General features: G+C 42.0%; 2 protein-coding genes across 2 annotated transcripts; one reads left to right on the top strand and one right to left on the bottom strand.

Moving 5' to 3' along the window:
* Positions 1-25,530: 25,530 nt before the first annotated feature.
* NDRG1 (N-myc downstream regulated 1) lies at positions 25,531-74,820 on the top strand. The gene is made up of 16 exons (XM_081325843.1): positions 25,531-25,659; positions 48,891-48,969; positions 50,461-50,502; positions 58,032-58,137; positions 59,741-59,861; positions 61,264-61,326; positions 62,486-62,546; positions 63,360-63,446; positions 64,047-64,103; positions 65,031-65,134; positions 66,041-66,097; positions 67,315-67,366; positions 69,205-69,252; positions 71,416-71,451; positions 72,170-72,221; positions 73,061-74,820. Exons 2-16 carry the CDS (start codon positions 48,907-48,909, stop codon positions 73,318-73,320), a joined length of 1,209 nt encoding a protein of 402 aa, XP_081181969.1. The 5' UTR covers positions 25,531-25,659; positions 48,891-48,906; the 3' UTR covers positions 73,321-74,820.
* Positions 74,821-76,758: 1,938 nt separating this feature from the next.
* CCN4 (cellular communication network factor 4) lies at positions 76,759-111,958 on the bottom strand. The gene is made up of 5 exons (XM_081322585.1): positions 111,793-111,958; positions 85,932-86,223; positions 79,598-79,855; positions 78,440-78,633; positions 76,759-77,101 (listed from the first exon to the last, which is right to left on the bottom strand). Exons 1-5 carry the CDS (start codon positions 111,838-111,840, stop codon positions 76,802-76,804), a joined length of 1,092 nt encoding a protein of 363 aa, XP_081178711.1. The 5' UTR covers positions 111,841-111,958; the 3' UTR covers positions 76,759-76,801.
* Between the last annotated feature and the right edge of the window lie 32,014 nt (positions 111,959-143,972).

Genomic DNA, 143,972 nt, shown 5'->3' with positions numbered 1-143,972 from the left:
TATGATCAAAAGAGCCTACACATTATGGTGTATATCACAGCAATTGTAAAGTGGGTCAGTCACACGAATGACTCAATTTTATACCCTTTTGTTGCAGTCATTAAGCAAATATTCTAGTTGTAAAGCAAACACCATGGTCATTAAGCAAACCAATGGTTTTGCTGAAAATCAAAAGTGGGCCCCCCCCCATTTTTTTTAGCAAAACCATGTGACTCCTCTGCCTGAAGCTTGGTCATGTGAACACAGAAGGTGCCCGACTGTCAGAACTTTGAACCCAGGTCACAGGTCCCCTTTTTCCTTTCAGTTGTAACTTTGAACAGTCGTACTTTAAGGACAATTCTGTTTCTTTGGAAGCAGCCCATTACAAGACATGGTGGAGCAGCCCATTACAAGCCTTGGTGGAGCAGTGGGCTAATGCCTCCTTAAGTAACACCAGCTGCCTGCAATTAGTGCAGGTTCGAGTCCCACCAGGCTCAAGGTTGACTCAGCCTTCCATCCTTCCGAGGTAGGTAAAATGAGGACCCAGATTGTTGGGGGCAATTAAGCTGACTTTGTAATAATGCCGCTTGGGGTGTGTGTGAAAGCCCTAATAAGCAGGCATATACATAGAATGAAGGCTACTGCTAAGCTTGTAAGCCGCCCTGAGTCTTCAGAGAAGGGCGGGATATAAATGGAATTAAAATAAAAAAAAAATCTGTAATAAGTTGATTCCTATTTATTTTCAGTTATTTCTCTTGACCTGGAGAACTCATCTCTCCTTTAGCATTTCTTTTTTCCGGGAGTCCTTGACTTATGACCACAACTGAATCCCAGATTTCTGTTGTTGAGACGTTGCTTAAGTGAGCTTTGGCCCATTTCACAACCTTTGCTGTCACACTTGCTAAGTGAATCACTGCAGCTGATAAGTTAATAATCCAGTTGTTAAGTGAAGCTGGCTTGCCCCATTGAACTTGCTTGTCAGAAGGTTGCAAAGGGGGAATCATATGACCCCTTGCAACCGTCATAAATATGAGTCACCTGCCAAGCACCTGAATTTTGATCACGCGATCAGGGAGGCAAAGGTCACAACGGAAAAACAGTCCCGTTTTTCAGTGCCGTTGTAACTTGGAACGGTCACTAAACAAATTGTTGTAAGTCGAGGCCTACCTGTAGTAGGAAGAACTTTCCAAATGTTCCACCACCATCTTTTTCTTGGGAAAAAAAATCTTGTTTTCTCCCTAGCTGATGGCTTGGCTCCCTCAGAGAGGAAGAATCCCTGTAAAAACTCTTTTGTCTAAAAGTGCTGTAGGTAGAAAAACAGCAGTTGTTTACAGCATTTTTTCCTTGTTCTTCCCCAGGCTCTGTTTTTGGATCAAATGATCCTCTACTTGTAGGTCGGAGATTTTCACTGTGGTAGAAATGAGTCAGTTGGATTTCCCTTCTTTGCAGATTGCAGATGTCTGCCCCACTATAAATGGGCTCCAGATTTGCCGAAGAGTTCTTGGACGCCGTTCAAGGGCTCCTGAGAAGACCATTCTACTCGTTGATTTTTAGGGCCATTGATTTGTACAAGAGAGGGCAAGCTCTCATTGATTCGTGCATTGCTCAATATCTGTTTAAAAAAGAAGGGAGGGGAAGCAAATAAAAATCTCAGAAAGTGTAATCAAGGATCTGGCCTGGTGACATGATAGCAATCTTCCAATATGCTTCCCACCAGGCTGACCATGCCTGGGGCTGTCAACAGCTTAAGTCATTAGGCTTATCCCGCGTGAGCGGTTATCGCCCGGAGCTGTCCAACTCCCCTGCTGATCTGCACCATCAGCCTCCTGCTGTGCTGTCCTCTGTGTATGCTGGGAGGCATACACTGCACAATATCTCAGGGGTTGCCACAAAGAAGGGGGAGTCAAGCTATTCTCCAAAGCTCCTGAAGGCAGAAGAAGAAGAAGCAACAGATGGAAACTAACCAAAGAGAGAAGCAATCTAGGACTAAGGAGAAACTTCCTTAGAACAATTAACCAGTGGAACAACCTGCCTCCAGAAGCTGTGAAAGCTGTAAAAGGAATCTGCGTGAGAATCAGTTTTGTGGGTGACTCTGAAGCGGGATATTTTTTTTGTTTGTTTGTTTGGTTGCTTGGTGTCGTGAGAAACAGAACTGTGGAATGATGTTTTCCAAGGCTACACTAAATTGGTGAGAAAGTGGTTAAATATCATTTGTTTATTTCATTGCTAAAGCTACTTAGTGACCCAGCTTACGAAGAGGAGAATGAACATGCTTAGCAATAAAAACAAGAGAAATAGTAAACAACAACGCTAAAGGAATGCAAAAACTTAACATTCTTGTGGATTCAGAAGAACTGAGTTGGAAGGGACCTCGGAGGTCCTCTAGTCCAACCCCCCTGCTCAAGTGGGAGACCCTGTACCATTCCAGACAAATAGCTGGCCAATTTCTGCTTGGAAGCCTCCAGTGATGGAGCACCCACAACTTCTGGAGGCAAGCCGTTCCACTGACTGATTGTTCTCATTGTCTGAAAATTTCTCCTTAGTCGTAGGTTGGTCCTCTCCTTGATTAGTTTTCCATCCATTGTTTCTTGTCCTGCCTTCAGGTGCTTTGGAAAATACATTTCTTCTTTGTGGCAACCCTTCCAATATTGGAAGACTACTATCATGTCACCCCTAGCCCAGTGGTGGGATGCAAATATGTGAAAAATCGGTTCTCTGTGATGATGCCGCTTCGGGGCCTGGGGAACAAAAAATTAGCTACTGGTTCTGCCGAAGCGGTGCAAACTGGCTGAATGCCACCATAGTCCTAGACCTGTGGTGATGAACCTATGGCACGCGTGCCACAGGTGGCACGCAGAGCCCTCTCTGTGGGCACATGGGCCATTGCCCCAGTCCTAGGCCTTCAGCTGGATTTTATAAAACCTTTTCGCTTTAAGCCTCTGCTGCCGTGTGCAAAAAAAAAAAAGGTTCAATCATCAATCAATTTCAACTTCTCTTGGGGAAAAAAAAAGATCTCACAGAGTTGGAATTGATTGATTGAACTTTTTAGTCCCACCCAGTCTGCCGTTACCACCACAGCCACGCCCACCTGATGGGCCACGCCCACCCGGCACCGGACGATACATAAGTGGGTTTTGGGTTGCAGTTTGGGCACTCGGTCTCTGAAAGGTTTGCCATCACTGCCCTAGACTAAAAAAAGCCCACGTCTTTATGTTTTAGCCTCCAGCCACCTAATATTAATTAATTAATTAATTAGTTAGTTAGTTAGTTAGTTAGTTAGTTAGCTCTTTTCTGCACTCTTTCCAGAGACTATCTTTGTATAATATGGAGACCAAAACCGGATGCAGTATTCTAAGTGTGGTCTTACGAAGGCTTTATAAAGCAGTACTAATACTTCAAAAACATCCCAAACAAGGGTCTGTGGGAAGAGCCTTTCCCCCCCCCACCTTTTTGGGGCGACCCCACGGACAAATCGCATTGATTTTCCTGTCTGACCAGATTTATTCTTTACAGTGAGTTAAAATGTGGCTTATTTAATTTATTCCCTGATGTAAATATTTGCAATCAGCTTCTTGGTTTTCAAGAGTCCATTGCTCCCTAAGAAGCCTGTGAACTATGTAAGCAACTGGAAAGATCTACTCACAATAAATGGTTTAAAAATAGATAAGCATGGTTTCAGAAGAGTTTGTATAGGATACGTGGTGCTCGTGGCTTCGGAGCTTGAGGGAGAAAGACAGGAAAAAAGGTATCCAAAAATTTAAGTAACAGAGCTGATAGCAAAGTTCGGTGGATGATTCACAAACTAAACTAAGCCATTCTTGTTCCTTTTGTTGGCTTAACGTGTCCTACAAATCTAAGTGTGTGCTTTATATTATAGTTTATTATTTAATGCAAGAGTCTCCAAACTTGGCAACTTTTAAGACTTGTGGACTTCAACTCCCAGAATTCCTCAGCCAGATATCCCCACTAGGGAATTCTGGAAATTGAATTCCATAAGTCTTAAAGTTGGCAAGTTTGGAGACCCCTGGTTTAAGGTATTGCGTAAACCCAAATCTGGTCAATGGTTCAACAAATCGTAATTTTAAAAAATCACGATTTGGTATGATAGATGAAGCCAGATTCTCTCACCCTAATTTATTAAATACAATGTTTCTAAAGATAGTATGGAAAAGGGGAGGGGATCTATTTATTTTGTTATCTATTGTTTCAATTTATAGGGCGACCCATCTTGGCTTCATGACTCTGGTCAGCTAACAATGTTTAAAAAATTACAAAAACATTTAAAAAAACAGGGGGAAACACCACAAAAACACATACATAAAACAACTGTTCAGGTAAAAGCAGATGTACAGATCGGAAGTTAACATAACCAATGCAGGGTCTTTTTGAGCCCGGATCAAAACTTGAGCCAAGTTTTTTTAAAAGAAAAATCAACAGGGTGAGGCCTTGGAATGGAATTCTACTGGATTCGAGAACAGCAGTAAAAGAATGAACTAAAAGCTATGTTTCCTTCCTTCCTTCCCTCTCTCCCTCCCTCCCTCATTTGTCCCTCATTTTCCTTCCTTCCTTCCTTCCTTCCTTCCTTCCTTCCTTCCTTCCTTCCTTCCTTCCTTCCTCCATCCCTCCCTCCCTCCCTCCCTTGTCCCTCATTTTCCTTCCTTCCTTCCTTCCTTCCTTCCTTCCTTCCTTCCTTCCTTCCTTCCTTCCTTCCGTAGGAAGTCAGCCCCCTCCCCCAGAGAAGAAAATATTTGGGGAATATTAAAAAGGCAGAATATTGTATTTCCCCAAAAGATCTTAAAGGCAGAAAAGCAGGCCCAGTTTTTCTTAATAGCCCCAAACAGAAACTAGGCAGAGGCCAGCTCTGTAGAAATGCAGATTTAATAATCCTATTCAGAAAGACTGAGGCCCCATTCATGAGCAAATACTACCTGCAGAAGCCCATTCAAGACAGGATCTTTTGAAATCCCCTGGAGCAAGATTTGATAGCTAACAACAGCAGAGTAATAGGGTTAGAACCAGCAACCCCTCACCCAAAAATCCAACACAGGACATAGCCATCAGCCACAGCCCCAGAGAAGCAGGACATGATCTTTAGGACATAATAGGATTAACCTACCACCATCAGAGTACCAAAAGGACACGCTCAAAAGCTCAGGTCAAAGTTCGTGCCACAGGAACAGGAAGAACTCCAAACACAAAACCCCAAGAAGCTATAAAAACCCACCACTCCCAGCTCCATTTTGTCAGCCACCCCAAAAACACATGCCGCTGTCACTGAAGTTTCTGTCAGCTAAATAAACTTCTTTCTAAAGCAGTATCCATTTTGTTTATTCCCAGCTTGGACTAGTCCCTGATGAAGATTTTTCTTTCAACACTTTACTTACTTACTCATTTACTTGCTTACTTACTTATTTATCCCTTCCTTCCTTTCCTGAGTTAGAAGACTTGAGTAACAGAATTTGGTCCCACAGACTTTGCAAATTTATTTTCATATTCTGAGCAACAATTTCCAAAGCAAATTTCAGATAAGACAAGTTAAACATCATACCAAGAACCTCTGAAATACCATGGCCCTCTATGCAAGTGTCAGCTTTCAAACTCTCTCTGTCTCTGTCTCTGTCTGTCTCTCTCTGTGTGTGTGTGTGTGTGTGTGTGTGTTTGTGTGTGTTTGTGTGTTTGTGTACTGTTTGCTTTCTCTACTGCTCTGAGAAAATCAGATGCTGAAATAATAGATTTTTCAGGGCTAGACTGAATGCCTCACTGGCTTTTCAACTTGTATGCAATGCTTTTAAATGACTGTTTCCTCATTTCCCCATGCCTGTTGTAAACTGAGATCAATTAGCTAGTGGCAGTAGCCCAGAAAATTAGAGCTCCCAATAGCTGCTCTGGCAAATGGAGAGATTGCCTTCAGATGTTGTTGGTGCTTCATCACTGGAGGCTTTCAAGAAGAGACTAGACTGCCATCTGTCAAAAATTATGTAGGGACTCCTGCTTGGGAAGGGAGTTGGACTAGATAACCTACAAGGTCCCTTCCAACCTATTCTATTCTATTCTATTCTATTCTATTCTATTCTATTCTATTCTATTCTATTCTATTCTATTCTATTCTACTCTACTCTACTCTACTCTACTCTACTCTACTCTACTCTACTCTACTCTACTCTACTCTACTCTACTCTATTCTATTCTATTCTATTCTATTCTATTCTATTCTATTCTATTCTATTCTATTCTATTCTATTCTATTCTATTCTATATTTCTCCCTCCAGCTTTATATCCACAGTAACAACAAGCTGAAGAGAAGTTTGATCTAAGAGATGGTCTGGCCCCAACAAGCCACTTCGTGAATTGCAAGATTTCTTTAAGTGCTTTTTAAATGAATCACTGAAGCCTTTCAAAAAGAGACTGGACAACCATTTATCTGAAATGACAATAGGGTGTCCTGCTTGAGCCAGGGGTTGCACTAGAAGACCTCCAAGAGCCCTTCTAATTCTATTATTCTTTGCTTTATGTTCTAATGAATAAACCTCTGTTGCTTTCACTGCAGTGTGTGAAGCTAAGTGTAGGCATCTCTAGCCTTCTAGATATTGCTTAATATCTCACGACAACTCTTACTCCTAGGAAACATGACCAATGCGGAGGGATGCATAGGATTAAGCAAGGTCAAAGGTGCAGGTTGCAATGTCATAAAATAAGGCGTGAATGTGGGGGTTTACAACCCTCATTCCTCAAGCATGCTAACAACATTAGAGAGTATTTGCAGCTCAGCCTTGAACTGTGGGATCCTTGGTGCTCTGAGCTTGCTTGTTTTCTTGCAGACATTTCTTTACCTAACAAGGTAACATCATCAGTGCTGGAAGGGAGTGAGGGTTGCTGTTTATTTATACGCAAGTGGCTTGCCCTGTTGACGCTGAAGAGAGTTTATATACTTGTATGTGAGCAAACCCACTCCTTTCTATGGCTGAAGCCACCTAACAATGGACAAAAGATGGAAAGTAATCAAGCAGAGGAGCAACCTAGAACTAAGAAGAAATTTCCTAACCATGAAAACCATAAAGAAGTAGAACGGCTTGCCTCCAGAAGATGTGGGTGCTCCATCATTTGAGGCTTTTAAGGCGAGATTGGACATCTGCAATGAAGAAAATGTATATAAAATGTTCTATAGATGGCATTTACCACCTGCAAGACTAGCAAAAAATGTTTAAAAATGTGTCTAGCAATTGTTGGAAATGCAGACAAAATCCAGGCACGTATAATCATCTTTGGTGAACATGCCCTAAAACTAAGAACTATTGGTCAAAAATACATAGATGGCTAGAAAAGATGATAGGAGCACATGTAGACTGTAAACTGGAATTATTTCTTTTAGGTATAATCTCAGAAAATTATGACAAAAAATGTCTATACTTAATATTACATATATCAACAGCAGCAAGAATTACATTTGCTCAATACTGGAAAAATGAAGAAATACCATCTGAAGAAGACATAATTAGGAAACGTTTGGACTGTGCAGAAATGGATAGGCTCACATTCAAACTGAAGGGGAAGCAAGATTCAGAGTACTTTCAAACATGGGATAATTTTTATAAACAGAAAAAAATGGAACAAAGGATAGGAATGGAAATTGTACTACTATTAATGTCAAACATATAAACCCAGACAACGTGTTGCTTACTAAATACTAAAGTTGGTTACTGTAAAAAATTACATATATATATATATATATATATATATATATATATATATATATATATATATATATATATATATATATATATATATATATATATATGGACCTCGTTGAAATGTCGGCAAGACACCCTCAATCTTACATGGGAAAAGACCCGAATACACCAAGACATATATAAAAGGTAAAGGTAAAGGTTCCCCCGCACATGTGTGCTAGTCGTTTCCGACTCTAGGGGCTGGTGCTCATCTCTGTTTCAAAGCCGAAGAGCCAGCGCTTGTCCGAGGACGTCTCCGTGGTCATGTGGCCGGCATGACTAGATGCCAGAGGCGCACGGAACGCTGTTACCTTCCCACCGTAGTGGTTCCTATTTTCCTACTTGCATTTTTACGTGCTTTCGAACTGCTAGGTTGGCAGAAGCTGGGACAAGTAACAGGCGCTCACTCTGTTACACGGCACTCGGGATTCAACCCGCCAAACTGCCGACCATCTGATCGACAAGCTCAGCGTCTTAAAGACTGGACAATCACTTGTCTGGAATGGTATAGGGTCTCCTGCTTGAGCAAAACGTTGGACCAGAAGACCTCCAGGGTCCCTTCTAACTCTTGTTCTGTGCTAGTTGGGTAATGAAAACAACCAAGATCAGAGAATGCCACGGACCCCATAAAACATGGTAAGCCATCATTAAACAGCCAGAGGTTGGTTTAATACCCTAGTGAACTCACCCTCTGGAGCCTTTTTTTCTGAGTGCGGACTTGAAACTTGCCATTACAAGACATGTCAGTTTCCACCACACTTGAATATTACCTGTAAATGATACTCCCAAATTGAGTCCATGCCTGCAATCATAACAACAAGTTTTATATATGTCTGGATATTTTTTTTCAAGTGCATGTTTCATTCCTTACTGGCATCCTTCAGAGGTATTTCCCAGCCCAAGAAGAAATAAATAAAATACAGTCTGCATTACGGGCTAAGATGCACCTCCTCAATGTGTCAGCTTTGAGTTATTTCTTCAGCCGGCCCCTTTACGCCTTTCTGCTAGGAATCACGAGTGAGTCACCCGGGCTGGCAAGTCTTAACTTTTCTGTCTATAACACAGACACTCCTTTAAAGCTGAGGCAATTCGGTGCAATTGCTGTGAAAATCCCATGTAATGAGATGGTGACTCAAAATCCCATGACTGCTTTGGAAATTGCAAAAGGTATGAACTAGTGTGACCTGAGCATGGTGTATAAAAGTCAAAAGCTTTTCTGTGCATACAGGGGTTGCACTGGACAAAAAGTTGAGCTTCGTTCTGACAGGTGGTCCTCAACTTAACGACGACAATTCAGCCCCAAAACTTCCGTTGCTAGGTGAGAGACTTGTTAAGTCGGTTTTGCCCCATTTTGTGATCATTCTTGCCACAGTTGACAAACAAATGACTGCAGTTATTAAACGAGATGGATGTTAAGTAAGTTTTGCCCCGGTTTTATGACCTGTCTTGCCACGGGTTGTTAAGTGAATCAGTTGTTGAGTTAGTAACATGGTTGTTAAGTGAATCTGGCTTCCAAATTGACTTTCCTTATCAGACGGGGTGCTGCCAAACATCCGAATTTTGATCACGTGAGCATGGGGATGCTGCAACGGTCTTAACTGCAAAAAAATGGTCACAAGTTACTTTTTCAGTGCCGTTGTAGCTTTGAATGGTCACTAAACGAATGGCTGTAACTCAAGGACTACCCCTTCTTTCCTTTGCATGAGTTCCATTCCTAGAAGAGGGAGCCAAGCTATTCTCCAAAGCACCTGAAAGCAGGACAAGAAGCAATGGATGGAAACTAGTCAAGGAGAGAAGCAACCTAGAACTAAGGAGAAACTTCCTGACAGTTAGAACAATTAACCAGTGGAACAACCTGCCTCCAGAAGTGGTGAATGCTCCAACGCTGGAAGTTTTTAAGAAGAGACTGGCCAGCCATTTGCCTGAAATGGTATAGGGTTTCCTGCCTGAGCAGGGGGTTGGACTAGATGACCTCCAAGGTCCCTTCCAACTTATTATTATTATTATTATTATTATTATTATTATTATTATTATTATTATTATTATTATTATTATTATTATTATCCAAAGTATTTGAGTTTCAGCTTCAGGATCTGGCCTTCTAAAGAGCAGTCAGGGTTGATCTCCTCTAGGACTGACCGGTTTGATCTCCTTGCAGTCCAAGGGACTCACAGGAGTCTTCTCCAGCACCATAGTTCAAAGGCCTCAATTCTTTTGGTGCTCAGCCTTTCTTATGGTCCAACTTTCACAGCCATACATTGCAACTGGGAAGACCATAGCCTTGACTATACGCACTTTTGTTGGCAGGGTGATGTCTCTGCTTTTTAGTGTGCTGTCTAGATTTGCCATGGCTTTCCTCCCCAGGAGCAAGCGTTTTTTAATTTCTTGGCTGCAGTCCCCGTCTGCGGTGATCTTGGAGCCCAGGAAAATAAAATCTGTCACTACCTCCATTTCTTCCCCATCAATTTGCCAGGAATTGAGAGGGCCGGATGCCATGATCTTGGTTTTCTTAATGTTTAGTTTCAACCCAAGTTTTGCACTCTCCTTCTTCACCTGCAACAAGAGGCTCTTTAGTTCCTCTTCACTTTCTGCCATTTGAGTGGTATCATCTGCATATCTTTTGATGATGTTACCTACTGTAGTTTGGGTAATGAAACATCTGCAAGAAAACACCCAAACTCAGAGAGCACCAAGAACCCCACAGTCCACAGTCCTCCTCCTTCTCCTCCTCCACCACCACCACTCCACCACCATCACTCTAATAGTGATGATGTTATCTAGTTTGGTAATGAAACATCTGCAAGAAAACCACCAAGCTCAGAGGGCACCAAGGACCCTTCACTTCAACCTTGAGCTACAAATATTCTTCTTTATTGAAGCCTCACTATCTCCCTGCCGTGCAAGCAGCTACTCTGCTTGGCAAGTAATCAACTTGACTGAGGTTTTGCTATTAAAGGACCGCTCTGACCATTTCAAATCCTTCATTAGAAATAGTTTCCAGATATCCTTCTCTACACCTCCTGTGTGAAAAACGTGTATTTATGATGAACTTTTGATTTATTTATTTATTTATTTACTCAACCCCAACTGGAGCGTTAAACTGTGTGGTTTGGCTTGCTGCCAGATGAGGTTGTGGGTTACATTGGTTTGTAAGTGGGAGTAGCTTCTCCATAATCGCTAAGATTGCCTTGGGTTTTGTTGACTGATCCAAGCTATTCAAAAAAGAAATCTATGTTAAGTCTGTAAGGCACAAAACAGCATGTAAAAGTAGCTTCAGCACTAAATGGGGAGTGCTTTGTTATGCTTTCTGTGATACAAACCACACCAAAAAAACAACAACCTACATATTTTTGTTATCCATAATTCACACTAACCTTGGTTTTGTGATGTTTCTCCATCTAGATTAGAAATGTTCAGCAATAGTCATGGTGGCTGGAGAATAATGGGAACAGAAGAACAGCAAAAAGTTGGGAAGACTGACTTAGGACCGTATTTGATTCAGATCAGTAAACCCTTGTGTTTTACAATTAATCCATTTTTTAAAAAAAAATAAAAATAAAAAATCAAGGGACTAAAACAGAACTGGCAGGGTCAATCCATTACAATACAGGTAGTCCTCAATTTAGGACCACAACTGAGCCCAATTTTTCTGTTGCTGAGAGAGACAGCTGTTAAAAGAACTTCACCCCATTTTGCAACCTTACCTGCCGCAGTTGTTAAGTGAATAATAATAATAAACCTTTATTGTCAAAGTACAACATGTGTACATTGAGATTAGCTGAGCCTCCCCCCGTGCTCTCTCCCCCCAACACACAGTTTCAACAAACCCTCCATCCCACCACACTATGTGAATCAACTACACCACACACCGGCCTCCCAAGTCAATTCTGCATAAGATTATGTCCCATTTAGAAGCCTAACAGCCCACGGATAAAAGCTATTTTTCAGCCTGTTGGTACGGCTGGCTATATTCCTATATCTCCTACCGGATGGTAGGAGAGTAAAGAGATACCGTCCAGGGTGTGAGTCATCCCTGAGAATCTTCCTCACTCTTCCAAGGCAAGGAGCCCTGGCGAGGTCATCCAGTGGTGTCAAGGGACAGCCCACAATGTCTTGTGCTGTGCTCACTACCCTCTGTAATACTTTCCTATCCGCGGCTGTCAGACCAGCATACCAGACCACAATACCATACGAGAGGACGCTCTCTATGGTAGACCGGTAAAAGAGGGTCATTAGCTGTTGTTCTACCCTGTTCTTCCGCAAGACCCTAAGAAAGTGAAGCCTCTGTTGGGCCTTTCTAGCCACCTGAGTTGTGTTAACTTTCCAGGTCAGATCTTCACAGAGGTAGACTCCCAGAAATTTAAAGGAGGAAACTCTCTCTACACAGTCCTCCCCGATGCAGCTGTTAAGTTAGATGCCTGGTTGTTAAGTGAATCTGGTTTCCCCATGGATTTTGCTTGTCAGAAGGTCGCAAAAGGGGATTACATGATGCTGGAACCGTCGTACGCATGAGTCATGGGGATGCTGCAATGGTCGTAGGTGGGAAAACGGTTATAAGTCACCATTATGTGACATTTTTTCAGTGCTATTTAACTTTGAACAGTCACTAAATGAACCGTTGTAAGTTGCCAGTTGCCAAGCATCCAAATTTGGATCACATGGCCCTGGGACACTGCAACCGTCATAAATAGGATCCTGAGCAAAGTGACTGATGACCGTTTTTCACACTTACAACCGTTGCAACATCCTCATGGTCACGTAATGCAAATCTGGATGCTTGGCAACCGGTTCCTATTTATGACGGTTGCAATGTCCCTTTTGTGACCTTGGGACAAGCAAAGTCAATGGGGAGGCCGGATTCACCTCACAGCCATCTGACTAACAGCTGCAGTGATTCCCTTAAGAAGAGTGTCAAGAAAGGTTGTAATTCGGGGGCTGATGTGGCCTCCAGTGGTCTTAAGTCAAGAACTAGCTGTACTTAAATATGTAAGTGATTATTTACTCATTAAATTTGCTTGCCGCTGGTCTCGCCACGAGATCAGCCAAAGTAAAACTCTAAAGTCTAAATCACACATTGAGCCAGGTCATATAAAAAGCTTTCAGTCAGGTTGACTTGGACTACAGGAAGTCCTCGGCTTTCAACCATTTGTTTAGTGACCGAAGTTACAACAGCATTGAAAAAAAGTGACTTACGACCATTTTTCACAATTATGACCGTTGCAGCATCCCCAGGGTCATGGGATTTATATTCGGAGGCTTGACAACTGACTCCTGTTTACAACGGTTATAATCGCCCGGGCTCACGTCATTCCTTTTTGCAACCTCCTGGCAAGCAAAATCAATGGGGAAGCCAATCCCTTCCAACTTTGTTAACTGTCTGTTATTCTGTTAAGGCAGGGGTCCCCAACCCCCGGTCCCAGACCACGGCATGCCAGCAACTGGGATGTACAAACAAGGAAAGCCTCATCCACGGGATGCAGGTAGTATACAAAACCACACCCTCTCCGGTCCACGGAAAAACCTGTCTCCACAGAACCGGTCCCTGGTGCCCAAAAGGTTGGGAACCACTGTGTTAAGGTACACCTGTAGTTGAAATCCCCCATTACTAAGGTGGCCTATTTCCTGAACATTTTAGCTTTCTGGTTTCTGAAGATTTCCTCAATTAGTTAACTCATTGAGCCATTCAATGGCTCCATCTCGTTTTAGGTTCAAACAGCCTCGCTCATCCAAGCCAAGGAGCAGCTCCCGAAGAGATGGAGTTGGTAGCTCTGAAGAATCATCACCGTCACCCAAATTTAAATAAATAAAGAAATAAATAAATAAAAACTGAATGCAAGCAGGGACCGCTTCCTTCCTGTTGATGAATTCTTCCTTAAATTTGTTTAGAAAACCTGCTAGGAGCTTTCTACACAGCATAGGTGGGTTTTGGGAACAGCTGGAGGAACGTGAGTAGATGCAGGTGAGCCTTTGACTCATAGTTTGCAAGCAGTCACTGCCAGCCCAAAGATAGTATTTCACTTAAGTCTTCCCGCTGAAAGTTGTGCATTGCAAACCTGCTAAGACTGTTTGCCAGAAAGACAATTGATCCAGGGAATGCATGCCAGCTGCCCTAAGGGACCAAGTTAACATCTGGTTCAGAGAGCTAGCATCTAAACAGACAGCACGCACTCACGCAGATGCACGTACACACAGAGAGAGAGAGAGACACCACACACATATATTTTGGCTACCTTATGAGAAAAGAGGACTCCTTGGAAAAGGTTGTGATGCTGGGAAAGACAGAAGGCAAAAGGAGAAGGAGACGGCAGAGGATGAGATATAGAATAGGATAGGATAGGATAGGATAGGATAGGATAGGATAGGATAGGATAGGATAGGATAGGATAGGATAGGATAGGATAGGATAGGATAGAATAGTGCTGGAAGGGACCTTGGAGGTCTTCTAGTCCAGCCCCCTGCTCAAGCAGGAGAACCTATACCGTCTCAGACAGGTGAATGTTCAGTCTCTTCTTTAAAATCTCCAGTAATGGACCGCCCCTGATTTCTGGAGGTAAGCTGTTCCACTGGTTGATTGTCCTCACTGCCAAGAAGTTTCTCCTTAATTCCAGGTTGTTTCTCTCCTTGATCAGTTTCCAACCATTGTTTCTCATCCTTCCCTCTAGTGCTTTGGTGAACAACCTGACCCCTTCTGCCTTGTAGCAGCCGCTCAGATACTGGAAGACTGCTATCATGTCTCCCCTATTTCTTCTTTTCTTTAGACTAGCCATACCCAAGTCCCGTAGCCGTTCTTTGTATGTTTTTGTCTCCAGGCCTTTGATCATCTTAGTTGCTCTTCTTCTCTGAATTTTTCCAAACTCGCAACATCTTTTTTGTGATACGGTGACCAAAATTGGCTGCAGTATTCCAGGTGTGGTCTTACTAGGGTTTTATAAAGTGGTATTAATACTTTGCGTCATCTTGATTCTATGACTCTGTTTATACAACCCAGGACTGTTTAGCTTTTTTGGGCTGCTGCTGCACACTGCTGGCTCATAGTCAAGTGATCGTCCGCTAGGACTCCAAGGTCCCTCTCACAGTCCCTGGTTTTAAGCCAGATCTCGCCCAGTCTGTATTTGTGCCTTTGGAGTTTCCTGCCTAAGTGTAATGGTTAGATAGCGTCATGGATGCAATGAACATGAATCTGGGCAAATTCCGGGAGACAGTGGAGGAGAGTGGAGCCTGGCATTATCTGAAACAGATAACTATGAAATAATAGGAAATATTTGTAGCTCGGGCTTTAGATTTCGGCTGTGGTTTCTTCTCCAAGCTCATTTTAATATAATTCCTGAATGCTTCGGTACCAAACTAGGTAACATCATCAGCAAGATTTTCTTGTCCTGGTCTCCTTGGCTCATAAGCCTCTGGTGTGCCAATGGGGTCAGTGGTTTGGAGCTATATTTGAATTCCGAGCAGCTGATTGGTTCTCTTGTTGATTGGCACTTCGAATGCTCTGGTTTCTTACATATTGATATGTTGGATCTAAATCAACATGTTTGATAACTGCTCCCCAGAAACACTGTGTTGCCCAACTTACAGCAGTGGAAACCGATAACCAAATACCATGACATTCTGAAGCAGTGAGTGAGTAGAGGTTAACTGATCTAATATAAAACAGACATCTGTCATAGTCCTTGCCTTACAATGGGTCATGCTGCAACCATGCAAACTTACCACAGGTACTTATTGGGTGTTCAAGTTCCGAAATTTCAATGACTGCCGCCCTCAGATCACATGATCTCTGGTCGGGCGAGCGGAAACTGGCTTGCTTTTAGAGCCATTTGCAGCATCCCATAATCCAGGGGGTCTTCAAATTTGGCAACTTTAAGACTGGTGGACTTTGACTCCCAGAATTCCACAGCCGGCCTTGAAGTCCACCAGTCGTAAAGTTGCCAAGTTTGAAGACCCTTGCCATAATCCCATAACCACATTTTGTGACAGCTTTGCCAAAAACTTCTGTTTTTCAGCAGTGGGTTCACTTGATGCTCGCATTGTTCGTTTTACGACCATAGTGGTTATTTTATAAGTGTCGCACATAATGATGATTTGCTTTAGTACAGGGGTGTCAAACTACCGGCAATGGCAAAACTGTCCTGATACATTGCGCAACATCATGTGACATCGCGAGTTTGACATGCCTGCTTTAGTATCTATGTTGTTGATTACTGTTAGACTAATAACTAAATAATTTGTTATTCCATTGCTAAGTCATGTCCAATTCTTCACGACACCATGGACCACAGCAGGCCAAACTCCACTGCCCTCCTGTCTCCCAGAATTTGCCCAAATTCATGATTGTTGCATCCATGACGTTATCTGACCAACTCATTCTCTGTCGTCTCTTTCTCCTTTTGCCTTCTGTCTTTCCCAGCATCATGGTCTTTTCCAAGGAGTCCTCTCTTCTCATTAGGTAGCCAAATTATTTGAATTTCAGCTTCATTCTCTGTCCTTCCAAAGGACAGTCAGGGTTGATTTCCTTTAGGACAGATTGATTGGATCTCCTTGCAGTACAAAGGACTCTCAAGAGTCAATTATACTTTTCCCTTTATTATAAAATAATAACAATAATAATAACAATAATAATAATAATAATATAATAATAATAATAATAATAATAATAATAATAATAATAATAATAATAATAATAATAATAATAATAATAATAATAATAATAATAATAATAATAATAATAATAATAGAGTTGGAAGGGACCTTAGAGGTCATCTAGTCCAACCCCCCTGCTCAGGCAGGAAACCATATTCCATTTCAGACAAATGGTTGTCCATTCTCTTCTTAAAAACTTGCAGTGTTGGAGCATTCACAACTTCTGGAGGCAGATATTTCCACTGATTAATTGTTCTAGCTGTCAGGAAATTTCTCCTTAGTTCTAGGTTGCTTCTCTCTTTGGTTAGTTTCCATCCGTTGCTTCTTGTCCTGCCTTCAGGTGCTTTGGAGAATAGCTTGACTCCCTCTTTTTTGTGGCAAACCCTGAGATATTGGAACTCTGCTATCATGTCCCCCCTCGTCCTTCTCTTCATTACACTACTAGACATACCCAATTCCAGCAACTGTTCTTTATGCATTTTATCCTCCAGTCCCCTAATCATCTTTGTTGCTCTTCTTTGTACTCTTTCTAGAGTCTCAACATCTTTTTTTACATCGTGGTGACCAAAACTGGATGCAGTATTCCAAGTGCGGCCTTACCAAGGCCTTATAAAGTGGTACCAACACTTCACATGCTCTTGATTCTATCCCTCTGTTAATGCAGCCTGTTAATGCAGCCTCTGTTAATGAAGGATGCAGTACCTCTTTTATTCAATAGTTTGCTTCTATTTGACCTCAGGGCTATAATAAAGAAGTCTGAATTTAAACTTTAAATTTGCCACTTTTGCCAAACTTTGGGGGCAGTCAGTGGAAGGAGAAAATATGTTTACTCTTTACAAATCATAGAGTAGGGCTATACGTATTCAGCACTAATACATTTGCTACTCAAAAGGTCCCACATTCAATTCCTACCCAGATGGGTGAGAAAGTCTTTCAAAACTCAAAGGGGACCTTTGATCAGTGACTGTGCTAACCTTATTAACGTATAAGTTTATTAATCTGTAACCTATAAGCTTATTAACCCATATGTATGGTGCCCAGCCAGAAAATGTACTCCCAGTGTCTTTACAAATCAGTGCAGTTTGTCCATCCTGGCCTGGTTGCTATCTCAGCCCTGCGAGATCTGCTCAAGGCCCATTTGAGTCATAGAATCACAGAATGGGCATTGGAGAACTTCTAATCCAGGGGTCTTCAAATTTGGCCCTTTTATGACTTGTGGACTTCAACTCCCAGAATTTCCTAGCCAGCATGCCTAGCTGAGGTATTCTAGGAGTTGAAGTCCACAAGTCATAAAAGGGCCAAGTTTGAAGACCCCTGTTCTAGTCTCTCCAAACATGGCAACTTTAAGACTTGTAGACTTCAACTCCCAGAATTCCTCAAACAACATGTGGAATTCTGGGAGTTGAAGTCCACGTGTCTTAAAGCTGCCAAGGTTGAGGAACACTGTTTCAGAGAGTAGCCTGGTCCTCTGTTATTTATTTTCTTAGGACCTAAGGAATGTTCCTGCCTTTCTTGTCTTCTCTAATGGCTTCTGAATATTCCCTATAGCAGGGGTCTTCAAACTTGGCCCTTTTAGGACTTGTGGACTTCAACCCCCAGAATTCCTCAGCTAGCATGCCTGGCTGAGGAATTCTGGGAGTTGAAGTCCACAAGTCCTAAAAGGGCCAAGTTTGAAGACCCCTGCCCTATAAGGTTATGCTGCTCTTCAGGCGCTCACAAGGATGAGGTGTAGAGAGACCCCATTTCTGCCATTGGTCTCAGAGACATTCACAGGCCATCCATGATGATGCCAAATGTGCATTGTGATGTCACAATGAAGGTTCTTCCCTTTTGTATTTGCATTATGACAGATTCTATGCAAAAGGTAGGGTCTGTGTCATCATGCCCATTTTATCCCTTGCCAGCTTTAGGTGCACTGTGGATACCCAGAATGTCTCTGCCATTGGTAAGTGGAGTCTTACAGTCCCATTAAATCTTAATAATTTGGTTATATCAGATGCAAGGAAACACCCAACTCCCAATAGAGAGATAGATCCTTGACTTATCACCATTTTTTTAGCAACCATTAGAGTTGCAACGGCACTGAAAAAATTGACTTACAACAGGTCCTCGTACTTATGACCATCACAGCATCCCATACAGTCACATCATCAAAATTTGGTTGCTTGGCAACTAGCAGGCATTTACAACAGCAGCAGCCTCCTTGGAGTCAGGTGGTCACCATTTGTGACTTTCCCACAGACATCTGACAAGCAGAAGAGAGAGTCACTGAATGACCACTGAATGATTCACTTAATAATTACAGGGATTTGATTAACAACCATGGCAAACAGGTCATAAAATCGGGCATGACTTATGTTACTACTGGCTTGCTTAGCAACAGATATTCTGGCTCCAGTTGCCCTCATCAGTCAAGAACTCCCTGTAATACATTGCTGTTACATAATAATAATAATAATAATAATAATAATAATAATAATAATAATAATAATAATAATAATAATAATAATAATAATAATAATGATGATAATGATGATGATGATGATGATGATGACAACGACGATGATATTGGAAGTGACCTTGGAGGTCATCTAGTCCAGTCTCTTCTTTAAAAAACTCCAGTGATGAAGCACCCACAACTTCTGGAGTTAAGTTGTTCCACTGATTAATTGTTCTAACTGTCAGGAAGTTTCTCCTTAGTTCTAGGTTGCTTCTGTCCTTGACTAGTTTCCATCCTTTGCTTCTTGTCCTGCCTTCAGGCACATTGGAGAATAGCTTGACTGCCTCTTCTTTGTAGGGACTGATTCTTAAGTATGGGTAGTAGGACATAGAAAGTTTTTTTATTTTTATTTTTATTTTAATCTCATTTATATCCCACCCTTCTCCGAAGACTCAGGGCGGCTTACAATCTAAGCACAAATTAAATGTGCTTAGCAGTTCTAGAAACTGCTGCTGCAAGCTGACCATTTTATCACAGCCTGATATGTATGTACATTTTCCCAAAAAGTCAGGTTTCTTAGCAAACATTTCCCTTAGTTTATAACAGGGGTCTTCAAACTTGGCCCTTTTATGACTTGTGGACTTCAACTCCCAGGAATCCTCAGCCAGGCTGAAGTCCACAAGTCATAAAAGGGCCAAGTTTGAAGACCCCTGGTTTATAGTTATAAGGTTTTTTTAAGGCAATTACAATCAAGAATAAGCGGAAAGCTTCAAAATTACTTGCTCAGAGGCAGATCATATGGTCAAGGTTTTGAACAACATGACTGCTTTTAAAAAGTATTATTTCAGCTGGGAAAGTGTTTTTATATAACAATCTCTACAGATTATAGATAGCAACATATTCTGCCAGACATATGAAAGGTCTTTTGTAGAACACATTTGCTTAAAATTGTCCATCTTGTGTATTATTATTGTTTTGAAAATTGTCTTTATTTGTTGCTGTTGCTAATTTTTGTGGCGGAGAACTTAGAAAAGTTGGCACAATAATTTAGCTTGGGAACTATAGTGGTCGGTGAGCCTATTTTTTTTAATCCATTGTGGAGGGCAGGTAATTTGGGGTGCCTAGCAACAACTGTCCAAGGAATTGAGATCCTTAGGGAAATGAGGTGATAAAACCATAATTGATAAAATAAAAAATCTTCATGCAACATAGCACACCTGAAACACATCACCAAACGAGGGCATGGCTGTTAATGATTAAGGAAATATTGCACTGCAACAGAAGGTCTCAAGATATGAGAGTTGGACCAGCATTTCTCAAATTTAGCAACTCCCAGAATTCCTAGCCAGTTATATGGGGGAAAATGTTTCTTCTAATCAAAGCAGAGTAACAAAGTTTTCCACCCAATCAAGGACAGTCTAACTTAGTGCTGGAAGCTAGTGCAGCTGCCAGTCAAATTGACAGTGGTGTGGTTAGATTTCCTGCCCTTTCCCAACAACTGGCTCACCAAGCATTATTATTCTGTTATCATCTCCCAACGCAGCCTCTATAACCCTTCCTATCACTTGAACCTGGAGAAAAAGCTAATTCAGCCGCCTCTGATAGATCAGCAGTTAAGAGTTTGCAAACAGCCTCCTAATTAGCTACCAGATAGGAATTCAGTTAGGATGCGATGGCTCAGTGGGTTAGGACACTGAGCTTGTCGATCAGAAGGTCAGCAGTTTGGCGGGTCGAATCCAGAGTGCCGCGTAGCAGAGTGAGTGCCTGTTACTCATCCCAGCTTCTGCCAACCTAGCAGTTCGAAAGCACGTAAAAATGCAAGTAGGAAAATAGGGACCACTACGGTGAGAAGGTAACAGCGTTCTGTGCGCCTTTGGCGTCTAGTCATGCCGGCCACATGACCACGGAGACGTCCTCGGACAAGCGCTGGCTCTTCGGCTTTGAAACGGAGATGAGCACCGGCCCCTAGAGTCGGAAACAACTAGCACACATGTGCAGGGGAACCTTTACCTTTACCTTTAGGAATTCAAAAGTCTCTATAGGTTGGATAGTGATCCTTTAAAACAGTGCTTCTCAACCTCAGCAACTTTTAAGATATATGGACTTCAACTCCCAGAATTCCTTAGCCATGGTGTTCTCTTCCTCCCTCCCCCTCCCTCTTCTCTCTCTCCTCCTAATGAAGGATGGTCTTCTAATGACCCTATTGGATAAGAGAGTTGAAAGAGACCTTGGAGGTCTTCTAGTCTATCATTTGCCTAAGCAGGAAATCCTTCTGGACAAGTGGCTGTCCAATCTCTTCTAAAAAAAAACTCCAGTGATGGTGCACCCAAAACCTTGCTGATTCTTTGGTGTTCTTCTACATACAATCTCAGCCTCTGGAGATATTTTGAAATCCCATTAAATAAATAAATAAATAAATAAATAAATAAATAAATAAATAAACCTTTATTGTCAAAGTACAACATGTGTACATTGAGATTAGCTGAGCCTCCCCCTGTGCTCTCTCCCCCCAACACACAGTGATAACAAACCCTCCCTTCTACCACACTATGTGAACCAACTACACCACACACCGGCCTCCCAAGTCAATTCTGCATAAGATTATGTCCCATTTAAAAGCCTAACAGCCCACAGATAAAAGCTATTTTTCAGCCTGTTGCTATGGCTGGCTATATTCCTATATCTCCTACCGGATGGTAGGAGAGTAAAGAGATACCGTCCAGGGTGTGAGTCATCCCTGAGAATCTTCCTCACTCTTCCAAGGCAACGAGCCCTGGCGATGTCATCCAGTGGTGTCAGGGAACAGCCCACAATGTCTTGTGCTGTGCTCACTACCCTCTGTAATACTTTCCTATCCACGGCTGTCAGACCAGCATACCAAACCACAATACCATACGAGAGGACTCTCTATGGTAGACCGGTAAAAGAGGGTCATTAGCTGTTGTTCTACCCTGTTCTTCCGCAAGATCCTAAGAAAGTGAAGCCTCTGTTGGGCCTTTCTAGCCACCTGGGTTGTGTTAACTTTCCAGGTCAGATCTTCACAGAGGTAGACTCCCAGAAATTTAAAGGAGGAAACTCTCTCTACACAGTCCTCCCCGATGTAAAGTGGGGCAGGTTCCTCCTTTTTTCTCCGGAAGTCTAACACCATCTCTTTCGTCTTGCCGATGTTTAGGTGCAAGTTGTTGTTACTACACCATATGGATAGTTTTTGTACCTCCGCCCTATATGCTGTCTAATCCCCACCTGTAATAAGACCCACCACAGTTGTATCATCTGCGAACTTGATTATCGCAGTGTATGGGTCAGATAATACACAATCATAAGTGTATAAAGAGTACAGGTAGGGGCTAAGCACACAGCCCTGTGGCGTGCTGGTGCAAAGCTTCAGGGGGGTGGACAAAGCAGACCCGACCCTCACTGTTTGTACCCGATCCCTAAGAAAGTCTTGAATCCAATCGCAGATAGCGGGGGAGAATTTCAAGTCAGTCAGCTTCTCGATGAGAATGCTCGGCAAAATGGTGTTGAAAGCCGAGCTGTAGTCAACAAAAAGCATCCTGACGTAACTTCCAGGTTTCTTGAGATGACTTGCTACAGAGTGTAAAGCAGTAGCTATGGCATCGTCTGTCGACCTATTTCCCCTGTAGGCAAATTGATGTTTATCAAAGTTCAGTGGGAGGCATGTCCTAAGATGTTGGAGAACCAATCTTTCGAAGCATTTCATGACTACAGACGTTAATGCAATAGGTCTGTAGTCATTCAGGCACTCAACTGCAGTTTTCTTGGGAACTGGGACAATGGTAGCTGCCTTCAAGCACGATGGTACACATGCCGTTTGCAAGGAGATGTTAAAAATCCTTGTCAGGACCCCTGCTAATTGATCGGCACAATTCCTGACCACTATGCCCTGTTCACCGCCCTGAGTCGTCCGGGAGAAGGGCGGTATATAAATTTAATAAATAATAATAATAATAATAATAATAATAATAATAATAATAATAATAATAATAATAATAATAATAATAATAATAATAATCCCCAGCACCCCATCTGGGCCTGCGGCTTTGCTGGGATTCACAGCATTCAATACAGCTCTCACTTGGTGTTCACACAGTGTGAGTGGCTGAGAGTCAGAAGGCCGGCCAGCAGAGGCTACGGGGTCTGGTCTTTTAACCTCATAGCGGGCAAAGAAGATATTCAGCTCCTCAGCCAACAAGGCATCGGTGTTTGCCATGCTCCTCGTGCTGCCCTTATAGTTGGTTAAGTGCTGCAGTCCCTGCCATGCTTGCCTCGGATCGTTGTTCGCTAAATGGTTCTCCACCTTTTGTTTGTATTGTTGTTTTGCCATCCTAATGCCTCTTCTGAGATTTGCCCTGGCCTCTCTGTATCTGTCCCTGTCCCCCGCCTTAAAGGCAGAATCCCGGGCTCTCAGGAGTGTTCGTATCTCTGCAGTCATCCAGGGTTTACAGTTCCCATTAATTTTGATTGCCAGCAGCACGGGATGAGAACTATTGGTTAAATCATCTGCAGGAGCCTAGCTAGATGGGAATGCTGCTAACCACTGCTCTGGTAACTTCTTGAGAGAAGTTTTCATGTAGTAGACTTTTGTTTTGAGTTTTATTTGTCCCTTGACTTCAGTTTCAGTTTCTCTCTACTGTTGTTGTTTTTAGATTAAAAAAAGAAAGCAGCTGGTGTTTGTTGTGGTTGCTTGCAAGCCTGTCTAAACAGTCTTGTAAGAAAAGCAACCAAGTAAAATTAGAATATCTTCTATTGTATTAACATTCTGAGCTTTTCCACCGCTCATGGCTAAAACTGTGTTCTGTTTGCACAGCTTCAGCAAAGGCTTCCGTGATTCTTAAAGATTATGCATCTACAGCCCACCTTGGGCTATGCAGTATCGGACGCTAAATTCTGGCAAAAGTTGTGTACATTTTTCTCCCACTTCACTGCCTTTGAAATTAGAGATGCCAGCATTTAATTGGCAATATTCAGGAACTTTAACCTGGCCATTTTGACAAATGATGTGTTTTGCTAAAAAATCAAGTAAATATTATGGAGGCCTATTTCCTCTATTCTTGCCAATGTTTAACCAGCAATAACAGGATTTTAATCAGGGATGTGGAGCCTTACAGTATCTCCTCTGCTTTTGCAAGTTTTTTTTAAGTGTTGTAGCAATATTTTTATAACACTGACATCTCGCTGTAAAGAAAAGGGTGTCCCATCCTTCAAACATGAGTTACATGCTGAAATCCACACATTTCAAAAGCAGTTCTCACTTTGTCACTACTTTCTTCTGGAATGCTTTTTTTGACTTCTTGGGCTAGCCTGCTGTGCTAGGATCTCCCGAAGGGTCTTCCATCCCAAGACACACATATCATGCACACACACACACACACACACACACACAAACAGACAGACATAGACAGAGAAAGAGAGAGAGAGAGAGAGAGAGAGAGAGACAGACAGACAGACAGACAGACAGACAGACACAAAGATATCTACTGGTATTTATCTCTCTATCATCTGAGAGACAGATATGTTTGTGTGTATGTAAATATAAAAGAGGGACGCGGTGGCTCAGTGGGTTAGGATGCTAAGCTTGTTGATCAGAAGGTCGGCAGTTTGGCGGGTCGAATCCCAAGTGCCGTGTAACAGAGTGAGTGCCTGTTACTTGTCCCAGCTTCTGCCAACCTAGCAGTTCGAAAGCACGTAAAAATGCAAGTAGAAAAATAGGGACCACTATGGTGGAAAGGTAACAGTGTTCCGTACACCTTTGGCGTCTAGTCATGCCGGCCACATGACCACGGAGATGTCCTCGGACAAGCGCTGGCTTCGGCTTTGAAACGGAGATGAGCACCGGCCCCTAGAGTCGGAAACGACTAGCATGCATGCATGCATGTGCGGGGGAACCTTTACCTTTATATGTATGTATACACACATATACACAAATATATCTATCACATTCTGACATACATGTGTGCATAAGAGTATGTGTGTTTACACATACATACCCAAGATGATAGATTGATGACAGTATGTCTGATAGACGTGTGTGGAGTATGTGTACGTGCACACACACACACACACACACACACACAAAACCAGATGAGATTGATGTCTAGACATGTGGACTATGTGTACACACACACACACACACACACACACACACACACACACGCGATAGATTGATGTTAGAATGTGTTTCTGATAAGATATTTGCGTATATACACACAAACATGTATATGTACGTCTATCAGAGATGATAGCTTAATTCTAAATTGAACCCCTCTCTCGCGCGCGCCGTTGTTTAGCTTTGGGGCTTGAAAGGAACCCTCCCGTGTTAACTTCCAGCCAGTCGATAATTATGGGCGTTCGCCTTCCTGTATCCGGAGGGCGCTCGGTTGAGGAATGCCGCCAGTCCGGAAAAGCTGGCGCTGCCTGCCTTTGCGCGGTCTCTTGCTCCCCTCGAAAATCCCTCTTAACGCCCACCGACCGCGCCCGCCGCCCGGCCTGCGCCTTCCCTCGCCCGCTTTCCCGCGCGCGGGGCGGGCGGTGGGAGGAGCCCGAGGAGGGCGGGGAGCGGCGCGCGGGTGGTCGAGCCTCTCTGGCGGGGCGGAGATACGGGGGGCGTGGCCGAAGGAACGCCCCCTGGGCGGGGCGGGGCGTGGTCCGGCGAACCCGCCTATAAATACTCCTCCCGCGGCGCTGGACGGAGGAGAAGTGTGTGGGGTGGCGTGGGTGGCGGTGGTTTGCGAGCATCCGTTGGTCGAGACCTTTGCGCACTCGCGGAGACGGCGAGGGGTCGCCGCCTTTTCTCGCCCTCAATTCCCGGCTCGGTGGGGTCTCGCAGCGTCTGAAAGGGGCTCCCCGCCCAGGTGAGAAAGAGAGAGAAAGAGAAGTCGCGCTTTTAACGCCCCTCTTGGCCGGGGCGTTGAAGGAGCGCCTGTTCCCATCATCCGCGACCGGTTGGGGGAGTTCGCTCCACGGGGAGGGAGGAAAGGTCTGGGGGGGAGGGGAAAAGAAAAACAAACGGGCGGTTGGGTTGGCTGGGGAGGATGGGACAGGGAGTCAAGCGCTGGGTACAACGCGCGCTTTGGTGAACCGACCTCGCGGGGTTGTTGTGAAGGAGGACCGCGCGTGGTTGGAGAAGAGGGGAGGGGGAGGTCCAAGGCCAAACAAACCCGGTCCTGTCCCCAACCCACTCTCGGTTTACTCCATTCCTTTCAGAAAAGGACTGTCGGTTTGCCCCCCCAACTCTTCCCGTCTGCTTCCCCCAGACTTGAATTTCTGAAACCCCCCCCCCCCAAAAAAAAATTGATTTTATTTTGCAGTTGGGCATCCTGTCTCATTTTATTATTATTTTCCTCTGCTTCCCCCCCCCGCTTCCCCCCCCCGTTCTTCTGCCAATGGACTTTTATTATTATTATTATTAAAGAGTTTTACAAAAACAAAATTTTACAATATATCCCCAAATCCCTCCCACCCCAAACCCACCCACTTCCCCCCCCCACTTCCCGGAGCTAAATACAGGATTATAGTTACAATAATCATATTCTAAACAAAAATTATGCATAATATACAATTAACCAAATTCATAATGTGCTTTAACTCCCCTTTAACCTAACTACAAACAACGTACCAATAACAATATCCCACTAAAATGTACTCATAAGCTAAATGGAACTTTTTAGTCCCATATTTGTTCTGAATATAATTTATCCATCTCCGCCAAACTGAAATATATCTTTCCTGTGAATGATCTTTCAAATAAGCAGAAATCTTAGACATTTCTGCAAGATTCAAAACTTTAAACACCCATTCTTCTATAGTGGGCAAACTATCCTTCTTCCAATATTGTCCCACCAGTAACCGTGCTGCTGTTATCATGTTCAACATCAAGTTAGTTTCTTTAACATCACAATCTACCACAATACCCAATAAAAACAATTGCGGGGAAAACTTTATCTTTCTCTTAAAAATCTTTTGAACGTTCCACCAAATTTTAATCCAAAAAGCTTTTATATTTCTACAAGTCCACCACATGTGAAAATAGGTAGCTTCTAAACTACCACACCTCCAACATTTAGACTGTAAATTAGGATACATGTTGGACAACTTCTTGGGATCCAGATGCCTTCTATAAAACATTTTATAAAAAATTTCTCTTAAATTTTGAGCCTGAGTAAATTTAACATTTCTGACCCAAATTATCTCCCAGGTGTCCAACGAGATTGGTTCCTGAATATTTTGTGCCCACTTTATCATGCAGTCTTTAACCAGTTCTGTTTCCGAATCCAGTTCAATTAAAGCAGTGAACCGACCTCGTGGGGTTGTTGTGAGGGGGGAGGACCGCGTGCGGTTGGAGAAGAGGGGAGGGGGAGGTCCGAGGCCAAACAAACCTGGTCCTGTCCCCTCCCCACTCTCAGTTTACTCCATTCCTTTCAGAAAAGGACTCTCGGTTTGCCCCCCCAAACTCTTCCCGTCTGCTTCCCCCAGACTTGAATTTCTGAACCCCCCCCAAAAAAATTGATTTTATTTTGCAGTTGGGCATCCTGTCTCATTTTATTATTTTTTTCCTCTGCTTCCCCCCCCCTGCTCCCCCCATTCTTCTGCCAATGGACTTTTGAGTGCCCCAACTGCATGCCTGCCTGCCTTGATAGCAGTTAAATTTAGCCTCGTAGGAAATCTGGCAAATATGGGAAGAAATTGACAATTGAAGCTTTTCTTTTAAAAAAGAGAAAAAAAGGGGGGGGAGCCTTCTCTTGTCTGCTAGGGTTTGATGAATGAGGGGGACCCCTCGGTGTGGGGGGGTCCTGCTTGTTTTGTGAGGTCAGCAGAGTTTTTATGACAAGTGTGTGTTCTCTGTAATTAAAACCTGAATTCAGCTCTCAGATTGTTTTGTGGTTTGATAAAATGTCCCCCCCCCAAGCGATGGAGGAAGAGAACCCCCCTCCTTTAATATCCTGTCCCTTGGCTTAGATGGGGAGGCAAGATTGTCTTTTAAAAGCCTGTTGCTTTTTTTCCCCTTGCTCTTTTGCTTTTTCCAGAGTGCCAGAGTATATTTAAGCCAATTCACCTGCTTTTGAGGCGATGTGACTGCCATATTGTGGGTTGTCTGACTTTGGGCATTTAAGTTCAGTGTTTCTCGGCCTTTGGGTCAACTTAAGATGTGATTAAGACTCCTTAATTCTGGGAGTTGAATCTATACGTCTTAAAAGTTATCCAAAGTTGAGAAACGCTGATTTTAAGTGACTTGTTTTAACTTTGAAAAGTGCCTCTGGGCTGGCTTAGGTTGATATGTTCACTCTGTTCGATGACAGTATGTGAGATGAGTTGATTTTGCCAACGAAGTGAATATTTGAAGCTTAAGGGGTGAAATGAGGGGTCCTTGATGCTCTCTGGCCTTGGTTGTTTTCTTGCAGACATTTCATTACCCAACTAGGTAACATCGTCAGTGCTAGAAGGGAGTGGGGTTTGCTCTCTTTACATATACATGTAAATTTATAAAGAGCAAATCCCACTTCCTTCCAGCACTGATGACGTTACTTAGCTGGGAAATGAAATGTCTGCAAGAAAATAACCAAGCACAGAGAGCAACAAGGACCCCAGAAGATGATTTTCTTAAAAATCAAAGTAAAAAATCCCCTGAACTGGGCACTAGAGATAACATAAGTTTTCTTGTAGTATTTAGCCATCTCTATCTGTTTAATAGGGTACAACACAGGGAGGAAAAACTGAAAATATTCCCACGGCACAGTAAACCTGAATTAACAAAATGTAGTGGTATGTTTCCATGGCATTCTGTGTTCCAGTTGTATACTGTCTTAAAACAACGGGCCTGTTCACACAAGGCATTAAGGTAATAGCTGAGCCAGTACTGCCCAGCACTGTTCAAGTTAGCATGTTGTACAGAAAGAACACTAAAAAGTCGATAGGATTCCATTGCTTTCCAAATACCAGCGACCATTTGCATGCAAATGTCAGGTTTCCCTTGAGTTGTACCATATTTTCCGGCGTATAAGATGACTTTTTAAACCCATGAAAATCATCTCAAAAGTTGGGGGGTCGTCTTATACTCCCAGTCGTCTTATACGCCGGAAAATACGGTATTCAGTTTCAATCTCTGTAGTTTTCTTGGAAACAAATAGGAAATTATTTGCTGTTATTTCTTTCCAGTGTTTTGTTTTGTTTTTTTTTCCATTTTCCCATATAACCTGTATCTCTAAGCATTTCCTGGTGGTGCCCCATCCAGCTTACAGCTGTGTGGATCCTATTAGCTTTTCCAAGATCGGGTAACACTGCGTGCACTTTCTGCCAATAATTAAATCTAGCATTTGGGGACCGTGCTATGCAGAGATTCTTCTCCAGCACGGCAGAATTTGAGAGGAATAAAGCGTTAACCTGTTAGGCTTTGCAGAGGCTTTACACGGACTGAAATTCATTTGTATCCGCTGAATGAAGTTTGAAGATAATCAACAGCAGATTCAAGTGTGACTCTCAGAGCCTGGAACATGATTTTAAATACCCTGGAACTTTTTTTAAAAAAAAATCAAATTAGAAAGCCTTTCTTTCCAACTGTTTTTTTTTTCATCGGAGGAGCCTATTTTAATTGCAGCTGGCCTCTTGCTGGAGGGTGTAGTTCAGGGGTAGGCAACCTTGGCTCTTTTATGACTCGGACTTCAACTTCCAGAATTCCTGAGCCAGCCATGCTGGCTCAGGAATTCTGGGAGTTGAAGTCCACGAGTCATAAGAGCCAAGGTTGCCTACCCCTGGTGTAGTTCAATCTTTCAAACTGGTGTGTTCACAATTTGTTTGCTTGAGTTGCCAGAAGTTAGTTGCTGCTCAGATAATACCGGCAAAGGGTCATCAGATGAGACTACAGGTAGTCCTCGACTTAGGACCACAATTGAGCCCAAGATTTATGTTGCTGATTGAGATGTGTTAAGTGAGGTTTGCCCCATTTTACGACTTTTCTTGCCACGTTTGCTAAGTGACTCACTGGAGTTGTTAAATTAGTAACCCGGTTAAGGGAATCTGGTTTCCCCATTGGCTTTGCTTGTCAAAAGGTCGGAAATGGTGATCATATGATCCAGGGTCACTGCAACCATCATCAATATTGTCAAGCATCTGAATGTAAATCACATGACCCTGGGGATGTTGCAATGGTCACAAGTGTGCAAAACGGTCATAAGTCACTTTTTTCAGTGCTGGTGTAACTGAGTGGTCCCTAAGTGAACTGTCGTAAGTCGAGGACTACCTGTAGAGGTAGTCTTCGACTTAACAACAGTTCATTTAGCGACCGTTCAAAGTTACAATGAGTTGTGACCCATTTTTTTCACACTTGCTACCTTTGTAGCATCGCCACACTCGTGCGATCAAAATTCAGACACTCGGCAACTGCTTCATACTTACGACCGTTGCTGTGTCCCAAGGTCACGTGATTCCCCCTTTGCAACCTTCTGGCAAGCAAAGTCAATGGGGAAGCAGGATTCACTTCACAGCCGGGTAGCTGACTTATCAACGGCCTTTAACGACTGTGGCAAGACAGGTCGTAAAATAGGGCAAAACTCACCAAGTGTCTCATTTCACAACAGAAAGGTTGGGCTCAATTGTGGTCGTAAGTCGAGGACTACCTGTATAGGGTGACCGTGACTGGGAGGGGAGTTAAGCTGTACATCAGCGGGGCTCCTCAAGGCAGGTGAGGACTTTCAAGGGCATAAATTTGAGCTGCCTGAAGACCCTCCCAAGATGTGGATTTCAACTCAGGGTGGCTCGGGAATTCTGGGAGTTGAAGTTGAGTTACTTCTGGAAGGTGCATTTGCATTACCAGGTGCAGCACTAAGTTCTGCCCTTCTAGGTGGCACTGAATTCTCTCGGGGTTAGCATGCTCTTAATATGCAAAGAAGAGTTTGCTTGTACACGGGTGAATCCCTCAAGGGAGAGTTCCTTGCATCTGGAAGTCCACAGATCCGGGGGGGCCCTCAACCTTGTAAGAAGAGGGCCCTGCAAAGTTTCTCCCCTGATTTTCTGAGCTGGGAAGGGGTGGCCACAAGAGAGCCAACCTTTCACCGTTCCCACTTGGGACAGCAAAAAGCTCAGTATTCCCTTTGCCCTCCTTGGGTAAACAGCTGAAACAGCTGGAATCCTCTGGCAAGTTGGGCTGGCCTTGGAAGAGGGCTCGATCTCTGTGGGAGGTTCCTTCCTGCGATTGCAACAAGTTGTGGCAAGCAACTGTTCCTTGGCCCCTTCGTTGCTTTTTTGTGATGAGCTGCCTTAGGAATTGTGCCCAGATCGCCTCTTGTTAAAACACAAGAAACAAGGGTGCGTTAATTCCATTTCTGGAATTTGTTGAATTATCAGCGCGTTACCCTGTTCTATAAAAAGCAGGGTTGGGAACAAAAGTATTCTTATGCCTACCAAATGACAGCTAGAAGAAAGCTTTCTATGTGCTTAACGTTGAGCCTTTCACATCCTGTTACTCTCAGTCCTTCAAATCCCATGGTTCCTAGCTACTTGAGGGTTGCATGTTCTTACTTTTTGCTAGTCAAAAGTCTAGTCTACCCATATCTGGAACTGCTCTGGGTAACTTCCTAAAATTAAAACAGTAATATACCAAAACCAACACACCACGTAGCACAAAACACAACTGGTGTGTGAAGGGAGACCACAAAAAAAAGCCCCTAACTACATAATCTGGCCACTATAAAAGGGGACCGGCCCAGGATTGGGTTGTTGTTGTTAGTTGCGAAGTCGTGTCCGACCCATCACGACCATATGGACAACGTTCCTCCAGGCCTTCCTGTCCTCTACCATCTTCTGGAGTCCGTTTAAGCTCACGCCTCCTGCTTCAGTGACTCCATCCATCCACCTCATTCCCTGTCGTCCCCTTCTTCTCTTGCCCTCAATCTTTCCCAGCATTAGGCTCTTCTCCAGTGAGTCCTTCCTTCTCATTAGGTGGCCAAAGTATTTGAGTTTCAACTTCAGGATCTGGCCTTCTAAAGAGCAGTCAGGGTTGATCTCCTCTAGGACTGATCTCCTCTAGGTTTGCAGGGTTGGGTAAAGAACCAGATTTTCAAAGATCACCAGAAGGTAAGACAAGATGGGGCCATCTTGATTTTCAAGCGGGCTGTTGCAAGGTGATGACAGAGAAGGCCGCCTCCTGGGTCTCATAAGCTGGCATTGGTTAATTGGTGGAGCCCAGAATAATTCCCGCCAAAGCACCTGAAGGCAGGACAAGAAGCAACAGATGAAAACTAATCAAGGAGAGAAGCAACCTAGAAGTAAGGAGAAACTTCCTGACAGCTAGAACAATTAACCAGTGGAACAACCTGCCTCCAAAAGCGGTGAATGCTGCAACACTGGGAGAACTTTTGATGGGACCTCCTCATCCTCTCCACGAAATGGCCTTCCAAGATGTTTTATAGATTCAGTTCCCATAATTCTTGGCTATAAAGGGGATTCTCAGCATTGTAGCGAAGGATTCTGGGAATTAGGAGAGCCCAAACTGAGAAGGTGCTTTTCCTGAAACAACGACGTTTGCCTTGATGATTTCAAGAAGTCACGTCTTTATTTTATTCTTTACTTGGGCAACGGATGCGGTAGCTTTGGTTATCTTGGGCATGGAAGTGCATGCATTAAACTGAGGGACTGAGCATTAAAATCAGCACAGCTGAAATCAAGAAAAAGGCCATTTGGAAAAGGAGTGAAGAAAGCGAAGAGGCTTGGCGATCGCTCCACACAGTTTTATCTTTTGAACTCCTGCCAGAATAAGAAATAGCCAGTTGATTTTGGCCATTTGGGCAGAGAGGAACGATTGTCCCACAAAGAATAAACTTAACGCATTCATTCAAGTCAATGTTTGCCTGGGTGCTTTGGAAATTCAACAGAGAAAAGGTCCTCTGTGCACGCGAAGGAACAAGGGATGGCAGATCGTCTACACAACACGGCTATTGTTTTCCCTGAAAGATGACAAAAGGGGCGTTCTTCTGTCCCCCGGCCAGCTCCGATCAGAGAAAGCTAAGTTCTGGATTACACAAGGGTGAAAAATTCAGTTGTTGTTGTTGCGAAGTCGTGTCTGACCCATTGCGACCCCATGGACAACGTTCCTCCAGGCGTTCCTGTCCTCTACCATCTTCTCGAGTCAGCTTAAGCTCACGCCTACTGCTTCAGTGACTCCATCCAGCCACCTCATTCTCTTTCGTCCCCTTCTTCTCTTGCCCTCAATCTTTCCCAGCATTAGGCTCTTCTCCAGTGAGTCCTTCCTTCTCATTTAGGTGGCCAAAGGATTTGAGTTTTAGCTTCAGGATCTGGCCTTCTAAAGAGCAGTCAGGGTTGATCTCCTCTAGGATTGACCGGTTTGATCGCCTTGCAGTCCAGGGGACTCGCAGGAGTCTTCTCCAGCACCAGAGTTCAAAGGCCTCAATTCTTTGGCACTCAACCTTTCTTGTGGTCCAACTTTCACAGCCATGCATTGCAACTGGGAAGACCACAGCCTTGACTATACGCACTTTTGTTGGCAGGGTGATGTCTTTGCTTTTTAGTGTGCCATGTTTCAATTGGAAGATATCTCTCAGCCTCTGCCTTTCTCTTTAGCTCCAGATATCACCAGCTTAATTGTCTTAACTGGGGAATTTTTGCTGACATCCATGTCATTTTGTACGTGTGTCCACTGTGATGGATGGGAAGAAACTTGATTCCTGGCAGAAGAAATACTGTCCCGGGAAATGGACGGCACTGTTTTCTCCTGCCTTCTTAAGCAGAGTAATGTGGCCTGCTCGATCCTCTGCCTACAGTAGTTATGCAAAGGTGGCAGGTCCCTTTAGAATCCAAATTGCAAATCCTGGGTCAAGGAAGAGAATACTTGCAAGCTCAGGGTTGATCTGTGGGCTCCCTGGTGCTCTCGGGGCTTGGAGAGGATTCTTGCAGATGTTTCATTACTCAACTAAGAAAACATCAGTGCTAGCCTAACCTAACCTAGCACTGATGACGTTACCTAGTTTGGTAATGGAACGACTACAATAAACAACTAAGCCCAGAGAGGACCACGGATCCGGCCGTACTTTGTGTTGGGGTTGGTAGCCTGTCACGGTGCATGCTCAGTCCTTGTGGGTCAGGAATCATGTTGTGATCCACTTTAGTAAGGAAGTAATAGCATACGTTAAATGCCACCAGGAAGTTCAACAGTGCCGAATCGGTAATTGAAAACAGGACATATAGAGTGACTCATTAAGATGACTTTTACAAATACAGTTGAAGCATAAACCGATCAGAAAAGATGTTATATGGCATGTTGATGTTACTTTTATCTCTACAAGCACAAGGAAAAATGTGTATATCCAACCTGGTATGTATTGAAAGTATTAGGAACTGTACTTGTTTATTGTTGACAAAAGAAGAATGTTAACTGTAAGAAGAGAAGATCAGGGAAATATATCATTAATACAGTATATTGAGTATGGAACTATAGAAATTATTACTGATTGTTCTTTAAATATATGAACCAGACAACACACTGTTTACTAAGCGCTAAAGACTTATTGTAAAAAAAATCAATAAAATATATTTTAAAAAATAAAAATAGGTCCTATAAGGATAAATCCAGGGGTGTGTGTGTGTGTGTGTGTCGGTTTATCTGTGTGTGTGTGTCTGTCTGTCTGTGTGCTCATGTTGCCACTTGCCTGTTCTTGACTGTCCCCTGATGGGTTACATTGCCAATTGTAAAGCAACTTTGTGCAACACTTTGCTCAAGTTATCCTGAATCCGACCCTTTTGATCGTTTTCAGGAATGTTTAGCATATGCAGTTTATGATGTCTCAGCATTTCCGCCTCCAGCCTTCCTGGTGCCTTCTTACCATTCCTTGCTGATGAATTGTTCCCAACTGTCTGGAGAGCACCCAGGAGACTTTTATGTTGTGTTCTTGTGTAATTTTTAATTGTGGTTGAAGAGCAACTAATGGTTGTTGTTTTTTAATTACCATTAACATCGTCCTGCAGATCTTACCTAACTCTTGCAAACTTCAACTTTGGCCAGCATCTAAAGCATTTAATCAGGTGGCCGCCTAGACTGGAAGAGGGAAAAGTACTGACAAGGTTAAAGGTTTGATTAATTTGGGGTTTGTTGAGCTGGAAAGTTGTGATAAAGTTTCGACGCCATGGCCGCAGTTGGGTAATAAAAGAACACACAAGGTTTATAGAATCAGACGTACAGATGTGGTATCCTATCAGAAAATTCATACTTTGGACATACGGGGAATGTCTTTGCGGAACTTCATATTCCATAAATGAGCCTACCCTTTTTCGGTAGCTTGAATTTTTTTCATGCAATTTTTTTTTCTCTTGTGGCTACTTTACTGTGTTACGTATCACAAGTACGTTTTAAACAAAGTAAAAGAAATTTTCCTGCTGACTTTGGTGGCTTTGCTTACCAGAATGGTTCTGCCTCAACTATTTTATTATGCCGCATGCAGCACAGTTACTTGTGTTGTGTTCCAGTTGTGTTGGGACTGAATTCCCAAGCGGTCTCCCTGATGGCTGGGAATTCTGGGAGTTTGATCCTAGTCTAAAATTTTTCAGTTGCAAAAGTCTTGATTCCTGATTATATCCACTATGTTGTTGTTAGCTGTGAAGTCTTGTCCGACCCATCGCGACCCCATGGACAACATTCCTCCAGGCCTTCGTGTCCTCTACCATCTTCTGGAGTTCATTTAGGCTCACGCCTACTGCTTCAGTGACTCCATCCAGCCAGCTCATTCTCTGCCGTCCCCTTCTTCTCTTGCTCTCAACCTTTCCCAGCATTAGGCTCTTCTCCAGCGAGTCCTTCCTTCTCATTAGGTGGCCAAAGTATTTGAGTTTCAACTTCAGGATCTGGCCTTCTAAAGAGCAGTCAGGGTTGATCTCCTCTAGGACTGACCGGTTTGATCGCCTTGCAGTCCAAGGGACTCGCAGGAGTCTTCTCCAGCACCATAGTTCAAAGGCTTCAATTCTTTGGCACTCAGCCTTTCTTATGATCCAACTTTCACAGCCATACATTGCAACTGGGAAGACCATAGCCTTGACTATACGCACTTTTGTTGACAGGGTGATGTCTCTGCTTTTTAGTGTGCTGTCTAGATTTGCCATGGCTTTCCTCCCCAGGAGCAATCATCTTTTAATTTCTTGGCTACAGTCCCCATCTGCAGTGATCTTGGAGCCCAGGAAAATAAAATCTGTCACTACCTCCATTTCCTCCCCATCTATTTGCCAGGAATTGAGAGGGCCGGATGCCATGATCTTGGTTTTCTTAATATATCCACTATAAAGATGGGAAACAAGTGGTGCTTTAACTTCCATGTTGGGAATGTGAATGTGAAAGAATTAAAATCATCCCAGTGCTAAGAGCGACAGAGGGAAATTCTGCTCTGGGAGTTTTGGGGCCAGTGTTTATTGAATTAAAATGTGTTAATCTGATTTGCTGATCATTGAGTGGAAATAACATTCACTGTAGGACTTGGGACCCTTATCTTCATTTGAGAAGCATGGAATGCAGGATAAAACTATTTGCAATCTGCAGATTAGATTTGTTGTTAATTATATGGGCACATGGTGGCTTTTGCAGACGTTAGATCTCTGCTGGGCTGGATGAGATCAGATTTCTGACCCCAGTAGTTGAGCAATATCGCCAACAGAAAGTACTGTACTGTACTTCTATCGCGGAGATCAAGGACTTGATGTCAAAACCATGACTTGATGCCTTGCCCTGTTTTGAGTATCTGCATAGAAAAACCTTGCTTCATAATTCAATACATCCCTTCTTAATGTAGGAAGTCAGCCTCCCCCCCCCAGAGAAGGAAATATTAAAAGGTCAGAATGTTATATTTACTCAAAGGATCTTAAAGAGGCAGAAAAGCATGCCCAGTTTTTTTTAATAGCCCCAAGTCTCCCTCCCCCAAGCAGAAACCAACTCTGTAGAAATGCAGATGTAATAATTCATTCAGGAAGGTTGGAGGCCTCCAGCTAGAAGCTAAAGAAGACAAAGACACCTAAAATCTAGATAAAAGGTAAAGGTAAAGGTTCCCCCACACATGCGTGCTAGTCGTTTCCAACTCTAGGGGCCGGTGTTCATCTCCGTTTCAAAGCCAAAGAGCCAGTGCTTGTCCCAGGACGTCTCTGTGGTCATGTGACAGGCATGACTAGACGCCAAAGGCGCACGGAACGCTGTTACCTTCCCACCGTAGTGGTCCCTATTTTTCTACTTGCATTTTTACGTGCTTTCAAACTGCTAGGTTGGCAGAAGCTGGGACGAGTAACAGGCGCTTACTCTGTTACGCGGCACTCGGGATTCAACCCGCCAAACTGCCGACCTTCTGATCAACAAGCTCAGCGTCCTAACCCACTGAGCCACCGCGTCCCTTTTAGATACCCCCACCCAAACTCTAAGACAGGACATAATAGGATTAACCCATCACCACCAGAATGCCAGAAAGGCCCACTAAGACTCAGGTCAAAGTCCTTGACACAGGAAATACAAAGCCTCAAAAAGGAACAGGAAACAAGCTCAAGAACCCCAGAAGGTATAAAAATCCACTCCCTACTACATGTGCTCACACTCTTTTTTGTCCAGAGCCATCTTTCTGTCTGGCTCTCTTTATTCTTATCCTCTTCAATAAACTACAACCTTTTTTCTAAAGCAGTCGCCATGTTGTTGATTCCCGGCTTGGACTGGACCCTGAGGAAGATTTTTCCTTCAACATTAAGATACCGTTTTGTATCTGATTTTCAGATGGTACATCTTGAGTTTTTAGCAGAAGCAGTGGGAAAGATAGATTTCACAAGTCTTAACGTCTACTCATCTACCACACTAGTTAAATATAGTGTAGACTAGTATTTCTCAACCTTGGCAACATGTTAGCTGGGGAATCCTGGAGGTTGAAGTCCACGCATCTCAAAATTGCTGAGGTTGAGAAACACTGCAGTAGACCCCGGTTTGAGAACTGGAATTTACCTACTCTAAATTTGATTGCACTCTCTCAAGGTGAAGAGATAACATAGTTTGGAAATGCTCCTAAAGTCACTGATTTCAATGTCTTGGCTTATTTAGCGGGCCTTAGGAATGGTGACCGCCTTGATTTGGCTTTATTTGACTCTATGCAGAAAGTCTACACATGAAAGATTTCCATGTGATGGGCAAAGTCCTTAATCTTAACAGGGCTTTTGAACTTTACTCAGAGAAGGAAAATTTGCTGATCAATTTCACCCACAGCCAGAATTGTTTGGTGCAGTGGGTGCGTTCAGGCTCATTAATCTTTGCAGCCTGCATCTAGGTCATGTTTATAAAGGTTAGAAAGTGATATTTGCTCATGTTGGCCCAAGGAGAGCATGCACTGAGATACTCCTGCTAAGAGAATGTTGTTTTTTTCCCCAGCAGAGAAATGCAAAGTCTTTTTTAAAGTGGTTGGGTTTTAGAGGAAACTCAGAGATTGCTCAAATGAACTCTGCTGGATTAGTTCAGAAAGAAAATAGCTTGTAAAAATATCAGGGATCTGACCAAGTGCAATAGGTAAGGCCACTTGTTTGCTCAGGGAGAAAAAGGCTGGTTGCTACAGAATTTGCTGTGCATTGAGGTCCGGAAGCAGAAAGCAGCTGTAGCTAAATTTGCCCAAAAGCTTCAGACTTATTTCTAATCTGGTGTGTTCTACTCTGCTTGAAATTTATTCCATTTTGTAACGAGTGTTAGGTCTGTCTTCTTCTGAAATTAAAACTGGTCAAGGCAATTGGCAGAAAAATAAAAAATGAAATGAATAAACACGGCATCAATAGTCCAGAATGTTCAAGGCGTAACGTTGCTGCTTTGTTTGATGGCTCCTGCAGTCTTAAACTTTCTGTTTACTAAATGTTGCTTGCTTTTCAGTTCCTTGATAAGGCTTTCAATAATTAAATGACTTCCTCAAAATCAGATGCTCTCTCTCTCTCTCTCTCTCTCTCTCTCTCACACACACACACACACACACACACCCCGAAAAACCATAGAGCCATCAAACATCTGCCATTATCTTTGGAGGCGAGTGTTTATCCCCTCCCTTCCCTCAAAGAGGGTAAACTAAGAAATCATTTGATGCATTTGAAAAGATTATTAAGAGATTAAAAACTTGCCGAAAATAGATTCCAGCAAAGATGAATGGACAAGTGGAACAGACTTGTGTCAGATGCAGAAATCATCACTGAAAAACAATGGACTTTTTGTTTTATTTCCCTAGAAGCATCAGCGGTACACACAGAGCTTGAAAATTAGCTGTTTTGTGCAATTCCAAAAATTTGGCATGTACAAACTATTATTGGGTGTGTGGGTATAGATAGAACTGATTTGTGTGTGTGTGTGTGTGTGTGTGTTCCTCTGTCTTCTATCACCCTAATAAAAGGATAAAATCCTAGAGAAATACTATTTAACTGCTGGGAAAATAAATAGATTTGCAGTGTAGTGTGTTATCTGGAGGCAGATTTTTTTTTAAAAAAATAATCAGATTTTGGGCAGCTGTTTTATTTAGCATGTTGCAAATGGTTTTTTTTTCTTCCAGTCCAGCGCTGCCTTCTGTTCCTAAAATTTATATTGCGAGCAGCAATCCTCAGTGAAACTGTAATTGCAGATTTCTTGCTTTCTTTGGTAGCGTTCCTTCCCTCAAACAGTTATATGGTGGGTAGCCTAAAAGAGACATTTGGAAGTTAGGACATTGGGTTATGTTATTTTTTCGTTTTGTGGGACCTTCTGAGTTGGTACAAGTAAACAAGTTTATTGTCAGACCTTCCACTACTTAAAGTTCTAAATAGGTAAGATCCTTGGCTCCATTTATTTTATTTTATTTATTTTATTTTAATTCCATTTATATCCCGCCCTTCTCCGAAGACTCAGGGCGGCTTACAAGCTTAGCAGTAGCCTTCATTCTATGTATATGCCTGCTTATTAGGGCTTTCACACACACCCCAAGCGGGTGAGTGTGAAAGATACTGAGAAAGGTATAGTTTTATTAGAAGTCAAGTGTGTTACATAGTCAGAACTGAGAATTGCATGCCCAAATCCCTAAATTCAACTTTTCCCTCCCTTAATTGCCTCCCATTGCTGACCTCCCCCTCCTCCCACGACCAATCAGGTCCAAACAAGATGTTTTCAGAATGATCACTTGGTGCATAGGTTGGTATGGAGCTGCCTTCTTCTCCCAGCCAGGTGACCTTGAAGCAGCGTCTCTGGGTGATACAGAAGTTACTTTTGCTTTCCCCTCCCCTCCAGCATCTCCCCCTCCTCTCCATCCTCCCCAGAGTCTTTGGCAGACTGTCACCATGAAGCACAAGCAAGTCTGAGGTGACGGTTGACATTTTATTTTACTTTAGAATACAAGTGATTTTCTGTTGCTTTAATCAAAGTCAGGTCACAAAAAGGTCACATAGAGAACATTAATAAGCAACATGGTTAGCAGCATCTTCCATAGCATTATGGCTCTAATAACTAAACTTTGACTGTTCTTCTAAACCAACTGAATCAACCAAATCTTATGGACCAACTTGTAAAACTAATCGAGGAGAGAAGCAACCTAGAACTAAGGAGAAATTTCCAGCAGTGGGAACAATTAATCAGTGGAACGGCTTGCCTCCAAAAGTTGTGGGTGCTCCATCGCTGGAGGTTTTCAAGAAAAGATTGAACAGCCATTTATCTGAAATGGTATAGGGTTTCCTGCCTGAGCAGTGGGTTGGACTAGAAGACCTCCAAGGTCCCTTCCAACTCTGTTATTGTGGGGAGCACTGCCAGAGCATACTTGCTTCCAGATACTCTCCCACCACCTCACGTTGTGGGGATTCTTAACGCAGATTTATTCAAGTTCAATAGAATCTGGGTAGCATGCTATAAAAGCAGATTAAAACATTTAAGCCAAGCGGACAGGCCAGACTGAACTCACAGAAAACAAAAATCAAACAAAGATACATCAACTCCAGGCCTGGGACCAAAGCCAGTTTTTCAGAACTTTCCAGATTCTTAGGAGCAAAGATGCAGTCCTGTAGGTATGCTGTCCCCAAGACTATATAGGTTATTACTACAACTTGAATTGCACCTAGTCACAAACTGGTATCCAATATACCACAGTGTGGTACAATCCAAGTAACTCTTCCTCCTCCCATCCCCCCCCCCTAATCCTGTCAGGTAACTTAAGATGGTGAGCTTCCATGGTGGAAGATAGACTTGAACCTGGATGTCCCCCATATGGCTTGAACCACATTGCTTTGGGGTATTGTGTGCCATCTCCCTCACTGATGTACTGGGAAGAGGGATTGAAACAGCTGACTGACACTGTGAACAATTTGCATTCTTTGGTGGATGAAATGTAAAGGGATGGAGAACCAAGATGAGGTTAACCTTGAGGACTTCTGCTGGCCTCTTCCAACTCTTGTGATTCTTTGAAAACTCCGTATTCAAATATTTTAAACATTGCATTGATGGTCATTATTGGGGAAGCTAGATGACCTGTTCCCTAAATAATATTGGAAAGAGATATATTTGGACACTAGGTCAAATGAAAGACAAAATGTTTAGATTTTGAGGGTAAAATGGCGTAGCTTGCAAGAAAGACCCACCTTGCATCGTGCCATGATAGTTCAGCAATCTGTGGTTTAATATAAGGCAGCACACTGAACTTAATTGTGGACTCAGCCTTCTAATTATTTGTAGAATTTGGGATTCCAGGTTGCAGTTACAGTAAAGATAGAGAACTAGAACAAATAGAAAGGAAGGGACATTTATCTCGGATAATAGACATAAGAATATTATGTTCTGAAATATTAGGGCATAAAATCTATTCCCCAAACTTGAGCAAACAGTTAGCCATAACATGGAATTGGCTTGGTGGTGGTGGTGGTGGTGGTGGGTTGCCATGTAGCTCCTAATATTTTCTGTATCTTGTTCATCTTGGCTTTTTGGAGCCAACACAGGGAACTTGACAAATTGATCTCTTGATTCTTAACATTCAAAGTTAAGTCTTTGGTTGCCTTTGGTTATACAGTGCTGACATTTATAAAGCTGAGTGCCCGTTGTGCAGACAATAAACAGGTCTAAAAATGGTGTCTTGGCTTCGCTCTAACGAAAGAGTTGACACTGTTTAAACTTTCCCGAGCCAGCATTTCCCAAGCCTCTGCTCTTCTGAGTATGTTGGACTGCAACTCCCAGCATGCCCTGGAGCACAAGGAAAGCAAAGTCTGCTTAATTAGTTTAGCTATGAGGAGAGTTGAAGGCCAGTATAGCTGGACAGTAGACAAGAGCTGGACTGCATTTGTCTGAAATGGTATAGGGTTTCCTGCCTGAGCAGGGGGTTGGACTAGATGACCTCCAAGGTCCCTTCCAACATTATTGTTGTTGTTGTGTTGGTAATCCTCAACTTATGATGACAATTGAGCCCCAAATTTCTGTTGTTAAGTGGGTTTTGCCCCCAGTTACAACCTTTCTGGCCACAGTTGTTAAGCGAATCACAGCAGCCGATAAGTTAGTCACCTGCCAGAAAAAGACCTGTGTGCCGGTGTAGTTCAAGTGATTCATTTCCCGTGGTTAGAAATGGCACGATCACCTCCTGATCCTTGGATGGATCCTTATATAATCCTGAATTGCTTAAGAAGTGGATCATTTTGAGCCTGCCCAGCTGGGCAATTCTCTTGGCCCTGTGTGAGGTATCATCTCCACGTTTGCTCAGGAAGCCTTGATTGCTTATTTAATTCCATTCCCCAAATGTATGGGGTAGTTCACCCATGATGCGGCAGCCATGTGTAAAGGCACCCAAAAAAATATGGGACGTGGTGTGAGGGGAGCAGCATGCTGGGGTCCATCCGCCTGGGCTGTCTGGCCAGATTCGCGCATGATAGCAAGTCATCTTTTTGCTTAATCAAGGTTTGTTAATCAAGCCACCCACTTAAGTTGGATTCCTGCACTGTTGAGCATTGCTGTCAATAGTCAACATACCCCTGGGGCTGCGTGCACACAGAACCAGAAACGAGAAGCCACGATTCTCTTCATGCAAACCATGAATCCTATTTTGATGTGCAAAGCACATGTTTATGTGATGGCTATGGCCTGTTCAGCTCGACACTGAACATTGTTTGGTGTGGAAGGCTTCTGAAGGGAACAGGTTTGTCACATTCTACTATTCTGCATGCACACATTCACTCTGTGAGCTGGGATTCTGGAGGAAGGAAGTGGTAGGCATATAGGCTGCAACCTTTTAACATACGCCTTAATATTTGGTAAACATCATGTTGTCTGGGTTAATGTTTAAAAAACAATAACAGTTAAGTCTATAGTCCATATAATAGCTTTACTGGATTTCCTCTTCTTCCAATAATATTCTCTTTTGCCAACCTTAAATTAATACAGTTCTTATTCAAATAAATGACAATTGAATATAAACATTTTTCTCACGTTTCTGCGAATAATAACCACATCGATATAAAGCTTTTTTTCATTAATCATCTTGATTGCCTCGTCATAAATCCTGTTTACATTCTTATTCAAATTTGTTTTCCCCACAGTATTCAAAACATTCTTTCTGGTTAAGATTTTCTCAAAATTAGTTACACTTAAGTATTTAAGTCTTTTTTTCCTCATACAAGCTATCACGTTTTTACATTTCTCATATCTTAAAGAAAAACAAGGGGGGGGGGGAGACAAAACGGAGAAAACATTTCTTTTATGTAAACCATCCCAACATTTTTATATATTCTTGTGTCCAAAAACCAAACACAAAAGGGAAAAAAAGAAAGAAGGCATGCAACATTACTTGAGGGGTTCAGACCTCTTAAAACTAATCTTCATTTATATTCAAAATCTTTCTATTTCTTTAACTGCAACCTTCTGTATCCTGAAGATGCTGAGGCTTGGATGTTCAGCCTTCAAATCTGCAGGTGAGGTTGGTGGAGCAGTGGGCTAATGCCTCCTTAAGTAACACCAGCTGCCTGCAATTAGTGCAGGTTCGAGTCCTACCAGGCTCAAGGTTGACTCAGCCTTCCATCCTTCCGAGGTAGGTAAAATGAGGACCCAGATTGTTGGGGTCAATAAGCTGACTTTGTAATAATGCCGCTTGGGGGGGGGGGCGAAAACCCTAATAAGCAGGCATATACATAGAATGAAGGCTATTGCTAAGCACATTTGATTTGTGCTTAAATTGTAAGCCGCCCTGAGTCTTCAGAGAAGGGCGGGTTATAAAAATGGGATTAAATAAAATTAAACATGGAGGCCAGCGGGAATGGCCACGAAGGCAGGGAGAGCCATTACTAAAGCAGTGGTCAGATAAGAGGGGCTTGAGCCCCATCCAAGAAAGTAACTTGAGAAAACATCTCAGACAAGCCGCTGCCCAATTCACACAAAAATGAAAAGAGGGAGGAAGGAAGCACATTCAAAATAATAAAGAGTTGGAAGGGACCTTGCAGGTCATCTGCTCCAACCCCCTGCTCAGGCAGGAAACCCTATACCCGTGGTGGCGAACCTATGGCACGCAGGCCAAAGGTGGCACGCAGAGCCCTCTCTGTGGGCACACGCGCTGTCACCCCAGTCCTAGGCCTTCAGCTGGGTTTTATCAAACCTTTTCGTTTTAGGCCTCCGCTGCCATGTGCAAAAAAAAATAAGTTTAATCAATCAATTTCAACTTCTCATAAGGAAAAAAAAGATCTTGCAAAGTTGGAATTGATTGATTGAATTTTTTAGTCCCACCCAGTCTGCCGTTACTACCACCGCCACATCCACCCAATGGGCCACGCCCACCCAATGGACCACATCCACCCGACACCTGATGATACGTAAGTGGGTTTGGGGTTGCAGTTTGGGCACTTGGTCTCTAAAAGGTTCGCCATCACTGCCCTATACCATTTCAGACAATGAATGTCCAGTCTCTTCTTAAAAACGTCCAGTGTTGGAGCATCCACAGCTTCTGGAGGCAGGTTGTTCCACTGGTCAATTGTTTTAACTGTCAGGAAGTTTCTCCTTAGTTCTAGGTTGCTTCTTTCTTTGGCTAGTTTCCATCCATTGCTTGCAAGATTCAGCTGCTATATCTGTTTCAATAAAAGGACTCCTGACGTGGGATTCTTAGTTTGGCTTGCCTTTTTCACGCTACCTCGAGAATCATCCCCGATAAAAGGGACTAAAACAGAGCTAGCGATGCGCCCGTCTCCCTGAGATGCGGAAGGTAGCAAATAGCTTTTCCCCAGACCAAAGTGCTCCAGATGTCTTTGTGTGCAAATGATGGGCGTGCAGCTTTTAGTCAGAAGGCGAGCCCAGTGTTAAATTATCTGGCAGGCACCGCACCAGAACAGATTGTGCATGAAATTTTTTTCTTTAAAGAACTATTTCTTATTTTACGAGGTATTTTTGTATGGGGTAGGAGTGTTATCTTGTTTACGTGCACTCCATATTAGCCACAAGCTGGATTTACAAGGCATGCATGTGATTTATATTGCCGGAAACAGCCGTAAGGGACCTCTGTCCTTGGATTCTCTGAAGGTGCCTGAGCTCCAAATAGTTTCTCGGTGTGCTCTGAACTCCCTCTGGAGGCAAGAAGAAAGCGGTCCATGTGGTCGATTGTTCTTTTTTTTTTCTGGTTTGGTATTCTGTCCTTCTTTATGATAGAATAGAGAAGAGCTGGAAGGGACCTTGGAGGTCTTCTAGTCCAGCCCCCTGCGCAAGCGGGAGAACCTATGCCATTTCAGACAAGTGAGTAGTCTAGTCCAGGGGTAGGCAACCTTGGCTCTTTTATGACCCGTGGACTTCAACTCCCAGAATTCCTGAACCAGCCAATTTCTGCTGGCTCAGGAATTCTGGGAGTTGAAGTCCACGAGTCATAAAAGAGCCAAGGTTGCCTACCCCTGGTCTAGTCTCTTCTTAAAAACCTCCAGTGATGGAGCGCCCATGATTTCTGGAGGCAAGCTGTTCCAACGGTTAATTGTCCTCACTGTTAGGAAGTTTCTCCTTAATGCCAGGTTGCTTCTCTCGCTGATCAGTTTCCAACCGTTGTTTCTCGTCCTTCCTTCTGGTGCTTTGGAGAATAACTTGGCCCCCTCTGCCTTGCGGCATTCCCTCGGATACTGGAACACTGCTATCATGTCTCCCCTATTTCTTCTTTTCTTTAGACTAGCCCAGGGGTAGGCAACCTTGCCTCTTTTATGACTCGTGGACTTCAACTCCCAGAATTCCTGAGCCTCCACGAATCATAAAAGAGCCAAGGTTGCCTACCCCTGGACTAGCCCAACCCAAGTCCTGCAGCCGTTCTTCGTAAGCCACCCTGAGTCTTCGGAGAAGGGCGGGATATAAATGGGATTAAAATAAATAAATAAATAAATAAGTAAGTAAATAGTCTCCAGGCCTTTGATCGTCTTAGTTGCCGTTCTCTGAACTTTTTCAAGAGTCTCAACATCTTTTTTGTAGTATGGTGACCAAAACTGGCTGCAGTATTCCAGGTCTGGTCTTAACTAGGGTTTTACAAAGCAGTACCAATACTTTGCGGGATCCTGATGAAATGACCAAAGTTTCATTTTTCCCCCCCCTTAGGAAGGAAGGCTAGCTAGCTTGGCCTCAGTTTAACACAGCTTAAAACAGTTGTTGTTTTTTTTCAAAGGAGAAATCCTTATCGATACTTTGAAGCATACTTAATTGACCGGATCCTGTTTTGGATGCCTGAATCAGACCGACCTCCGGATGGAAAGGCCATGTTGTCTTGTTTGAAGGACAGCTAATGAGAGACCTTATCAGTGAACCCACGCTGGCTGTGGCGGAACTTCATTATGTGTTTTGCGGTCAGGAAACTTGTTCTGTCAGGACCCCCTGCTATAAAAACAGTAGGAGTTCAGTCCTCCCCTGGTTTTGTTCGTTAATTTTATGTGATTTACTTGAAATGAGGAGATTGACGTGTTCAGCTCACAATGTTAGACCATGGAGTTCTTCTAATACTCAATCCTCATCCGGTTTCTCTTAATTTGGGGAAGGGAAATCAAAACTTACTTTATGTTTTGAGTAATGTCCCTTGATAACAGTAATCTCAATCCTCTGTCCTCCTCTTTCTTGGAATGTCTACCAAACTCTAGATAGCCTGGAGTTCACGAACACAACCTTGGGTGACCACCAAGTTCCTTCCTCTCTGGCTTTGTTTTATTTTAGATTATTTAAATTCAAAATAAATGCAAAGGAAGTCTTTCCTGCTGTGATACAGCCTCCCAAATTGTATTAGTTTACAAGGACATCTCAAAGACTTAACATCAGCAGCACTGGCGTTTTTTAGAAACCAAAATGTTGGGTTTCCTCTCCTGAGATCCTTGTTCAGAAATGTGTCCAAGGTTTCTGGCGGAGAGGAAGTGAACAGCACAATAAAATGGGGTGAAACATGCAGGAGGGTGGACATGTCATCTAGGCATTTTCCTTTTACATGTGTTTTGTAGAACTGGACAGGTCAGTTCTAACTGTTGTACTGTGAAAACGCCATCATATAATCTGAAAATGTCAAATATTCCCATGGATTCCTCAAAGTTACCTACTCCTAGACCAGGAGTAGGCAACCTTGGCTCTTTTATGACTGGTGGACTTCAACTCCCAGAATTCCTGAGCCAGCCAGGCTGAGGCGAAAGGGAGAGGTTTCCAAGCTGAGCCATGCTTGCTCAGGAATTCTGGGAGTTGAAGTCCACGAGTCATAAAAGAGCCAAGGTTGCCTACCCCTGGCCTAGTCCTAGGCCGCTTTATGACTCGTGGACTTCAACTCCCAGAATTCCTGAGCCAGCCATGCTGAGGGGAAAGGGAGAGTTTCCAAGCTGAGCCGTGCTGGCCCAGGAATTCTGGGAGTTGAAGTCCACCAGTCATAAAAGAGCCAAGGTTGCTTACCCCTGCACTAGTCTACCTTCTAAATACCTTCTACAGAAGCTCTGGTTTCCCATCATTAAGAAGGTCCTGTTATATTAATTGCAACTAACCGCTGAGTTGCAATATCGGTGCCATTTAATCATCCGTACCTTGAAAGTAAATGAGAATTTCTTTATCGGTTGGGTTCTTGGCTCCGTTCCGTCTACTTTTTGGTCATCACCTACCAATTATCACAGAGGGAAAGAGTCAGAATAATGAGAGTCAACCCTGTCCTAAGATACATTGCTTAATTTTATCTACTGTATAATTCTGCTGCCTGATCCTAACCACACAGATACGTTCTGTGATTACGTAACTCTTATAATTTGATTTGATTCAGAAGTTAACCAAACTCAACCGTTTGGAAGGTCTTTTCTGCATGCACAGAAATCCCTTGTTTGAGAGGGTGAGGGAAATTCAAACTTACGTGCCTTTTCGAATACAATTACAGATGATCTATATGTATTCTCATTATCTATGTTGTAATAGTCACTGTTGTTATTTTAAATGCTTTTTTGCTGATAGTCACCGTGCTTTATCTTGTCAGTGACCCTGTCAGTGCATTGGCTCTGCCCTGTAACTCTTTTTTTTCAGCTGATTGTTGAAACAGGAAAAAAAATGCACATTGTCCCAAATGCACATCACAGCAGGAATCACAACTGAACCTCCTTCCTCTAGTCATTTTGCCTCGCCTGCTTTACTCCATCTAACTAAGTGAATGGATTTTCAGTGTTGACAAGCCACCCAGTTGTGGGTCATTGTTCCACATCAAAAGCTGTGCTGATTTTGCAAAAGCGAGACAGAAGCAATGGTCAGGTCTGACAGCTTTGCGTTTTTGGTCAAGAGAATTCTGGAAGGCAGGTCTTCTGCTGCCTGAAACATCTCATAGCATCATCGGTCCATGTTCTGTGGGACCTGTCGGGCACCTCTGCAGAGGTCTATTCAGCTTTAGGCTTTTGGCGTTGAAAAAAAAAATCTCAAATTTCACAAAAACGCAGATATGTGGTATTCTCTGAGCTTGGTGGTTTTCTAGCAGATGTTTCGTTACCAAACAAGGTAACATCGGCACTGGTGAAGTTACCTAGTTGGGCGATGAAATGTCTGCAAGAAAACAAGCTCAGAGAGCATCAAGGATCCCACAGTTCAACCTGGAGCTTCAAATGTTCTTTCTTTTGGTAGATATGTATGTACAACATTCTGGTCCTAAGGAACATTTCTGCATTTTCTTAGGTACCAACTGCTGACAATGTCGTCAGATGGTCCGGAATCTCGTGTTGCAGAGCAGAAACCTTTAGTAGACAAAGAAGAGGTAAGTTGTGTTCTCTGAGTCTGGTTGCTTTCTTGCAGACATTTTATTACCCAACTAGGTAACATCATAAGTGCTAGAAGGGAGCGGGGTTTGTTGTCTGCTTAAGAGATAAATTTGCATAATTGGCACCAGAAAGACTTGCCAAATCTTCCAGATTCTCAAATCGCAGATCCTGTTCTGAAGTGCAGTAGGGACATCATTTATGGTATAATCCTCCCCAGTACTTACTTTACTTGTCAGTGATTTTCATCTCTCTCTACTGCCATGTAAAGTTTTTTTTTTAAAGTGGCCCATATCATTTGTTCTGTCCAATTGTTGCCTTAGCATACCTGCTTCTTGTAGAACGCTTGTATTTCACAAACGTAATTCATTATTCTAGTCTTCCTTAAATTTTCATCCTCTCTTCTGGAGCTCAGAAGAAAGCTATTTGGCAGTTGTGAGATAGGATGGACAGAGAGAAAGTGGCTGATTCAAAAAATACCTGGGGACGTTTGGCTCTTTTACCTGTTACAAGATACTGGCTCCCCAGAATGTTGCTATGAAATGAAAAGTATAGATTAACGGTGAGCAAATTGAACTCTCTGCAGAGCTTCCTGTAATAAAATAGCTGAAAACCCATGGAGCAACTTCCATTTTGAAGTGACGTAAAGGGACATGCAATACTAAAATGACCTTAGCTAAACCTCTGTTTTGGAGGGGGTGAAAATAAATAAATAAATAAATAAATAAATAAATAAATAAATAAATAAATAATAATAATAATAATAATAATAATAATAATAATAGTAGTAGTAGTAGTAGTAGTAATAGTAATAATGTTGCAGTAGTAGTAGTAGTAGTAGTAATACCACAGCTATGGACCATACGAACTTTGCGTCACTGCTCTACCCCCTGCATTATGGACAAATAAGATTTAAGAATTGCTTCCCGTCATTTGGCAAGATCGACTTCTCCAGGGAGATGCCTTTTACGGTGTTTAAATACACAGGGAGTGGTCATTTGTGTAAACGGAAGTTTAGTGACTGAGTAAAATCAATTTTACTGGGGGGGGGAGGCATCACATGGGCCACCAATAAGCTGGGACACCCTCATTTCATCCTCCTGCAAGTCCCAATCAGCAGGGTGAATGTCTCTGAAGAACTGCAAATGATATGAATCAGATTTTTGCTTATGGAAGGAACGATGGGTGGGGGTTTTTTTTTAATAGCTTCTGTAGAGTCTGGCCTTATTTGCCAGTACAGTCTGATCTTATTTCTGGATTGGATCCAGGCTTTGTTGTATTTTAGGGTTAATGGGCTTCTCAATGATCATTGTTAACTTTTGCCCCATCGGTTTGGAGGGATCCTCTCTCCATATGAGGAGAGATCCTATCTCACTAAACTTTTATATAAATGGGACAAAGCTAATAAGAGATCTCCACAGCCTTTGTTTCAGAAATGAAACCTTTGGGGTTTTCTGTCTTGTAACCCTCTTGTAACCTTTCTTTTCTAGGCCATCACTCGTCTCCTGCCTGATATTGATGATGACGTTCAGGTAAGTGTGGTAGAACAAACGTTACAACTGTTAAATATCGCCGTAGGCATCTAATGAAATATCGGTGGCCCATGGAGACAGCCGACAGCTATAATATAAGCTGTAACATGAGTGTTTCACAGAAGCACTTATAGAAAAGGGCTCTTGGAAAGCACATTTCTGATTAAAGTTGGCAGATGAACAAATGGCTGAGTTTGATGTGTGTACTGTTTGCTTGCGTTTACCCTGGCTTTTGTGTTGTTTTTCCGAAGCCTTCAGATCCTCAGGAATAGTTGTTTCCTGAAAGATTTCTAAATCACTATGTAAGACTGGCTAAACAACTCTAATGCCCTCCACTTCACCAGTACCACAAGGATGGAGACACTGTTTGCCAGGGTGCTTGCAAAATCTCCTTTTGAGCCAGGCAGAGGGCGTGGTCTAGTGGCCAAGGATGCTAAAGCTATTCTCCGTGAAGCACTGCTTCTACTAACCAGGTACTGGGAAGGGAGGCAGCTGCCCAGAAAAAATAGTTCAGAGGTAATCCCACTGCCATCAGGGCTAACAAACCCTGATTCCCTATGACCATTAACTCTTCAACTTGTTGGGATGACCCATCCAGATAGCAACAGCAATAGCACTTAGACTTATATAGTGCCTTACAGCCCTCTGTGGGCGGATAACAATGTCGGCATTACTTGAATATTGCCCCCAACAATCTGGGTCCTCATTTAACCGACCTCGGAAGGATGGAAGGCTGAGTCAACCTTGAGCCTTGTCAGGATCGAACTCCAGGCTGTGGGCAGAGTTAGCCTGCATTCTAAGCACTGTGGCACCAGGGCTCCTAGGTTTTCCCAGGTTCAGATGATATGCATGTGGTCCTCTTAGCAGGGGTAGGCAACTTTGGCTCTTTTATGACTCGTGGACTTCAACTCCCAGAATTCCTGAGCCAGCATGGCTCAGCTTGGAAACCTCTCCCTTTTCGCTCAGCGTGGCTGGCTCAGGAATTCTGGGAGTTGAAGTCCACAAGTCATAAAAGAGCCAAGGTTGCCTACCCCTGCCTTAGGGAAGGCACTCATCAACACATTGTGGTGCTGTGACCCAATCCATCTCTTTCTCCAGAATTGTAGCAATTAGGTTAACAAATCTTGCCCCCTCTAGCTTTGCAGCTCTAATAAATGAAAACCAGTATTACACAGAGTGTCGCTCCATTCAGAAAAGATCTCCTGTGTATCAAGGTCAGTCAGCAATATTATATCCCAGGGGCTGCCACAAAGAAGAGGGAGTCAAGCTATTCTCCAAAGCACCTGAAGGCAGGACAAGAAGGGATGGATGGATGGAAACTAACCAAAGAGAGAAGCAAGCTAGAACTAAAGAGAAATTTCCTGACAGAACAATTAAGCAGTGGAACAACCTGCCTCCAGAAGCTGTGAATGCTCCAACACTAGAAGTTTTTAAGAAGAGACTGGACAACCATTTGTCTGAAATGTCATTGCAGGGTGTCAACCTGAGGACACCTTTGCCTTCCACAGCATCTAATTCGCTTTTATTTTGATCCAGTCTAAATCAAAACTAAACTCAAAATCTCATGCCTTGACCCTGCCCACCACTTAGAACGTGTCCCCTGGCCTTCTGCTTGAAGTCTCAGCAGGTCCCACGGATATGGCTCACCTCTCTCTCTGAAAAAGAGCTACCTGCTACATACCTGCTTTGGCTCCCAATCTAAATTTTAATTTGGGTTTGTGTTTTGTTTTTTTACAACCCTGTAGTCCTTTAATTTACAGGGACGTGGTGGCTCAGTGGGTTAGGACGCTAAGCTTGTCGATCAGATGGTCGGCAGTTTGGCGGGTCGAATCCCGAGTGCCGCGTAACGGAGTGAGCGCCTGTTACTCGTCCCAGCTTCTGCCAACCTAGCAGTTCGAAAGCACGTAAAAATGCAAGTAGAATAATAGGGACCACTAAGGTGGGAAGGTACCAGCGTTCCGTGTGCCTTTGGCGTCTAGTCATGCCTGCCACATGACCACAGAGACGTCCTCGGACAAGTGCTGGCTCTTCGGCTTTGAAGTGGAGATGAGCACCAGCCCCTAGAGTTGGAAACGACTAGCACATATGTGCGGGGGAACCTTTACCTTTACCTTTTTTAGTCATTTAATTTGGGGTAGAGTCAGGGTGACTGGCTGGAGCTCAGCGTTTACTGGCTGGATGCCCTTCCTGATGCCTACGCAGAGTTCACAGCAGATATTTTTTTCCTTTACTCCGTAAAAGAGAAACATCTGTCACTTCCTAGGACTGAACTCTCAACCTTCAGAGTGGGAGGTGGTGAGAGTCTTCACCACTAGGCAACCATGCCGATCTGAATTTTAATAAGAACCACAAAATGCAACTGGACAGCAGCTGCCTGGACAGGAGCACTGCTTTTGCAGAGCTGACATAGAAACACCTCTCAAGGCGGAGGTTGTCAGCACAGCTGTTGACTACTGCATTCCAGAAAGTGGGTGACCTCTTTTCTTGGACTGGTTTCTCCCATAGCAACGTGCAGCAGTGTTGCCTAGTCTGCAGACCACTCCCAGCTTTCTGCAAGGTGCCAGATGGCAGGTTTATCTTCAGCCTCCTATCGGATTAGCGTACCTGGGATATTTTTATTACCAAGGCGAGGGTTGTAGCACAGGGTGGTCAGCAAAGAGCCTCTTAACGATCAACTGATGAGGATGAGACGCCATCTGTTTTCTTGGGGGAAGCCTACTGCAAGCCCAGCTGATTTCACCCAGGGATTGACCATTTGGCCAGCCTGGAGACAGCTGACCGGTGGAGTAGTGTGCCGAAGGGCTTAGAACAAGGACTGAAGGACACGTAGACCATATATTAAATTTGATTCTAATCCTTGTCTAGTAGTGGTTACAATGGCATGGATAATCTCCTGAAGCCCAACCTTCTATGCAGCTTAAAAGTTTATTGGTCTGGTAGATAATAACCTGTTTGGGGAAGGCAGATTTTTCAATGGGCTGTTGCTATTAAAATCTGGAAGGAAAGGTTAAGTGTCCTTTATCAGGGACCACAGAGAAAGACCTTCTTAGTCACCATCCCTTTTATGGGAGTTAAGGTAAGCGTTTCCTCTCCTGAGTTTCTTCAAGACAGCTAAACCGTTTGCAGCATGCCTTCTGCGTCTTTGAATCCTCCTGCAGGATAGAGTTTTTCAGGGAAGAAATCCTGAGAAGTGCCTGAGATCTTTTGATAGATATTTCAATTTCAATTTCAGTTTAGACTAGAGCTGGAAGGGACTGTGGAGGTCTTCTAGTCCGACCCCCTGCTCAAGCAAGAAAGCAGGTATTCTTCCATTGGTGTCCTTTTCCTGAGGAAGCAAAGGGGAGCGTGAAGTTGTTTTAAAGTTTTACCATTGCATTTGTACAGGAGGTACTTTGTTATTCTGCTCAAGCTTAGTTACGTGTCTTTAGCGTCAATTTGATTTACATACTTATTTATGTAACACATTTATATGGCCTCCCATCTCACAAGAAGCGATTCGGGCAGCGTAGCATAATCAGTAAAACAACCAAGTATAAAACAACCATTATGAAAATATTTTAAAAATCCTAATAAAATTAAAAACACTGCAAAAATTAAGATATGCAAAGCGCACTGCTGTACTTGTAAGACAGGGCTTGTCTGGACAATAATTATCGTCCTTTGCAACACGCACGTGCACACAATGTTTGCTGGATGGCAGAACCCAGATTCCTGCTGTTAAGCCTACTTTAAATCTGATTTAAAGATGATGTCGCGCAATAGTTTCCTTGCTGGGAATTCAAGGCTTAAGCAGGGCAGTGGCTTAGCTATAAAATCAGTTGCTCCCCAGATCCCAAGGAAAAGTCGATATTTATTTTTCTCGTTGGATTTGTTGTGATTAACTTCAAACTGTACTTTCTAAAAGTGGTGCTCGATGTGGAAGATACTGCCTATTTGTTGCATAATGCTGTAAGTATTTGGGGAAGGAAAGGGGATACAGAAAGCCAGAAACAAAACAAGCAAAAAATTATTGTTTGTCACTCTTGCTGGGATTTCAAAGTTGGGGGTAAATTTTGGAAGCATTATTTTTCTTGGATTAGAAATAAGAAAATACCTGTATTTATGACTGACTGGAAACTCCTTGCAGACTTTTTTGCATGAAACAGAGAAAAATGCATGTATGGTGTGTGGTTCTGATGATTAGGGGGGGGGGGAAATGGATATTAAGAAAAAATGAGCTTTGTAATCACGGAGTGAGTGATAGCTTTGCAATCATACCGTACTTGTATTCACTGCAAAGGAAATTGCAACCTTCATTTTATTTCCTTTTATCCTTTCTTTCTGCACTTTTGTTTTCCCCCCCTTCCTTTCTCTTTCTTTGTTGCTTCTGAATTAGTTCATATATGTTTTTATGTTCACTTTAAAACTTTAAAACACACACGCACACACACTCAAGAACCGTGACCTGTTAGCTCATTGCCTTAGAGATATAGCCTTACCAGATTCTTCAACATTTTCAATGATGGCATAGCTTCTAATCTTCTGGAAAAGTTTTTTAAAAAAATTCAGAGAGATTATCTGCCTTGAAAGTAGCCCGTGATGAACTGTACAGCACAGTGAAACATCAGAAATTGCCCAACAGAAAGGTTTTATGACATTTTGAATACCATAAGTGTTTTGTGATAACCTTTATATCAAAATGTTTTATAAAATTTGCCAAATTTCAATTCCCTGGGAGTCATGGGTCTAGATTTTAGATGCATTCTATAAGTTAGCCAACTTGAGGTACCTTGCTTAAAAAATTGTCATCTTACAATATACCATTTTGCACAGTTAAAGGCTTTGACAAAAAGGCTTGTCTTCTTGGGCTATGTGATATAGGAGGGAAATTTGTATTTGATGGGTTTTTTTAATTATTATTAAATTTACCGTATTTTCTGGCATATAAGACGACTTTTTAACCCATGAAAATCTTCTCAAAAGTCAGGGGTCGTCTTATACGCGGGTGCTGAAACTTTAGGGACAGGGCTGGCTGGAAAACCTGGAGCGGATCTCCCATTTGGTCTGCGCAGGGAAAGCGGGACCAATTGGAGAAGAAGCTGCAGTCTGTGATTTTTTACAGGCTGGGGTCTTGGCGTCTTTCCTTCTAAAGTTGAAGAGCAGCTTCAGTCTATCCCAACTTGAAAGGCAGGTGGGGAATGCAGCAGCCAGAGCAGCTGCTTAGCTCTAAGGACACATTTGACTCAGGAACTGGGAGGGCTGGCTGGAAAACCTGGAGCGGATCTCCCATTTGGTCTGCGCAGGGAAAGCTTTAGAGTGAATTAGGAAAAGTTTAATCCACTTGCACTGTTTTATATTTACGTGTTTGATGACAAACAGCCTTATGTTTATAAGTGACAGTTTTCCTACTAAGTACCTGCATGTCATAAGCATTTGAATTAAAATTACCATATTAAAATCAAATCTGATGTTTTTTAATTTTTATTTGGTGTGCGTTGGAAGAGGGGTAGTCTTATACAGCAAGTATAGCCCAAACCCTATAATTTAACAGGAAATGTAGGGGGTCATCTTATACGCCCAGTCGTCTTATATGCCGGAAAATACCGTATATGTTGCCCAACTCTGGGCAGTTACAGTATTATTCCCAGAACAGAAAATTTCTAGTATGTTATAAGGTTTTTCTTTTTAAGATGGGTCGTCCCACTGCCTAATGTTGGCTCATCAGATTATACAATCCAGTCAAACGATATAATAGCACTTTCCATCTTGCCATACTTGAACATGTCTCACAGGTCAGAAGACTTTTGCCAGATCTTAAATTCCAGTTTTCCTAATGTGTAAAATAGCTTGATGCTGGATTTTTTACCACAACCAGAAGCAGTGAAAGCTGATGTGATTTGAAGATTATTAGAAAGTGTCAGTGAATAATAATTTTAAAAAGCTTCATAAAAAACGTATCTATACTCTCTGAATAAAAGAACTCAGCATGCCCAAAAATACATATTTTTAAATTTTATACTCCTTAATTCAGATACTTTTAAAAACCCGATTTTCTTTCCAGACTTACAAAAAAAAACGGGGTGGGGGGAAAGGAAAGGGAACAGAATGCATCTTTTTAATGTTCCTGTATATTCTTTAATTCTGCAGTGCTGAAGCAACTCTAGCAAGAGTTGCTTCTCAGGGAGAAGGGCGGCATATAAATTTAATCAACCTAAATTTAATAAACCTAAGTTTAACAGCCATCGTTCATGTGGCTAATCATATGAATTCTGAAAGGGAGCCACAAAAAGGTGGGGGGGGGCAAATATTTCCATTTTTTTTTAACCATCTGCATTTCTTCAGGGTGAGAAATTGATAACATCCATGCGCTGATCAAATTTACCAAGCCCACTTTGTTTCAGCAACGTTACTGGCTCATATGCCTTCATTCAGATGTCTTAACGATTTCAGCCTGTCGGTGTCACCAAAAATGAATACCATGGAATACATAATCCCAAACAATGGCTTGGGTCCGGGATATCTGAGGGAACACCTGCTGCCGGCATCAAGTTCCCTTCGTCCAGTGCGCTCCCACAGGGAGGGTCTGCTCAGGGTCCCACCGGTAAGAGATTGCCGGCGGGTAACGCCCAGGGATAGGGCCTTCTCAGTGGGGGCGCCTGCCCTCTGGAACCAGCTCTCCGCGGAGCTGAGGACTGCCCCCGACCTCCGTTCATTCCGCCGGGGCCTGAAGACCTGGCTCTTCGAGCTCTCTGGCCCAGGCTGAGGATTAACCTTATTTTAACTGGGGTTTTTATTTAGACAGGGACATATATAATTTCTTTTAAAAATTGTTTTTAACTTTTGTATTCTGGTTTTTTTAATCACCCTGTAAACCGCCCTGAGTCCTTCGGGAAAGGGCGGTATATAAATGTAATAAAATAAATAAATAAATTTGGCAAAGATTGGGTTGTATCTCCCCGATGTTTTCTAGATGGTTGGAAAGAGAGAATCAGGCAACTTTCTCTTGAGAGAAGTTGGCAACCATACATAGTCATACAGTAAGCTTGCAAAGAGTGGTAATAATAAAGGAGACGGTTTGTAGCTCAGGGTTGAAATGAGGGGTCGTCGGTGTTTTCTAAGCTCGATTGTTTTCTTGCAGATGTTTCATTACCCTAACTAAGGAACATCAGTGCTAGAAAGTCCCTACTCCCTTCTAGCACTGATGATATTACCTAGTTGGGTAACGAAACGTCTGCAAGGAAACAGCCAAGCTCAGAGAGCACCAAAGACGCCTCAAAGAAATGGTAGTCAACTCAACTCCCAGTTTGATCCCCTCTCTATAATTTTTACTCCTCTTTATTCCAACGGGAACTCCAAATAGCTTGTTACGCAGGACTTTTTTTTTTATCCCCTGTAAGTACAAACTGTTAATTGGTCACTAAGGACTTGAATGATAGACTTGCAGATGTTGTGAACAGAAGTACTTTTGATTGAATGTTAAATACTTGGTGTTATTCAGAAGCCTTTTTTTGCTGAGGTGCAAATGGCTAATTTGCTGCTTTCCTCCACAGGAACAAGACATTGAAACAGTCCATGGGTCAGTCCATGTCACCATGTGTGGAACACCCCGGGGAAACAGACCGGCTATTCTAACATACCATGATATTGGGTTGAATCGTAAGTGTGTCATCTTGGGTTGTCTTTCCCATTCTCATAACTAGCGTGCAATGGACAACTTCCTTCTTTCTGGCTTAGTTACTCTGTGTTGTGCCTTGTGATCTAATGTAGCTTTTCCGAATAAGGTATCCTTCCTGTGTGATGGGACTGCAATTCCCAGGATTCTCACCCAGCTTCCCAGCTGCCTGGGAATTATGGGAGATGTGGTCCTGACATACCCGAAGGGTAAAAAACTTAGAACGGCTGGTCTTTTATGAAGTGTTAATGTAACATTGGCTGAGTTCACATATGATGCTAAAGTAACTATGTCTTGTTTCAACTGGCTTTTGAAGAAGCTACAGTGGTATGGCCAAAAAAGAAAAAAGAAATCCAGAGTTTGAAAATCACAGTGGCAAATTTCACACAGTACTCATCACATTGTGGCTTAGCACAACACAATAGGCAAACCCATTCAACAAATATTTTTCATTAATTTTTGTGAGCTGCTGAATAACTCATGACGGGTGGAAATTCCTTGGTTGACCCAGAGCGATTGTGAATTGTTCATGCTAAAAGTGTGGGATTTAAATTTTAGGAATCCCTCATCAACTCTTCGCTATAGCAAAGTCCACTTTAGCTGTGGCTGCACAATAGCCGAGGACTAAAATTTGCTTTTAAATATGAATCTGCATTTTTGCAGAGCGAAATGATCGCTGTCAGAAAGGTCATAGGAAAATGGTTTGGGGATTTTTCTTTCCTCCAACAATGGACTCTTCAACCAGAAATGAGTGTTGTGCAAACTGCAGATCCAATCGATGAAAAGCTTGACTTGGAGTACTCCACATATTCACACTGTGAAGAGAAGCTCTTTTTCCAAATTTGTTTGCATAAGGTGAAATAAAGCAGCCAAGTGTGCAGCCTACTTTCCTGAAAAATTGCTTTTCCTAAACGCCCATTGGCTTTTTCTAGAAAGGAAGCATCATTATTTTCATAGTGACATAGATTGTCACAAGCTGACCTAGAGCGTCTGTCCATTTCACTGTGCAATAAAGTTGTAAGGGCTCTGTAGTACTCGGCGGTTACTCACTCTTCAGAACACCTTTTTCCAAGTTTTGCCTGTTTGTTAGAGTTGCGCCTTCTCCTCTTGTTGTTAGCTGCGAAGTTGTGTCCGACCCATCGCGACCCTATGGACAATGTTCCTCCAGGCCTTCCTGTCCTCTACCACCTTCTGGAGTCCATTTAAGCTCACGCCTACTGCTTCAGTGACTCCATCCAGCCACCTCATTCTCTGTCATCCCCTTCTTCTCTTGCCCTCAATCTTTCCCAGCATTAGGCTCTTCTCCAGTGAGTCCTTCCTTCCTTCTCATTAGGTGGCCAAAGTATTTGAGTTTCAGCTTCAGGATCTGGCCTTCTAAAGAGCAGTCAGGGTTGATCTCCTCTAGGACTGACCGGTTTGATCGCCTTGCGGTCCAAGGGACTCGCAGGAGTCTTCTCCAGCACCAGAGTTCAAAGGCCTCAATTCTTTGGCGCTCAGCCTTTCTCATGGTCCAACTTTCACTGCCATACATTGCAACTGGGAAGACCCTGGCCTTGACTATACCCTCTCCTCTGCTTCCTTCCAAAGACAAAACGTGCTTCAATCCCCTCTTCAATTATGAGGACATGCAGGAAATCACTCAGCATTTTGCGGTCTGCCACGTGGATGCCCCCGGACAGCAAGACGGAGCGCCCTCTTTCCCGCCTGGGTTAGTGGCTCCTGCTAACTCTGTGGATTTTAATTCAGATTTTTACAGTCTCAGTTCCAAAATGATTCATATGGGAAATGGGGAGGGGGGATTTTGCTGGCCAGGTTTTTCTTGTTATTTTCTGAAGCATATTTTTAATTTCCTGATTCTTAATTCTTCTCCAGGAAAATAGATACTGCTTTGCAAATGGTGCAGCTAAGCTTGTAGTACAGATAATCCTTGATTTTACAATCATTCAATTAGTGACTGTTTGAAATTGCAACAGCAGGGGGGGGAATAAGCTTTCTAACCAAGTTTCACACTTACGACCGTTGCAACATCCCCATGGTTACGTGATCAAAATTAGGGCGCTGGTAACTGGCGTGTATTTATGACAGTTCAGTATTCCTGCGGTCATGTGGTCACCATTTGTAAGCTTCCCAGCTGGGTTCTGACAAGCAAAGTCAATGGGGGAAGCCAGATTCGTTTAACACCTGTTTGATTCTATAAGGGAGATGGGTGGTTAAGAATTTTGACACACAAACACACACACACACATGATTCACTTACCAAACTGAAGCGATTCACTTAATAACTGGCAAAAAGGTTGTAAAATGGGCTCAACTCTAATAAACTGTGTTGCTTAGCAATGGAAATGCTGGACTAAGTTGTCGTAAGTCAAGGACTATCTGTAGATGGTATCTAGATCCCATATGGGCTTGTTTAGGAATTGGTACAGTATTGTTAATGGTGATGGGAATGTGGCTAGAATTGTAAGGAGCCTTCAAGGTCATCAAGTCCAAGCTCCTATTTGGGTAGTCTAACCATCTGTTGTATAAATCCAATAAGTGGAAACCCACCACCTCTTTGGTTAGTCATGTCTGATCTCAGACTGGTTTTACGGTTAGGAAGTTCTGCCTTCCTGTAACTTGAACCTAATATTTGAATGCTGCAATTTAAGAATGTTGGAAAAACTGCCCTTTTTGACGTGGCATCCTTTAAAAGCAGGGGTCTTCAAACTTGGCCCTTTTGTGACTTGTGGACTTCAACTCCCAGAATTCCTCAGCGAGCGCGGCTGAGGAATTCTGGGAGTTGAAGTCCACAAGTCACAAAAGGGCCAAGTTTGAAGACCCCCTGCTTTAAAGGATTTGTAATGTGCCACGATTCCCTGCTTCCTCCTAGTTATTTTTCTTCAAGGCTAAACAAACCAAGTTCCTTCAAACTGTCTTTGCTGGTCTGTGTTTCTACTGCTTGGTTTGTTGTTGTTGTTGCTGCCCTCCTTTGAACCTGTTCCACTTTCCCTGAAACCTTCTTAAGTGAGGAGCTAGGTTTGAGGTGACCCAACCCAGAATGAAGTAGAACGAGTACAACAATTCTCATGCTTTAGAAAACAAGGGATGTCCTTCTGACATTTGTTTTATAGGTACATGTATCCTTCCATGGATCAACTGTCTGAAATGCTGCCGGGAGTTCTAAAACAGTTTGGGTGAGTAGAATTGCCTGCTATTGGACACTTCCAAGTTTTTCAGTCAAGCTTCAGGCAAACCATTTTCCGGTCCCCTTCACAACATCCCCAAAACATCTTAAGAAAACTGTCACCTATCTGTCTTGTTCTCTCTGATGGTGATTACAAGTGGAGAGGTTTTAGAATCCTTTGTATTTTGGAGCACTCTTGGTTGAAGGATTCCACAACACTCTGTTTGCACTGGTTAATTGGAAAAAGAAAACCTTCACATCTGACGGCTATAGTAGTAACGGATGTGTTGGAACGTTCTGCTTTTAGAAGCAGGTTCTTGAAGTTCCATCTGCCACATCCCAAAACTATATTTTTATTTTGTTATGAGTCCACTAGTACAGGGGTCCCCAACTCCCAGTCTGTGGACCAGTACCGATCTGCACGAACAAGCAAAGCCCCATCCGCGGGATGCAGGCAGCACACAAAACCACGCACCCTCCGGTCCCTGGAAAAACCTCTCCACGGAACCGGTCCCTGGTGCCCAAAAAGTTGGGGACCTCTGCACTAGTAGAGAAATGTCTAAATGTACTCCCTCTGTGGATTCTGTGGTAGGTTTCTGAATGAAAAGGTTGGCTGGTTATTAAGCAATATGTTTCATTTAAATTTCAGTATAAAGAAAACTCAATTTTACTTCAATGTTTGCTGCACCACTTAACAGCCTTCTTTCTGCATCTAACTGAGTTGTGCCAAATCTGTCCTTGTACGAAGAAGTCTAAAACCTGAAGAGCTAATTTTTAAACGAGTCGATAGGATTAAAGGAAATATTTGCTTTGTGCATGGGAGCTAAGACTGAACTATTTACCCTGACATATCTAGAGCATGAGGTCAACGCATAAATCTTCATGCCATCTTTAAGGGCTTCTGCTGTGACAATTTTTGTTTGCTTTTTGCTTGCCCATTTGTTGAGGAAATGGAAATAGTTGGAGATACCTTGTCCAAATCCATATATATATTGCTCAAACAAATAAAGGGAACACTTAAACAACACAATGTACTGTATTTAATAGTAGGATGTCTTATCTTGTGTTCCCTTTATTTTTTTGAGCTCTGTGTGTGTGTGTGTGTGTGTGTGTGTGTGTGTAAAAAACTTGCTGGGGTTCTAACTTGCTGGGTTTTTTTTTCTTTTTAGACTGAAAAGTGTGATCGGAATGGGAACTGGAGCTGGGGCCTACATTTTAACACGATTTGCGGTAAGTTGGGAATGGGGGTGGGTTTGCTTCCCTTCTGGTTGCACATTTTGTATAACTACAGTACTATAAACTTGAGTACAGGACACTGTTTTCAGCTTCACATTTTCTGATATGCTCAACCTTAATTGAGTAGCAGACATCTAGTGTCAAACAAAAATCAAAATGTAACGTAACGTCTTCCTCACCAAGAAATGGCTGAGATTTGAGCAGCCAAAGTACAGAGTGGAAATATTTCACCATATTTCTGTAGGAGATGACCAGGCTGAGCTTGAGGGAGGGGTCAAATGCACCATTAGTCTTAAATCCCTTTGTGCCCACAGGAGATCTAAGTCCAGCCCTCTTTGAATTTCACTGAATTTTATCTACCACTAGTTTGCTACTACTACTACTGTTAGTATTTCAGATTCTTGTAAAAAGCTTTAGCATACAATAAACCTATATGTCCTTCGCTGCGCTGCTCAGCACGGGCTGCGCTTGGAAGCAACTCTACTACGGAGGGGCTGCTGGGAGGAGGGGGCTGCAGGGGGGGCGGGGCTGGGGCAATGGCACGTGTGCCCACAGAGAGGGCTCTGAGTACCCCCTCTGGCATGCGTGCCATAGGTTCACCACCACTACCCTATACCATTTCAGACAATCTCTTCTTAAAAACTTCCAGTGTTGGAGCATTCACCGCTTCTGGAGGCAGGTTGTTCCACTGATTAATTGTTCTAACTGTCAGGAAATTTCTCCTTAGTTCTAGGTTGCTTCTCGCAGTTCTACGTTGCTTCTGTCTCTCTATCTGGCTGTTTGCTCATGTGCCTCTTCAATCTGCAGCTTAACTATCCTGATATGGTGGAAGGACTCGTTCTTATCAACGTCAACCCATGCGCCGAAGGGTGGATGGACTGGGCCGCAACCAAGGTAAAAACCTTATTTGTTTAAACTAACCTTAAAAACAGATCAAGGTATGCTTTAGAAGTGCAAGGACTGCAGAAATAAACATTTGGGTATCCTTTCAAGGGACGCGGTGGCTCAGTGGGTTAGGACGCTGAGCTTGTCGATCAGAAGGTCGGCAGTTTGGCGGGTTGAATCCTGAGTGCCGCGTAGCAGAGTGAGCACCTATTACTCGTCCCAGCTTCTGCCAACTTTGCAGTTCGAAAGCACATAAAAATGCAAGTAGAAAAATAGGGACCACTACGGTGGGAAGGTAACAGCATTCCGTGCACCTTTGGCGTCTAGTCATGCTGGCCACATGACCACGGAGACGTCCTCGGACAAGTGCTGGCTTTTTGGCTTTGAAACGGAGATGAGCACCGGCCCCTAGAGTCGGAAACGACTAGCACGCATGTGCGGGGGAACCTTATATCCTTTCAGGATGATATATTTAATGAGGGAGAAAAATGTACTTCTTGAAGTATATAATTGAATGTCAGTGTATTACAAGACTGAGGTAATGATACATGATCGATGGAATATTTAAATTATCCTAATGTACTTTTTCAAAAAAAAAACAATGTCTAGATTTCTGGATGGGCTCATGCTTTACCAGAGATGGTCATTTCACATCTCTTTGGCAAGGTAAGTCTACTTCTTGAACAGTCGTATTAAAATATATTAAATATATTCACCTTACTGCTCACGATACTAATGATTGTAGCCAAGGTGTGCTATCCATACAACAGAAAAAATATTTTACATTTTCCTGTTATTTTTTTTACCTTGTTTCATTAGGCCCAATCTCTCTCTCTCTCTCTCTCTCTCTCTCTCTCTCTCTCTCTCTCTCTCTCTCTCTGTCAGTGTGTGAAAACTGAAAAAAATGGGCAGGTTTTGCCTTTTTTTCTCATTTAGAATTTCAGAGTGCCATATTTTTTTTAAAATTTTTTAAATTTTTAATTTTAACTGGGTTTTTATTTTTCTCAGGGTCTCATTTAATCTTTTTAATTTGTTTTTAACTTTTGTATTGATTTTCTTTTAAATACCCTGTAAACCGCCCTGAGTCCTTCGGGAAAGGGCGGTATATAAATTTAAATAAATAAATAAATAAATAAATAAATAAATTACTTCTGCCACAAAAAAGGATACCTTCAGAGCTAGTGGGTGTTTGAGAATGAAATTAAGGAATGGATTTATGCTGCTATAAGCTGTTTTAAGAAAAGTTGGGATTATTACATGGCAGGATTTTGTTTTCATTTGTATACGCACAAATGGGCCATGCTAAGTGTGTAATTTGCAAGTACTTATAGAAAAGAACATTTGAAGCTCAGAGTTGAACTGTGGGTGGGAGATCCTTGGTGCTCTCAGAACTTGGCTGTTTCCTTGCAGGCATTTCATTACCTGACTGGGTAACACCATCAGTGGTAGAAGGGAGTGGGTTTTTGCTCTCTGTTGATCTACAGGTGACTTGCCCTATCAGCATTGGTGGGAGTGTACACTGGGGTTTCTTGATTAGGTTGTTGTTACAAATTCACTCCCTAACCTTATATTACCTGCCTATGTGAAATCTAGGAGGAGATTCACAGCAGCCACGATTTGATCCATACTTACCGCCAGCACATCATCGGTGACATGAACCAAAACAATCTCCATCTATTTGTCAACTCTTACAACAGGTAAATAGGCCAGTGAGCTTTTCAAAATGCTTAGTAACATATTTGCTCTTGCTGTTCAGGGGGCAATCGGTAGCAGGATCTCAGATGGTTTTGGAGATCCTTCTACACAGCTCCTATAAGAGGCTTAGTTGTAAGCCTGGGATTCCCACTTGACATTTAAACTTGTCGATGAAAACCCCTCGAAGGGAGAATTCCAGGAGAGGGAGTTATTAAAACTTAAAAGAGTGATACATCTGATGATATTTGTTTCCTTCTGTTGAATGAACTTTTCAGATCCGGGCGTTGCGCTTTTTAACCTTTTGGAACAAGACTGAATTCAGGTAGCCCTTGACTTAACCCCACCACTTAGCCCAAAAATTCTGTTGCTAAGTGAGACAGTTGTTAAGTGAGTTTTGCCGCATTTTATGACCCTTCTCTCCACAGTTGTGAAGTGAATCATTTTAGTTGTTAAGTTCGTGACATGATTGTTAAGTGAATCTGGCTTCCCCATTGAGTTTGCTTGTCGGAAGGTTGCCAAGAGTGATCACATGACCCCTGGGGACACGGCAACCGTTGTAAATATGAACCAGTTGCCAAGCATCTGAATTTTGATCATGTGACCACAGGGCTGGTGTAACAGTCATAAGTATGAAAAACGGTTATAAGTCCATTTTTTTTCAATGCCATCTTAATTTTGAACAGTCACTAAATGAGCTGTTGTAAGTCAAGGACTACCTGTGCTCGAAATTTTAATTGAAAGCTAGAACGCCAGATTAGCAGTCCTCTAATCATCTACTCATTTAGCTGGGAATACACACTAGCCACAACTCTCATACTGATTACCTCTTCCTACTGTTTTGGGGGAATGGGTTTGAAAAAGTTGCAAATGTAGTAACTTCTTACAATTGCTTCCTGTCTGTTTTATAGCCGAAGAGATCTAGACATTGAACGTCCAGTTCCAGGAGCAAACGTTGTTACTCTGCAGTAAGTGTTTGGTACAATTACCCTTTTAAATGTTGGGTTTTCCTGGCCTTTCTGCAAATGGTAAAAACCGTTGTGATACCAACACATTGCAAAACATGCAAAGCGGGGGGCGGGGGGGGGATGCTGGCTCACCAAAAGCCCTAGCTAATGTAGCCTTGATCAGAAGCTGATAGTTGACCTTCCCAAAAGTCAGCCTCATCTGATGAAGGCCAATGATAAGAACATGGTACTAAGGGGAGTCTACTAGTATGTTTTAAATGTGTGTTATGTATGTGTACACTTTTGAGATGAAGCAACTAAATTTCATTTGTTTAATGTGTACCATTGTACCCACAGGGGGGGAAAAAACGACAAGGTTTATCTTTTGCCCCAATGCAGAAAGATTGCCCTGACTCCTCCTTGGAGTCCAGTCTGCATTGTGGCTTCACTGAAGCTTTGATGAAGATTATTATAAGACTTACCTTCCCAGTTTCTGCTGAAATTCGGACCGTTCCAATTTAAGAAATAAATCGTGGTCTACCTTATCAGAAGGCGTTCTTGGCCCAGTCCCTGCCTCTAAGCCCTTGCAAACCACTCCTGAAAAACTTTTCCAGGAAGGCCACAGGGACTTGTCCAGGCAATCACCAGGAGTCAACGCTGACTCTAAGGCACTGCCCCGCCAAAAAAAAGAAAGACAAAAAACGATAAACAGTAGAAGCCAAGAATTAGTGCTTGCAAAAGAAACTGATCCTTGAATAGAAATGGGGAGCCGGAAGCTCAACCGTGGGGTCCCTGAGACTCTAAATTAGGTTTCCAGCTGTACATTCAGTTTTGTTATAGTGAAAATAAAAAGATTTAGCCTAGCGTAGCAGCAACCAGGGAGCAAGGCAGTTGTTTGGGCTAAAAAGTGCAAACATTAAAGCCAGCATAATCATCACTTTTGAAATTGCCTTTATGTATTTTTTTTGCGGGGGGGGGGGGGTGGAGAAAAAAATCTGGCATTACTCACATTCTCCTAAATAAACTTTTGACAGTTTTCAGTAGACTATGTAACAGTTCGCCTGTGTTTAGGTTTTTATGAAAATTAATGGGTTTATTTAGTCAACAAGCCAACACCTTTGAGTCTGCTTTGCTCAACCAATGACCTTTTTTTTTCTGATACAGTTGGAATCACTTCCTTAAAGAAGTGCAAAGCCATTGAGCATTATGAAATGACTATTTCAATTGCTTTCTTTCAGGTGCCCTGCGCTGTTGGTGGTTGGAGACAGCTCTCCTGCAGTTGACGCTGTGGTAAGTACAAAATAGCAAAGGCAGGATATGAATGGAAGGAAAGAAAGGAAAGAAAGAAAGAAAGAAAGAAAGAAAGAAAGAAAGAAAGAAAGAAAGAAAGAGAAAGAAAGAAAGAAAGAAAGAAAGACCCCAGTTTTCTCTTGAGCATGCAACGTCATTTGGTATTTCGCATCTTGTTTATTTTGACTTCTGCCCTCCAGGATTTGAAATAAGGTCCCTAACAGTCCATTAATTTACCTGGAAATGGGGGTGGGGGGGAAAACAAATTTTGGAAATTAGCAGTTTATCTAGGACTGATAGCCCAAGTCTAATATTGTACCAGTTCCCAAGGCTTAGATATAAAATAGTAAGTACAGCCAGTATGACTGCTTTCACCCCTGGAATTCTGAATCCTGGGCCAAGATAGATCAATTCTGTGAGTTGATTGCCATCATATCTTTCTAACTTTCTGAGATAGGTTGAGACTAGCCATCTCAAGCTGGCACCTTGAAAAATAATCCCAGCAATTGTATTCCTGACCCATTTCAGTCAAATCAGGTTAGACTGAAGAGTAATGATTTCATTGAAGCTACTCATTAAGCTTCATGGCTAAGCGAGGGATTGGTCAGGTTTGCCCGTTCATGGACTAGAGTTCTAACCACCAGGTATGCACTATGAGAAGGAACATTTTACAACAACTTGTGATGAAGTAGCCAACGCGTGGAAAGGAGTAGGCAAGAAGTATTTATGTCATTTCAAATGGAGGACTTAAAAATAACTGATCTAGATCATGATCAAAATCCTGAATACTTAATCACAGCCTTATCTACTTGCATCACGTTTTCAGTGAAAAATATCCAACTAGGCAATTTAGTTCTTACAGGAATTAAAAGCAGTACCTACAACCAACAATGAGAGTGTCTCTCCCAATCTAAAGAATAGCACAGGGTTGGAAGTGGGTCAGTTGGATATTAAATCCAGCCGTCTGTTCAAGCGGGAATCAAAATGAAAGCATCCCAGCAGCTGGTGAGAGACAAGGATAGGGATTAAATTCCTTTCGTAGCTGACAGTTCTGAAACCTGAGGTAGATGGATAAGTTGGGGTCCTCGGGCTACATGTGGTTTATGGCATAATTTCAGAACTCCTGTTTTTGAACGTCGGCCAAGGAGTAAAATGGGGAGAGCCAAGGAGAGTTAATGGGGGCTGCTGCCAACTCTGAACTTTTCCAACCTTAAGCTAGATTTGTGGAAAACAGAATTCCTGTTCCTGCCTGTTAAGAAGCAGTGGAGCATCAGGAAAAAAATAATAATGGAATATCCAGTGATATTCTTTTAAGCATCCAGAATTTCACTAGCGACTTCCTAAAATCCTGTACAGGTAGTTCTTGACTTACCACCATAATAGAGATCAGACAATTCACTGTTAAGTGGTGCCGTCGTTAAGTGAAGCACCACGTAATCGCAAATTGCTACCTCCTCCTGGCTTCCTCATTGATTTTGCTTGTTGAGAGCTGGCTGAGCTCACAAACTGTCATCGCACGATAAATGTGTGATAGTTGCCAAGCGCCCAAATCAGAATGGTCACTGTGGGGGACACGGCAGCCGGTCATCAAGACGAGGACTGGTTTTAAGTCATTTGCTCCAACTCCATTGTAACTTCAGACGGTCACCAAATGAATGGCTGGAAGCTGGAGACTACTTGTAATGGAATCCCTTTGCTAGTTGGGACTTATGGGACTTATTATCCTTAAAGCAAAGTAGACCAGGACCCTCTAAAAATTGCATACAAGAGGTTTTTCTCAAAAATGTGACGTGAAAGCTGAGCTTCTCTTTCCGTTCCCTCTGTTCCTTTTCCCACAGGTGGACTGCAACGCTAAGCTTGACCCAACAAAGACGACGCTTTTAAAGGTAACCCCTGGGGCCCAAGGCTGAGCTCTTGGGATTTGTGTGAAAGAGTTCAGATTTTTGTGCAAAGGACTAGAAGCAGGCATACCCAACCTTGGCCACTTCAAGACCCGTGGACTTCAACTCCTAGAATTCCCCAGCCAGCATGGCTGGCTGGGGAATTCTGGAAGTTGAAGTCCACGGGTCTTGAAGTGGCCAAGGTTGGACACTCCCCTACTAGAGTGTTTTGATCCAGGCATTAGTATCACTGACCTACATTTTTGCACAGGCATTAGGGCTCTTAAATGTAATTAGGGGAGTCAGACGTTGACGCTGCCACTATGTTTAGAAATTTATCCCGTAATAGGTTTTAATCCTGCTAGGAGGGAAGCGTGCGGGCTCACACGGTAGACGTGCAGCATTTCATAGCCCACCGTATAAGACTGATCTGTATCGAGCTTAATACAGTAAGCACTTTAAGATGTTTCTGGGGATGAGAAGTTTCTTCGGGCATGCTGAGTGCTGCCAGACAGACTGTCATGGTTCCGACAGATGAAAGTCTTCGAAGAACTTTGAGGCATTGTTTACCTTAAAGGATCTTTATTCAAGTAGCATAGCATCGGCAGGTACATAGTCGAAGCCAAAATCTGAATTCCCCTCCCCTGAGCACATCATATCAAAGCACAATTCCCTCCTCCAATTAATGGTCATAAATCACATTCTCCGATTAGTTTGAAATGCGCCAATTCCTTATCATCTCTCATATCATTAACCTTGGTTCTCACACTAGTTACAGTATTGTTATGTCTAACTAAACTCCCATGCACATTCCTCCTCCTCCTCCTCCCTCCACCAGTATCATCTAATTCTAACTCTTAATTCTAAGAGTAAAGCGTGAGAAAGAAAAGGGCTGCATCTCCATACGTTGTCAAAGCAAGAACATCCGACATTAGCAGCATTGACCCAGACCTTTCTGGAACTCGAGCCATTTGTCCACATCCCTCATTCCGTATTTAGTCTTTGGGTGGGTGGAGGGGTCCATTTCGTACTGGTGATGACGGGCTGCCATTTGGAACAGAATTACAATGTTTCCTATAATTCCTGATCTGGCAAAGGGGGACAGAACAACGGTCCATTGGGCGGGTGGAAAGTTCTTTCAAATTAATTCCCACCAAAACAAACGGTTTGTTTCGTTTAGAAGTTGGGCGATGAATCGAAAACATGCTGATGGATCTGAAGGATGACAGAACCTGAGTTACAGTATAATTCCTTTCTGGATATTTGATAACAACTCGTCAACAATTGGTTTTGTCCCGAGTTTTCCCTCAAACCGTACAGATCCCTCAAATGCTTTTAACTCAAAACTTTGCATAGTGAATCCAGTTATCATTCATTTAGTTAATTTATGCCTTTTCAGCTAGTAACTTGCCCATTCTCACAAAGAAATGGAAACTAAAACAAAGAAATAAGTGATATTCATTCAGAAGAATTGTGGTACAGAGTAGCCTCCCTAATTTGGTGCCTACCGGTACAGATGTATTTGCCTGTGAATTCCCAGAATTCCCAAGCAACTGAGTGGAATTCTGGGAGTTGAAGGTCAACATATCTGAAGGACTGATGTGAAGGATATTGTATGCCAGGGGTCTTCAAACGTGGCCCTTTTATGACTTGTGGACTTCAACTCCCAGAATTCCTCAGCCAGCGTGCCTGGCTGAGGAATTCTGGGAGTTGAAGTCCACAAGTTATAAAAGGGCCACGTTTGAAGATCCCTGTTATATGCTATAAACAAAGTGTGGGTTAAGACCTCCTAGCTATTATTGCTAATTATTCCATTTGGAAAATAAGTATCTTCTCTACCCCCTTTACCAGCAGGCATTAGGAATCTCCAGCTAAAATGGAATATTACTTTGGTTAGAAAACCCTCCTTAAAATTCTTCTGAACAGAATTTCTGAGTGAACATTATCGCCAGAAGGGTAAAAAAATACATCCCCCACCTTTGAACGGAAACATCTCTTAACGTCTCTGTGATGTATCCAGAAATCTTTTTGCCTCTCACATCCAATGATAAAATCTGTTCTTCCTGTGTAGATGGTTGTAAAGTCAGGGCAAGTAAACTGGTATTGTTGAGAAAGTAGGATTTTTTTAAAAAAAAAATAAAACATTGCTGACTACTTTTTCTTTTGCAGATGGCTGACTGTGGTGGTCTTCCTCAAGTTTCCCAGGTGAGAATTGATTTGGGGGCAACAGGAGATAAGAAGTACTGAAGAGAATTTCACATTTGGTCTATCGCAAACCGGATCCATTTATTTATACTTACCATCTGTGTTGGAAAGCAAAACTCCATAGGTAGAATTGAGAGCCATTTTGATCTAGTGGTTAAGGTAGCTGACCAGAAAACAAAGAGTCTGAGTTCTAGTCCAGGGGTCTTCAGACTTGGCCCTTTTATGACTCGTGGACTTCAACTCCCAGAATTCCTGAGCCAGCGTGCCTGGCTGAGGAATTCTGGGAGTTGAAGTCCACAAGCAGGGGCCTTCAAACTTGGCCCTTTTATGACTTGTGAACTTCAACTTCCAGAATTCCTCAGCCAGGCCCAACTCACCTCACAGGGTGGTTGTTGTGGGGAAAAATAGGAGGAAAAGGTTGTGCTGGATATATTTATTACCTTAAGTTATCTGTAAAAAAATAATAAAGGCAGGAAGCAAATAAATAACCAACTAACTAACCAGAGTGTGAAATATGTAACCATACCAGGGTGAGTTCATCATAGGTTTTAGTGTTGGGTTGTTGCAGAGATATTTAAGCCGGCAATTCTTCCACAGTTCTAAATGTATTCAATGGATCTGAGGTCTTTTGTTTTGACTACTCTTTGTCCAATCTCCTTTTTTGGAAATATTTAATAACAGGTGATTATCATATTCATGCCGCGTTTCCTTTTTACAGCCTGCCAAGCTTGCTGAAGCTTTCAAATACTTCGTCCAGGGAATGGGATACAGTAAGTAGTTGTTGCTTGGAAAAAAAATGGGCTAAGTTGCTGTCGCAGGTGTGTGTGTCTGTGTGGCTGAAACTGTGTACGATGCATTCAGTTGCTTTTGTTCGAGAAGTCCCGATATATCTGACTGATGGTCTGCTTTGGTCATTGTTATCTCTGGAGATTTTGTCGTTCTCTTTTCTTCCATTCTTCTTTCTAAATTATTTCCTTAATCGAAAAACACTTATAATCAGTAGATTTTTGTCTTGGGGTTTTGTCTTGTGGTACTGGGTGGAAAAACTACATCAGGGAGCACATAAACCCTACTCTTTGGAGCCCCAGGTGTAGTCTCCAGAGCCTCCCCATATATATGTGTTTTAATGAGATAAAAGTTAACCATCATGAAAAGTGAGAAAAATAATTCTGTTAACTGTGTACGTGTGTAGTAGAAGGAGTGGCAGAACTGGGGATGGAGTTAAAAGAGGGACGAGTCTAGAATATGTAGCTACAAGCAAACTAAGGGCAAACCCCCCTTGAATTTTGTTGACCCCCTAACTAATTCCAAGCAGGTACTAGCTATTGGTTGAGAAGATTCCTGTGCGTAGGCCTGACTAGTCATAAATCAGATTAATTGGACCTTTACATCTGGACCTGATCTTTGATGCCTGACAATAAGATCAGTTAATAATTAAATAAAGCAATGTGTTTCTTATCCTGATCTTACTCACTCTTTGATCCGTGGCCTAATTTGGCTGAAAAAAAACTGCATGCAACACAGACAGACACACACCCTCCTCCATGTTTAAATAATGGTCATTGCAAATTGATGTATCTCCTCCTAACGCCGAGTTTTCCGTTGACAGTGCCTTCCGCAAGCATGACCAGACTCATGAGATCCCGCACAGCTTCCGGCTCCAGTGTCACATCCATGGAAGGGAACAGGAGCCGATCCCACACCGCGGAAGGTTCCCGAAGTCGGTCTCACACAGGCGAGGGTCCCAGAAGCAGGGCTCAAACCGGGGAAGGTCCCCGGAGTCAGGTTGCCGCAGACATCGAGCTGACTTCTAATGCTGCCAAGACCAGTGGACAGTCGAGCCCCAAGTCAATGGAAGTGTCCTGTTAAATGATGCTGGCCTAGCCCAAACCAAGATCAAGCCGCCTCAGGCTGTGCATTGCAATATTTAACCTAAGGTGTTCCCCATAACAAATGGATTTCTGCCCCTCCCTTCCCCAAATCCATGGGGACCAATTAAAAAAAAAAACAAACATCTCAGATGCTCTGTTTCCCTAATCAAATGGCTGATCTTCTTTCCAGCTACATCTTTCTAGATGGCTTTAACGCTCATCCAGTTATTGATCTTTCTGTCTTTTTCGGAAACTGATTGCCTGAAGCTCATGGGTCCTGGGTCATCTTTGGCTCTGCTTTTACCCAGTTCTAAAAATGAAACCATATTGGGGTGTTTTTTTCCCCCCCAATCTAATTTTAAGGCGTCATTGTGGAAGGGGAGGTGAGGAAGAAAGAAAACAGTGGGGGATTTTCAAAACTCTTCAGCCTCAGGTCTGACTATACCTATTCTTCAAAGGGAGTTGAGTGACTGGCTTCGCGGCTAGCATCCAAGCTCTCTATTTTGCTACACAGCCGCATTAAAAATGGGGAATTGGATAGGACTCGGAGGCAAAGCCCACTATCAAAGGCCGCCTTTCAGAGATTCCAGACCTGAGAACTTAGTCGCGGTCCTTTCACGCTGCTTAATCAGATCAGAGTAAGGGTTCGGGATTCTTGGAAATGTGCCGCATTTGGTCTTAAATTTTGAATTTCAATGGGTTGTCTTTAAGAAGCAGCAGCAATAGATAAAGCTGTTGTCTTTACTGTAATTAAAACTACTTTGGTGGTTTTCCTGCAGGGGTACCCCCACCCACTCATTCACCTCCCCAATCTTTGCTTCCAAAGAGTTTGGGGCAGAAGTAACAAGCATCTCATTCTTGAATTTACTCTAAGCAGTAAATTAAGACAGTGGAATTCTTGTATAGTGATTAGAAAGAACTATCTCAACCTCTTAAAGACTTTGAAATTGGGGCTGGATAAATGTCTGAAAAATGTTGGAGGAAGAGGCAAAGCTGTAATAAGAGATTTTAGTTTGATGATTGTAAAATTAGATTGTATTGATTCTCCAATTTAAAAGCTACTTTGCCGATGTCTGCAAGCGCTACAGGGTGGGGAAGCTATGAGCAAGACAGCTCAACAGGTTTCTGGCATAGATGAGAATTCTAGTTTTTATAGAAACATAATTATATCTATTTTTCCACTGGCTTGATCTGTTGGCTACTTCACAAGACTTAATATAGCTAATGAATTTTTGGATATTGAGCATTTACATCATTTAGCATCTCCAGAGCTGAATATCTGAGGTAGTTCACGAGAACTGATTTCCACCCTAGGTTAATTGCCCGGGGTTGGTTTGTTTTTTCTCCTTCAAATGACAACTTCAAAGTTTTCTGGAAAGTTTATAATGAGGAATAGCAGATTGTAATAGAGTGGCTCGGCTTGCCTATTTGGGGGGAAAGTTTATTAATGAATTATTTGTATTTATTTCAAAGAAAATAAATTTGTAACTTTGCAGTGTTTGGTTTTTTGTTGTTTTTTTTCTGTGTCCAGAATAGTGATAAGGATGTTTGTTTGTGGAGGAGGAAGAATAATGCTTTTTATTAAGAATAACTGAATGAGCAGAACTTAAAAAAAAACATTAAAAGCCAGTCTTTCTTTCTTCCTTAGCCTGAACCTCTTAGGTGTGTCAGGATCACAACTAAGCTAGTTTCCAACCGGTGTCCTTGTAAATCTGGAGGGTGGCAGTTTACTGAATGGCATCTAATCAGACCAGATAGGAAAGGAATAAAAAGGAGCTTAGGTAGCTACAGATTGGCATTTAAACAACTTGGGACATGTGAAACCTGAGCAGCAGTTGGTGATTTGCCAATTCCAGGCATGTGAAATTAGTGGGATGCAGAGGTTGGAGACACGATCTCCCTGTTCACTGGCTTGTCTTTGCCACTCAAAAACACGGCCCTTCTCGGGGGGGGGGGAATGGGGGGGAACCAGAAGACACTGGTTGTTGACTTTAAGGGCTTCTACAACAGGGGTCCCCAACCTTTGGGCCACAGACTCGTACTGGTCCATGGGTTGTTAGGAACCAGGCCACACCGGGTGAGTGAGCAAAACTTCTTCACCACATGCATGGGGTCTAGGTTGTGGGCCAAACCATCCTCCCTCTCCCCCCAGCTCCGTGGTGTGGGAAGTCAGCTCCCCAGAGAAGGAAACATTAAAAGGGCAGAAAAATATATTTCCTAAAAGATGTCGAAGAACCAGGAAAGCATGCCCAGATTTCTTCATAATCCCAGTTCTCCTTCCCCCAAGCAGAAAAACCACTTCTATAGATATGCAAATGTGAACCATCAGGAAGGTTGGAGCTAGAACGTTAAGACAAAGACCTAAAATCTACATACCCCAGCCCCATGGAAGCAGGACATGACCTTTGGACATGATAGGATCAACCCATCACCATCAGAATGCCAGAAGAGCAGACTCAGACTCAGGTCCAAAGTTCAAGACACAGGAAGTAGCTTGAAACAGGAACAGGAAGCAACTCCAAACAAAAGGATCCAGAGGGTATAAAAACCCACTCCCTACATGTGGTCAGTCCTTCTTTTCTGCCAACCATCTTCCTGTCTGGTTCTCCTCTTCAATAAACTACAACCTTCTTCCCAAAGCAGTTGCCATGTTTATTCCCAGCTTGGATGAACCATAATGAAGACTTTTCTTCCAACAGTGGAAAAATCGGCTTCCATGAAACTGGTGCCTGGTGTGGAATATGCTGGGGAAACGGATCTCCCAGAATTCCCAAGCCAGCCTTGCCATCTTAAAGTTGAAAAAGACCCATTTCTTCAGGGAAGCGAGTTGTGTTCCTTTTTCCCTAGGAACGCTCGCTCCCTCTATGCACAGCTCAGAAAGGAATGGTTTTGCCAGGATAGGAAATCTCCATATTTTTCTCCATCATTTCTCACACGTCTCAGCCCACAGCTGGTTAGCTCGTACAACAGGCTGGTAACTTTTATGAGCTTATTTACAAAGTTAAGTGTCACTATTACTGAACTATATGAAATATGTAGGAGAAAGGAAAGGCAAACCGGCTCAAAGATTAAATATCCCATTAGTTTCTTTGCAAATGCTCAACAACGGCTTGCTTTATTACAACTTTGTGCCTGACAGATCAGAAACCTGATATTAAAAGCTGATTTATTGTCTCACGCAGCTGTAGATGCGCACAAAGACCTTTTAACGGCCTGCTTTCCAACAATTTGTTCCCAGCATGACTTCTAAAACCCACAGATTGAGCCAAAGACAGCTTTAAGCTACCATGATGGAATATATATATATATATAAATCCAGGTGAAACAGTTGCAATAACAACAAAAACAACAACCTCTTCTTTAATCATTAATTTTTAACCCTCTGTAAAATCAGAGTAATAATACATTGTAGCTCTTGGCAGCCTGTTTTGTTTCCTTTTGTGCTTCTCCTCTCCCCCTTCCCATCAACTCCTGTCAAGTTAATTATCAATTTCAGAGTAATCATGATAATGAGCTAAGTCAGCAAAGATGTCATTGGGGTTCTTGCAACTTAGGTTGCAGAAACAGGCATTAATCCACATGATTTTCCTGGAAAAGCTGCTCCCATCTGGACAGTGGAAGTTGATTTCGATGGTCTTTGATTTGTAGGGCGTACAGCAACGGCCATCCATACAAAGGCCACAGTACTTAGGCCTGTAGTTGACCTTACTTGTGCACCCAGAGAGCGTATAGTTCATGGGCTCCTCTCCTCTGTACACTGCTAAGCATTTCTTCCCAGGCTACAAGAAAGGGAGAGAAGAGACATGAAAAGAATTAACCATGGATGGTGCAAATTTGACTTGAGTTGACCAAAATAGACATCCTTCCAAGCTTTTCTAAAAGGAAAAGAAAACATAAAGGTGGTCTTCAACTTAACGATCACAACTGAGTCCAAAATTTCTGTTGATGGAATTGGGTAGGTCTAGTCTAATGAAAAGAAGGACTAGCGGGGGGGGACATGATAGCCGTGTTCCAATATCTGAGGGGCTGCCACAAAGAAAAAAGGGTCCAAAGCACCAGAAGGCAGGACAAGGAGCAACAAGGATGGAAACTAATCAAGGAGAGAAGCAACCTAGAACTAAGGAGGAATTTCCTGACAGTTAATCAGTGGAACAGCTTGTTTCCAGAAGCTCCAACACTGGAGGTTTTTAAGGAGAAATTGGACAACCTTTTGAGGTTGACTCAGCTTTCTATCCTTCCAAGGTCCATAAAATGAGGACTCAGAATATAGGGGGCAATATGTCGATTCTATAAACCGTTCAGAGAGTGCTCTAAAGCAGGGGTCCCCAACTCCCCCGTCCGTGGACCAGCACTGGGCCGTGGCATGCCAGCAACCAGTCCACACAAACAAGCAAAGGCCCATCCATGGGATGCAGGCAGCACACAAAACCACGCATTCTCCGGTCTACGGAAATAACTCCCCATGGAACCGGTCCCTGGTGCCCAAAAGGTTGGGGATCTTTGCTGTAAAGCACTATGTAGCACTAAAGCACTATGGGGACACGGTGGCTCAGTGGGTTAGGATGCTGAGCTTGTCGATCAGAAGGTTGGCAGTTTGGCGGGTCAAATCCCGAGTGCCACGTAGCAGAGTGAGCGCCTGTTACTCGTCCCAGTTTCTGCCAACCTAGCAGTTCGAAAGCACATAAAAACGCAAGTAGAAAAATAGGGACCACTATGGTGGGAAGGTAACAGTGTTCCGTGCGCCTTTGGCATCTAGTCATGCCGGCCACATGACCACGGCGACGTCCTCGGACAAGCGCTGGCTCTTTGGCTTTGAAACGGAGATGAGCACCGGCCCCTAGAGACGGAAACGACTAGCACGCATGTGCGGGGGAACCTTTACCTTTACCTTTACTATGTAGCAGTACAGTCTTATGTCTTATTGCTATTGCTATTTGTCTGGAATGGGAAAGGGTTTCCTGCTCGAGCAGCTTGTTGGACTAGCAGACCTCAAGGGTCCCTTCAGACTCTGTTATCCCCATGGGGATGGGGTGTCCAACCCTGATCAAACTCCTGCTGCAGCTCTTTCTCCTCTCCAAAAGTTCCCTCCATTGAACCTAGTCTTACGTAGTAGATACCTTAATGTGCTTGGTCATGTCCACCTCGCAAGGGCGCAGAATACAGAGCCGGCTCTGTTTCATAAACTGGCACTGGGCGTTATCATTTGAGATCCTTGTGGAAATGCCCATTCCGCAAGTCTTGGAACAAGGGCTCCAGGAAGATGTTTGCAGGATACAGTTCTTCTGCCATGTTTCAATTTCTCCTCCATAAACTGACAAAGCAAAAGGCATTGATGAAATTAGTTGAGGTTTTGTTATAAGTCTCATGAAGAGACTGTCTGTGGAGATTCTCTGTCATCCAGGTCATGGTTGTCCCAAAGGTGCTTTTTCCAAAGGCAACTGGACTTGCTTTATCTTTGCTTGAAGACGTTCTGCTTCTCATCCGAGAACGGAGGAAGCTTCTTGGATGAGAAGCGAAACTTCTTCAAGCAAAAACAAAGGAAATCCAGTTGCCTTTGGAAAAAGCACCTTTGGGACAACCATGTCTTGGATGACACAACTGAAGAAGCTACTTGGATGAGAAGTGAAACGTCTTCGGGCAAAAAGAAAGTCCAAGTTGCCTTTTGGGTCTTAGGAAGACACTTTGCACATCTCCACACTTGGGGACACCCCCTTTTCTGTGAGCCTTCAAGACAGTTCTGACTTGTAGTCTGCTTGGACAAGTTTGTGCAACCATCTTGGCAACATTTCTCAGAAGTGATATTCTATAGAGGTCCTCCTCAAGGTGTAAGAGAGCCACTAGCCCAAGGTCACCCATCCAGTTTCTTGCTTAAAGCAGGCATGATCCCACCCTGATTAACAGAATACATTTGTTAAATTCACGTGCTGGGCTTTGCCCAAACAAAAGAAACCTTACAAAGGCTTAACGTGATCATCTGGTTCACCAAACCTGTTACAATAATGGCTGAGTTCTCACAACTCGATGAATTACAACCCACCCATTCCCACTTTTTTATGCACCCTAAAATCCTGTACTTTGTGACAGTGTTTCTCAACCATGAAGATGTGTGGATTTCAACTCACAGAATTCCCCAGCCAGCTGGCTGGGGAATTCTGGGAGTTGAAGTCCACACATCTTCATGTTGCCATGTTTGAGAAACTGTTTCATGGAGTTTAATCCAAACTTTCCAGCCAGTTTCCCGTCCTCGTTGCTGGGCTTCCTTTACCCCATCTTACCTGCTGAAGAGAGATGCCGTGGAGATGTCTTCCTGATTTTCTTTGAATAATCACAGACCCATTCTTCACAGCATTCACCCTTGACCTTAATCTGCTTTGGGTTTGGGCACCAAACGAGGGGTGGCTTGGAGTCAGTACACAGGGGGATACAACCCACAGCCCCATTGATGCAGGTGCAGTTATATTTGCAATTGGGCTGGAAGCTCTCCCCATTGTTGTACCTGATTCCATTGAGAAGACAGCCTACGCCGACAATTTCTATAAGGATAAGAAGGAGCGTCAGCAAAAGGTTGGTGAGAAGAACAACACTCTGTCTAATCAGCTTCGCGTTTTGGGCATTGATATATTAAAAGACACTTGCTCCTGGGGAGGAATGCTATGGCAAATCTAGACAGCACACTAAAAAGCAGAGACATCACCCTGCCAACAAAAGTGTGTATAGTCAAGGCTATGGTCTTCCCATTTGCAATGTATGGCTGTGAAAGCTGGAGCGTAAGAAAGGCTGAGCACCAAAGAATTGAGGCCTTTGAACTGTGGTGCTGGAGAAGACTCCTGCGAGTCCCTTGGACTGTAAGGCAGTCAAACCGGTCAGTCCTAGAGGAGATCAACCCTGACTACTCTTTAGAAGGCCAGATCCTGAAGTTGAAACTCCAATACTTTGGCCACCTAATGAGAAGGAAGGACTCACTGGAGAAGAGCCTAATGCTGGGAAAGGTTGAGGGCAAGAGAAGAAGGGGACGACAGAGAATGAGGTGGCTGGATGGAGTCACTGAAGCAGTAGGTGTGAGATTAAGTGGACTCCAGAAGATGGTAGAGGACAGGAAGGCCTGAAGGAAAGTTGTCCATGGGGTCGCGATGGGTCGGACACGACTTCGCAACTAACAACAACAACAACAATATTTCATTCATGAGAACCATGATGAAGCACGCTTCTTCAAACAATTAGATGTTTGAATATGGTTCAGAATAGATTGCTAAAAATAGAAATATTGTTAAAACTAGATAGATAAGATTGGTAATCAGAATATCATATTTTGACATGAAAAGGGAAATAAGAAAATGCTAAGAAGTTTGAATAAGGGAAGCTTTTGGTTACCCAAATATATTGGTTTGAAACTATAAATGATTGGGATGTTTTGAATATGGATGGGAAATTAAAACTAGGGGAAAAAAGCAAAAATAGGATATTGACTGAACAAATGTGTCGAGTTCACTCCCAGCACTGACTTTTTCTTTGTGCAGAATAAAACCTCTTTTACTCGTTCCTGTTTGCTGGTTACTGACTTCATCCCACGGAGGACGTTTTTGGTTAAAACAGATATTTTAAACTGATATTATTGATACTATTAGAAAACAGTAATAAATGCTGATATTCAACTGTATATTTATTAACAACAATATGAATTTTTATAATTGCGACTTTAAACTGATTGGCAGAGAAAGGATTTTTGATCATTATGGAACAACAGAGGGCTGCCAAAGGAAGACACCAAGAAGGAATAAAGACTTTCCAGGAGGAAATGTATGATATGCTACAACAATTACAAATGACATTAATCTCAATCCATAAGGAAATTGAAAATGAATTTGAAAACTTAGCTGAAGGCATTTCTAATTTAATGTCAGGACAAATAAATGACCAGAAAATTAAAAGAGAGAGAGAGAGAGAGAGATCATGTAAAACTGATAACTGAAAATAAACTAATGGAAAGAAATTTAGAGATGGAGACTCAAGTGGAGAAGAACTTACAAAAAAACACTGGAAAGAGAAAAGAAAACTTGGCCTCTAAGATCAAAAAATAAATTTGAGAATAAGAAAACAGATTTGATAAGATGGACTGCAGAGTTGTTGAGGGGTACTACAAGAAATGGAGAGACAAGAGACCACAAGAGAAATTGTCAGAATCCATTTATATCATATTCATAAATGGAATGTTTCAAACATTATTCCATGGATTCTGCCATCTCCCGAAGAGAAGAGAATGGATGTGTATTGAACCGGTATTAGGCATTTCAAAGGAAAGGAGAAGCCTTTTGAACTGGGGAAACAAAAGGGGGGGCTAGCATCTGGCTTCTGTCACGGAAGAGAGCAATAAACATGAAGGGTCCTAAGTTCCTTTTTCCCAGGAGAGGGATGATACGAGATAAAGGATGGGGGAATGACCAAATGGGGTTAAGGGGGGTTAAACCGGGAACTCTTTATAAGGGTTTACTTCGTGGAATAATATTAAGTCCTGTCTCGTTTCCTACAACCAAGCATGCCATAGTAAAGATTCTTTTTGGAATAGATTTGACTCCAAGAATTTTGTCTTCCTAAGACGTGGTTTGGGGTGGGTCCTGACAGAAATCTTCAATGAAAGGGACAAAATCTTTGTACAAAGACATGCTATTTGATTCCCTTTTAATATTTACAACAACACTACAAGATTATGGAAAGACTGTTTGACTCAATGGATTATATTGATTGGGAAAGAGGTTCTGCAAAAGGAGAGAGCTACATTAGATGATGGGGCGCATCAGAGGGAATATTTAAAAATTAAACACTTGTTCGAATACGGTTGAAGAAACAGAAAGATTTTAATATAAGAGGAATGAACTCCCTAAGCAAGACAGTATTAGTTCTCTTCTTTTTCTTTTAGTTTGTTTTCAGATATGAAAAATATGAACATGTTTCGGATTATAAAGGAAATGTTTTAGGTATCTAAATGTAATTGATCTTAAGAAAATTCTAACAGATAACTAAAATATGTTTTGAAATAGACTTAAAAGATTTGATGATTAGATTTATTAAATGGAACATCTAAAGACTCAATGTAGGTTTAATTATGGATAAAAAGAACAAGAAGAAAAAAAATGGGAATAAACTTATATTAGTTTAAGAGAGATATGTTTTTTAAGTAGAATATTTCTTATTATTTTTTTCTTTTTTCTTCTCTCTTTTCTTTCTTTTTTTCTTTTTCTTTTCTCTCTTTTTTTACTTACTTTCTAAGACATGAATATAGATTTAAATACTGAAATGTAATTAACTTTGAGAAAATGTTAACCAGTAAAAAATGTTTTGAACATTGTAGGGGAAACAAATTTAAATAAGAACTGCAAACAGGATTTATGATGAGGCTACCAAGATGACTAGATAGAAAAGAAGTATAGCATTGATGTGATTATTATTGGTAAATTTTTAAAAAAAGTCTTTATATTTAAACTGTTTCCTATTAAATTAATAAGAATTGTATTGATTTAAAGGTTGGCAAAGAGAATATTATTTGAAGAAGAGAAAATCAAATAAAGCTACTATCTGGACTTTGGAATAATAAAAAAACTGAGTATTGGTGATTACATTGTAAATGTACGCTCAGACAACATGCTGTTTACCAAACATTAAGGTGTTTATGTTAAAAAACACCCAATAAAGTATTTAAAAAAAAAGAAATGAATGAGACTGGGCAAATGAAAAGGCCTTTACTGAATAAAAAGAAGCTGAATGCAAGTTACTCAATGGACCACCCATTCAAAAAGTGTTCTCTTCTCAGTGTTCCCAATAATTGGACTGTGTGATCAAAGATAGAAAAAAAGAAAGAAGACTAATGTGCCAAGCTTAATGGGTCCATTCAGATGATCATCCTGATAGCGGAAGATAACACAGAGTCCCATGTCTGCATGAGGACATAAGTGCTCTCTGTTAATGCCCATTGTAGCATCTTTAAAGAAGGATAAATATTACGAGGTAGCAGGCTAGAGGATCTTTCAGATTGCTTAATTACATCATTTAAATAATTATTTAAACAAGACATTTACTTTTCAATGGTTGCATTTGAAAAGCATACATTCCAGTAACAAAAGTTGTGCCATTCCTCCTTGACGATGATCCTTAGCTTCAAGGAAAGCTCTAGTCTAGGTGATTACCTACGGGAGCACCTACTGCCGGCGTCAACTTCCGTCCGTCCTGTACGCTCCCACAGAGAGGGCCTCCTCAGGGTACCACCTGATGTCGACTGGTGACCCCCAGGGGGAGAGCATTCTCGGTGGGCGCACCAGTCCTTTGGAACCGCTTACCGGCTGAACTACAGATGGCCCCCGAACTTCGCTCCTTCGGGCGTGATCTAAAAACTTATCTATTCGAACAAGCCGGCCTGGTCTGATGGGTTTGGGGTTTTAACATTATTTTTAACTAACTTACTACATTGGGCACAATCATTTAACTTTAAATCTTGTATCCTGTATTCTTATTTTTATTGTCCTGTACACCGCCCTGAGTCCTTCAGGAGAAGGGCGGTATATAAATCAAATAAATAAATAAATAAATAAATAAATAAATAAATAAATAAATGAATAAATAAATAAATAAATAAATAAATAAATATGTGAAAGGGCCAAATGGTAGTATGTGAAACCTTTTGAGCTTGAAGGAGTCAACATCCTAACCACCTCTTTCTGGAGCTGTTCTGATCACTTTATCTTAATTCTGACCTCTAACCTTCTGGAAATGTTTCCCACCCTGGAACAAACTCTTTTTGATTTCTGGGAAAAGTTAGAAGTGTGCCTGGAGACTTTGAATGGTAGCTGAAGTGAATCAGAGACGTTCAAGCAGGAAACTGAACTCAGCAAAAAAAAAAAAGATATAAAGAAGGTATAGTCTAGGAAGCGATAGGAAAAGTTCTTGCAATGCAAAGCATCCCAAGATACTTCCCGATGGACCATCGTCAAGGCCTGATCCAATTTAGATGGTTTTTTTTGGGGGGGGGGTTGGTTTGGTTCATTTTTATTTTTGCATCTAGCAACTGGATTCAGCGAGGTTGATGAACCCCAACCCACCGCTCAAGGGTGTGGGGGATCTTGCAAAAAGCTAACATGCTAGTTGAGTAGGACAGCTGTGAAGTTAATATTTGTCAAACAAGGGGAGGCTCTCAGCTCAGAATATATAGAATAACAAAGTTGGAAGAGACCTTGGAGGTCTTCTAGCCAACTACCTGCACAGCATGGGCCTCCTTATCTGCAGTGGCGTAGCGTGGGTTGTCAGCACCCGGGGCAAGGCAAGTAATTTGCGCCCCCTAACCCGTGGATTTTAGCACTCGAGTCTGCACTGTCCCTCCCCCAGATAGTCCCTCGCTCTCTCTCCGCACCGCACGCCTGGCACCCCCCCTCCACAGTGGGCGGCGACCCGGCGGCTCGGATTGGATTCGCACAGCCAGCACTGCAGTGAGAGAGAGTGAGTGAGCCAGGCAGGGGCAGAGAGCTGCGAGTGCGAGCGTGCCCCCCAGATGTTGCGCCCGGTGCGGCCGCCCCCCCTGCACTCCCCACGCTATGCCACTGCTTATCTGAGGGACTGCCCAGTAAGAGTAAAAAAAGTGGGCATGCTACAGCCCCCCTTACACCATTCTGGACAAATCGCTCTCCAATCTCTTTTTAAAAGCCTCCAGTGGAGCACCTGTAAATTCTGGAGGCAAGCTGTTGCACTGATTCTTTGTTCTCACTTTCAGGAAATTTCTCCTTAATCCTAGCTTAGATATCTCTTTGATAAGCTTCCATCCATTACTTCTTGTCCTTCCTGCAGGTGCTTTGGTGAACAGGTCAGGGAGGGAGGGAGGGAGGGAGGAAGGAAGGAAGGAAGGAAGGAAGGAAGGAAGGAAGGAAGGAAGGAAGGAAGGAAGGAAGGAGAGATAGGATAGTAGAGGAAGGAAGGAAAGGAAGGAGAAGAAAGAGGAAGGAATGGGGAGGGAAGGAAGGAAGCAGAAGGATGGGAGGTTAGGGGAAGGAAGGAAGGAAGGAAGGAAGGAAGGAAGGAAGGAAGGAAGGAAGGAAGGAAGGAAGGAAGGAAGTTTCATTACCCAACTAGGATAACATCTTCAGCACTGATGATGTTCCCTAGTTAGGTAATGAAATGTCTACATGAATGTCTACTCTTCTCTATGACAGCCCATCAAATATTGGAAGACTGCTATCATACTGTGTAACCCCTGTCCTCTTCGTTAGACTAGAGTCTAGACAGTGTTACTTCCTGCAACTGTTCAGTGTATGCTTTAGCTTCCAATCCCTTAATCATCTCTTGCTGCTCTTCTCTGCACTCTTTCTAGAGACACAACATCTTCTTTTTTTATCATGGTGACCAGAACTGGACACAGTATTGCAAGTCTGGTCTTACCAGTGCAGTATAAATCAGTACTGATACTTCACGTGATGCAGCTTAGGAGTTTGGAAGCACAAAGCAAAAGCAGAAAAGGAAGAGGTGAGCTATTGCACAAAGTCATGCCCAAAAGAAGGAGTAGCAGAATTGGATTAGTACGTGAGCCAACACTTTGCTTTTTTAAAACAAAAAAAAGATATTTACTTCACTTACGTGCACACACTCCTATTTCATATCTAGGTGCATCTCTGCTGTAGTCACAGTACAACCCTCTGTGAATATCACAGATGTCCAACTCGGTGCACTTCTCTCCAATTTGCTTGGCACACATTTTGCAACACTCACATCCATCTGTGAGCAGACTGACCCCTGAGGGACACAGAGGTATTGTTGTTGGACATTCACATGGCCATTTACAGTACTGTGTTCGTGTGTAGACTTCGGTCACTGAAGAGATGACAGGTGGTGATGTGGTAACAGTGGTGGTGGCATTCTGGGGAAAGACCTGCACAACAAAGAGACAATTAGAAATCCACACAACTTAAAAGTTGCCAGGTTGAGAAAGACTGAGAAGGACTGAATTACTGTCAGGTCACAAAGAACCAAGTGTGACACATGGAGTTATTTCTGAGGAGTTGTTTGCCTACAAACAGAATCTTCCCAGATTAAAGGACTTATCTGCATAACTATTAGGTATATTCTGTGAACTGCTAGGGAGGGCCCACCTCAGTGGTCAGATTCACTTGGTTTGCACCGGTTCGGTAGAACCGGTAGCTAAATTTTGTTGAATTTGGAGAACCAGCTGAATGTACATTGCTTCTGGAAGTCCGTTCAAGGCCTTGGAGGCCTGGTGAAGGCCTCCCAGGCGTAGAACGGCCTGCCAGAAGTGCATGGATGCCACTTCCAGAAGTCCATTCTAGGCCTCAGAGGCCCAGGCCTGCATCCATGCAGAGAACCGGTTGTTCAGGTATTTGAATCCCACCACTGGTCCACCTTCACCCTCTTCCTGCCTACCAGACATTCCAAGCTCTGCTGCCTCTTTGTCCTCTTGGGAAAAAGCCCCTTTCTCCTGCACTTCCAGACTATGTTCCACCACATCTTCAGGATGTGAAAAAAGATGGCATTAATTCATGAAGGATCAGGAACCTAAATTACAACAGTTACTTAAAGACCAGCTGGTGGGAGGGAACAATTGAAGACCAGAAATTACTATATGGAGTCAGCTACCATGTAGACAAGGGAGCCTGTTGGGCTGAGTGGGATGTCCAATCATCGATGACCTGGTAATTGAAACCCTGCTCTTTTTCAATATAGATACTTTTTTGTGGAGTCCTTGATGCTTTCTGAATGTGGTTGTTTTTCATGTAGACTAGGGATGTCAAACTGCCGGCCATACGCGTCACAAGGAAACCACACCCACCCCATTGCCGGCTATGGGGGAAAAGTTCCAATATGTCGTGCGATGTGACATGACATCACGAGTTTGACATGTCTGGTGTAGACATTTCATTACCCAACTAGGGAACATCATCAGTGCTGAATATGTTACCCTAGTTGGGTAATAAAACTTACTTACTTAATACTTAATAATACTTAATAATAAAGGCCCAGTCTAGTACAATACCAACAAAGAAGAAAAATAACAGCTCTCAAAAGAAACCAGCATGGCTGCCTAAAGAACTCTCTGATAAATTGAAAGATAAAAAGGACAAGTATAAGAATTGGAAAGAGGGGCACATAACTAAGTCAGAATATCAGCAAATAGCCCGTGCCTGCAAAGATGAAGTGAGGAAAGCTAAGGCTCAAAATGAACTAAGGCTTGCGACCAAAGTCAAAAATAACAAAAAAAGCTTCTTTCAACATATAAAAAACAAGAAAAAAGTTAAGGAATTGATTGGTCCATTAGTGGGGGAAAGTGGCAAGAAGGTGACAAGCAATAGGGAGAAAGTAGAACTATTTAATTCGTTTTTTGCATCTGTCTTTGTTGTTGTTGTTGTTAGTTGCGAAGTCGTGTCCGACCCATCGCGACCCTATGGACAATGTTCCTCCAGGCCTTCCTGTCTTCTACCATCTTCTGGAGTCCATCTAAGCTCACGCCTACTGCTTCAATGACTCCATCCAGCCACCTCATTCTCTGTCGTCCCCTTCTTCTCTTGCCCTCAATCTTTCCCAGCATTAGGCTCTTCTCCAGTGAGTCCTTCCTTCTCATTAGGTGGCCAAAGTATTTGAGTTTTAGCTTCAGGATCTGGCCTTCTAAAGAGCAGTCAGGGTTGATCTCCTCTAGGACTGACCGGTTTGATCGCCTTGCAGTCCAAGGAACTCGCAGGAGTCTTCTCCAGCACCATAGTTCAAAGGCTTCAATTCTTTGGCGCTCAGCCTTTCTTATGGTCCAGCTTTCACTGCCATACATTGCAACTGGGAAGACCATAGCCTTGACTATACGCACTTTTGTTGACAGGGTGATGTCTCTGCTTTTTAGTGTGCTGTCTAGATTTGCCATGGCTTTCCTCCCAAGGAGCAAGCGTCTTTTAATTTCTTGGCTACAGTCCCCATCTGCAGTGATCTTGGAGCCCAGGAAAATAAAATCTGTCACTACCTCCATTTCTTCCCCATCTATTTGCCAGGAATTGAGAGGGCCGGATGCCATGATCTTGGTTTTCTTAATGTTTAGTTTCAACCCAAGTTTTGCACTCTCCTTCTTCACCCGCAACAAGAGGCTCTTTAGTTCTTCTTCACTTTCTGCCATTAGAGTGGTATCATCTGCATATCTTAGGTTGTTGATGTTTCTTCCAGCAATCTTAATTCCAACTTTTGATTCATCTAGCCCTGCCTTTCTCATGATGTGCTCTGCATATAAGTTAAATAAGCAAGGCGACAGTATACAGCCTTGCCGGACTCCTTTCCCAATTTTGAACCAATCAGTGGTTCCGTGTCCAGTTCTCACTGTTGCTTCTTGGCCCGCATATAGATTTCTCAAGAGACAAATAAGATGGTCTGGTATGCCCATCTCTTTAAGGACTTGCCAGAGTTTGTTATGATCCACACAATCAAAGGCTTTAGCATAGTCAATGAAGCAGAAGTAGATGTTTTTCTGGAACTCTCTAGCTTTCTCCATGATCCAGCGTATGTTAGCAATTTGATCTCTAGTTCCTCTGCCTCTTCGAAATCCTGCCTGTACTTCTGGTAGTTCTCGATCCACATACTGCTGGAGTCTAGCTTGTAGAATTTTAAGCATAACTTTACTAGCATGAGAAATGAGTGCAATGGTGCGATAGTTTGAACATTCTTTGGCACTGCCTTTCTTTGGAATTGGAATGTAAACTGATCTTTTCCAATCCTGTGGCCACTGTTGAGTTTTCCAAATTTGCTGGCAAATTGAGTGTAGCACTTTTACTGCATCGTCTTTTAAGATTTTGAATAGCTCAGCTGGAATACTGTCACCTCCACTAGCTTTGTTGTTGCTCAGCTTTTCTAAGGCCCACTTCACTTCACATTCTAGGATGTCTGGCTCGAGGTCAGTGACCACCTCATTGTGATTATCAGGGACGTTAAGCTCATTCTTGTATAGTTCTTCTGTGTAATTTTGCCACCTCTTCTTAATCTCTTCTGCCTCTGTTAGGTCCCTGCCATTTTGGTCCTTTATCATGCCCATTTTTGCATTAAACGTTCCTTTCATCTCTCCAATTTTCTTGAAAAGATCTCTGGTCCTCCCTAGTCTATTGTTTTCTTCTATTTCTTTGCATTGTTCATTTAAGAAGGCATTCTTATCTCTTCTAGCTATTCTTTGGAATTCTGCATTTAATTTGGCATATCTTTCTTTTTCTCCCTTGCCTTTCGCTTCCCTCCTTTCCTCAGCTATTTGCAAAGCTTCCTCAGACAGCCATTTTGCTTTCTTGCATTTCTTTTTCTTTGGGATGGTTTTGGTTGCTACCTGTTGTACAATGTTGCGAACCTCTGTCCATAGTTCTTCAGGCACTCTGTCTATCAGATCTAATTCCTTAAATCTATTTGTCACCTCTACTGTATATTCAACAGGGATATGATTTAATTCATACCTGACTGGCCTAGCGCTTTTCCCTACTTTCTTTAATTTAAGCCTAAACTTTGCAACAAGAAGCTCATGGTCTGAGCCACAGTCAGCTCCTGGTCTTGTTTTTACTGACTGTATAGAGCTTCTCCATCTTTGGCTGCAGAGCATATAGTCAATCTGATTTCTGTGTTGACCGTCTGGTGATGTCCATGTGTAAAGCCGTCTCTTGGGTTGTTGGAAAAGAGTGTTTGCTATGACCATCGTATTCTCTTGACAAAATTCTATCAGCCTGTGCCCTGCTTCATTTTGTACTCCAAGGCCAAACTTGCCTGTTATTCCAGTTATCTTTTGGCTTCCTACTTTAGCATTCCAATCCCCCATGATGATAAGGACATCATTTCTGGGTGTTAGTTCTATAAGGTGCTGTAGGGCTTCATAGAACCGGTCAATTTCATCCTCTTCAGCACCGGTGGTTGGGGCATAGACTTGGACTACTGTGATATTGAATGGTTTGCCTTGGATTCGAACTGAGATCATTCTGTCATTTTGAGGATTGTATCCCAGTATTGCTTTTCCTATTTTTTTATTGACTATGAAGGCTACTCCATTTCTTCTGAGGGATTCTTGCCCGCAGTAGTATACCTGATGGTCATCTGAATTAAATTCACCCATTCCTGTCCATTTTAGTTCGCTGATACCTAAGATGTCAATGTTTAGTCTTGTCATCTCTTGTTTGACCACGTCCAGCTTTCCTTGATTCATGGATCTTACATTCCAGGTTCCTATGGAGAAAAAATCTTTACAGCATCGGAAAGGGAAAAAACAGTCCAACCTACCCAAACCAGTGCCATAAAAAACAGAATAGAAACGCAAGTTAAGATAGGCAAGAAAATGGTAAATGAGCACCTGTCCAGCCTAGACAAGTTCAAATCACCAGGACCAGATGGATTACACCCCAAGGTTCTTAAGGAACTGGCAGATGTGATCTCAGAACCACTGAACTACATTTTTCAAAGATCCTGGAGCACTGGGGAACTACCAGAGGACTGGAAGAGAGCTGATGTAGTTCCCATCTTCAAAAAAGGGGAAAAAACAGATCCAGGAAACTACAGACCTATCAGCCTGACCTCAATACCTGGGAAGATTCTGGAAAAGATAATCAAACAACAAATCAGCGAACACCTTGATGCAAACAAAGTCATCACTAAAAGTCAACATGGGTTTGTCAAAAACAGATCATGCCAGACAAATCTTATTACATTCTTTGACCAAGTGACAAAATTAGTGGACCAGAGGAACGCTGTAGATATAATTTACTTGGACTTCAGTAAGGCATTTGATAAAGTAGATCACAACCTACTACTTGATAAGATAGAAAAATGTGGGTTAGACAGCATTACCACCAGATGGATTCGTAGCTGGCTGACAGGCCGTACTCAGCGTGTGGTCCTCAATGGAACCGCATCTACATGGAAGGAAGTGTGTAGTGGGGTGCCCCAGGGCTCTGTTCTGGGCCCAGTGCTCTTCAATATCTTCATTAATGATTTGGATGAGGGGATAGATGGGGAACTCATCAAATTTGCAGATGACACCAAGCTGGCAGGAATAGCCAATACTCCAGAAGATAGGCTTAAGATACAGAAGGATCTGGACAGACTCGAACACTGGGCACTATCTAACAAAATGAAATTCAATGGTGAAAAAAGTAAGGTTCTACATTTAGGCAGGAAAAATCAAATGCATAGGTATAGTATAGGTGGTACCTTGCTCAATAGTAGTAACTGTGAGAGGGATCTCGGAGTCTTAGTAGACAATCACTTCAATATGAGCCAGCAGTGTGCTGCAGCTGCCAAAAAAGCCAACACAGTGCTAGGCTGCATTAACAGAGGGATAGAATCAAGATCAAGTGAAGTACTAATACCACTTTACAATGCTTTGGTAAGGCCACACCTGGAATACTGCATCCAGTTTTGGTCACCACGATGTAAAAAAGATGTCGAGACTCTAGAAAGGGTACAGAGAAGAGCAACAAAGATGATTGGGGGACTGGAGGCTAAAACATATCAGGAACGGTTGCTGGAATTTGGTATGTGTAGTTTAACGAAGAGAAGGGTGAGGGGTGACATGATAGCAGTGTTCCAATATCTCAGGGGCCGCCACAAAGAAGAGGGAGCCAAGCTATTCTCCAAAGCACCTGAAAGCAGGACAAGAAGCAACGGATGGAAACTAGTCAAGGAGAGAAGCAACCTAGAACTAAGGAGAAACTTCCTGACAGTTAGAACAATTAACCAGTGGAACAACCTGCCTCCAGAGGTGGTGAATGCTCCAACACTGGAGGTTTTTAAGAAGAGACTGGACAGCCATTTGCCTGAAATGGTATAGGGTTTCCTGCCTGAGCAGGGGGTTGGACTAGATGACCTCCAAGGAAGATGACCCTTCCAACTTTATATATATTATTACTTACTTACTTACTTACTTACTTACTTACTTCCCTCCCTCCCTCCTTCCTTCCTTCCTTCCTTCCTTCCTTCCTTCCTTCCTCCACAACATTAGTCAGACAATGAAACAACCAAGTTCAAAGAACACCAGGGTCTCTTCAGTTCAAGCTTAAGCTACACAGATTCTTTTCTATTAGTTTCTTTTTTTACAAACAAAAAGAGCTAAAAAGGGCACATGTTTTCCATCATTTAATTGCACCCAAAACCTTGAACTGGAGGAGAATAGTTCTTCATTGAACAGAATGCTGCAATTTAACAAGTAAACAAACAATTTCTGATCCAAAGAAAATGCAAGCATAACAATGTAACTGCATCATCATGGCGACCCAAACAACGCCAAGCTTTACAAACAGAACAGCAAATTTTTGCCCCAGTCAAGTCAGCTGAATTGTCCCGTCTTGAATATTTTGGCCTCATAAATGCCTGTAAACATTCTACATTTGTTTCATGACAAATTTGGCTAGCTCTCATATGCTAGATGGTTTACAATCATACGGCCATTGAAACATCCGTCACATTTTAGCCCAGCCTTAATGCAAGAACTTTTGCTGCTTTGAGTTAAAAATGTCTTTTCTTGAATGTCCTACAGAAGAGAATTTGCCCATCCCTTTCTCCTTTTCTCTTCCTCCTTTTTGAAAGGGGTCAAAACTTGCTTTTTCTTCCTCAAAATGTCCTGGCTACAATGCTGTAACTACTCTACCGGTTTCCATTTCAAGGGGGAATTGGAATTAATTGGTTTACTTTCAAATGGCATAGAAAAGAAGTTTCATTCTTCTGTTTTAGGAGGCCAAGGTTCCCATAGCCTGGGCAGTCCATTCCCTTTGTTCATGGCATTTAAAACCAATTTGCCATAGTTCCTGGATTTTATCAAAGCTTTGAAGGCCAAAAGTGAAGCTAAGGTCAAGCAGAAAACCGCTCTGCAATTCGATTCCATTCCTTTTGATCACTCCTGTACTTTTGAGCTAATTGTTACCTTTTCTTTGGCCTGAATAAAAGCAAGATGGATGACCTTCCCCTTCAAGAGGATCGGGTGATCTGAGGATAACACATTATTAGATAATATCCTGAGTGCTGGATTGCAAAGAAAGGCAGCAATTTGCCCAAAAACAGACTCCATAGTCCCAACATTTATTTCTTCTTTCCAGAGCAGGGACATCTGAAGTGGGCGTGTGTCAGAAAAGTCAAGAAGGCAGCTTTGGATACACTCTCCCAGTCGCCATCTTGACTTTTGGCTAAGTGTTGGTGATCCACAGCTATTTCTGGGATCCTATGATTCTCTCAAAATCATGAAAGCAGTGCCAGGCCATTACAATGTCCGCTCTATCCCACATTCACGTATGTGAAACTCGTAAGAGCCAGTTTGGTCTAGTGGTTAAGGCTCCAGGCTAGAAACCAGGAGATTAAGAGTTGTAGTCCTGCCTTAGGCATGAAAGCCAGATAGATAGATAGGTAACTTTGGACCAGTCGCTCTCACTAAATCCAATTCACTTCAAAACAGGGTTTTTGTTGTGGAGAAAATAGAAGGGGGGAAGAAGTATTATATATGTTCACCACCTTGGATTACTTTGTTGTTAGCTGCGAAGTCATGTCCGACCCATCGCGACCCTATGGACAATGTTCCTCCAGGCCTTCCTGTCCTCTACCATCTTCTGGAGTCCTTTGGATTACTTATAACGTAATAAAGGTGGAACAAAAATCTAATAAAAAATAAATAAACTAAATATAACCCAGGCACAAAAGGAGTATAAAAAAAATTGGTGCAATCTTGCTGTCATTTCCCACTCTTGAACCTACCTTCCTTCCTTCCTTCCTTCCTTTCTCCCCCCCTCCCTCCCTCCCTCCCTCCCTTCCTTCCTTCCTTCCTTCCTTCCTTCCTTCCTTCCTTCCTTCCTTCCTTCCTTCCTTCCTTCCTTCCTTCTGTGGAGGCTCAAAACCTCCAGAATGACAGTCCCAACAATGCAGTGGAAGCCCAGCCTTTTTAAAAAATATGTCCTGATGTATGTAAAAAGGGGCGGGGTCTTGTTCACATGAATGCAGACAGTGTCCCAATGTATATCTCTGCATCCGTCCGTCCGTCCATCCATTCATCCATCCATATATAGCTTTGGAAGATTAACTATATTAACATTAACAAATGGTATAGGGCTTCCGGTTTGCGTGCGTGGTGCTTCCGGACGTACAGGAACAGCCTGCTTCCTGCCGTCCCTTTCTTTCTTTTTTGGAGGACCCTGAAAAGGATCAAAAATCATCCTGGAGTGGCGATTATCAAGAGGAGGACTTTCCTGCGATCGTGGAAGGGCGGCAGCCCTCTTCTGGAATCTGGAATTCATCTCCTTTGGCCCGAAGAAGAGACCGGCCATAAAGATGGCTGATCATTAAGCCTCTCCCTGCCAAAAGCCAAAGCACTACCTAGCACTAAGAAGCAATCTGGAGGATCTGGGTGAGCTTTTACCTTTCTTATTCCCTAACCATCTTCCTGTGGGACTTTTCTGAAAACCTCCTTCCCCATTTTTTGAGAAAACGGCGAATATCTACTCTGGGAACAAAACTTAAAGCCTCAAAGCTACAAAAGAACTTTAATTAATTCAGCAAAGAAATTAAGTAATTTCATCTGTATTCACTAAAAAAGCTTCTGTTTGTTGCTGGGAATCCACTACCCTATCTTTTCTCTAAGCTGTGAATTAAGGAAAAAATTTGGACTAATCCTACAAAAGTTCTATATTAATTTGGAAAAAGAAAAGAAAAGAAAATTCCTCCATTGCATGTTATATGTTACTGTTGACATCTTGTGGTGAAACCTGGTACAGCAAGTAAATTTCCTTTTTTTTGTGAGAGCTCACTGAATAATAGAGCTGTCCTTGACACTAAGATAAGGGTGGGAACACCTGGCACTGAATACAACTCTTCAGGAGGTGGAAAATCTATGACTATTATTAAAACAGCCTCCATGGAAGATTTAACTGCAAACTACAACGAAATGGATGAATACATCCCACCACTTGATTATAAACTGATATTGGACACAATTTTGGCAATGACAGAGCAAATTAAAGCCAAATTGCAAGAAAAATCTAACAACTTAAAGCCACCAAATCAAATTTTGATTTTAAATGAGGAAAAGATAACCCAAAATCAAATAGAAGAAGTGGAAACTAATACTAAAATAGGAGATTTCAAAGAACAACAAAAGCAGCCTACGGAAGACCTTAAAATCCAAACTTTAATGGCAACTACAAAACTTGCAACCCAAAAAGCAGCAGCACCTGAAGAAAACAACACCAAGAGTGAAGACACTAAAGGCCTTCAAATACAATATATTGAGAATTCAATTAATCAAAGGACAATCATAATACCAGCTACTACTTTCTACCTAACCCAGATAGAATTGGAAGAACAAAAAGATTTGACTGATTTAATGACAACTATATTATATCAACCATCAAAAATTGAATTATCAAAGCAAAAATACAATGGTTACAAAGGCGACATCTTCCTTGCAAAATTGACATTTGGATATGCTCCCTGGATTCAAATAAGGGGTATAGGAAGAAAGGAAGATACATTTGAGATTTTAAAGATGCCAAGAGGGAAGCATGATTGGCACAAAAGGAAGGCAAGAGTTAGATTTTTTTTAAAAAAAAACTGAACTTGTTTCTCTTTTGGGATTCCTAAAGATAGACTATAAAAATATCTTTTTTATGGATTGAGGGGAATCCCTAAAAATTATAACTGATTTTACATTTAGCTCTTAGATCTGTAAAGGTAAACAAATGTAAGCTTTTAGAATATAACTCCGAACTATATCTTAGAACTTGGAATGACATATCAAAAGATAGTATTTTAATAATTGATGTACAGTCAAGATGACATAGTATATTCAGTGGTCACTTTTGAATCATAGTATAGAACCTAGATGGTAGAGGACAGGAAGGCCTGGAGGAACGTTGTCCATAGGGTCGCGATGGGTCGGACACGACTTCGCAGCTAACAACAACAACAACAACAACATAGAACCTAGAATTTTATATATAAAAGATAGTATTTTAATAATTGTTGAATGGTTAAGGCAAAAAACATATTTCTAATAACTGGTGATTTGTTAAGATGAAAATTAGACTTTAATGGTAAAAAATAAGAATGCTTTGTAATGAACAATATAAGTTTTGTAGACAAAAGAATTATTCTTTATTGAAATAGGGAATTTTGGGTTACTCCAAAATTAAGCTTTTTTTCTATATACTATAGGCCACTCTAAAATATCTTATTGCAATTAGATAAAATTTAAAAACAGGATATTGATCTGTATTACTGAAAATATATTTTAGGTTTTGTTGATTGACTAGGTTACAACTAGAAATGTACTAACTTGCCTAAGGGAAGTAGAGAGGGCATCTCTGTTGATGTAACCTGAACTATTTACAACTGGTTATTTCTTTTTTTAACTACCCAACAACCATATTGTTTCATAAATACATGCAGTGCTTTTTTTGTAAAAGAAAAAGGTGCCGGAACTCACACATGTCATACAACCCGCCTACCCTACAAGGTTCCATTCAAAAAAAGTGCCGGAACTCCGTTCTGAGCGTTCTATGAGGAAAAAAGCCCTGAATACATGTATATGTAAATATTAAAAGAATCAATAAAACTTGTCTTTAAAAAATGGTACAGAGTAAATCTGGGATCCTGCTCGTCCTGACTATTGACATTTTAAAAAGACTGTAGTTTAAAAATGATGGCTTGCTGGTAGGCTGCAAAGATTGCTTAGGAAGCAAATTGATTAGCCATTTCAAGTCAGCTTCTTTTCCAGAAGAAACCAAGCTCATGCGGGGGGGGGGGGGGAAGGGAGAGAAAGCTTCCTTCTATTTGGGGGGTTCTTAAGCTTTTTCAGGCAGCAAAACCTATTCCTGAAGGGCAAATATCACACCCACAATCTTTGATCGATTGTGTCAGCTGACAAGTTCCACATTTTCTAGGAACACAACTTTGTACAACCCGTTCAAGCCTTGGAAGACCCCTGATCAAGAGGCAAAGCTGTGATGATGTAAAATGGATTCCATTTCCCTTAGTGACTCAAGTCACAGTGACATCACATGCGTTATGTCATGCTGGCTGGGGAATTCTGGGAGTTGACATTCACACAAGGTTGGAAAAAACACAGATCTATGTGCCTGGAAATGTTCCCATTGTGGTAAGAACAACCCCCCCCCCCGATCTTTTTTACTAGCCTCCCCCCCAAATTACAAGAATAAAGCTCAGGAAAAGAAATACAGAAAAAAATGTTTCACTCATGAAACCCCTGGCTGTTGATTCACAAAGGGGGCTTTTGACAGACAAAAGATAAGGGGATAAAATTAATTACATTTGTTGACAGGATTAGGACCAAGGAAGTCAGTGTTTTAGATCCATTGCTAGCCTTTGCAAACAAGCTAAACAAATCTAATAACAGAAGCACACAAAGCAAATCTCCAAATTACTAAATGCTGTAAAACTGTATTTGTACTCATCAAATCTATTGGTCAGCGGTCCCAGAACTAGATCCTGTTCTGCTCTTCAGTAAACAAAAACCTTCTTTCAAAAGCAGCCTCCATTTTTATTCCTGGCTTGTAACTGGACCTGTTCCCCCCCCCCCACACACACACACACACCATGTAGTGGTCTTATTTGGCACCCTTCATGAACTCCCAAAGAGAGATTCCTTTCAACTTCTTTTTCAGACTGTAAAATGTGAGCGGCAGGCAGCACTTTCTGCTCCCCAAGGCAGCATCTGCAGAGCACAAGTGTTAAAATGGGTGTTGTGGTGACACCAGTATGTCAGGGCAGGATTGGCCTAATGGCAGTCACATTCTGCTGCAAGCTTGAAAACCCCAAGCAGGGTAATTTGAAAGCCATTTTCAAGCAACCTGAGAAGAAGAGCAGGAATCTCTTTCCCAGGGTGAGACCAAAGAATTGCAGTTAAATGTGAACTAAAAAAAAGCTAACAGGAAGTATTGTGCCTGCTTTCCACCTTCTTATGGCACCACCTAGTGGGCTAAAACTTGAGTGCCATTTTCATTTCATCTGCAGTCCTCGTTTTGAATATGGGGAATCAAAGTCATCATAAGGATGGAAAATTACTCGGCAGAATTTCCTAATCAACGTCATGGTATCGATGAAAGATTACTCTGCATAATTTCCAGTTTAGTTGACACCCACCATAGGCCTTACCCAGATCAGAGCACCCAACCCCATCCTTCAGATCATCCTAGCCAAAATGTAGCTTGATTTTTATTGATTCAACATCAGGAAACATTTTAAAAAGTTAACTAGAAAAAAGAAGACAAAAGGAGAGAGAAAGGAGAGAGAGAGGTAAGGAAAGAGAGAAAGAGAAGGAGAAAGAGAGACTTACAAAAAAGGGGGGATCATAAAATTGGGTGGCCCTGTTCAAAGAAAGGAACGGCTGCTGGAATTGGGTATGTCTAGTTTAATGAAGAGAAGGACTAAGGTGGACATGATAGCAGTGTTCCAATATCTCAGGGGCTGCCCCAAAGAAGAGGGAGTCAAGCTATTCTCCAAAGCGCCTGAAGGCAGGACAAGAAGCAACGGATGGAAACTGATCAAGGAGAGAAGCAACCTAGAACTAAGGAGAAACTTTCTGACAGTGAGAACAATTAACCAGTGGAACAACCTGCCTCCAGAAGCTGTGAATGCTCCAACACTGGAAGTTTTTAAGAAGAGACTGGACAGCCATTGGTCTGAAATGGTATAGGCTTTCCTGCCTGAGCAGGGGGTTGGACTAGATGATCTCCAAGGTCCCTTCCAACTTTACTATTATGATTATAAACTTTCCCTCTCCTTACTAACAATAAGCTTATTTGAGGCAAATTTTGCATTACAGGTAGTCCTTGACTTACAACAATTTGTTTAGAGACCATTCAAAGTTACAATGGTGCTGAAAAAAGTGATTTATGATAGTTCTTTGTACTTATAACTGTTACTGCATTCCTATGGTCATGTGAGCAAAACTCACATGCTTGGTGTCATTTGTGTGATGATCCACGGATTTCTTTTCTTGGCTGTCCACAGTATTCTTGGGAGTCTTCCTCAACACCAAAGTTCAAAAGCATCAATATTTTTCCTGTCGTGTTTCTTCAAAGTCCAATGTACACTTCCCACAAACTGCTACATGATTTCATAATAGTAAAGTTAGAAGGGACTTTGGAGGTCATCTAGTCCAAACCCCCTGCTCAGGCAGGAAACCCTATACCATTTCAGAAAAATGGCTGTCCAGTCTCTTCTTAAAAACTTCCAGTGTTGGAGCATTCACCGCTTCTGGAGGCAGGTTGTTCCACTGATTAATTGTTCTAACTGTCAGGAAATTCCTCCGTAGTTCTAGGTTGCTTCTCTCCTTGATTAGTTTCCATCTGTTGCTTCTTGTCCTGCCTTTGGGTGCTTTGGAGAATAGCTTGAGTCCCTCCTCTTTGTGGCATCCCCTGAGATATTGGAACACTGCTATCTTGTCCCCCCTCATCCTTCTTTTCATTAAACTAGACATACTCAATTCCAGCAGCTGTTTCTTATATGTTTTAGCCTCCAGTCCCCCAATCATCTTTGTTGCTCTAGGATTTGTTACCATCCTAATCTTTGCAGATCTGGTGTTAACTTGTCTGGAAGTTACAAGTTCCTTTACTCCAGATTTCTCAGTCAAAGTGCCAATGAGCACATTGCTGGGAGTCCAGATTAGGGAGAGATCATAATTAAGGAGAAACCCAACCTAGAACTGAGGAGAAATTTCCTGACAGAACAAATTAATCAGGGTAACTACTTGCCTCCAGAAGTTGTGGGTACTGCAACGCTGGAGGTTTTTAAGAAAAGATTGAACAACCATTTCTCTGGAATGGCATAAGGTGTCCATCACTGTGGTCTTTCAAGAAGAGACTGTATGAAATGGTATTTCCTGCCTGAGCAGGGGATTGGACTAGATGACCTCCAAAGTCCCTTGCAACTCTGTCATTCTGTTATCATAAGAAAATCTATCTTTGTGGTCACTAGGCATCAAAAACAACTTGAGATTAGATTAATATCATGCTTGACATAATCAAATCTAATCAAACTTCTGATTTCAATGAATAAGCAATATTCTGCCAAAATACATTTCATTGAAATGTGCGAGAAGTTTGACTAAGGCAGGGGTAGGCAAACCTGGCTCTTTTATGACTCGTGGACTTCAACTCCCAGAATTCCTGAGCCAGCCATGCTGAGGAGAAAGGGAGAGGTTTCCAAGCTGAGCCATGCTGGCTCAGGAATTCTGGGAGTTAAAGTCCACGAGTCATAAAAGAGCCATGGTTGCCTACCCTTGGACTAAGTGTTTATCCACAGTTGAATTTCACAATTAAAATCCAGTTACTGGCGAAATAGCAGAATCTCCACTTATTTGTAATCTAACATCAGGGGGCAGCATTGAAGCAAAATTCAAGCCAACTATACTACTGTGAGATCCAAAACCGGTATGATTTTTTTTTACCGTCTTTTATCCTGAAATCAGGGTGTGCAAAGATCTCAAAAGTACATTTTCGGTGTGCATCACCTCCAGGCCCCACAATTATAATGCAATAGCTATATTGTGAACATTATAGAAAAATATAGAACTGTGAAGGCTTAGGTGTTAGATGGTATTGCACTGTTCCAGGGCAGTAATACTGATCTGGTCAGGATGTTCATCCTATCAAGTATTTTGGTGAATAGCACAATTTACATTCAGAAGGGTGGTGTTGCCAAAGGGGATGACTACAACTGGGGTTGGCTTGGATTTTTGCATCTCAGGGGTTGCCACAAAGAGGCACATAATCTGCCAGCCATTGACGGTTGTGCTGATTTAGATCTTGTGATTTTTCTCCCCCAAAATGTTGCTGGGTTTAGAAAGCTTCCTGAAGTGCATTTAGCCAGGGCATAATTAGGATAAAAGGCATAAACGGGTATCTTGCAGTAAATAGACCTCCGTAGCTGGGTATGATAGAGGTGGCATTTTAGCAGTCTTCCAATATCTCAGGGGCTGCCCCAAAGAAGAGGGAGTCAAGCTATTCTCCAAAGCGCCTGAAGACAGCACAAGAAGCAATGGATGGAAACTAACCAAAGAGAGAAGCAACCTAGAACTAAGAAGAATTTTTTCTGACAGTTAGAACAATTAAGCAGTGGAACAACCTGCCTCCAGAAGCTGTGGGTGCTCCAACATTAGAAGTTTTTAAGAAGAGATTGGACCGCCATTTGTCTGAAATGGTATATAGGGTTTCCTGTCCGAGCAGGGGGTTGGACTAGAAGACCTCCCAGGTCCCTTCCGTTATTCTGATATTTTGGGGGAAAAATATCTTTCTTTTTTAGAGCCACTTTGATGTAGTAATTAAAGCATCAGGTTAGAAATTGGGAGACAGTGAGTTCTAGAACCTCAGGCACGAAAGCCAGCTGCGTGACTTTGGGCCAATCACCAGCAGATGTTGAGTACTAATCCTGTCTTAGGCTTGTAGGCTGGCCAGGTAACTTTGGGCCAATCAACAGGAGTTGGTGAGTTCTAGTCCTGCTTTAGACACAAAGCCAGCAGGGTGACCTCAAGCTAGTCCCTCTCTTCCAGCCCTAAGAAACAGTCAAGGGCAAACCGCCCCGAGTCCCTCGGGAGAAGGGCGGTATATAAAAACAAATAAAATAAATAAATAAATAAATAAATAAACCACTTCTGAAAACCTTTTCCAAGGAAACTGCAGGGACTTGCCAGTCTCTGAGATTGTCATGGTTGTACTCTCACGCTCACAAGGAATGGCACGAAATGGAACCTCAGATGTTGACTGTGGTCTTATTCGTGCATCACTGGTAGGGTGAGGTTCAAACATCTCCCACACCCAACCTCTGTCCCTACAGAGGCATGCATTTAATCATAATGTCTTCCTTTGCATTATTCTCATTCCTGATTACTCATGACACCACAGTCTGAGACTAAGATCTGAGAGGGTTTTTTTTGTTTTTTTTTTCCTTTGAAGTCTCTGTCTGGTGAAGATCACTGTTTAAAATCCTGTTCCATCTCAGGGTTGAGGAGGCTGAAACTAGACTGGTTAAGGGCCTTTGCTTGCTTGGAACACCGCTATCTTGTGTCCCCTAGTCCTTCTCTTCATTAGACTAGACATACCCAATTCCAGCAACCGTTCCTTGTATGTTTAAGCCTCCAGCCCCCTAATCATCTTTGTTGCTCTTCTCTGCGCTCTTTCCAGAGTCTCGACATCTTTTTTTACATTTGAGAGGGGGACTTTTTGTAATTTTTGTTTTTTGTTTTGACACAGCCACTCCATTTCCTCCTTCTTCTTTCCCATCTCCATCATCAAGTATAAAACAAATTACACATACTGGCAATCCTCAACTTACGATTACAATTGGGACCGGAATTTCCATTATAAAATGTTGCTTTCATAAGTCAAGTCACCCAATTTCACAATCATTTTTACAATGGTCATTTAAGTCACCACGGTCATTAAGTTATTAAAAGAATCCAGCTTCCCCAATGATCAATTTTGGCCAGTACCGCACCACCAAAAACCATGATGCTGCAGTAGTTAAAGTTGCAATATTGCAGACTAACTCTGCCCAAAGCCTGGAGTTCGATCCTGACCGGCTCAGGGTTGACTCAGCCTTCCCTCCTTCCGAAGTCGATAAAATGAGGACCCAGATTGTCAAGGGCAATAGGCTGACTCTGTAAACCACTTAGACAGTTATGGTAAGAGCCGCGATGGTGCAGTAGTTAGAATGCAGTATTGCAGGCTAACTCTGTCCACTGCCAAGAGTTCGACCCTGAACAGCTTAAGCTTGGCTCAGCCTTCCATCCTTCAGAGGTTGGTAAAATGAGGATCCGTATTGTTGGGGGCACTAGGCTGACTGTGTAAACTGCTTAGAGAGGGCTGTAAAGCACTGTCAAGCCGTATATGAGTCTAAGGGCTGTTGCTATTGCTATTCAATGAATGGTTGTAAGTCAAGGACTACCTGTTTAGGCTTGTGCACAATTGGGTGTGGGTGCTCAAGGCTCCACTTAACCCTTAAAATCTTTAGGTGAAAGATTTGGGGCCTTGGTTAATTTATGTTTCAGCCTGGCTTTACTGAGTTCCCACCCTTGCATATTTTTGGTTGGAATTGTTTAGTTTGCTAAATCAGCAGGGTCCTGCAGGCTGGGAGAAACTTCATCTGGGAATTTTGCTTTTTTTTTGTTTTTTACAAGAGTCAGCCTGCTCGCTCAGTTGACTAAACCGCAAATCGTAACAAATCATAAATCTCGGGTATGAAATCGCGTTCTATCTTTTAATCTTGGCTGGGATTCTGAACTTGTTTCTCAGAGTAGCTTCTTAGAATATATTGCTTTTTAGTGCTCTTTATGTGTTTTATGGCTGTTCTAATCATTTAACGTGTGTGTAAGAGAGAAGGAGAGAAATGGTTTTTGTTTTGGGTTTTTTTTTAAATATTTTAAGGCCCAGATGATTCTTTAAAAAGGTGAGCATGGTTGAAATATGGATGGTTTTTAAAATTCAGGCCCACTTAGAGATAGTTCTTGACTTACAAGGATTTGTATAGTGACCGTTCGAAGTTACAACGGCACTGAAAAAGAGTCTTATGACCATTTTTCACACATACAACCATTGCAGCAGCCCCATGGTCACGCGATCAGAATTCAGAGACTTGTCAACTGGCATATATTTATGACTGTTGCACTGTCCTGGGGTCATGTGATCCCCTTTTGGTGACCTTTTTACAAGTAAAGTCAATGGGGAAGCTTTACATCTATAATTCCAGACTCAATTATGGTTGTAAGTCAAGGACTAGCTGTACGAACAGAATTCCAGCTTTAATTACCACAAGTAAGTGTGTAATAATTTAGGTGTTGATGAACAGTCCAACCTGATTTGCAGGGTTGCAGTGGAAGTAACATTTAAAAAGATTTCTACGTACGTCACCTTCTCTAAGTATTAGTACCGCTTCATAAAACTCTAGTAAGACCACACCTGTAATACTGCAGCCAGTTTTGGTCACCATATCACAAAAAAGATGTTGAGACCTTGGAAAAAATTCAGAGAAGAGCAACTAAGGTGATCAAAGGCCTGGAGACTAAAACAGACGAAGCACGGCTGCGGGACTTGGGTTTGGCTAGTCTAAAGAAAAGAAGAATTAGGGGAGACATGATAGCAGTGTTCCAGTATTTGAGGGGCTGCCACAAAGAAGAGGGTGTCAAGCTATACTCCAAAGCACCAGAGGGCAGGACGAGAAACAATGGTTGGAAACTGATCAAAGAGAGAAGCAACCTGGAATTAAGGAGAAACTTCCTGACAGTGAGGACAATTAACCAGCGGAACAGTTTGCCTCCAGAAATCATAGGTGCTCCATCACTGGAAATCTTCAAGAAGAGACTGGACAATCATCTGTCAGAGATGTCATAGGTTCTCCTGGTTGAGCAGGGGGCTCGACTAGAAGACCTCCAAGGTCCCTTCCAACTCTGTTTATTCTATTGTATTCTATTCCATTCCATTCCATTCCTTTCCTTTCCTTTCCTTTCCTTTCCTTTCCTTTCCATTCCGTTCCATTCCGTTCCGTTCCGTTCCATTCTATTCTATTCTATTCTATTCTATTCTATTCTATTCTATTCTATTCTATTCTATTCTATTCTATTCCAGTCCAGTCCACTCCACTCCACTCCACTCCACTCCACTCCATTCCATTCCATTCCATTCCATTCCATTCCATTCCATTCCATTCTATTCTATTCTATTCTATTCTATTCTATTCTATTCTATTCTATTCTATTCTATTCTATTCTATTCTATTCTATTCTATTCTATTCTATTCCATTCCATTCCATTCTATTCTATTATGTCACCTCTATGTATGTCGTGTCTACAGCCATTCATTTAGTGACCGTTTGATGCTATGACAAAATCAACTTATGACTGTTTTTCACACGAGCATTGCAGGATTCCCCCCCCCCATCACGTGATCAAAATTTGGACACTTGGCAACTGGCATGTACTGTACTTATGACGGTTGCTGTGTCTGGGAAGCCAGATTCACATAACAACCGTGTCACTAACTTAACAACTGCAGTTATTAACTTAAGAAGAAGGTGGCAAGAAAGGTCGTAAAATGGGGCAAACCCCACTTAACAACCATCTTGCTTGGCAATGGAAATTTCAGGCTCAATTGCGGTCATAAGTTGAGGACTAGCTGTAGCACTGTGCCAGGGGCATTTGATCCTTAGCTTAAGTGAATGGTGCCTTTAACAAACATGCTTGTTTTTATTATTGTCTATGATTTTAATGCGATGGAGGAACGAACATTATTATGCAATGTGCAGAGTTTGATAAGATAAAGACTCTGGAGATGTTCTTTAAAATAAAAATAAAAACAAATACATAAAAACAATAACCTGTTAAGTTCTTTGACGTGTATATATACCAATAATGCTTTAACTTTAACATTTTGCTGTATTATAAAAATCCCTGTATTGTTTGCGTGGTTCATATTTAGTGAAATAGACAAGCCATGACCCACTGGAACAGCATTTCAGTGATATTTCCTTAACCAGATTTCTCAGTACCTTCAGTGATGGCAGAGCTTCGAATGTACCTGAAAATCTTTTAAAAATTCAGGGAGATATTCAGAGATATTATCTGCCTTGGAAGTAGCCCATGTTGAACAGTACAGCACAGTCAGACATCAGAAAATGAGCAAAGGGAATGTGCTGTGACATGTATTATGTCATAAAAATGCTTTGGAATAGAATAGAATAGAATAGAATAGAATAGAATAGAATAGAATAGAATAGAATAGAATAGAATAGAATAGAATAGAATAGAATAGAATAGAATAGAATAGAATAGAATAGAATAGAATAGAATAGAATAGAATAGAATAGAATAGAATAGAATAGAATAGAATACTGTAGAATAGAATAACAGAGCTGGAAGGGACCTTGGAGGTCATTTAGTCCAACCCCCTGCTCAGGCAGGAAACCCTATACCATTTCAGACAAATGGCTGTCCGGTCTCTTCTTAAAAACCTCCAGTGTTGGAGCATTCACAGCTTCTAGAGGCAAGTCGTTCCACTGATTAATTGTTCTCACTGTCAAGAAATTTCTCCTTAGTTCTAGGTTGCTTCTCTCCTTGATTAGTTTCCATCCATTGCTTCTTGTCCTGCCCTCATAAAATGAATTTTATAAAATGATTTTTATAAAATTTGCCATATTTCAATTCCATGGGAGTGATGGATCCCAGATTTTGGATGCATTCTGTAAGTTAGTCCGATTGGAGGTACTGTTTTGCCCTGTAATGCATCGTGTGACCCAGTTAGAGGTTACAAAGCTGAGAGTTTTAGTAGTACATAGATGTTTAAATGGCTTTCTCTAGCCCAGAGCATGGGCTATTCTTTTGTTCAAATTAAACATGATTTCGTAGGGAGAAACGGTTTGCAAAAAATGACATGGATATAAATTAGCTTTGATTGGACTCATGCATCTCTGGAAAGTCAATTTCTTTTGTTTCAAAGCATTTTTTTTTCTCTGGAATGTTTTACTCATTTGACTTCAGATGCCAGTTCGTATTGCTTAACAGAGCTGAGTCAGTCTAAATCAGACATGTCAAACACAAGGCCCGGGGGCCGGATCCGGCCCGTGGAGTGGTTTCATGCGGCCCGTGAAGCCATCCTGGAAACAGTGAGGGAACGGCTCCCACTGCCTTGGCCCTGGCCCAGAGACCCTCCTTCTGCCAGAGACCCTCAGATCTGTCCCACTCCTGCCCAGGCCCCCATAGGCACCCTTGATGCCAATGATGTAGAGCTGGCCACGCCCACCCAGTAGGCCATATGCACTCTAGCCATGCCCACCCAGTAGGCCACGCCCACCCTGGCCACACCCACCCGGCCCCTTGAGGGCAACCGCAATGCTGATGCGGCCCTCAATGAAATTGAGTTTGACACCTGGTCTAAATCATCGATTTGATTTGGAAATGGACGTTTCAAAAGCAACTGCACCAGTATATATAAGAAGAGGGACCTAAAAAAGAGCAGATATAAAGGTGTTTTTTTGGGGGGGGTGTTTTTCCAGATAGAGGCTGCCCCTGATATTTGTTGGGGGGAGAGGGCTTGATTACTGCAAAGTAGGCAGGGTGACATTATATGAAGAAGTATGACTGCATTTGGAGGGGAAAAAACTGCCTAAGCTTTCATGACTAAGGAGGGACTAGAAGTCATCATCTCCTGGTGATTGGCCCAAAGTCACCCAGCCAGATTGAGACTTAATGGAGGACTAGAACTCATAGTCTCCTGGTGATTGTCCAAAATTCATAGAGCTGGTTTGCCTGCTTAACACGGGACTACAACTCACCCTCTCCTGGTTTCCAGACTGATGCCTTATCACTGGAACAAATGGGTTCTACAGATCTTCCAGGCGATCGTTGGAGACATTAAGCCATCTTAAAAATTTTGCTCAATGCTGTTGGTCTTCACCAGGGGTCCCCAAGCCCCAGTGCCGCAGCATGCCAGAAACCAGGCTGTGCCAACAAGCAAAGCCCCATCCGCCTCCAGTCTGCGGAAAATCCTGTCTCCACAGAACTTGTGCCCAAAAGGTTGGGGGTCACTGGTGTACACAACCCATCGAGTTTACCCACCTTTGTGCCTACATCTAAACAGATAAGAACCCGTGCCCTACAGATCTTCACACCTTACATGGAGTTTCTAGGAGATGGACACTATCCAGTGGTGGGATTCAGCCAGTTCGCACCACTTTGGCAGAACCGGTAGCTGATTCTTTGTTGCCCAGGACTTCCGGAAGCGGCATCCACGCAGAGAACCTATTGTTCACATATTTGAATCCCACCGCTGACACTATCCCACCCCACACCACCAGAAGTGTAGGATCGGATTAGCATGTTACCATCTACATAAGATTACTTCCCCACCACTTCATGTGTATGGCAAAGGGGGAGTAGAAAAGTCTGTGAGAGAAGAATGTCTCTCCAACTGGATGTCTATCGAGATTCTACGTCATCCAGTCATGACTCTGGCCATCTACATTAAGATTGAACAGCCCTCTCTCATCAGAGGGGAAGGGATACGACACCACCTACCTCCTGTTTACAATACCGTCCTTTCAGCAGTTCCAAGAAGGCTCCACACCCATTTATACTATTCAGGTTGACCCTGTGGGCATAGATAAACCTCCAAGTGGCCTCAACGACTCTCAGAAAGATGACTTCAACAAATATAAATCCTTCCATCCTCCACCGTTTAGTCGGAACTGAGGAAGCTTCTTGGATGAGAAGCAAAACATCTTCAAGGAAAAACCAAAGTCCAGTTGCCTTTTGAAAAACCATCTTTGGGATGCCCAGCTGGATGAATTCACGCAAAGGCAACTTGACTTGGTGGCAGGGACATGTCAGCACTTTTCAAGTATTTGAATGGAGAAAATCAGGGTTTCTTCTCTATCATTCTATCGTTTCATAGTGCAGGATATGGAATACAGAGCAAACTTGCTGGAAAGTATATTTTAGTTAAACATTAGGACAAGTTTCCTGAAAGGAAGAACAGCTTAATAACAGAGCTAATATCCAAGGAAAGAGGAGGATGTGTTCCCAGCTATCTACCAGGGATGCTCTAGTCTAGATTTCTGCAATGAGCACAGGGTCGGACATGATGATATCAAAGACTTCGTCCAGCTTTATAGTTGTGTTCATGCAACAAGCTTATCCAGGGGACTGAGTAACGCATTCTCAAGACTTCCAGGATACTTTGAACCATCATTAATCAAATAGTCCAGATTTGCACCTCAGGCTAAAGCAGATGCACCATGAAGACCATCATACCAGAAAGACCAGGACAATCCAACTGTCACATGCATTTATTTGCCCAACAAGAGCACAATCGTGCATTTCTCCAGAAAAAAATGATGTCGTTGATTATGAAAGATCCACCTTCGCCCTTGATTGACCCTTGAAATTGACCCTCCTAAGAGGTGAGGGAAAATGATTGTGCCTTTTTTCCACCAGTGCTTTGGAGAAGTCCAAAGTGGTCATAAACATCACAGACCACGTTATAATCAGAGAACGTAAACACTGAGCGAGAAAGCCCTGGGTGAACCCCATTTTAAACACACACTTCGTTGCCTTGCTAAGGAATTCAAAGCCAAACAATTATAGCGGTGCAGACAAGAGGCAAAAGGGATTCATGCAGTTTGTCTCTCTAATATATGTTTTCTTTACCATCTACCCCATGATTTTAGTTTTCTGGAAAGTGAAGGTGAGGATGGGGAGAAAGGCTTTCAGACTTGCCAGATGCTGTTACTGTAACTTTACCATAAAGACAAAATTACTACTCATGGTTGGTACATCTTCTCTGGTCTACCTTGAAGGGCTGACAATGGTAGATCAGAACTATGAAGTAATCCTGCAGTGAATTGATTCAGACTGATCCTTCCTTCCTTCCTTCCTTTCTTCCTTCCTTCCTTCCTTCCTTCCTTCCTTCCTTCCTTCCTTCCTTCCTTCCTTCCTTCCTTCCTTCTGAATGGCAGATGTCCTCCCTGCCAATGATATTCAAAAGTTCAGGACACTGCAGTCACTAAATCTCACCTGCTGTACCTACTCAGCTTCTGAACAAGGCAACCTCTGATATACCGTAAAAGCCTCAGCACTTTTTCCCCCTTAACATTTGTTTCCTTTATGCAAGCTTTTCAACCAGCCCCTTTCTATGGGTCATGTTCTGGATTGAGTTTTGGAACTCTGTGGGGATTAGCCTACAGGATATCAGGGAGTCCATGCTTTTTAATGGCCCAAATTGTTTTGCCACATGGGAAATGTAGTTTTCCTTTTGGGCACTGTCTAATACAGGGGTAGGCAACCTTGGCTCTTTTATGACTTGTGAACTTCAACTCCCAGAATTCCTGAGCCAGCATGGCTCAGGTTGGAAACCTCTCCCTTTCCCCTCAGCATGGCTGGCTCAGGAATTCTGGGAGTTGAAGTCCACGAGTCATAAAAGAGCCAAGGTTGCCTACCCCTGGCCTACAGGATATCAGGGAGTCCGTGCTTTTTAATGGCCAAAATTGTTTTGCCACATGGGAAATGTAGTTCTCCTTGTGGGCACTGTCTAATACAGGGGTAGGCAACCTTGGCTCTTTTATGACTCATGAACTTCAACTCCCAGAATTCCTGAGCCAGCATGGCTCAGGTTGGAAACCTCTCCCTTTCCCCTCAGCATGGCTGGCTCAGGAATTCTGGGAGTTGAAGTCCACGAGTCATAAAAGAGCCAAGGTTGCCTACCCCTGGCCTACAGGATATCAGGGAGTCCGTGCTTTTTAATGGCCCAAATTGTTTTGCCACATGGGAAATGTAGTTCTCCTTGTGGGCACTGTCTAGTAAATCCTTTGTCTCAGACCTCCAGGCTTTGCAGCAATCTCATCTCACAAGCTTGCATTTTCCAGGGAGTTACTGCCACATGTGGCATCTTCTAAGTTACTGATTCATCCCTCAGCAGTCATGTATTATTACTCTCCCCCCACTTCTTTGAGATGCTGATCTAGCTCTCTCTAAATATCTCCTCTTGCCCTACTCTTCCTTAGTCCTTCACCCAAGCAGTCCATTTATTTTCAAGACCAGGAGCTCTATCTGGGGAAATCAATATAGAGTGGTTCCTTGTGTCTAGCTTCATTCTGTTCTCCAGGTTCTTTCCCCCCCCCTATACCCGAAACCACCCCCCCATCCAGCTCATTACTCAGATCTACAGTTGTCCCAAGGGGTCAAAAAGCTGAATAACTTCCATACAGACACTTTACTTAAAGATCTCCCTCACTTCTTCAGCCCTCAACTGATCACTTTGTCAGAAGTCAGAATAACAGGGTTGGAAGGGACCTTGGAGGTCTTCTAGTCCAACCCCCTCCTCAAGCAGGAGACCTTGTACCATTTCAGAGAAACGGTTGTCCAATCTCTTCTTAAAATCCTCCAGTGATGGAGGACCCAGAACTTCTGAAGGCAAGTCATTCCACTGATTAATTGTTCTAACTGTCAGGAAATTCCTCCGTAGTTCTAGGTTGCTTCTCTCCTTGATTAGTTTCCATCCATTGCTTCTTGTCCTGCCCTCGGGTGCTTTGGAGAATAGCTTGACTCCCTCTTCTTTGGGGCAGCCCCTGAGGTATTGGAACACTGCTATTGTGTCACCCCCCTAGTCCTCCTTTTCATTAAACTAGACATGCCCAATTCCAGCAACCGTTCTTCCTATAGTTTAGCCTCCAGCCCTGTAATCATCTTTGTTGCTCTTCTCTGCACTCTTTCCAGAGTCTCAACCTTTTTTTTCATATCGTGGCAACCAAAGCTGGACGCAGTATGGTCTTACCAAGGTATTATAAAGCAACAATGCCTTTTCCTTCTTTCTCAGTCTTGCAGTTAGTTAAACGCCTGGAAGAGAGTTCTCTTTTTTTTAACCACCCCCACCCCCTTTCAACCTTTAGTAATGAGCATTCTTCTCTCGCTTTCTCCTGGGTTGCCAAACCAAACCAGGGTGGGGTGCTTACCTGCAAAATGCTGCTGGTTACCAGAAGCCAAGGCTGAAGCCACCTCATCACTGGAAGCCAGGGTGAAAGACATGGATTGAACCCAGTTCTTGGTGGAAGACAACATCCAACTCCCTTTGCGGAGTCCGTTTCCAGCAGCTGAATTGACAAGAGATGGGAATCACTTCTCCTTGACTCTGGGGAAGCTTTATTAAAGACAGATCTGACGTCAGGTTGGACGGCTGCATATTTTCTTCGGGAATAACTTTTCCTGCCTCCTCTCTCTCTCTCTCTCTCTCTCTCCCCCTTTCATTTGGGTGACTCATCCCCACCTCCAGCTTTCTGGCTGTATCGCCTTCTGCCAGGAATTTCTTAAAGGAAAATTCACCACATATCATCAGCACAACACCGCTGTAATTTTAACACTCCACTCCTGAGCTCAGGGTTCATCTATAATTATATTTATTTATGACTTTGCCCTGAAAACTGGGTGGGCTGGATGGGAGTGAAATGAAAGGATGTTTTTTTTTTCAGGAAGGGGTGGGTGAAAAAGTAAAGCAGTCGTCTTTTCCAAGATGGGCCTCCACAGGAACAGATCCCTGTCCTCCTCGCTCCAAAAAGTCTAACGTCTGGCTTAAAGTTGGTTTAAAGGAGAGTCCAGCTTCCCAGTTTCTTCAAGCAATGTTCTTGGCCTAGTACGTAAGTCGTTTGCCACCGACTTTGTCTGCAATGTTATTTTCAAAGTCTTCCAATAAAACCTGTATGTACACATCAACATATACAAAAAACAGGTTTGCACCATCAGCCCCCGTCTTGACATTTTTGACCATATCCTCTGGATATTCTTCTATATCATTCATAGAACCATAGAACTGGAAGGAATAATAATAATAATAATAATAATAATAATAATAATAATAATAATAATAATAATAATAATAATAATAACAACAACAACAACAACAACAACAACAACAACAATAACAACAACAATAACAACAATAAAGTTGGAAGGGACCTTGGAGGTCATCTAATCCAACCCCCTGCTCAGGCAGGAAACCCTATATCCGTGATGCCGAACCTATGGCACATGTGCCACAAGTGGCACGCAGAGTCCTCTTTCTGGGCACGCCACCATCGCCCCAGTCCTAGGCCTTCAGCTGGATTTTGTAAAACCTTTTCACTTTAGGCCTCCCCTGCCATGTGCAAAAAAACAACGGTTCAATCAATCAATTTCAACTTCTCGTGGGGAAAAAAAGATCTCACAAAGTTGGAATTGATTGAACTTTTTAGTCACACCCAGTCTGCCGTTATCACCACAGCCATGCCCACCCAATGGGCCACGCCCACCCAATGGGCCATGCCCACCTGACACCCGATGATACATAAGTGGGTTTTGGGTTGCAGTTTGGACACTCGGTCTCTAAAAGGTTCGCCATCACTGTCCAGTCTCTTCTTAAAAACTTCCAGTGTTGGAGCATTCACAACTTCTGGAGGCAGGTTGTTCCACTGGTTAATTGTTCTAACTGTCAGGAAATTCCTCCTTAGTTCTAGGTTGCTTCTCTCCTGGATTAGTTTCCATCCGTTGCTTCTCATCCTGCCTTCAGGTGCTTTGGAGAATAGCTTGAGTCCCTCATGGCAGGAGATGTTATATCATCCCAGGTCAAATGGTTGTCTTGTCTATTTTTGAAAAACCTCCAGTGATGGAGCACTCAGAGCTCCAGGAGGCAAGCTATTCCCTTGATTAATTGTTTTTTTAATATGCTTTATTGGGGGTTTTTTACATATCACCATCAATATTTGGTAAACAGTGTGCTGTCTGGGTTTGTGTTTACAAATAATCAATAACAATGAGTTTCTATAGTTCCACATTCCACATAATAGCTCTCCTTGATTTTCTCTTCTTCCAATAATATTCTCTTTTAGCAACCTTAAGTTAGTACATTTCTTGATAATTTTAGAAGATAACAATTAAATATCTACAAATAACCTCCACCTCATTCTTAAGCTTCTTTTCAAATTAATCCTCTAGATCACCTTGTCATACATCCTGTTTTTAGAGTTCTCATTTAAATTCATTTTCCCCACAATATTCAGAAGAAAATATTTTACATTAATAATAATAATAATAATAATAATAATAATAATAATAATAATAATAATAATAAGAAGAAGAAGAAGAAGAAGAAGAAGAAGAAGAAGAAGAAGAAGAAGAAGAAGAAGAAGAAGAAGAAGAAGAAGAAGAAGAAGAAGAAGTTGGAAGGGACCTTGGAGGTCATCTAGTCCAACATTGATGAATTGTTAATCAATGCGATTTGGAGAAGGTAGTAGGAAAAATGAAAAAGATAAGAAAAATGAGGAGGATAATATTAATACAGTCCTACTACATGATTAGGGGATGCGGTGGCTCAGTGGGTTAGGATGCTGAGCTTGTTTGGCGGGTCGAATGCCGAGTGCCGCGTAACAGAGTTGAGCGCCTGTTACTCGTCCCAGCTTCTGCCAACCTAGCAGTTCGAAAGCATGTAAAAATGCAAGTAGAAAAATAGGGACCACTACGGTGGGAAGGTAACAGCGTTCCGTGCGCCTTTGGCATCTAGTCATGCCGGCCACATGACCACGGAGACGTCCTTGGACAAGCACTGGCTCTTCAGCTTTGAAACGGAGATGAGCACCGGCCCCTAGAGTCGGAAACGACTAGCACGCATGTGCGGGGGAACCTTTACCTTTACCTTTACTACATGATTAGATTTTCTTAGGTGTAAGACAGTGATGTGGTAATTAGGTGTTCCGCAGAATGATGCCATGGGGGGGAAAAAAAATCTTTGTGTCTTACTGTTTTGGCACGCGATGCCCTATAGCAGCATCCTGAGGGGAAAAGTTGGAACAGTTTGTGTCCAGGATTTGAAGGGTCTGTAGATATTTTCTCAGCCCTTTTTCTGGCTCATGCAGTATACAGGTCCTCGGAGGAAGAGAGGCTGGTTGCAATTGTATTTTCTGCAGTCCTAACTATCCGTTGAAGTCTGTACCTGTCCTGTTTGGTTGCTGTACCAAACTACACAGATACAGAGGTAAAAAATGACAGACTCAATAATTCCTCTGTACAACCGTATCAGCAAATCCTCGGGCAATCTGATTTCTCACTGTATTCATTTTGTGATTGTGCCTCAGCGGGGTTACTATTTCATTACATTGTGTTGCTCTCTGTTCTTGGCTGGTGTTTTAATTTTGAATTATTTCTTTCGAATTAAAAGTTTGCCTTCTGTGTGGAAAACTTTGTCCTGTGGTTTCTGTTTGTAAGTTGTCCAGAGTTTCTGGGTAGGCATATACATTTAAATAAATAAATGTGTCCAAGCAAATTAAGATGTTTACTTGACTTCTCCTTATAAGTGGGACTAATTCTTCCTCGCCAGGTTCACCCTACCCAATCCTAAAGCCTAGTCAAGGAGAGACAGAGTTCAAGGCTAATGGTGGAGGTGAGCAGCATTTTCCATGTCTCACTTTTTAAATTTTAACCAGCCTGGACAATACTGGTTGAGCATGATGGAAGTGGTAGTCCAGCACATCTGGTCAACAGGAGGTTGGGGAATAACAGAGTTGAAGGGACCTTGGAGGTCTTCTAGTCCAACCTACTGCACAAGCAGGAGACCCTATGCCATTTCAGACCAATGGCTGTCCAATCTCTTCTTAGAAGTCTTGAATGATGGAGCAGCCATAACTTTCAGAGACCAGCTGTTCCACTGGTTAATTGTTCTCACTGTTAGGAAAATTCTCCTTAATTCCATGTTGCTTTTCTCCTTGATTAGTTTCCGTCCATTGTCCATGGTCCATTGTTAGGTAGCTTCAACACTAGAAAGGAGTGGGTTTGCTCTCTGTTTATATACAAGTATATGAACTCCCTTCAACATTGACAGGGCAAGCCACTTGTATGTAAATAGAGAGCAAACCCCACTCCTTTCTAGCACTGATATTACCTAGTTGTGTAATGAAATGTCTGCAAGAAAACCACCAAGTTCATAGCACCAAGGATTCCAGTTTCTGAAGGTTAGCTGTTCCACTTGTAGATTGTTCCCACTGTCAGGAAATTTCTCCTTAGTTTCCAAGTTGCTTCTCTCCTTGATTAGTTTCCATCCGTTGCTTCTTGTCCTGCCTTATGGTGCTTCAGAAAATAGGTTGCCCCCCCGTCCTTCTTTGTGACAGCCCCTCAGATGCTGGAAGACTGCTATCATGTCACCCCTCGTCCTTCTCTTCATTAAACTAGACAAACCCGATCCCTGCAACCGTTCTTCATATGTTTTAGCCTCCAGAACTCTAACCATCTTTGTTGCTCTTCTCTGCACTCTTTCCAGAGTCTCAGCATCTTTTTTATAATATGGTGATCAAAACCGGATGCAGGATTCCAAGTGTGGTCTTACCAAGCCTTTTAAAGTGGTACAAATACTTGATGATATCTTGATTCTATCCCTCTGTTAATGCAACCTCAGATTATGTTTTGGCTGCTGCCATACACTGCTGCCTCATATTTAAGTGTGATTGTCCACTAGGATTCCAAGATCCCTCTCGTAGTTACTGCTATTGAGCCAGGTTTCACCTAATCTGTACCTGTGTATTGGATTTTTCTTGCTAAGTGTAAAATCTGATTGAATTTGAATTTCATTTTGTTAGATAAGGCCCAGTGTCCAAGTTTGTTGAGATCCATCTGTTTCTTGAGCCTATCTTCCTTGCATTTGAATCCTGCAAGCCTAAGCAAGAATTTTGTTCCCTACTGTTCTGTAGCCGGTTCTTTGCAGGCAATACGCGAGACGGAAGGTTCCAAACAGTAACACGCTTTATTGAAGTCAAGCAGAACAGAACTGAAACAGTGGCTGCCTTGCAGCTATTTATACGGTTGGCCACTAGGCGGCGGCCAAAAGATTTGAAGGAAGCCCCAAATCTACCAATGATATCCCTGGAGACAACAAGTGTGGCTTAGTCAGTAGCCGTTACACATACACCATTGAGCAACTGTTAATGCAGCATTTAAACAGACATGTGAATCAGTACAAGCAAAAACCCCAATACATTCCACCTACAGTACTTGTTGACTTTGTGCAGGTGGAAAGTGCCTCCTTGTAATTCTGACATCCCTAGTGACCTAATCTAGATAGAAACTGTTCTCCTTTGTGAAAGGAAGGCTACAGCCCCAACCTGAAGCTTAGTTGCGGATAAGAGCACAGCCACGTGTTCCAGTTTTTCACTTTGAAAATGAAAACTCAGCAGAACCTGTTAAATATAGAATATGAACCAGGTCAGAAAACTTCAAATCTGAATAGGGGAAAGAGCCACCAAGCTACAGCAGCCTTGCTTGGGAAACCAAGATCTGTCAAATTTGCCTCTCAAGCATGACCTTAACATATTAAGTACTGCACTGCAGATTTCTTGCTGTTCTGCAAATGCAGGAAAGAAAACAACCATCAGTGATCTATGCTTGGTAAACCATCAGCTCTGGAGGCAATAACCACAGAATGTTTCCTCTTTCTAATAGAGTGGAAAGATTTATTTTGAGCTAAAGGCTGAAAAATTTTTGGGGCGGAGAGCCACGCTGGAAAAAAATCAGCTTGCTTGCTTATGCAAACACTCATTTATAGACCACCATTAGATGCAAACGGCTTTGCAGACAACATGTGCTAAATTTCATTTCCACCGTTGTTCAGCCTAGCGACGAATGTAACCCAGCCCAAACTGCCACATCAAGCAAGCAAAGAACACCATCTAAAACCTTAATCAAGAGTTCGTCACTTTCTTTAAAGTCTTAAGAGCTGGGCTGAGGACTTCTCTGAGACGTCGCTACTGTTGAACTCACCCCAGGATAAGTTCAGCCGAGGGGAGCATTCAGAAGAACAAAGCACCTGCAGGGTTGAGTAAACAGGAATCAAAGGGTGGGAATAACATAAGTGGAAAAACTTAAATTCTCCCTTCCTTTAATATTGTAGGCCACCCGGAGTTAAAATAAAATAAAATAAAATAAAATAATAAAATAAAATAAAATAAAATAAAATAAAATAAAATAAAATAAAATAAAATAAAATAAAATAATAAAATAAAATAAAATAAAATAAAATAAAATAAAATAAAATAAAATAAAATAATAAAATAAAATAAAATAAAATAAAATAAAATAAAATAAAATAATAAAATGAAATAAAATAAAATAAAATAAAATAAAATAAAATAAAATAAAATAAAATAAAATAATAAAATGAAATAAAATAAAATAAAATAAAATAAAATAAAATAAAATAAAATAAAATAAAATAAAATAAAATAATAAAATAATAAAATAAAATAAAATAAAATAAAATAAAATAATAAAATAAAATAAAATAAAATAATAAAATAAAATAAAATAAAATAAAATAAAATAAAATAAAATAAAATAAAATAAAATAAAATAATAAAATAAAATAAAATAAAATAAAATAAAATAAAATAAAATAAATAAAATAAAATAAAATAAAATAAAATAAAATAAAATAAAATAAAATAAAATAAAATAAAATAAAATAATAAAATAAAATAAAATAAAATAAAATAAAATAATAATAAAATAAAATAAAATAAAATAAAATAAAATAAAATAAAATAAAATAAAATAAAATAAAATAAAATAAAATAAAATAAAATAATAAAATAAAATAAAATAAAATAAAATAATAATAAAATAAAATAAAATAAAATAATAAAATAATAAAATAAAATAAAATAAAATAAAATAAAATAAAATAAAATAAAATAAAATAAAATAAAATAAAATAAAATAAAATAAAATAATAATAAAATAAAATAAAATAATAATAAAATAAAATAAAATAAAATAAAATAATAAAATAAAATAAAATAAAATAAAATAAAATAATAAAATAAAATAAAATAAAATAATAAAATAAAATAAAATAAAATAAAATAAAATAAAATAAAATAAAATAAAATAAAATAATAATAAAATAAAATAAAATAAAATAAAATAATAAAATAATAAAATAAAATAAAATAAAATAAAATAAAATAAAATAATAATAAAATAAAATAAAATAAAATAAAATAAAATAAAATAAAATAAAATAATAAAATAAAATAATAAAATAAAATAAAATAAAATAAAATAAAATAAAATAAAATAATAAAATAATAAAATAAAATAAAATAAAATAAAATAAAATAAAATAAAATAAAATAAAATAAAATAAAATAAAATAAAATAATAAAATAAAATAAAATAAAATAAAATAAAATAAAATAAAATACAACACTGCTGCCCCAATGAAATGCACATTCATATTCTAAACCAGGGGCCTTCAAACTTGGCCCATTTATGAAGTGTGGACTTCAACTCCCAGAATTCCTCAGCTTGCCTGGCTGAGGAATTCTGGGAGTTGAAGTCCACACATCATAAAAGGGCCAACTTTGAAGACACCTGCTCTAAACCCAGGTGGGAAATGAGGTTCTATCTGTAGGTGAAATCTAACTTCAGAGTTATCTAAGGCCAAAAGAAAGCACTTAAAGGAACAGGTTGAGCAATGAAATATCATTACATTCCGTTCCTTCTTGCTGATGAGCACAAGTATATCTCACCCTTTAACAATGGATTAAAAAGGGTGAGATTCATATTTTCTCTTTTTAGCCTTTACTATTTGCTAGCAATACCCTATCGTGAGATATCTTTTGTAAACCAGTGATTTTTTGTGTGTGTGTTTGTGTGTGTATACATATACATATACACAGGGCTTTTTTTCTCATAGAACGCTCAGAACGGAGTTCCGGCACCTTTTTTGGATGGAACCTTATAGGGTAGGCAAGGCGGGTTGCATGACATGTGTGAGTTCTGGCACCTTTTTCTTTTACAAAAAGTACTGCATATACAGTGTGTGGGTATATGCATAAAAGAGAGAGAGAGACAGAGAATGTTTCATATCTCAAAATTGCAAAGGTTGAAATCTACTGCAATGAGGCAAATGAGTAAACCTGTTTCCTACCCAGAAAGCAAATCAGTTAAGGACAAAAACATCTATTTTTATTCATCATCAACTCTGTGGAGAAATCATTTCTTTAAATTGAACTGGCCAATGTAAGCCGTGTAACACGTAAACGTTGTAAGAGGAGAACAGTTTTAGTCCACGCGGGTGCAAAACAACAAAAAAAAAACCATCAACCCACAAGAGCTGATGAAAATGAATGCCTTTTAATAAAATGCTGCATGCATTTTAGCCAAACAACTGGTGAGTTTAATTGACAGGAAGATTATGGTGGTCCCTCCGCCTGAAATAATTAACCATTTATCTTTAAAACAGAAGGATTATCATAGTTTCACTGAGAATGTCCTAACGAGACAGACAAAGATGTTTTATGATTATTTTTCTTGGAGTATAGGAAGCATTTTAAAGCTAGGATCACATTCCTTTTGAGTAAATGCAACATAGTTTAAGTGTGTTTTTATTTTGTTTTATTATTATTAAGAACAGTATGTCCTTAATAGGCTGGGATACACAATTTCTTTCTAGATAAACATAGCTTATAGCGCTAGGAGAAACTTGCTATAAAGTTTTAATTCTAGAGATTGATATTTGTCTGATGGCCTTTAAAACAGAGGGAAGTAGTGTAGCTATTCAAGCAGCACTGTTTGTTTCACCACTTCTGCCTCCAGAAGTGGTGAATGCTCCAACACTGGAAGTTTTTAAGAGGAGAGACTGGACAGCCATTTGCCTGAAATGATATAGTTTCCTGCCAGAGCAGGGGGTTGGATTAGATGACCTCCAAGGTCCCTTCCAACTTATAAAACTTTTATTCATAAAACATGAAACTCAGTCAACTGAACACTCAAATTGACTGGCACTAGTGGTTGACACAGGTTGCTGCCAGCATCCTAGGTATCAACCAGGTATCTCCTTAAAATGTAAGATGTTCCGAGTAGCACAGTCTTTTGTAGCTTTGCTGGAGTTATTGCAGGAAGCTGCAATTTCTTGATGTGTTTTGCAAAGTTTTTGGACATAGTTTCCAGTGCCCCGATGACAATGGGTATCACTGTTACACGTTTCATCCATAATCGCGCAGTTTCGATGGCCAGGTCACGGTATTTCGTAATTTTTTCCAGTTCTTTTTCTTTGACTCTGGCATCTCCTGGTATAGCGATATCAATCAACTGTATGCTTCGGTTCTCTACAACTGTGATATCTGGTGTGCTGTGTTCCAAATGGCGATCTGTCTGTATTCGGAAGTCCCACAAGATCTTCACCCTCTCATTCTCAACAACTTTGTCCACCCTATGTTCCCATGACTTTTTGGACACAGGCAAGTCATATTTTTTACACAATGCCCAGTGGATTAGTTTAGCAACTTGGTCATGTCTAGCTTTGTAATCAGTTTGCGTGATTTTGTTGCACTCACATATTAAATGTGAAACAGTTTCAACTTTGTTGTTGCAAAGTCGGCAATTTGGATTATCAGTAGATTTTTGTATCTTCGCTTTCATGGCATTAGTTTGTAGTGCTTGTTCTTGAGCAGCCAGTATTAAGCCTTCCGTTTCTTTCTTGATGGTTCCCATCTTAAGCCATGCCCATGTCAAGTTATCACATTTTCCTTCAATGTTTTTCAAATGGTGTCCATGCAAAGCTTTGGTTTTCCATCTATTTAATTTATCATCCAGCTGTTTTTCCTTATATTCTTCCTTTGTTTCTGTTATTTTGATAATGCTCTCTTTCACAGCCTGCAGCAATTTTTCTGTACTTTGATTCAAATAGTCATTCAAACTTCATTTTTCTTCTTCTACAGTTTGGTGGATTTGCAGTAGCCCTCTTCCCCCTATTCTTCTTGGCAGGTACAATCTGTCGATGTTACTTCTTGGATGTAGAGCATGGTGCATGTTCAAAGGTTTACGCATTTTCCAGTCTAGGTGTTCCAATTCAGATAAAGTCCAGTGGATAATTCCAGCTGGGTAGCGTATCACTTGAAATTGACCGGTTCTATGAAGCCCTACAGCACCTTATAGAACTAACACCAAAAAATGATGTCCTTATCATCATGGGGGATTGGAATGCTAAAGTAGGAAGCCAAAAGATAACCGGAATAACAGGCAAGTTTGGCCTTGGAGTACAAAATGAAGCAGGGCACAGGCTGATAGAATTTTGTCAAGAGAATACGATGGTCATAGCAAACACTCTTTTCCAACAACCCAAGAGACGGCTCTACACATGGACATCACCAGACGGTCATCACAGAAATCAGATTGACTATATGCTCTGCAGCCAAAGATGGAGAAGCTCTATACAGTCAGTAAAAACAAGACCAGGAGCTGACTGTGGCTCAGACCATGAGCTTCTCCTTGCAAAGTTTAAGCTTAAACTGAAGAAAGTAGGGAAAAGCACTAGGCCACTCAGGTATGAATTAAATCATATCCCTGTTGAATATACAGTAGAGGTGACAAATAGATTTAAGGAATTAGATCTGATAGACAGAGTGCCTGAAGAACTATGGACAGAGGTTCGCGACATTGTACAACAGGTAGCAACCAAAACCATCCCAAAGAAAAAGAAATGCAAGAAAGCAAAATGGCTGTCTGAGGAAGCTTTGCAAATAGCTAAGGAAAGGAGGGAAGCGAAAGGCAAGGGAGAAAAACATAGATATGCCCAATTGAATGCAGAATTCCAGAGAATAGCTAGAAGAGATAAGAATGCCTTCTTAAATGAACAGTGCAAAGAAATAGAAGAAAACAATAGAATAGGGAGGACCAGAGATCTTTTCAAGAAAATTGGAGAGATGAAGGGAACGTTTAATGCAAAAATGGGCATGATAAAGGACCAAAATGGCAGGGACCTAACAGAGGCAGAAGAGATTAAGAAGAGGTGGCAAAATTACACAGAAGAACTATACAAGAATGAGCTTAATGTCCCTGATAATCACAATGAGGTGGTCACTGACCTCGAGCCAGACATCCTAGAATGTGAAGTGAAGTGGGCCTTAGAAAAGCTGAGCAACAACAAAGCTAGTGGAGGTGACAGTATTCCAGCTAAGCTATTCAAAATCTTAAAAGACAGTGCAGTAAAAGTGCTACACTCAATTTGCCAGCAAATTTGGAAAACTCAACAGTGGCCACAGGATTGGAAAAGATCAGTTTACATTCCAATTCCAAAGAAAGGCAGTGCCAAAGAATGTTCAAACTATCGCACCATTGCACTCATTTCTCATGCTAGTAAAGTCATGCTTAAAATCCTACAAGCTAGACTTCAGCAGTATGTGGATCGAGAACTACCAGAAGTACAGGCAGGATTTCGAAGAGGCAGAGGAACTAGAGATCAAATTGCCAACATACGCTGGATCATGGAGAAAGCTAGGGAGTTCCAGAAAAACATCTACTTCTGCTTCATTGACTATGCTAAAGCCTTTGATTGTGTGGATCATAACAAACTGTGGCAAGTTCTTAAAGAGATGGGAGTACCAGACCATCTTATTTGTCTCTTGAGAAACCTATATGCGGGCCAAGAAGCAACAGTGAGAACTGGACACGGAACCACTGAATGGTTCAAAATTGGGAAAGGAGTCCGGCAAGGCTGTATACTGTCGCCCTGCCTATTTAACTTATATGCAGAGCACATCATGAGAAAGGCAGGGCTAGATGAATCAAAAGTTGGAATTAAGATTGCCGGAAGAAATATCAACAACCTAAGATACGCAGATGATACCACTCTAATGGCAGAAAGTGAAGAAGAACTAAAGAGCCTCTTGTTGCGGGTGAAGAAGGAGAGTGCAAAACTTGGGTTGAAACTTAACATTAAGAAAACCAAGATCATGGCATCTGGCCCTCTCAATTCCTGGCAAATAGATGGGGAAGAAATGGAGGTAGTGACAGATTTTATTTTCCTGGGCTCCAAGATCACTGCAGATGGGGACTGTAGCCAAGAAATTAAAAGACGCTTGCTCCTGGGGAGGTAAGCCATGGCAAATCTAGACAGCACACTAAAAAGCAGCGACATCACCCTGTCAAGAAAAGTGCATATAGTCAAGGCTATGGTCTTCCCAGTTGCAATGTATGGCAGTGAAAGTTGGACCATAAGAAAGGCTGAGCGCCAAAGAATTGAGGCCTTTGAACTATGGTGCTGGAGAAGACTCCTGCGAGTCCCTTGGACTGCAAGGTGATCAAACCGGTCAGTCCTAGAGGAGATCAATCCTGACTGCTCTTTAGAAGGCCAGATCCTGAAGCTAAAACTCAAATACTTTGGCCACCTAATGAGAAGGAAGGACTCACTGGAGAAAAGCCTAATGCTGGGAAAGATCGAGGGCAATAGAAGAAGGGGACGACAGAGAATGAGGTAGCTGGATGGAGTCACTGAAGCAGTAGGCGTGAGCTTAAATGGACTCCAGAAGATGGTAGAGGACAGAAAGGCCTGGAGGAATGTTGTCCATAGGGTCGCGATGGGTCGGACACGACTTCGCAGCTAACAACAGCGTATCACTGGGACTGCCCATGTATTAATGGCTTTAATTATATTTCCAGCATTCAGCTTTGATTTTAGCATTTTGCGGACTCTTCTGATGTATTCCTTTTGTGTTGACTCTTTGACTTTTCCATTCAAGATGTTATCTGCTTCCAATATGCCTAGGTATTTGTAACCGTCATCCTTTGCTAATGCTTTCATAATACTTCTGTTTCCCAGTTCTATTCCTTCTATTTTTCCCATTTTTCCTCATTGCATGGATAATATAGCACATTTTCCAAGTCCCAAGTCCATTCTGATGTCACTGCTAAACAGTTGAACTGCGTTGAGTATTGATTCAAGTTCAGTGTGGCTTTTCGCGTACAGTTTTAAGTCATCCATGTATAGTAGATGGTTTATCTTGTCATGCTGGCTTGAGATGTGGTATCCCAGTTTTGTGTTTCGTAATATTATTGTCAATGGAATTAATGCGATGTTGAACAGTAGTGGTGAAAGTGAGTCCCCTTGGAAGATTCCTCATCTGATGTTGATTTCACCAATGTATCCATGCAGCTCGTCCAGGCCAGGCACACTCCAGTTCTTGAACTTCTTTACTTGTTTTGCAACCATATCAGTGGTTATTACAATATTCTCCATTTTGTTTTGTGTTGCTTGTTTTTAAGAGGAGACTGGACAGCCATTTGCCTGAAATGGTATAGGGTTTCCTGCCAGAGCAGAGGGTCAGATTAGATGACCTCCAAGGTCCCTTCCAACTTCTTCTTCTTCTTCTTCATTATTATTATTATTATTATTATTATTATTAGACTGGAGTGGGAACTCTTTAATAGCTCAGCCTTTTAGTCTTGGCAATGTACTCACTTGGATGGAATAGAACAGGAATTTATAGAGCTTTGTAATTGCAACTGATAATAGTACTTAGCTGATCTTATCTTAGACTGGACATTAAGCAGTCATAGCCCTGGTTGGCATTTGGATGGGAGACTTCCAATGAGTATCCATAAAGTTACAAGATCTAAGGGGTGTGGTGGCTTAGTGGTTAAAGACTCTTGGCTTGTCAGCAGAAGAGCTAACAGCCCAAGTTTGAGACCCGAGTGCGGAGTGAGCTCCTGTTCCTTGCCCAGCTCCTGCCCATGTACAAGTTTGAAAGTATGCAAATGCAAGTAGATAAATAGGTATCACTTTGATGAGAAGGTAACAGCATTCCATAAGCCTCAGCATGTAATCATGCTGGCCATATGACCACAGAAAATGTCTTTGGCCAAGGCTTGGTTTCCTTGGCTAGGAAGCAGAGATGGGCACTGTGCCCTAGAGTTGGACACAGCTTTTATCTTTACCTTTACAAAATCTTTACCTTATAGTTCTAGGGATCTAGGAGTCCTAGTAGACAATCACTTAAAGATGAGCCAGCCATGTGCTGCAGCTGCCAAAAAAGCCAACACAGTGCTAGGTTGCATTAACAGAGCGAGAGAATCAAGATCATGTGAAGTGTTAATACCACTTTACAATGCCTTGGTAAGGCCACACTTGGAATACAGCATCCAGTTTTGGTCACCATGATGTAAAAAAGATGTTGAGACTCTAGAAAGAGTACAGAGAAGAGCAACAAAAATTATCAAGGGACTGGAGGCTAAAACATATAGGGAACGGTTGCTGGAATTGGGTATGTCTAGTTTAACGAAGAGAAGGATGAGGGGTGACCATAGCAGTGTTCCAATATCTCAGGGGCTGCCCCAAAGGAGAGGGAGTCAAGCTATTCTCCAAAGCGCCTGAAAGCAGGACAAGAAGCAACAGATGGAAACTAATCAAGGAGAGAAGCAACCTAGAACCAAGGAGAAACTTCCTGACAGTTAGAACAATTAACCAGTGGAACAACCTGCCTCCAGAAGTTGTGGGTTCTCCAACACTGGGAATTTTTAAGAAGAGACTGGACAGTCATACAACGTATTGTTTCATTCCTGAGAGAAGATTGTGCTTGTGATAATCTACTCTTCTTCAGTATCAATGCCAAAAGAATAAAATATAGCTATTCTGTATAGTCCTACAGAAGTTACAATCATGGAGGAGGTCGCTTTTGATCTCTCCTCATTTCTTTTTCCTCTCACTCCTTGCAGTTTTCTCTTTCCATTTTATATTTTTCTCACTTTTGTTTCTTCTGTATTTTTATCTTATAAATATATTATTAATTACAAAAATATCACACTAAATAAAGGCAAGAATACATTGTTCTGTATAGAATAACACTGCCACGATTTTCTGGTCCTTTGGGAGAAAATGTTGAATTTCTCCCCAAAATACGAGCTTAATGTGTCTTCTACCACCAGATTAAGCCACCAATTAAAGAGGCGATCTCAAAAACTTTTGTCAAAGTCTCTCTTAAATCTGGATCAAACCTAAGGTTTGGTTTTAATTTATATATCCTACATATGAAATATATTTCTGATGAGTCTTTGGTGCTCTCTGAGCTTGTTTGGGTTGTTTTTTTTGCAGATTTTCATTACCCAAACTAAGTAAATCATCAGAGAACTGATGCTGTTACTTAGTTGGGTAATGAAACATCTGCAAGAAAACAGCCAAGCTCACAGAGCACCAGGGAACCCCTCATTTCAACCCTGAGGTACAAATAATCTTTCTGCCATCCATTTGCTAACTATGATCCTAACCAACTTTTTCCAATTGTGCAGAAAAATATAATGTTGTAGAACAAGAAGGGGCTCAACCCACCTCATTTGCGTTTGGCTAATAGAGTTTTAACATAATTATCTTGCCAAAAAAAAAAAGCAGAGAGAAGAAGGATGCACGTTTAACTGTGAAAAACGCTTTTCTCAGCCTGAGGAGGTTTAAATATTTTGCTATTTTTTTTAAATATCCTTTTCTAGCAAAGTTCTATCCCTTTGAGCCGATCAGTTGACTTCAGTCATGATGCTCCATATCATTTAATCCTTCAGAGAACATTTGTTTGGCCTTTTCTCATTCCACAGTCATTAGAAAATCTTGCTGATGCTGGGATTTGCCCCCCCCCCCCGCTCCCCCGCCCTACTACAGCATTCTGTGTTGAAGAGTAATTGTTAAGAAAATCTAGAAGCAATCATCCTGTTGGGAAAAACGGGATCTTCAGCCAGTAGCTAACCATCAATCATACTAGCCATTCCCCCATATCTCATCTGAAATCCATGCCCTAATGGCAAAGCACCATAAGACCGGGGAGCTATTTCTCATAGCAAAAATTGCACTATCCCCTCCATAGACAAATAGTAAATACATGAGGAAATGGGGAAATTTTCAGACAGAGCGCTACCCTTTGGCATAGGTGAGTGGGGGCAATGGGCTTCAGAAAGAAGAAAGGGCCAGGTAGGCAAAATGGGGGAGCAGAGTTCAAAAAATGGACAGGGTCAGGGAAAGAAAGGGGGGGGAGTAAAAAAAATTCCAAGCATACAAACCACATGACAGACAGAAAGAGAGAGAGAGAGAGAGAGAGAGAGAGAGAGAGAGAGAGAGAAGAAAGAAAGAAAGAAAGAAAGAAAGAAAGAAAGAAAGAAAGAAAGAAAGAAAGAAGAAAGAAAGAGAGAGAGAGAGAAAGAAAGAAAGAAAGAAAGAAAGAAAGAAAGAAAGAAAGAAAGAAAGAAAGAAAGAAAGAAAGAAAGAAAGAAAGAAAGAAAGAAAGAAAGAAAGAAAGAAAGAAAGAAAGAACAGTATTTGGGGTTAGTACAGTAGGCAAAGGGCCACTTAATTCCAGTAGCCAAGTACACTTCCCTCTTCAATTTTGTAGATGCAACTAGGGGACTCATGGAACCCCGTAAAAGCTTGTAATCTGGTACTTCTTGGCAAATCCAAGAGAAAATAATCCCTATTTCTGGGAAAAGAAGACTTGAGTTTTACAGAAAGTCCATCTGCTCAGGAATGTCACACAAAAAAGAACCACTTGTTTTGTTTTTTCAGAGAGAGAGAGAGGGAGAAAGAGAGAGAGAGAGAAGGGGGGAAAAAGAAAGAAAAGTATGGGGCTGAGGTTTTTTCTTCTCTAGTGGACATCCAGTGCATTAAAGATAGAGTTTCCTCAACTCAAAACATAATTTTGGGTGAATGAATTGTCTTGTCAGTGAAGTCCTCATGGCAACAGTATGGAAGTGGTTGGCCATTGTTGCTTTCCTCCTCCTCCTTCTCCTTCTCCTCCTCCTCCTCCTCCTCCTCCTCCTCCTCCTCCTCCTCCTCCCTTTCCACTCTAGCCTACAATCCTGGGATTTCCTAGTGAACTTCCATTGGATTTGTTTTTCAAGTCTGACCCCCTTAGCTTTTATTCAGATCACCCAAGGTTTCAAGGTCATCCAATCTGTTGCAAATCATTAGATTATGAGTCTTTTTGAAAAAACTTATTAGTTAATAAAGGAGAGGAAAGCAGGAAGGCAGGCAGGCCAGCCCGCAGGAAGGAAGGAAGGAAGGAAGGAAGGAAGGAAGGAAGGAAGGAAGGAAGGAAGGAAGGAAGGAGTAAACAGTGCTGACACTTGGCATATTTTCTTTGTTCATGATTAGAAGAAGCCTTGGACAGGTCTATGAATGTTTTTTCAACTTTCATAAAGATTTTGGACAGAGGCACTCCAAAGCACCAGAGGGCAGGACAAGAAGTAATGAATGGAAACTTATCCAGGAGAGAACCAACCTAAAACTAAGGAGAAATCTCCTGACAATGAGAACAATTAACCAGTGGAATGACTTGCCTCCAGAAGTTGTGGTTGCTTCACATCACCGGAGGCTTTTAAGAAGAGATTGGATAGCAATTGTTTGAAGTGGTACATGGTTTCCTGCTTGAGCAGAGGGTTGGACTAGACCTCTAAGTCTCTTCCAACTCTGTTATTCTGAGAAGATTCTAATTAGTTATTGTGTTGTGGGTTCAGGAACGCAGGAAGGATGCCAGACCAAGGAATACAGCAAGCAGCTCTTTATTGTAGTTGAAAACTGTACTGGGGGAAATAGGGCTACCTGTACCTTTATATACCTGGCCAGGTACACTCTCAGCCAATCAGTTCAAACCTTAGTTTCCCGCTAAAAGCTAACCGGCCACAGCAGTTTCGGTACAGCGCCACCTGGTGGCATCGGCTATGCTGCGGCTTAATGTAACTCTTAAAACCTGGAATCTCCAGAGACATTCACTGCTCCTTAGTCTAGACCAGTGTTTCTTCCCCATGTTGTCTGGGGAAATTTGGGAGTTGAGGTCCATCTTAGAATTGCCAAGGGTGAGTAACATTAGTGTAAGCAAACTTTTGTCTCCTTGATGCCTTTCAGTTCCAGTGAACTGATCTAGCCAACATCCAGTACTAAATGTGGTGAAAGAAAAGGGAAGTGCTAAAAGGGAACAAGAAATAACATTGTAGAAAAGAATAATGTCATGGACAAGTCAAAACCTACCATCTGTTGACAGCTAACTTGGATTGCGAAAGATTTAAAGCTGTGATGTTCAAATCTCCTTGCAGCCTGTGTCCATGTTCCTATTTAACAGGATGTGCTTTGTTGAAGAAAAAGGCAAGATGCACAAGTGAATGTTTTGGTTCCTTCCAGATTTCATAACCACTTTTAAAAAGGCTGGAGAAAGAATTGTTTGAAGTGTGACATGCAAGAAACACACAAGAACCCAATAATCACCAATTCTGTGCTTCTGAAAATGCCTTCCTCCTTTTTTCATACTACGTATTTTTACCATTTTCCCACCATCTTTTGAGTACTCTACATTTTTCACCATCTTCTGAGAACCAACCGTTGGAGAATTCTTGATGAAACTCTTAACAAGAGAGGCTGGGTGTTATATTTTAAGAAATTTGTATCAGCTGTCTAATCTGTGATGTCTTCTTGAGGTTGTGTGGGATTAGAACAAACTGGATTTCATTCACCCCTCTTCATCCTCAACCCTGTGGATGCTATCCAGGAGTTACAGCCAATAAATACTCCGATTACAATCTTATAGTGTTCTTCACAAGATATAAACAAGTTGCTTCATTGTTCCTATGTTGTGACACATTTGTGTAACTTTTAGGAATCTGCCTTGATCTGTATTGAGCAAGGAAATCTACTGTCCTCATGGCTCCCAAGACTATGGAAAAACACTTGATATTTTCTTACTTTGTCCCTTAGCTTGGGGTGAAAATGCATTGATTTCATGTTACTTCAATTCCTGCAGTTTCCAAGTCTATCATCAGTAATAACACAAAAGAGGTATGTTTAGAGTCCTTGAGGCTGTTTTAAAGTTCTCTTTGTAAAACTTAAAATAAGCTTCTATTTTGGAACCATAGTTTGAATTGGGAAACTGTGACCATCCCAGACCAAGCCAAGTCCAAAAATGCCAGAGAATTTTTAGAAGGCTGGAACTTTGACCAATTAGCCAACAATAGACACATGGGCATAAACAATATCCATATCATGTGCAAAAGAGACAATCAAGAAGCCAAAAAGGGGGGGACAAAAAGAGCAAAACACCTCCCCACCAGCAATCAGCCCCCAGATGAACATGGATTAACTCCAAGGTTAATCTCAGACCAACAACCAAGAAGTAAACAATATCCCAATCAAGGAACTGCAAAACAAGCTAACAGTGAATGACCCAACCAAAGAATCTGTAAGACCACTCCCACCAGCGCTGACAGGGAAAGCCACTAGAACAGGGGGTCTTCAAACGTGGCCCTTTTATGACTTGTGGACTTCAACTCCCAGAATTCCTCAGCCTTGTGGAGTTGAAGTCCACAAGTCACAAAAGGGCCAGGTTTGAAGACCCCTGCACTAGAATATAACTTTTGAGCAAACCCCACTCCCTCCTAGCACTGATGATGTTACCTAGTTGGGTAATGAAACGTCTGCAAGAAAATAACCAAGCTCAGAGAGCAACAAGGCCCCTTGCTTCTAATTTATTCTTCAGTTTTTCCATTTGTGAATTTTTCAGTTTTCTCTGCAGTACTCAGATTGAGTCACAGGGAAATGGTTAACATTCTTGTTCTCGTTATTAAATTAACAATTAGTACCAGATGATCTCCCCAGCCTTATGTAATTTAATTGTTTTTCAAAACCATCTTGCCAGCTCGGGGGAGGCTTCATTATCCCAGATATTCAGAAGTGGCCACAAACAATCTTCAGGGCACATTTTACGCACTCAGTGCTTCTTCCATATCACTAGACAACAAAGGTGGGCATTTTTTTTAAGGTGAGACAAGGTTTCAATCAGCCTTGGAACTGAGGGTTGATGATCCCTCTAAAACTGTAGTGGGAGGCATGGGACAAAAATAAAATTTGATTTCATTCCCTTAATATTTAAAGATTAATTAAAATTAGGATGAAGATGCCATAATTTAATAATAGAATACAATATAGTGCTCTCCAATAAATGCTCTCCTAAATTCACCAAACCTTGGATCAATCTTATCTATGGAGATTCTCAGTCATCCAGGTCATACTTGTCCCCAAGATACTTTTTTTTTCCACAAGGAAATTGGACTTTCTTGTTTTTCTTTGAAAACATTTTGTTTCTCATCCAAGAAGCTTCTTCAGCTCTTGGATGCTTAGAATCTTCTTGGATGAGAAGCAAAACGTCTTCAAAGAAAAACAAGGAAGTCCAGTTGCCTCGGGGGGGGGGAATAAAAGCATTTGGGGGTCTTGAATCAATCTTCTTTTAAGGGAGATCCCTGAGTCCTTGCAATCCTGGTATTTGTGTATCATCAGGATTTAATGGTGGAGATCAGCAGCCCTCTGCACCCACCCAACCGCAAACTCTTCTTCTCTCGTCTTTATTGAGATTTCTTGCGAGTGACCCATCGTTTGAGAATGAAGGGCTAATATGCGTGTCCCAGGATAATGTTGCAGGATCCAATCTGAGTCAGTCACTGGGATCATTCTTCCAAGCTTTTGGACTCAGGCTGGCACCCACCTTCAAAGAACTTATCTATCACAAGAGTATGTATTATGACATATGAATATGACACATTCTGGAGAGAGAGAGAAATACCCTGATGATGGGCTTCAGTCCGAGTCCAGAAGCTTGGAAGAATAATCTTTTGGTCCTGGGGAATGACTCAGATTGGATCCTGACCCATCATTTCCTCATATTATCTTGGTCTGCATGAGAAAAATGACAGCAGCTGCAGCTGCCAAAAAAAGCCAACACAGTGCTAGGCTGCATTAACAGAGGGATAGAATCAAGATCACGTGAAGTGTTGATACCACTTTATAACACCTTGGTAAGGCCACACTTGGAATACTGCACCCAGTTTTGGTCACCACGATGTAAAAAAGATGTTGAGACTCTAGAAAGTGTACAGAGAAGAGCAACAAAGATGATTAGGGGCCTGGAAGCTAAAACATATAAGGAATTGTTGCTGGAATTGGGTATGTGTAGTCTAATGAAGAGAAGATGAGGGGGAACATGATAGCAGTCTTCCAATATCTCGGGGGCTGCCACAAAGAAGAGGGAGTCAAGCTATTCTCCAAAGCACCTGAAGGCAGGACAAGAAGCAATGGATGGAAACTAATCAAGGAGAAAAGCAACCTAGAACTAAGGAGAAACTTCCTGACAGTTAGAACAATTAATCAGTGAAACAACCTGCCTCCAGAAGCTGTGGATGCTCCAAGACTCGAAGTTTTTAAGAAGAGACTGGACAGCCATTTGTCTGAAATGGTATAGGCTTTCCTGCCTGAGCAGGGGGTTGGACTAGATGATCTCCAAGGTCCCTTCCAACTTTATTATCATCATCATCATCATCACCATCATCATCATCACAAGCATCTGCTCTCAATTGGCAAGGTTCTCATTTGTGCTTCTGTTGTAGCAATAGATTGAACGCTGTTTAGCTGAATGTGCTATAAACAATAAACTCTGGATTATTAGAAAAACATGGAATGAAGTCAGCCAAGGCTGGTTGAAAAATGAGATTCCAGATTTCAGTTCTACACTGGTAGTTTTTAACTTACAACCACAGTTGAGGCCATCAGTTCCATTCCCGTTTGACGCCCTTTTTGCCACAGTTGTTAAGCGAATCTTTACAGGTGAATCATGCGGTCATTAAGCAAATCGGGTGTTCCCCATTGACGTTGCTTATGAGTAGCCAGCTGGGAAGGTTACCAATGATGATCACGTGATCCCAAGACAGAGCAACCATCATAAATATATGCCGGTTGCCAAGCGCCTGACATTTGCTGACATGGCTATTTGGAATGTGGCAAGAGTTGCAAGTGTGAAAACTGGTCATAAGTCCCTTTTTCCCATGCCGTTGTAACTTCAAATGGCTACAATGAATGGTTGTAAGTCAAGGACTACCTATATTCTCAGTAAGTCAAAATGAACAGGGGACTGGAGGCCAAAACATATGAGGAATGGTTGCTGGAATTGGGCATGTGTAGTTTAACGAAGAGAAGAGTGAGGGGTGACATGATAGCAGTGTTCCAGTATCTCAGGGGCTGCCACAAAGAAGAGGCAGTCAAGCTATTCTCCAAAGCACCTGAAAGCAGAAGAAGCAACGGATGGAAACTAGTCAAGGAGAGAAGCAACCTAGAACTAAGGAGAAACTTCCTGAGAGTTAGAACAATTAACCAGTGGAACAACCTGCATCCAGAAGTGGTGAATGCTCCAACACTGGAAGTCTTTAACAAGAGACTGGACAGCCATTTGTCTGAAATGGTATAGGGTTTCCTGCCCGAGCAGGGGGTTGGACTAGAAGACCTCTAAGGTCCCTTCCAACTCTGTTATTCTGTTAAGTGATAGTTCTAAGCCTGTGAAATAAGCAGGAAGGTCTCTTCACATGGGAACTGCACACCAGTTGGAAGCATCCCTATCCTCACATGATCCAATGAGGTTGGCTAAGTTTGGGAAATACATTCGTTCGTGCGTTCCTGTCTTGGCAGCAGCATACGCGAAATCTTAAACAAACTGGCCTTTTAGTTTCATTCCCAGCAGGAGATGGTGGGTGGTCCAAAACATTATCTCTCCTGGCTTCCCTCGCTGTTCAGCTGCCATGAGGTTCTTCTCAGCATCCTGGGGTCAATGAGAGAGAAGATAATGGTAGGCCATCATCCAGCTGAGATGGTGTGGTTGTTTCCCAACTATCCACAGAACCAGCTCTATGGCAGGAAGGCAGAACCTCTTATGGGCCAAGGACTTCAGAGAGCAATGATAGCAAGGCTACCGTGGAGGTCATGACCCAGCTTTGTGCCTTCTTCTCCAATGGAGAGATGCAGAACAGTTTGTTTCAGTGGGAAAGTAAATTAGTTGAGCTCAGTAACTTGGAGACAGAATGTACTTCTTTTGTTTTCCATTCCTACCGCTAAGATGAAAAACTGCCCCGTCAAACACTGGCAGAGGGCTAGGAAGGACAGGGAAGTGGAAACAGACTCAAAGTTGCACGCCAATGGCAAAGATTCCTCTCTCTGTGTGTATCTGGTGCATGTGTATGTGTGTGTGTGTGTGTTGCATCTCATTCCCCAGTGAAGAATACAGTTCAATACAAGCAGTCCAGCAATTCTGCCAATATGTACTCAATTCCTTGGACTGCAAAGGTGACTAACGAGCAACTGCGGGAGCCTGTAACACCAGACATGTCACTGGAAGGCAAAAATCACAAAACTGCATCTCACTTATTTTGGACATATTCTGTGGGGGGAGAGGAAACCAGACCATCAAAGAACACGGTGGCTGGACACCATCAAAGCTGCCACCAGCCACAGCGTGGAAAAACTCAAAGAAGCCATGCAAGATCAGAAGATGTAGACAGACCTGGGCCAAAGAATTGCCAAGAGTTGGACACGACTGAGTGGATAACATCATCATTGTCATCATGTACGCAAAGGCTGGGTGGTGCTCTGTCCCAAGCGTTTGATGAGAAGATGTTGAGAGTTTGGAAAAAAAATCAGAGAAGAGCAACTCAGGTGATCAAAGGCCTGGAGACTAAAACATACGAAGAACGGCTACGGGACTTGAAAAGAAGAAATAGGGGAGACATGATAACAGTATTCCAGTATTTGAGGGGATGCCACAAGGCAGAGGGGGCCAGGTTGTTCAACAATGGTTGGAAACTGATCAAAGAGAGAAGCAACCTGGAATTAAGGAGAAAGTTCCTGACATAAGGACAATCAACCAGTAGAACCGCTTACCCCCAGAAATCGTGGGCACTCCATCACTGGAGATTTTAAAGAAAAGACTAGACATTCACCTGTCTGAGATGGTATAGGTTGTCCTGCTTGAGCAGAGGGCTGGACTAGAAGACCTCCAAGGTCCCTTCCAGCTCTATTCTATTCTAAGGTGCTTCAATCAGCTCTCCAAACTGGATCCACTTACATGCCAAATAAGTCTGGTAATACCAATCAAATCATCCCATCGGATGCCTCCATGCAAAAATCAAGTTGAGTCGACCTGGATTCCATGAACTGGCATAGTGAATTGAATTGATTTTTTCCCAAATCGATCAGAAGAATCATGACTCTGAACTGAGTAGACCATTTGAAACCAGGCTGCAGCAAATCTATACGTTCCCACTGCCTTTTCTGTTTCTTAAGATCCTATGAAAGAAAGGAAGGATAGGGCCAATAACAAAGTTTTGCAGTAATACCTACTTCATTGCCTAAGAATTATTCTTTCATTTTAGACACCCAAGCCTATAATTCTCTAGAGCAGAGTTTCCCAACCTGGGCAAATTTAAGATGCTTTGACTTCAACTTCCAGAATTCCCCAGCCAGCATGAAAAAAGTGACTGAAAAAAAAGTGACTTGTGAACGTTTTCCACACTTACACCCATTGCAGCATCCCCAGGGTCACATGATCAAAATTCAGAGGCTTGGCAGCTTGACTCATATTTACGACGGTTGCAAGATCCCAGGGTCACGTGATCCCCTTTTGCGACCTTCTGACAAGGAAAGTCAACGGGGAAGCCAGAGTCACTTAACAACTGCAGTGATTCACTTAACGACTGGGGCAAGAAAAGTCACAAAATGGGGCCAAACTCACTTCACACACGTCCCCCTTAGCAACTGATGTTTCAGGCACGTTTGTGGTTGTAAGTCGAGGACTATATGTACAGTCATAATTTCGTTTGCTGGAACTTCGGAATCTTCTTGAACGTCATATTAGCTGAAGCTCCCCACCGCTTAGGATTTTTTTTAAAAAAAATCTTATTCTTCTGCAAACTTAAATCCTGCTCACACCCTTTTGCCTCTCAGCGAGCCTCATTTCCTCTCAGCGAGCCTCATTTTGGCCTCCGTCCTGCACTCCTTGCTATCAAAGGAAGTGACAAATGTCTGGCAGAGAGCAATCTTTTCTGGCTACAAGTTCTGTTTAGATTGTACAAATGAGATCCATACCATTCACGAACAGTGAACTGCTTAAACATTCACTTGGAATTCCCTCTTGTCTCTGTTCGTTCAAGCTTGATGCTCTGGGAATCACAGAAAAGAGGGTTTTGTTTTTTTTTCAAATCCCAGAAGTGGATGTCATTGTCTTGTGCTTGATTAAGATCACCTTGAACCTAGTTTCCTTTACTGAGGTGTTGACTATGTCATCTTCTTCAATGTCATCTGAAAATCAGAGGACCCTAACCCTTCTCTCTATATATATTTTTTTCACCTGAAATGACTTCTGTATGCTTTTTAAATAAAGTAAGTGACATTTTGGTTTGTTATAAAAACCAGTTTCTTGACTCCATTGTTCAAAGGGGAAGGGGAAGGGAGGGAGAGAGGGAGGGAGGGAGGGAGGGAAGGAAGGAAGGAAGGAAGGAAGGAAGGAAGGAAGGAAGGAAGGAAGGAAGGAAGGAAGGAAGGCAAAGAAAAGAAGAAAGAAGGAAGGGAGGGAGGGAGGGAGGGAGGGAGGAAGGAAGGAAGGAAGGAAGGAAGGAAGGAAGGAAGAAAGAAAGAAAGAGAGAGAGAGAGAGAGAGAGGGAGGGAGGGAGGGAAAAGAGAAAGAGAGAGAGAAAAGAAAGAAAGAAAGAAAGAAAGAAAGAAAGAAAGAAAGAAAGAAAGAAAGGGAGGGAGGGAAAAGAGAAAGAGAGAGAGAAAAGAAAGAAAGAAAGAAAGAAAGAAAGAAAGAAAGAAAGAAAGAAAGAAAGAAAGAAAGAAAGAAAGAAAGAAAGAAAGAAAGAAAGAAAGAAAGAAAGAAAGAAAGAAAGAAAGAGAGGGAGGGAGGGAGGGAGGGAGGGAGGGAGGGAGGGAAAAGAGAAAGAGAGAGAGAAAAGAAAGAAAGAAAGAAAGAAAGAAAGAAAGAAAGAAAGAAAGAAAGAAAGGGAGGGAGGGAGGGAGGAAGGGAGGGAGGGAGGGAGGGAAAAGAGAAAGAAAGAAAGAAAGAAAGAAAGAAAGAAAGAAAGAAAGAAAGAAAGAAAGAAAGAAAGAAAGAAAGAAAGAAAGAAAGAAAGAAAGAAAAGGAGGGAGGGAGGGAAAAGAGAAAGAGAGAGAGAAAAGAAAGAAAGAAAGAAAGAAAGAAAGAAAGAAAGAAAGAAAGAAAGAAAGAAAGAAAGAAAGAAAGAAAGAAAGAAAGAAAGAAAGAAAGAAAGAAAGAGTTCAAATTGCTTTTCAACTGCAAACAAAATATTTCCTAGTAATTTACTTACGTAACTTGGATCTCTTATTTCTGCTATACGAGAGTTTCAGTTCACAAACTCCTGAAACACCTCTGGCCAAGAGGCAGAACAAGAATTTTAGACTAAGTATGAACGGGATATTTCCAAAACTGGTTGGTGGAAATTGGTCTGCAACAATGGAATCTAAGTCTCATACTTTAAACAATTCCACTTTGCGATCAAGGTGTTCACCCGCTTGGTGACATTTTGGAATGCAATATATCCATACAATACAAAAAAAAAAAATCAACGATAAATAAAGTGGTGTTTTTTTTAAAAAAAAAAACCTCACTCTGTAGCCTTAAAATCTACAGAGAAAGAGCACAGCCTTCATGGCTTCAAGGGCAATGATGGTGAGAAATATTTTTCCAAGAGAAAACAGAGGGGGAAAAAAGAATCAGATCACTTCTACTAACAGTAAATATACTGTAGAAGCTCATCAAGACCATCAAATAGTATCGGCTGAAGGTCACGCTTCGTAATGAAGGAAGAAATCTAATTATTACCAGCTTCGCTGGAAATTCTTGGGGACCTGAAGAGCTGTGACACATGCATATTTATGTTTATACTTTACACTCTGATTTTCTAGTGGAATTTTTGCAGCCATTTCAGCCACAGGGCAAAGAGGTCGTTTTATTGTGTGTTCAAATCATTCTGACTTTGCAGCTAATTGATTGTGTCTCTCTTATGCCTTGTCACACAACTCTCTCATTCAGGAAGGTTTCAGCAGCAGCAGCAGCAGATGAGAATCAATCATGCAGATCGAGATGGGTGGACTTTCACATTGGATTTGTCCTGTTCGGGAACCCACGCAATCTTCCATAACAAGAACCGAAGGATGCCCATTCTTCATAAACAGTCTCAACGTCTAGAGCATTTGAGGAATTAAATTTTTAGTGAAAGTTGCTCTCCTCGCATCCCAGCTGCAGTTCAGTTCAGACGGGACTCTGTAAGTCTGGTGTAATTGAGTTCATCAATGGTCCTGGAATTCAGTTCATCTGATGAACAGATGAACAGAATACAGAACCACTCAGTTGGAAAGGACCTTGGAGGTCTTCTAGTCCAACCCCCTGCTCAATAGATATAGCACTTAGACTTATAATACTGCTTCATAATGCTATTTGTGGTTTACAGAGTCAGCATATTGCCTCCAACAATCTGGGTCCTCATTTTACCGACCTCGGAAGGATGGAAGGCTGAGTCGACCTTGAGCCGGTCAGGATCAAACTCCAGACAGTGGGCATAGTTAGCCTGCAACACAGCATTCCAACCACTGCACCACTGCAACCACTCCAACAATCTGGGTCCTCATTTTACCGACCTCGGAAGGATGGAAGGCTGAGTCAACCTTGAGCTGGTCAGGATCAAACTCCAGACAGTGGGCATAGTTAGCCTGCAACACAGCATTCCAACCACTGCACCACTGCAACCACTCCAACAATCTGGGTCCTCATTTTACCGACCTCGGAAGGATGGAAGGCTGAGTCGACCTTGAGCCGGTCAGGATCAAACTCCAGACAGTGGGCATAGTTAGCCTGCAACACAGTATTCCAACCACTGCACCACTGCAACCACTCCAACAATCTGGGTCCTCATTTTACCGACCTCGGAAGGATGGAAGGTTGAGTCGACCTTGAGCCGGCAAGGATCAAACTCCAGACAGTGGGCATAGTTAGCCTGCAACACAGCATTCCAACCACTGCACCACTACAGCTCAAACAGGAGACCCTGCCTATATCATTCCGGACAACTGACTGTCCAATGTGATGATGTTAACTTAGTTTGGGTAATGAAACATCTGCAAGAAAACAACCAAGTTCAGAAAGCACCAAGGGCACGGTGTCGAGAGTGACACGCCATGATATTTTGGATGACTGACTCTCATTCACCAACTTTTAAAGGGTTTAAAGGGTGTTAGTAGGATACATGTGTCAAAAGATTAACTTGGGGTTCCAACTTAATCCGGGGTTGTGCGGGAGCAAATTGAAATGAAATCCAGACATGCTGTGAGGAAAGGAGATTTATTTATTCCCAAAAGCAAAGAGGTTTCCCCGTGGGTGGAGCTACAGGGGAAATGGGGTACAAAGAGCTTGTTTTATAGTCAGATTGGTTCTGCATGTGGATCTTGAAGGGTGTGCTGGTTCTAGGGTGACACTTGAGGGACATGTCATGGGTAGGTGGTATGTGTCATCTGTAATGGTTTATTCTGGTGAAGATGCAGTTCCACCGGGTGGCCGTTTTAATTAACTATTTATGTATACAGACCTTCTTCGATGTGTGGATTAAGTCAGGGTATCTCATTTGGGGGTTCAAGGAAATCTGAGTTGAAGACGTTCCCTGGTTTGCCATTTTTACTTGATTAACTTCGTTTTAGCTTAACTGCCAATTATCTAGCAGAGACAGGATTCTCAGTCTATTGTCAATTCGGTTAATATTTAAGGGAAGATCGAGACAGTATGAGGAACAAAATATATTTTGATTTAAAACTTCCCACATGAGAAGGAATACGAAGATCGGCGGACGTGGCTTTGGGCTTCTTGCAATACAAAAGTATGAATTGCGTAGATCAAGGGTGTCAAACTCAATTTCATTGAGGGCCACATCAGCATTGCAGTTGCCCTCAGGGGGCCGGGTGGGTATGGCCAGGGTGGGCGTGGCCTACTGAGTGGGCATGGCTAGAGTGCGTATGGCCTACTGAGTGGGCATGGCCAGCTCTACATGGTTCGCATCAAGGGTGCCTATGGGGGCCTGGGCAGGAGTGGGACAGATCTGAGGGTCTCTGGCAGAAGGAGGGTCTCTGGGCCAGGGCCAAGGCAGTGGGGACCGTTCCCTCACTGTTTCCAGGATGGCTTCACAAGCCACATGAAACCACTTCGCAGGCCAGATCCGGCCCCCGGGCCTTGTGTTTGACATGTCTGGCGTAGATACTTCACTTTAGTGTGTGTGAATGAGGCTTTAAGTATCTAATAAATGTGTGGATCCTCTCTGCTTTCCAATGAAATATGGAAATTCGGATTGGAGTTAGATGATTTTCTCTCATTTTTCCAGATGACTTTCTTACTCCCTCTAGCAGCCAGATTCTACTACAAAAACCATAGGGGAATTTGAACTGGCAACTTAATTTTGGAGGTGGAGAAGGTTGAGGATTCCAGGTTTCCAAGTCATGACACACACTTTGGAACGTTTAAGAAATAGCCTCAATAAAATAGTTTTGGCTTGGAGATACAATCCAGGATGACTTGTCTACACAACAAATAAAACATGCCCAGTGAAGAAAATTTGTACCCTGCTGTTTGCAGGGGCAAAAAGGCTAGTGGGAGTGTCTGAACTTGACAAGTTAGCAAAGCAGAACAGATATTTTTATTAGGAAACCAGAAAGAAAAACAATGAGGCTGCAGCCAAACTAAAGGCTACTTAAATTACTTTTTACAAGTAAGTCCTTGACTTACGACCACAATTCAGCCCCAAATTTCTAAATGAGTCAGTTTCTAAATTGCTAAATGAGTCAGTTGTTAAGTGAGTTTTGCCTCATTTTACGATCTTTCTTGCCAGAGTGCTTAAATGAATCACTGGAGTTGTTAAGTTAGTAGCACGGTTGTTAAGTGAATTTGGCTTCCCCATTGACTTTTCTCGTCAGAAGATCCCAAAAGGTGATCACTTGAGCCCGGGATATTGCAACGGTCATAAATATGAGTCAGTTACCAAGTGGCTGAATTCTGATCACGTGACCATAGGGATGCTGCAACGATCATAAGTGTGAAAAATAGTCATAAGTCACTCTTTCCTAGGCTGTTGTAACTTTGGATGACCACTAAACAAACTGTGGTCACATGGACAAAAATTTGGACACTTGGTAACTGCCTGCATTATGACAATTGCGGCATCCTGGGGTCGTGTGATGCCCTTTTGTGACATTCTGGCAAGCAAAGTCAACAGGGAAGCCAGATTCACTTAACAACTGTGTTACTAACTTAACAACTGCAGTGAATCACTGAAAAACTATGGTTGGAAAGGACGTAAAAAAGAGCAAAATTCACTTCACATCTTGCTTAGCAAATTTTGGGCTGCCTGTAATAAGAGATGAAATGGCCTGGATTTTGTAGGCAACCAAGAGAAAAAGAAATTACAAACATTCTATAAGTTCTTCATTGAAAGACTCTGGTTACTGGACAAGAATTGCTTCAAAAGTTCTTGGGTGCATCTAGCAGCGGGCGGGCGAGCATTATCGTGAACCAACACCACACTGGAAGTCAGCACGCCCCAACGCTAGATGGCTTGTTATGGATGGCTTGTCTGAGTTTTCATAATGTTTCACAGTAGACCTCTGAACTGATGGTCAAACCACACTCCATGAACTTCACTAGCTGTACTCCTTTGACATCTTCACATGTGGCAGTGAAGTGTGGTGTTGGTTCATGATAATGCTCGCCCGCACACCGCTAGACGCACCCAAGAACTTTTGAAGCAGTTCTGTTGGGATGTTCTTGATCACCCTCCCCCTATAGCCCAGATTTGGTGCCGAGCGATGACTACTAAGGAATTTCACACCTAATGTAAGACATTATGACAAGTGCCTCATCTCGAATGGTGATTATGCCAAAAAGTAATGTAATTTTGTAGTTTTATAATGTGTATAATAAAAGTTCTGTGTCTGTGAGTGTCTGTCATTGATAACCAAACAGAGGTTTATTTCCTAATTGCCCTCGAATTTGTGGCTCAGAATTGAACTGTGTTGGTCATGAAACGTCTGCAAGAAAACAGCCAAGCTCAGAGAGTACCAACGACCCCAGAGCAACAATTTTGGAAAGTCAAACGACAAGAACTCTGTAAGAAAGCCTTGGTGTCATGGGGTCCATGGTGCTCTCTGAGCTTGTTTTTTTTTTTTTGCAGACATTTCTTTGCCAAACTAGCTGACATCATGAGGGCTAGTAGAGAGTGGGGCAAACCAATAGTATATAAAATGAGAGCAAACCTCACATTAAGCGAAAGCATTGTGGACTCTGATTTCCCTCTTATTTTTTAAGGTCATCAGAAGTATATCCACTTCTTCCGAGAAACTCTGGTGGATGATACCGCAATCAATACAGTGATTGTATTGCTAAGTAATAAAATATTGGCTCAATTTCTATGCAAGACTATATTTAATGTAGGATCTAAATCTGTCCTTTGTTTTCCCAGTGATCTCTCTCTCTCTCTCTCTCTCTCTCTCTCTCTCTCTCTCTCTCTCTCTCTCTCTCTCTCTCTCTCTCTTGAAGAAAGGGCTTCTGTTTTTCTTCCTGATTTTCAGCATGCTTTTAAATTTTTTCAGATTCCTTATGATTATTTTTAAAACATCTTTATCACTGCAAAAAGTGGGAGGGTTTAGTTTTGGCTTCCTCTCAATCAGTTCCTTTAGCTGCTCTGTATCGGATCTAAAAAAGATTCACTGGAAAAGTTCCATCTTAATGTTTTTAATCCCAAGAGGAAATTTTAGGTGGGGTTTCTCCGGTGAAACTTTTTCAGAGAGAGATAGTAATGGAATGAGACAGGCAATTTGTATGCACAAATGAACTGCTTTCAGTGGAGAATTTCACTGTGACTTTTCATTTTTGCCTTTGCCTTAAAATTGGGTGGGAATGTTAAAAAAAAAAAAGGAGGAAGATGAAATTTTTCAGCATGCCACTAGTTTTTTTTTATCTATGAAAATATTTCAGTGTTTCCAAAAGCGGGCTTGAAGCCAATACTGAGGTCAGGAAACATGAATTTAATGGGTGCAAGGCTTTAAGTCTGATAAAAGTAACCTCAATCTCTGCTCAAAGGGGGGGGGAATAAATGCTTGCAACAACAGGTTTTTTTTCTGGGTTAGCGCGATCATAATTTCATTTGGATGAAAAATGTCTCTGCTGTGCTTAAAAGAAATAAACAGATTGCTTTCTTCAGATTATTCATTATACAGACTCTTTTGATCCCTGCAGACTTGGCCTCTAAAAAAAAATCATTGAGGCTGTTGTGTGTATCACTGGGAAAATATAAATCTTACAGGACAACTGGCATTGCAAAAATGTATCTACGGTGAAGTTAAGTTGTTCTAGTAAACGGCAGTCTAAAACAAAAATTTCCAAGTTCGCATCAATTTAATAAAATGCAAACGCCATATAGCAAACTTTTTTTTTAACTGTACTATTGCAATGTTTTCCTG

Source organism: Vipera berus (genome assembly GCF_964194415.1).
Source record: "Vipera berus genome assembly, chromosome: 3".
Lineage (NCBI taxonomy): Eukaryota > Metazoa > Chordata > Lepidosauria > Squamata > Viperidae > Vipera > Vipera berus.
Note: the sequence above shows the minus strand (reverse complement) of the source record. Positions and strands in the feature narration are given on the sequence as shown.

Bases quoted from the DNA above. Each gene is read 5' to 3' on its own strand.
- NDRG1 (XM_081325843.1), top strand. From the start codon at position 48,907: ATGTCGTCAGATGGTCCGGAATCTCGTGTTGCAGAGCAGAAACCTTTA. The intron at 69,253-71,415 runs GTAACCCCTGGG...TTTCTTTTGCAG, and splicing joins CAAAGACGACGCTTTTAAAG to ATGGCTGACTGTGGTGGTCT. The intron at 72,222-73,060 runs GTAAGTAGTTGT...TTCCGTTGACAG, and splicing joins CGTCCAGGGAATGGGATACA to TGCCTTCCGCAAGCATGACC.
- CCN4 (XM_081322585.1), bottom strand. From the start codon at position 111,840: ATGAGGTGGCTTCAGCCTTGGCTTCTGGTAACCAGCAGCATTTTGCAG. The intron at 79,856-85,931 runs GTAAGTGAAGTA...TTATCCTTATAG, and splicing joins TGAAATAGGAGTGTGTGCAC to AAATTGTCGGCGTAGGCTGT. The intron at 77,102-78,439 runs GTATCTACTACG...CCTTTCTTGTAG, and splicing joins ACATGACCAAGCACATTAAG to CCTGGGAAGAAATGCTTAGC.